Source organism: Salvelinus fontinalis, chromosome 27 (genome assembly GCF_029448725.1).
Source record: "Salvelinus fontinalis isolate EN_2023a chromosome 27, ASM2944872v1, whole genome shotgun sequence".
In the NCBI taxonomy this organism is placed as follows: Eukaryota; Metazoa; Chordata; class Actinopteri; order Salmoniformes; family Salmonidae; genus Salvelinus; species Salvelinus fontinalis.
In genome coordinates this window covers 23,409,924-23,554,102 of record NC_074691.1, presented here as the reverse complement: position 1 = coordinate 23,554,102, position 144,179 = coordinate 23,409,924, and the positions used below count along the sequence as shown (strand labels likewise).

Sequence of the window (144,179 nt, the reverse complement as noted above, 5' to 3'; positions counted from 1 at the left end):
ATGTGCCAAACTAGCCCAAAAGGCCAGTGAAATTTGAGCTTTTCACACATCGCATGGCACAGATTTTGGACCCAAATGTTACCCAGGCTAGTAGAAATCGCCACCTACTAGCCTGGCTTACCGGTGCCTGAAATCCTGAAGTTCCATCCCTGCTCATACCACATGCTCATAACGCCATACACTATTTGTATGATACTGTTACCAGTTTGACAACAAATCACACATTTTCCATGTTAAGACCTGGAGATTAGCTGGCAATTTTAGGTCAAGTACATCACTCCACAATGTCAGTGTTCTCCAACTGGGTCAAAAGTCAGTCCACTCTCCTAACTAGAAGAACAGATCATTCTCAATTTCACTTCTCCCTTGTACTACTGATTCCTAAATACCATTACTGCTCCACCAAAACAGAGGAGGAAATACCCTGGCATCAAATGAAAGCAGGACAACTCTCCCTCCATGGACAACTCTCCCTCTGCGATTCATACACTTGTACTCCCCCACAGCGTTTGAATAGGGATCCCGCCCATTTACGAGAAACAGCAGCATCACAGGGAGAAGGATCTAACAATTTGAAGTATCCAGGGTGGAATGCTTTGTTGTTGTTTATCTCTAACTCTCAATTCCTCAGTTACCTGTTAGTTACCTGTTAGTTACTCATTAGTTACCTGTTAGTGACCTATTATTAAAATGTTAGTTACCTGTTAGTTACCCATTTGTTACCTATTATTTACCTGTTAGTTACCCGTTAGTTACCCATTAGTTACCCATTAGTTACCCATTAGTTACCTTTTGGTTACCCGTTAGTTACCCGTTAGTTGCCTGTGAGTTACCCATTAGTTACCTGTTAGTTCTGTTAGTTACCAGTTAGTTACATGTGAGTTACCCATTAGTTACCTGTTAGTTCTGTTAGTTACCTGTCAGTTACCTATTAGTTACATGTCAGTTACCTATTAGTTACTTGTTAGTTACCTGTTAGTTACGTGTTAGTCACCCATTAGTTACCTGTTAGTTACCTATTAGTTACCTGTTAGTTACCTGTAAGTTACCTATAAGTTACATGTTAGTTACCCATGAGTTACCTGCTAGTTACCTGCTAGTTACCCATTAGCTACCAGAGTAGAGTACGGAGTTGTGATTTCTGAGTCACACTTTATTTTAAAACGAGAATGAAAGTAAAGTTTCACTGAGATTGCAGTGTCCCCATTGTGTCTATCTGCACAATGGCTACAAAGAGGCCAAGGACTGCTCTGCAGAAGATATTCAAACTCTGGAAGCACTTTTCAAACTGATACTTTTAACACAGTCATTCCACAGACACTCCACATTTACAGACTGCATTCACTGGGGAGAAATCAAATACATACAGACACTGAACAACACCATTACTTTACTGTAGAACCCTCATAGTCCCTCAGGTGATTTTCAGGTGTGTGTCTAGAGGTCAGACTCATACCCCACACACTACCCCCCCAAATCCCACCCCTCCCCAAACACCAATCCCCGACCTCAACTACATCCCCCCACTTCCGCTAAAGCTCTCCCGAGGCCAGCAAGAATCGGAGCACAAGCACGCCATAAAGCAGGCAGCAGAATTGAGGGGGGAGGCAGCTAGGCGAACCCTTGGTCTATGCCAATGACTGTGTATATGACTGGTCAAAGCCAACGATCACGTGACACCATTCATTCCTATGTGAAGACTAAACTCGTGGTGACATAACATGCGCCGTTTGAGCTACTCCAGGAAGTGATGTTGCAGGCTAGCTCAGTGCTGCCCCCTCTCGTTGAGTAACTCAAGTTGAAGGCCGACCGGGGTACTGCAGGCTGCCATTAGCAACTCAATTTTCCGTAGAACTTCTTATGAACATACATCTGGTATATTAGAAGCAACTATTTGTACCATGAAACATTGTCTTTGAAACCATTTTTCTATACACTATAATGGAGGATCCTGTTTTCTGCAAACAATGCCTGCAGTACGGCGGTCGGCCTTGAACTTCCTCAAGGAAATTGAAAGGAAAGGGGGATACCTAGTCAGTTGTACAACTGAATGCATTCAACTGAAATGTGTCTTCCGCATTTAACCCAACCCCTCTGAATCAGAGAGGTATGGGGGTCTACCATAATCAACATTCCCGTCTTCAGCGCCCGGGGAACAGTGGGTTAACTGCCTTGCTCAGGGGCAGAACGACAGATTTGTCAGCTCGCCCAGAGAGGGCTTGGGCCCAAACGAGTCATTGCCCATAACTCTCCCATTTTTTGTGGCAGTGCTTTGTCCATTTTTATGTTCTCATTATCTCTGGAGTAAATCACACTAGGGAAAACGCTAGTTTAATGGTGGCTGTTACTACTGCTGTTGCTAGCTAGCTGTCTGGCCTTAAGTCCCCACAGAGAGTAAAACCAGATGTCAGGGTGGGTCGTGTGAGGGAGAGAGAGAGAAAGAGAGTCAGTCAGAACATAGTGGAGAGAAGTGTGGACCACCACACTCTGTCTACTCTGTCCACACGTAAGTACTTCTGGGAGGTTTGACCCAGTTTGTTTTCACCTGGTTTGATCTGGCACTCAGAGAGTTTGGTTCAGTGTTTGTTTTTGAGCTCTAGGCTCCATTTTGCCTATGGCTGATTTTCAGTGAGCGCTGTAATATCAGGGTGTAGTTAAGATACTATAGTATTAGTGGGAAATGAATCCTTATGACAGTGTGAATGTCTATGACACTTTAACATCACTGTGTGAATGCTTATGACATTTTGATGTAATAAACTCCTTTAACCCTTTGACCGCCGTTATAAGAGCTTGACCGTCGTCATGGTCTGCGGGGTGGTTGCCCCGACCGTGTTTCTCCTAAGCCCCCTGTGAGTGAATCTATTTTCTGAGGCACCTCTGACACTCTTCTGGACCATAACAATGAAGCCTTTCTCCTCTCTACCTCGCGCTTGGTTGGCCTTTCTGAATAAGGCCCGGGGCAAGATCATCCATATTCCAGAACCCCTACATCGCAGTAACACACAGACATACTCACGCCCACGCACACTCATATGCATACACACACAGACTTAAATGGTCACACAAACTCACACACACTCGTAGTGACAACTTTTCTTAAACATGTAAACATACAGCACACACAATCCAAACTAATTTACCTTGCTGAAAACCTCAACATTGCCCTCTTGTGGTGATCTGAGGAAACATAGCAATCAGTGCTATTCAGTTGTGAGTTCTGTCCTACATGTATTACCTGGATTGAATGTACACGCATATATTAACTTCATAATAACCTGTGTTGGAAAGAACAACAGAGAACAGACCCTCACCAGAGTCAACAATGATGTTCAATAGACCAGTCCAACATGGGTGTATGACGTCACTGAGCATAGCTCTGTCCTAAACACAGATTGATGCAGATGTTTCTGAGCATAGCTCTGTCCTAAACACAGATTGATGCAGATGTTTCTGAGCATAGCTCTGTCCTAAACACAGATTGATGCAGATGTTTCTGAGCATAGCTCTGTCCTAAACACAGATTGATGCAGATGTTTCTGAGCATAGCTCTGTCCTAAACACAGATTGATGCAGATGTTTCTGAGCATAGCTCTGTCCTAAACACAGATTGATGCAGATGTTTCTGAGCATAGCTCTGTCCTAAACACAGATTGATGCAGATGTTTCTGAGCATAGCTCTGTCCTAAACACAGATTGATGCAGATGTTTCTGAGCATAGCTCTGTCCTAAACACAGATTGATGCAGATGTTTCTGAGCATAGCTCTGTCCTAAACACAGATTGATGCAGATGTTTCGGCTGAGTGCCTCTTAATTGGATCTGCTGGAGCCTAAAACACCATGTGTGACAGTGTGTACACTGGCGCTCCATAGTAACGTGTGTAAAACAGAACCATGGCAAGGAAAGATACATTGTTACAACATGCCTCTGAAAATGAAGGGCAATTAGGCTTGACAAAGAATTTGTTTCACTGTGTCTGTGTGTGTTCACAGAGAGAGGGATTGCAGATTGTGAATGGGGGCTGCCTGCACGTATGCTTGAGTGTGTGTGTTAGTGTGGATTGGTGGTAGTTCTTTATTTTTGACCGTACATTACTTCAAAGTACTACTAGGCGGGTGTGTGTGTGTGTGTGCCTGTGTGTGTGTAGCTGCCATGGTGTAGTGGGATAAATAAAGAGTGGGAAGAAACAGTAGCCATTTTGTCTGTGGAATTCCTGAACAACACAGTCATGTTTGGACAGGAATCCCTCTGCTGCCCGGCAACAGCACAGGCATCAATCTAAACATGAATCTGTATCCATCTATTCATTCATCCATCTGTCACGCCCTGGCCATAGAGAGGCTTTTATTCTCTATTGTGGTTAGGCCAGGGTGTGATTAGGGTGGGCATTCTAGTTTCTTTATTTCTATGTTTGTGTGGTTCCCAATCAGAGGCAGCTGTCTATCGTTGTCTCTGATTGGGGATCATATATAAGTTGTCCTTTTCCATTGGGTTTTGTGGGTAGTCAGTCCGGAGCCTCCAGCGACGGTCCCCGGTCCGGAGCCTCCAGCGACGGTCCCCGGTCCGGAGCCCCCAGCGACGGTCCCCGGTCCGGAGCCCCCAGCGACGGTCCCCGGTCCGGAGCCCCCAGCGACGGTCCCCGGTCCGGAGCCCCCAGCGACGGTCCCCGGTCCGGAGCCCCCAGCGACGGTCCCCGGTCCGGAGCCCCCAGCGACGGTCCCCGGTCCGGAGCCCGCAGCGACGGTCCCCGGTTCGGAGCCCGCAGCGACGGTCCCCGGTCCGGAGCCCGCAGCGACGGTCCCCAGTCCGGAGTCTCTGGCGATGATCGGTGGTCTGGTTCCTCCGGCGATGATCTGCGGCCCGGTTCCTCCAGTGAAGGTCCATGCACCAGGGCCGCCACCTAAGCGGAGGGATCTGCGGGCGGGGGGGGGGGGGGGTCTACAACCCGCACCGGAGCCGCCGCCAAGAATGGATGCCCACCCGGACCCTCCCCTTTAGTGTCAGGTTTTGCGGCCGGAGTCCGCACCTTTGAGGGGGGTACTGTCACGCCCTGACCTTAGAGAGCCTTTTTATTTCTCTATTTGGTTAGGTCAGGGTGTTATTAGGGTGGGCATTCTATGTTTTCTATTTCTTTGTTTTTGGCCGAGTGTGGTTCCCAATCAGAGGTAGCTGTCTATCGTTGTCTCTGATTGGGAATCATACTTAGGCAGCCTTTTTCCCACCTGTGTTTTGTGGGTAGTTATTTTCTGTTTAGTATCTGTTTACCTGACACAACTGTTCGCTTTCATTTTGTTACTTTGTTCGAGTGTTTCTTTGATCAATAAAATTATGAGCACTTTCCACGCTGCGCTTTGGTCCACTCATTCTGACGAGAGCCGTTACACCATCTGTACACTGAGTGAACAAAACATTATAAACACCTGTGCTTTCCATCACACAGACTGACCAGGTGAATCCAGGTGAAAGCAATGGTCCCTTATTGATGTCACTTGTTAAATCCACTTCAATCAGTGTAGATGAAGGGAAGGCCACGGGTTAAAAAAATATTTTTAAGCCTTAAAAAATTGTAACATGGATTGTGTATGTGTACCATTCATAGGGTGAATGGGCAAGACAAAAAAAAGTGCCTTTGAATGGGGTATCATAGTAGGTACCAGGTGGACTGGTATGAGTGTGTAAAGAACTGTAATGGTGCTGTTTTTTTATTTACACTCAACAGTTCCCCCGTGTGTATCAAGAATGATCCACCACCCAAAGGACATCCAGCAACTTGACACAACAGTGGGAAGCATTGGAGTCAACATGGGCCTGCATCCCTGTGAAACACTTTCAACACCTTGGGGTGCCACTTAATATTTGTTTTGTACACTCAGTGTATCTGCTGGCTTGTCTCTGAAGCTAAGCAGGGTTGGTCCTGGTCTGTCACACTGCTGGCTTGTCTCTGAAGCTAAGCAGGGTTGGTCCTGGTCGGTCACACTGCTGGCTTGTCTCTGAAGCTTAGCAGGGTTGGTCCTGGTCGGTCACATTGCTGGCTTGTCTCTGAAGCCAGCAGGGTTGGTCCTGGTCTGTCACACTGCTGGCTTGTCTCTGGTGCTAAGCAGGGTTGGTCCTGGTCGGTCACACTGCTGGCTTGTCTCTGAAGCATTGCAGGGTTCGTCCTGGTCGGTCACACTGCTGGCTTGTCTCTGAAGCTAAGCAGGGTTGGTCCTGGTCGGTCACACTGCTGGCTTGTCTCTGGTGCTAAGCAGGGTTGGTCCTGGTCGGTCACACTGCTGGCTTGTCTCTGAAGCTAAGCAGGGTTGGTCCAGGTCGGTCACATTGCTGGCTTGTCTCTGAAGCTATGCAGTGTTGGTCCTGGTCGGTCACACTGCTGGCTTGTCTCTGAAGCTAAGCAGGGTTGGTCCTGGTCGGTCACACTGCTGGCTTGTCTCTGAAGCTAAGCAGGGTTGGTCCTGGTCGGTCACACTGCTGGCTTGTCTCTGAAGCTAAGCAGGGTTGGTCCTGGTCGGTCACAATGCTGGCTTGTCTCTGAAACTAAGCAGGGTTGGTCCTGGTCGGTCACACTGCTGGCTTGCCTCTGAAAGTAAGCAGGGTTGGTCCTGGTCAGTCCCTAGATGGGAGACCAGATGCTGCTGGAAGTGGTGTTGGAGAGCCAGTAGGAGGCACTCTATCCTCTGGTCTAAAATATATATACACTGCTCAAAAAAATAAAGGGAACACTAAAATAACACATCCTAGATCTGAATGAATTAAATATTCTTATTAAATACTTTTTTCTTTACATAGTTGAATGTGCTGACAACAAAATCACACAAAAATGATCAATGGAAATCAAATGTATCAACCCATGGAGGTCTGGATTTGGAGTCACACTCAAAATTAAAGTGGAAAACCACACTACAGGCTGATCCAACTTTGATGTAATGTCCTTAAAACAAGTCAAAATGAGGCTCAGTAGTGTGTGTGGCCTCCACGTGCCTGTTTGACCTCCCTGTATGAACGCCTGGGCATGCTCCTGATGAGGTGGCGGATGGTCTCCTGAGGGATCTCCTCCCAGACCTGGACTAAAGCATCCTCCAACTCCTGGACAGTCTGTGGTGCAACGTGGCGTTGGTGGATGGAGCGACACATGATGTCCCAGATGTGCTCAATTGGATTCAGGTCTGGGGAACGGGCGGGCCAGTCCATAGCATCAATGCCTTCCTCTTGCAGGAACTGCTGACACACTCCAGCCACATGAGGTCTAGCATTGTCTTGCATTAGGAGGAACCCAGGGCCAACCGTACCAGCATATGATCTCACAAGGGGTCTGAGGATCTCATTTCGGTACCTAATGGCAGTTAGGCTACCTCTGGCGAGCACATGGAGGGCTGTGCGGCCCCCCAAAGAAATGCCACCCCACACCATGACTGACCCACCGCCAAACCAGTCATGCTGGAGGATGTTGCAGGCAGCAGAACATTCTCCACGGCGTCTCCAGACTCTGTCACGTCTGTCACATGTGCTCATGTGCTCAGTGTGAACCTGCTTTCATCTGTGAAGAGCACAGGGCGCCAGTAGCGAATTTTCCAATCTTGGTGTTCTCTGGCAAATGCCAAACGTCCTGTACGGTGTTGGGCTGTAAGCACAACCCCCACCTGTGGACGTCGGGCCCTCATACCACCCTCATGGAGTCTGTTTCTGACCGTTTGAGCAGACACATGCACATTTGTGACCTGCTGGAGGTCATTTTGCAGGGCTCTGGCAGTGCTCCTCCTTGCACAAAGGCGGAGGTAGCGGTCCTGCTGCTGGGTTGTTGCCCTCCTATGGCCTCCTCCATGTCTCCTGATGTACTGGCCTGTCTCCTGGTAGCGCCTCCATGCTCTGGACACTATGCTGACAGACACAGCAAACCTTCTTGCCACAGCTCGCATTGATGTGCCATCCTAGATGAGCTGCACTACCTGAGCCACTTGTGTGGGTTGTAGACTCCGTCTCATGCTACCACTAGAGTGAAAGCACCGCCAGCATTCAAAAGTGACCAAAACATCAGCCAGGAAGCATAGGAACTGAGAAGTGGTCTGTGGTCCCCACCTGCAGAACCACTCCTTTATTGGGGGTGTCTTGCTAATTGCCCATAATTTCCACCTGTTGTCTATTCCATTTGCACAACAGCATGTGAAATTTATTGTCAATCAGTGTTGCTTCCTAAGTGGACAGTTTGATTTCACAGAAGTGTGATTGACTTGGAGTTACATTGTGTTGTTTAAGTGTTCCCTTTATTTTTTTGAGCAGTGTATATATATCCTAATAACCTAACCGTGATTGGGGACGTCACCCTGTGTAGTGTGCTGTCTTTTGGATGGGATGTTAAACAGCTCTCCTGACTCTCTGTGGTTGCTGAAGATCCCATGGCACTTATTGTAAGACTAGAGGTGTTTACCCTGGTGTCCTGGCTACATTTCCAATCTGATTACCATGGCCACCTAACCATCCCCATCTTCCAATTGGCTCATTCATCCCCCCTCCTCTCCCCTGTAACTATTCCCCAGGTCGTTGCTGTAAATGAGAATGTGTTCTCAGTCAACTTAACTGGTAAAATAAAGGTAAAATAACTACAAATAAAAGTCAAAACAATTATGTACATATGTATCATCAGTACACATTACAACAGGAATAAGTAATAGTATAACAGAAAATCTGTAGAGGACTGGATGTGTTTGTTGTTTGAATCACCTCCACTCTACACAAACGCTGTCTGTTTGGCTAATTATCATTTCCCTGGTTGTCCACATATGTCTGGAGTGTTGTGGTTTGTCTCTCTGTCTGCTTGTCTGTCTGTCTGTGCACAGGCCCGTTCTATCTGTCAGGATATATCCCGGCATGTTTGGGGCTCATGTTCAACCTGTCAGGGTTTGACTGACAGAACTGGAGTGGTCGTTAACATACACACCAGACAGTAGGCTGGGGGAGATGACATGATGGAGAGAGAAAGAGAGGCGTGGAAAAAGTTGGTATGATGGAAAGGGGGAGTAGTTTGCTAACAAAGTGACTGACTTGTAAGTATGTACGTGTTTTAGCTGTCTGATCTTCTCGGTCATCTGGCCCCGCCTCCTCCTACACAGAGCGTTTGATTGGCCCGACCACAGCGTGATCCAATACATATCCCCTTGTTTGGCTCCAAACAACTGACAGACAGTAAGGAAGAGGTGGTAATGGCTTGATTTTCACGGTCTCTCTCTAATGTAATTTCTCTGCTCTGACGCTTCTGTGAGGATTAATAATATCACATAATATCATCACTCAGCTCCGGGCCTGACTCCTACAGACTGTTATCATACCTGAACATGACCTAGTTATCTGAATCTTAACTCATGTACAGTGTTTCTTAACGTCAAGCAGAGGACACACAAATCCATTTCTGCCTGTGCTTGATATAGAACCTGAGAGACGGAGGAGGTGTGCATGTGTGTGTGGACGTGCGTGTGTCTGTGTATGAGTGCATTTGAGGGTCACTTATACCCAACACATTTCATAAACCAACTACCTCTTCGTAGCTTTAGGAATGGGGAGTGCCTTTTTAGAGCCTTTTCAGTTGATGGAGGGTGCAAAAAAAAGTTGTGGATTTGCCAGGGTTAGTCTTATAGTGCCCCCCAGTGGGCGAAGGAAAGCACAAAGATTCAATCTAGAAATGTGCTCATCTTAATCTCGCTAACTGAATCAATGAAACCAAGAGAGGGCAGCAGCATACCTTCTGATACACTACATGACCAAAAGTATGTGGACACCTGCTCATCGAACATCTCATTGCAAAGTCATGGGCATTGATATGGAGTTGGTCCTCCATTTTCTGCTTTAACAGCCTTCTCTCCTCTGGGAAGGCTTTCCATTACATGTTGCAACCAGTGGGAGGAGCTATAGGGGAACTTGCTCATTGTAATGGCTGGAATGGAATGAATGGAACGGTATCAAACACATCAAACATATGGAAACCAAATATTTGGCTCTGTTGCATTAATTCCATTCCAGCCATTAGAATGAGCCCTTCCTCTTATAGCTCCTCCCACCAGTCTCCACTGGTTGGACCATTGCTGCGCGGACTGGCTTCCATTCAGTCACAAGAGCATTAGTGAGGTCGGGCACTGATGTTGGGCGATGAGGCCAATTCCTCCCAAAGGTGTTCGATGGGGTTGAGGTCAGGGCTCTGTGCAGGCCAGTCAAGTTCTTCCACACCGATCTCGACAAACCTTTTCTGTATGGACCTCGCTTTATGTATGGGGGCATTGTCATGCTGAAACAGGAAAGGTACTTCCCCAAACTGTTGCCACAAAGTTGGAAGCAAAGAATTTTCTAGAATGTCATTGTATGCTGTAGCGTTAAGTTTTCCCTTCACTGGAACTAAGGGGCCTAGCCCGAACCATGAAAAACAGCCCCAGACCATTATTCCTCCTCCACCAAACATTACAGTTGGCACTATGCATTCGGGCAGGTAGAGTTTTCCTGGCATTCGCCAAACCAACATTCGTCCGTCAGACTGCCAGATGGTGAAGCGTTATTCATCACTCCAGAGAACGCGTTTCCACTGCTCCAGAGTCCAATGCCGGCGTGCTTTACACCACTCCAGCCGACGCTTGGCATTGCACATGGTGATCTTAGGCTTGTGTATGGCTGCTCAACCATAGAAACCCATTTCATGAAGCTCTCGATGAACAGTTCTTGTGCTGACGCTGCTTCCAGAGGCAGTTTGGAGAGAGGGGGTGTCCAACATGTGGCACCCTATGACAGTGCCACATTGAAAGTCACTGAGCTCTTCAGTATGGGCCATTTTACTGCCAATGTTTGTCTATGGAGTTTGCATGGCTGTGTGCTCAATTTTATACAACGGGTGTGGCTGAAATAGACAAATTCACTCATTTGAAGGGGTGTCCACATAATTTTGTATATATAGTGTAGAATAATACCACCATCATATTATGATGGGTCAGTGCAGCTTCATTAGGAGTGGGGGATTAGCTAAGAACAGAGGCTCTTACTTGCACTGCACATTGATGACAGAAGCAGACCTACAGCTCTGGGACTCATTGGTATCATGGCATCCCCATTCCCTTCATCTTTCTAGCAGCTAGAGTTCTTGATTGAAACAATAACAAAGTGTTTTCTCCTCCCCTGTTTCGCTAAAAAGCCATGGATGGGGATGATGTAACCACTCTCACATTCATAGACAGAGCTATGGCTAACCATCCATGATATGAAATATGTAGTTTTAACCATGTTTCAAGGCTGCACAGTGTTTCGTTAACATTTATGTTGTTCACAAACATTGGAGTAAAACAAGCTTATATATTGTGTTCTAATGGCGTCCGACTGTTGAACTAAGCTTGTGAGGCATTTCTAAGTTATATTCTTCAAGAATCAATGGGTATATATCATTAATTTATAAGTCCAAAAATGGACGTAGAAACTAAGGATTCTAGCTTCAAGACAACCTTACCTAATTTCTGCTGTCTGTATAGAAACATAACCCCACCATCCCTATATGAAGTTGTCTGTTCAAGCTGATGGCAGAGTGCCTGGGCCCATCCTATCCTCCTGTCCTGTCCACAGCACCACCCACAGAGGTCAGATGTTCTTGCCCTAAAGAGTGCCCCCCACCTCCCCAGCCTCAGCAGCACTTACAGGGTCTGACAGATTCCCTCCTCACCCCCTGGGGCACTGCTCTCGCTCCGTTACGATTCGAGTGGCCCCCCTCTCTCCTGTCCTCACTACCGAGCCACAAGAGAACATAAGTCAGCCAGCAAAGATTTCTGACATATGATCCGACATCTGTTTTGTCACCAACAGCTGACCTGTCATAAGACCTTTGTAGGGTGGAGGCAGGGGGAGTGGAGGGGGGAGTGGAGTGGGGAGGCAGGGGTAGGTTAAAGGAGAGAGGGCCTTGTTTTCAATGGCCCTTCAGCAAGAGGGTTGAGGGGTTTATTTTGAATCTAGCTGCCTAGCTGTATGCGATTATAAACTGAATGACTGCTGCCATAGGAGTGTGGTTCTATAATCTATCATAATACCATAAGCCAGCCAGTGGATCTACAGACTTTGACCCCTCGCAGGTGCATAATAAGCACCATTCACTCCACTGCACATTCTCTGCTCGCTCTTTGTGTGTGTGTGTTGGTTCTCCTAATTCACACCCGCCCCACCCGGGCATATGTTTACCCCCTGCAACAAACAAAGCATCATATTCATCTCTCAGGAGTTGAGAGGTAGCTTAGTTTAGCCTGACCTTTAGCCAGTTAACTAATTGACAGCTCAACGGGTGGTTGCATAACAACTTATATCCTAACTAACAGTTTCTTAATATTGGCATAAAGAAGGAAACGTTGGCTACTGGGCATTTCCATGTAAAAGGACCCATGAGCACCAACAGATTAAATTCCTATGAGCATGTCAAATCTGGTGTCAAATGAAAGCTAAGAGTCTATATTTCTGAGAAATTAAGGCATACATACATTTTTCAACCATTTTCTATACTAAATATTTGGAATAAGCAAAGGCTTTGAATTCTGGCCAAATAGATGGAAAAGGGGTCTTAGAAAACATCTACCAGAAAAAGTCTTAAAAGGTAATAGAAATACATCAAAACACAACAACGTTGAAGGAAAGACCCGTGCCAGCTGATATCAACATTTACAGTGCATTCAGAAAGGATTCAGACCCCATTTTGTTACATTGCAGCATTATTCTAATAGAAAAAAAAGTATTAAATACATGTTTTTCCTCTTCAATCTACACACAATACCCCATAATGACACAGTGAAAACTTTTTTTTTTGTTGCAAATGTATTAAAAATAAAAAACATAAATATCTTATTTACATAAATATTCAGACCCTTTGCCATGAGACTCGAAATTGAACTCAGGTGAATCCTGTTTCCATTGATCATACTTGAGATGTTTCTACAACTTGATTGGAGTCCACCTGTGGTAAATTCAATTGATTGGACATGATTTGGAAAGGCACATACCTGTCTATATAAGGTCCCATAGTTGACAGTGTATGTCAGAGCAAAAACCAAGCCATGAGGTCGAAGGAATTGTACGTAGAGCTCAGAGGCAGGATTGTGTCGAGGCACAGATCAAATTTCTGCAGCATTGAAGGTCCCCAAGAACACAGTGGCCTCCATCATTCTTAAATGGAAGAAGTGTGGAACCACCAAGACTCTTTCTAGAGCTGCCTGGCCAAACTGAGCAATCGGGGGAGAAGGGCCTTGGTTAAGGAGTTGACCAAGAAACCAATGGTCACTCTGACAGAGCTCCAGAGTTCCTCTGTGGAGATGGGAGAACCTTCCAGAAGGACAACCATCTCTGCAGAACTCCACCAATCAGGCCTTTATGGTAGTGGCCAGATGGAAGCCACTCCTCAGTAAAATGCACATGACAGCCCGCTTTGAGTTTTCCAAAAGGCACTTAAAGACTCTCAGACCATGAGAAACAAGATGAAACCAAGATTGAACACTTTGGCCTTAATGCCAAGCATCACGTCTGGAGGAAACCTGGCACCATCCCTACGGTGAAGTATGGTGGTGGCAGCATCATGCTTTGGGGATATTTTTCAGCGGCAGGGCCTGCGAGACTAGTCAGGATCGAGGGAAAGATGAATGGAGCAAAGTACAGGGAGATCCTTGATGAAAACTTGCTCCAGAGCACTCAGGACCTCAGACTGGGGCGAAGGTTCACCTTCCAACACGACAATGACCCTAAGCACACAGCAAAAACAACGCAGGAATGGCTTTGGGACAAGTCTCTTAAGGTCCTTGAGTGGCCCAGCCAGAGTCCGGACTTGAACCTGATCAAACATCTCTGGAAAGACTTGAAAATAGCTGTGCGGCGACTCTCCCCATCCAACCTGACAGAGCTTGAGAGGATCTGCAGAGAAGAATGGAAGAAACTCCCCAAATATAGGTGTAGCATCATACCCAAGGTTGTAATTGCTGCCAATGGTGCTTCAACAAAGTACTGAGTAAAGGATCTGAATACTTATTATAAATGTGATATTTACTTTTTTTTTTATACATTTGCACACATTTCTAAAAACCTGTTTTTGCTTTGTCATTGTGTGTCGATTGATGAGGGGGGGAAACAATTTAATCAATTTTAGAATAAGGCTGTAACATAACAAAATGTGGAAAAAGTCAAGGGGTCTGAATATTGAATTGGCTACAATGGGAAATCTCATAGTAGTCACAAACCACCACTGTTGGGTCAACTGCTACACTACTCCCTTCAACTGGCATGTGTGAAAAGAGTTTGGACAATCTCTCTCTCTCTCTGTGTGTCTGTCTTTTCTGACACTTACCCATGAGCCCCCTCTCTTTCCATTTACTATAACCAGCATCCTTACCCACTGAGCACCGACCGACAACTGATGTCCATGGACGTTGCAAAGTAGTTGAAATTTGGTCAGTCTGCCCTGGCCTTGATTTCAACGTCCACAGATGTTGATTTTTGGTCCGGCCCTTGATTTGGCCCAAACATAGACGTCCATCATCGGTTCAAACTTGGTCAAGTCCAGAGCGGACCAAATCTGAATCATTCATAGACTATGTTTCACAAGTTTGGAAAGCACAGTACAGTAGAGTACAGTAAAGCAAAGTAACAAATATTGAGTACAGTATAGTGCAGTACAGTAAAGTTTAAAAATAAAATTGAGTATAGTTCAGTACAGTCTCGTAATGTACAGTATAGTAGAATAGACTTCAGTACAGTACACAGTATAGCTCACTAGAGTTGAGTACACTAATGTATTGTACTGTATGGAACTCTACTCTACTATACTGTGCTGTACTGTAGGGAACTCAACTCCACTCTATTCTATTGTGCTTTCCGTTACAGCTATTCTGTTACCGGGTGTAGATCCACTTCACTTACTGTAGTTAAATAACCAAAATATATATATTTTTTAAAGTTTTTCATAGCTGACACACTTGTTTCTGCATACATCTTAAAATATTAATTTGGAGCACATTCTTACATTTTTGGAAAATGTGGTTACATAAAAAACTGAGGGAGATTTTACAGAAATTCTGTTACCAAACTTTGTATCTGCACAGTTCTTCCAGTTTGCATCTGTTTTTGCAAAATGTTCCGTGTAAATTGTTAAAAGTGGTCCTTGTGAGTAGAATTGAATGCTTTGTTAAGGTTTGAAATCAATGTTTTTTATCAATGGAGTCCAAGCACAATTCCGTTACAGTGGAAATGCCCTAGTTCATAACGTGTCATGAGAGCGAGAGAGAGCGAGAGAGCGAGAGAGCGAGAGAGAGAGGGAGAGAGAGAGAGCGAGAGAGAGAGAGGGAGAGCGCGAGGGAGAGCGCGAGGGAGAGGGAGAGAGAGAGGGAGAGAGAGAGATGGTTAAGGGGCGAGGATTTGGGAGGAATTAGCTGCTGAATAGGATATGACATTGTTGTGAAGAGGACAGCAATTTAAAAAATAATTTAGCATCAATTGGATTGAAAAATAATCATCAAATGTGAAGGCCAAGTTACAATAAAGACAAGGAGCAGAAATAAATTCTCCTCTCTACTTTCATGAATGAAATTAGCAGTATTGTCTCTCAAGGTTTCTCTTGAGTTTTTTTTCAAGCCTCGGTCACCTTGTGCTTAAGATACCTGGGAGCATAGGATTCTTGTTAGAAAATTATATGTTGAATGAATCACTTTGTGCAACAAATGGGAGAGAGCAACATCACCTTTCCAAAATATGCATTTGCTAGTTATTCAAATTAAATCCAATCTTATTTGTTGTATGCGCCGAATACAACTGCAGTGGCGACCCGTCATTCAGGGCATGTGGGGCTGAGCCCCACATTTTTAGCAAAAAATAAATAAATACACATTCCTGTTTTGCATGTTATTTTGGCATTAATACGAGTCACATATCAGTTTGCAAACAATGTAAAAAATATATAAATCATTGAGTTAGTAAAACCGCATACAAACATGGTCACTTTTTTGTTTTTTTGAGTAAGGCAGCTCCAAAATGCAGGTGTTTCAGCCTAGCTCAGTGCTTTCTGTAGTGGTGGGACAAGCCAGCAGAAAATACGGAGCGTTGCGCCGTGATTGGCTCAGTGTTCTGTCACCCATGGGGACACTACATCACCGCCAAGTCTAAGCGTAGAGCTAGAAAATTCAAGCCCCTTTGGTGCTGCCATAGAGTTACATTAGAAGTGCACATCCAAGAAGGCTCAAGGTCATTGGCCACAGTTAAAATGACAACAAATCACATGATATCTACAGTAGCTTTGATTGGACTGATCATGTCAACATCATACTTTCAAAATCTTAACTAGCAGTCATCATCATGAATCAAGTCGACAATCTACTGGCAAATTATTTTTAACCCTAAACAACTGTTAACTCGGAACTGCAAAATCTGATTTTAGTGAGTTCAACTAGAAACTTGGGAAAAATGAGCTACGACTGGGAAAATACGTTTTGAACTTTCATCCAACTCGGAAATGTAAAACTCTGGTCTCTTTCTAGAGCTTCGACCTGAAGATCACTGACATCATCATGATTCAAACTTTTTTTTCCCGAGTTCCCAGTTGTCTAGAAGGCATCAAAAATCCAGAGAATGCCAGACTTTGATGACAACGTTTGACAACAAAATTTGCCCACGAAGGACTGCCGCGCCACCTTCCTGTTCAAGTGAGCACAGCACAGCACAACAAGGTGAGTCCAAAAATGTCTTCTATTCCGCTGAATAAATTATGTAATATGCCAGGGAGATATGTATACTGTAGCTAAGGAAGTAATAATAAGTGTATGTTGTGTAGTAAACTGTTAGTAGCCCATATGCCTCACCCTAATAATTTGGTCTATTTTCACCTCTTAATTTCACCTACTGTTCTGACTTGGTGGTGCACATGTTGCCTATAACCTGTTTTTGAGAAATAGAATCATTGAATATTGTAAGAGCTTTTTTTTTGGTCTGCTTATATGCCCCCTTTATTTATCCTACGGTTCTGACTTGGTGTACAGGGAGAACATTGTAAGAACGGGCAATGATCTGAATTTCAAAAGTGCTGGACAAATAATTATATTGACAACGTCCGTCCTAGCTCGCTCATTAATGTATTAATCGAAATTATGGATTGCATCTTATCCTCTTCTCGTACCCTTATGCAACAGTTTGTACAGTACATCTCAATTGTCAGTAGAAACCACATTTGTTTATGCAAGTCAGCCATATCAGCTATGTTTTTTTAAAAGGTTGAATGAACTGTTTCGCTCCCACACAAGGTTTCGCTGATAGCCAGGTGTTGGGAATGCTGTTAGGACTCTGCTGTTAGGACAGCTTTATGTAGGCCCTAACAGTTTGTGGGAACCATTTGCCACCGTTAAAGTGCAATTAATGTATTTTTTAGTGTTGTGTTGTGTAGTGGCTTTGCTGACATGCATCCCACAGTTTTTTTGCCCCACCAAGATTTGTAGACTTTACCGTGAAATGCTTTCTTATGACCCCTTCCCAACAATGCAGAGTTTAAAAATAGTAACACGAGGAATAAAATAAAATACACAATAATGGAGCCATATACAGGGAGTACCAGCACCAGATCAATGTGCAGAGGTATTAGGTATTTGAGGTAGATAGGTACATGAAGTCAGGGTAAAGTGACTAGGCATCAGCATAGGTAATAATAAGAGTACATTTAAGAACAGGGCCCAGATGCATACATCTTAAATGTTAATTATTTCCCTTACCTACGGCACTTGTTTAAAGGCGTTGCATAGAGCCACTCAAACATTTCCTTTGGCAAGAGCGTAATTTAAGGCATGTAAGGGAGAAAGAGTCTCTGGTTACCATGGAGATGACCTGATTCACTGAATGAACATCTAATGAACATTTATTTTGGGAGATCGCAAAATAGAACTTCTACGTTCAAGACAGGATAAACAAATTGATTCAGAAGATAAAACATTTATTTTAGTTACTTCTTTCTCAACTTGTTTCTATTAATTTCTAGTATGTCAAGCTAACTTACAGAATAGGTAGCTAGCTAGCCAGCTAACTTTGGAGACATGGATTGTGCACCTTCCATTGTTAGTTACCTAGCTAGTTAGCTGGTGGATGTTTTCCTTTTGAAACCAGGGCAGAGGAAAGCAATATTCACCTCCACAAATGCTGTTTACATTGACATCCATACTGAATGAAGCACTTAAGGGACTTCATGGGCACAGTTCACTTTTTCACTTAATGGGGAAATTCGCCTTAAAATGGTTTGTGCAGCTGATTTAAAGTGAAGGAAACTTACATGTGCAGCAAAAAAATATATTTTAAAACTGTTTTTGCTATGTCATTATGGGGTATTGTGTGTAGATTGATGAGAACAAAAATGTTTTAAACCATTTTTGAATAAGGCTGTAACGTAACAAAGTGTGGAAAAAGGATATGGGTCTGAATACTTTCCAAATGCACTGTATAGTCTAGTGAATGTCCATATATATATATGTTTATATAACCTTTATTTAAACTAGGTAAGTCAGTTAAGAACAAATTCTTATTTACAATGATGGCCTACCCCGGCCAAACCCTAACCCGGACGACGCTGGGCCAATTGTGCACCGCCCTATGGGACTCCCAATCAAAGCCGGTTGTGATACAGCCTGGAATCGAACCAGGGTCTGTAGTGATGCCTCTAGCACTGAGATGCAGTGCTTTAGACCGCTGCCGCACTCGGGCGTATAGTAAATGTGTGTAGGGTCAGTGCAAGATAAAGCAGCAAGGTCACCCTTGAAACAAGTCAGTATTCAACGTCCATCCATGTCTAAGGATGACAGGAGATGACATGGCAACCAGCCACTAGGGGCAACAGTGAGCGTTGTTACCTTCAAGTAGGTTTGGGTTTTGATAGGGCTTTGTGGATGGAGAAGGCAGATGGGTGTAAGCATCTGCCTCTGTTGCATGTTCGAATCCAGTGATAGTTGTTTTTGCAATTTTTGTTAACCCTTACCTTAAACATTTGGAGTTAATGCCTGAACTTAACCATAAGCACTTTTACATTTGGAACAACTTAGAAATGTTATGTTTGAGAAACATGGATGAACGTCTAATTCTGACGTGGGACTGTTTGAGCTTGTTGAGATAGAGTTAGTGCAGATAGTTTGGGTACCATTAATAATTTACTATTTAGTAGTCAGGCTATTTAGCAGTCTGACTTGAAGGTAAAAGCTGTCTCGGAGTCTGTTGGTCCGAGAGCCGATGCTCTGGTACCGTTCGACGGTAGCAGAGTGAACAGTGCTTGGGTGGCAATATTCAGTAATAATAATATTCAGTAATAATAGTGTAATATGGTGTATACCGAAGCAAAAGGAGTTCCCAGAAATCAAACAGATAGCTACATAGATTACATACAAATACCCCACTGTTTGGTTAATAAAGATTAGGCCTACTTGATCAATGGACCCAGTCCGGCAGTCCCTACCCAGATGCAGAACCCGTGTTTCTCTGTTGTTCCATCATGTTGGTCCCTAGCCTCTACCTCTGGTTCCTGTGTTGTTCCTCAGCTTCCAGAGTTGATCAGGGTCAACCAACAATTCACACATTACGAAAGCAGAGAGCTCTGATGAGTGAAATGTAAGCCTCAATAAGTCTTATTTACTTCCTTTGTTAATGGTTACCGGTTATACCAGGGACCATTCTTCCGTAGGGTACACACACAGAACATCTCACTTTCATGGCACTCTTCATATCTTTATGTCCCTAACAGTGGATTGAAGATCTGTTTAAACTTCAGTCTTAATTTATCTTGTGCAAAAGGTTAACATAAGAAACAGAAACACTGTCATCCAAAAATCCCCTGCAGTGGAAGGTCAATGCCAAATTAACTATTGTGTTCAACCTACTAGTGTTCAACCTACCCAATTGGTCAGAAAGAGGTCAGGGAGTTAATAAAAGCTATAGGAGAAAATAGAGTCGGTTTACAGAATCGTATTCATTTATCTCAGATAAACTTGTCGCTTACTGCAGAATTCTTTTCAGTCAATTCCTATCAAAGCTCATTGGGAAGGGATTATAAATTGGCCCGAAGGGAATTCTGCCCTGTAGGAATATAACATGCCCAATGTGGCATTGCATCAATGTTGTGGCTGACCTCAGTGTTGTGGCTGTCCCCAGGCTGGCCTCAGTGCTGCACTAGTATAAGCCTTTATGTCAGAAGGGTTGTCATCAATGTTCTGAATGGAAAGTTAGTTTTCTTTAACAATTAAAACTTTAAAAGTTGTAGGCCTACTTTCATGAAATAGAGCATGATCATCTTGTAGCCGTAGACACACACAAGTCAGTGATGTAGGCCTACGCTGCATAAAAAAATAATAAATACACTACCAGTCAAAAGACAGAGTTTGAGAGGATCTGCAGGGAAGAATAGGAGAAACTCCCCAAATACAGGTGTGCCAAGCTTGTAGTGTCATACCCAAGAGGCTGTAATCGCTGCCAAAGGTGCTTCAACAATGTACTGAGTAAAGGGTCTTAATACTTATGCAAATGTTATATTGTAGTATTTTTTTTATTTGATAAATTAGCAAAAATTCTGTTGTGTTTAGATTGATGAGTGTCATGACTTCCGCCGAAGTCGGCTCCTCTCCTTGTTCGAGCGGCATTCGACGTCACCAGCTTTCTAGCCATCGCCGCTCCATTTTTCATGTATCCATTTGTTTTGTCTTGTTCCCTGCACACCTGGTTTTCATTCCCCAATCAATCTACATGTATTTATTCCTCTGTTCCCCATCATGTCTTTGTGTATGATTGTTTGTGTTACGTGTGTATTGTTGACACGCCAGACTGGCTTGTTTTTTCGTGTTATTTTTCACAAAGATGTTTATTGTTAAACATAATTCTTGTGACTGTTTTGCGCATTTTGCACTTTTGCCTAAATAAAGTGTGCGCCTGTTCACAAATCTCTGCTCTACTGCACCTGACTTCGCTACCAGTACGCACACATCTGACAATGAGGGGAATAAACAATTCAATCCATTTAAGAATAAGGCTGTAACGTAAGAAAATGTGGAAAAAATGAATGCACTATATAATGAATGCACTATATAATGCCTTCAGAAAGTATTCACACCCCACGACTTATTCCACATTTTGTTGTGTTACAACCTACATGGATTAAATATACTGAACAAAAACATAAATGCAACAATGTCAATGATTTTACTGATTTACAGTTCATATAAGGAAATCTGTCAATCAAAATAAATTAATTCGGCCCTAATCCATGGATTTCATATGACGGCAGAGGTGCAGCCATGGGTGGGGCCTGGGAGGGCATAGGCCCAGCCACTGGGGTGCCAGGTCCAGCCAATCAGAATACATTTTTCCCCACAAAAGTTTTAAGTTCACATGCACAAGTACAGTGAAATTAATTTCTTGCAAACTCAAAACCCAACAATGCAATAATCAATAACAATGTATTACTAGAAAAAAAACACACGAGAAATTGGAATAAATATGAAATACACAATAAAGCAAATAAGTAAGCATACTATATACACAAAATATATTTTTTTATATATTCCAATACCATATTTACAATGGGCAGGAATACTGGAGTGATGGACGATGATACACTGCATGACCAAAAGTATGTTGACACCTGCTCGTCGAACATCTCATTCCAAAATCATGTGCATTAATATGGCGTTAGTCCCCCCCCCCCCCCTCCCTCCCTCCCTCCCTCCCTCCCCTTTGCTGCTCCACTCTTCTGGGAAGGCTTTCCACTAGATGTTGGAACATTGCTGCAGGGACTCAGTCAAAAGAGCATTAGCGAGGTCGGGCACATATGTTGGGCGTTCCAATTCATCCCAAAGGTGTTCGATGGGGTTGAGGTCAGGGCTCTGTGCAGGCTAGTCAAGTTCTTCCACACCGATCTCGACAAACGTTTTCTGTATGGACCTCGTTTTGTGCACTCTGGCATTGTCATGCTGAAACAGGAAAAAGCCTTCCCCAAACTGTTGCCACAAAGTTGGAAGCACAGAATTGTCTAGAATGTCACTGTATGCTGTAGCTTTAAGATTTCCCTTCACTGGAATTAAGGGTCCTAGCCTAAGCCATGAAAAACAGCCACAGACCATTATTCCTTCTCCACCAAACTTTACAGTTGGCACTATGCATTCGGGCAGGTAGCGTTCTCCTGGCATCCGCCAAACCCACATTTGTCCCTCAGACTGCCAGATGGGGAATTGTAATCACTCCAGAGAACTCGGTACTCAGTGTTGCAACCAAGGACAGGTGAATTTTACGCACTACACGTTTCTGCACTCGGCGGTCCCATTGTGTGAGCTTGTGCGGCCTACCACTTCGCAGCTGAGCCGTTGTTGCTCCTAGATGTTTCCTCTTCACAATAACGGCACTTACAGTTGACCGGGGCAGCTCTAGCAGGGCATAAGTTTGACGAACTGACTTGTTGGAAAGGTCCTATGACAGTGCCACGTTGAAAGTCACTGAGCTCTTCAGTAAGGACATTCTACTACCAATGCTTGTCTATGGAGATTGCATGGCTGTGTGCTCGATTTTATACACCTGTCAGCAATGGGAGTGGCTGAAATAGCCGAATCCACTAATTTGAACAAGCTCCTCTGTGGAAATGGGAGAACCTTCCAGAAGGACAACCATCTCTGCAGCACTACACCAATCAACATATTATTTTTATATATATAGGGTATGTATAGGGGTAAAGGGACTAGGCAACAGGATATAACATAAACAGAGTAGCGGCAGCTTGTATGTGAGTGGGTGTGCAGGTGTGTAAAGTCAGTATAAATGTATTTGCATATTATGTGTGAGTGAGAAAATGATGGAGTGAGTGTTTGTGTGTGTGTTGGAGTGACAGTGTGTAGGACCCTGTGAGTGTGCATAGAGAAAAATTGAAATAAAGGGTCAATAAAAATACAAGGTTAACTCAGTCTGTGTAGCTAATTTGTTAGCTATTTATCAGTCGTATTGCTTGAGGATAGAAGCTGTTCAAGAGCCAGCAGAAGTGAAAATAGTCTATGGCTTGTGTGGTTGGAGCCTTTAACGATTTTCCAGGCACTCTTTTATCACCGCCTGATATAGAGGTCCTGGATTGCAGGGAGCTCGGCCCAGTGACATACTGGGCTGTCCGCACATCCCTCTGTGGCGCCATGCGATCGAGGGCAGTGCTATTGCCATACCAAACAGTGATGCAGCCAGTCAATATGCACTCAATGATACAGCTGTAGAACCTTTTGAGGATTTGGGCTTTATTACAGACACAAATACTCCTCAGTTTCAACAGCTGTCCGTGTTGCTGGTCTCAGACAATCCCGCAGGTGAAGAAGCCGGATGTGGAGGTCCTTGGCTGACGTGGTTACACGTGGTCTGCGGTTGTGAGGCTGGTTGGAAGTACTGCCAAATTCTCTAAAATGGCGTTGGAGGCAGCTTATGGTAAAGAAATTAGCATTACATTGGCTGGCAACAGCTCTGGTGGACATTCCTGAAGTCCGCATGCCAATTTCACACTCCCTCAAAACTTGAGATATCTGTGGCATTATGTAACAAAACTGCACATTTTAGAGTGGCCTTTTATTGTCCCCAGCACAAGGTGCACCTGTGTAAAAATCATGCCGTTTAATCAGTTTACTGATATACCACACCTGTCAGGTGGATGGATTATCTTGGCAAAGGAGAAATGCTCACTAACAGGGATGTGACCATATTTCTTCACGAAATTTGAGTTAAATAAGCTTTTTGTGTGTGTGGAAAATTTCTGGGACCTTTTATTTCAGCTCAACATGGGACCAACACTTTACATGTTGCATGTATATATATTTTTCACCCATCTACACCCGATACCCAATGAAAAAGTGAAAACATGTTTTTAGCTATTTTTGCAAATGTATTAAATGAAATACAGAAATGTCTACTTTACGTAAGTATTCACACTCATGAGTCAATACTTGTTAGAATCACATTTAGCAGCGATTACAGCTGTGACTGAGTCTCTAAGAGCTTTGCACACCTGATTTTAGCCCATTATTCTTTTCAGAATTCTTCAAGCTCTGTCGAATTGTTTTATGATCATTGCTAGATAACCATTTAAGTCTTGCCATAGATTTTAAGCAGATTTAAGTCAAAAGTATAACTCAGGATCATCCAGTCTTCTCGGTAAACAACTCCAGTATATATTTGGCCTTGTGTTTTAGGTTATTGTTATTTCAGCTTTTCCATCGTTTTCTCCATCACGTGGCGACCTCCGGTTCACTTGCTTTCTCCATAACGACTCAGGAGTTCCATGACTTTCAGCCCCGCTTAATGAAGAACCCGGTGTGCCTAAGAAAAGCCACGGGGCTTAACGGAATCAAAGCTGACATTCTCGAGCTCCGGACTCCGCAAGAGCCGCTCAACGCGTTGTGCAGTTCCGAGAGCGCGAGTGAAAGGCCACGTTTCAGCTGTTCTGCAGGCGCAACGAGATCATATGATTCAGCATAGTCAGGGGCTGAACAGTAATGCTATTACAACCAGTGTGATAGGCAGTGGTGGCTGCACTCCATAAGACCAAAAAGCCAAGGGAGTTTAAACGGATGTGTTGCTGCGATTATTCGGCCAAATAGGCCTATCTTTATCCCACATCTAGATAAGCTGCTAATGACGGAGGTAAAGCGATCTCGTTGCAATCCAACGAAAAGGCCACGCAACCCTAAAAACAAGGGGCCTGCCTTGTGAGAAGAAATAGCTTTTTATCCAGAACAAGAAATAGGCATAATGAAACAGCAGATCAAAAATCAACAGAGCACCGTGCCAGGAATGTCCATAGTTGAAAAACAGTGACTAGTCTCCATATCACAAATGTAGGCTATATGAGGAAAACGTTGTTACAAACACGAACATCATTTAAGACATGGTGTTAATAATGGGTTTGAGTCTAAGGGGCTGAGCTTCTAAGCTAACATATGGAATTGCCAATATGGTCATACCAAAGATCATTAAGCTATTGGATTTTGAATTTTAGGACCCCTTCATGTATAAAAAAATGTAATATTTGATGAAAGATTGAATTAGGCTTTACTGCCATTGGTCAATAGAAACACATTGAATAACAGATTAATGCATGGCAAAACAGATAGTAAAATATTAATAATCAAAAGGAAGTATGTTTTGAAGTGTCTGTTCTAGAAAGCTCAGGATGACCCATATACCTTTTACGTGGAAATGCCCCATACACTTCCATACATTTTTCGGTGCGGAAGGCCGACATACGCCGATGCTTGTAAAAAAAATTTTTTTTATGAGATTGATGGGATTCGATTTATATGAATCTAGTGGAAAATGTAACAAGCCCAATGGAAAAGTAGCATATCTAGGGTTTTGCGTGACAGATTAATTGTATCTGACAGTGATTCTGCAAAGTAGGGCTAAAGCATGCTGTACAATTTTTGAAGTGCTACAAGAGAGGGATTTTACACCTGTAACAAAGTAAGTTACTATTAACACATCTAAAAAAAACTAGCAAAAGTAGTTGGCAGTGTTTTTGGTCAGCAAAAACCCTATTGCAGCTGAAATAGGCCTAGTTTGTTAAATGTATCTTTAAGCAAAAGGGAAGCCACTTCTATAAGGCAAATATACAGGTACATAATTACAACAAATTGCATCTATTGCCACAAACTACTCACATTATCAAATATAACAAAAACACAAAAAAACAAGTCCAGCATGTGATAACCAGTTGGAAAGGACAAAGACATGAACAGCTCTGTGCAACAAAAAAACAAATAGGATTGAAAGAGCTGGCTCACTCTGCCTTCTGTGATATCATGGAGTGCTTTCACCTTGCTGTTTAAAAAATAAACATTTATTTTAAAAATGTCTCTCCATCTCAGCTGTCATCCACTTTTACATGGCAGGCATACATCACAACTAATAGACATCAAGTGCTTTCTGCCTGTCTGTCGTCTGTCTTTCACAGCAGAGTTACATCTAGTCACACAAACAAAATAATAATGCACACAAAAATATACTTCAACTACCCATTACTGATAAATCAGTAGTCATCATGGTGCATCTCCAGACTGTCTTTCATTGTAGAAGCAATGGGTGAGGTGGGGCTAGGGGGTTCAAATTTCATTTCAGCAAAAATAAAATTAAAACGTATATATTTTAAAAAGGATTGGTATACTCTCCCACAGGGGGCGCTCATTACGTGAATTCTGTTGCAAAACGTTTTGTAAAAGAAACCGTTTACGCCAAACGGAAAATGTTTTGCAATGAAAACAAAGAGTTTATATTGGACAAATTCAGGTAGGTCCCTCCCAGTTCCATTCAATTTGCTCCTGTTTGGTTCTTAAACGGTTTCTGTTGCAAGACGTAATGAATACACCCCTGGCTGAAACCACAGCCATAGATGAAATGACATGTTACATTTGCATCCAGGTGCGGTTTTGGACAACAAAGATCCTTCCTCTTTTTCTGGTACGGAAATTGTAATTTCCGCTCCTGAGTGGCGCAGCGGTCTAAGGCACTGCATCTCAGTGCAAGAGGCATCATTCACTACAGTCCCTGGTTCGAATCCAGTCTGTATCACATCCGGTCGTGATTAGGTGTACCATAGGGCAGCGCACAATTGGCCCAACGTCGTCCGGTTTCGGCCAGGGTAGGCAGTCATTGTAAATAAGAATTTGTTCTTAACTGACTTGCCTAGTTAAATAAAGGTTCAATTTATAACTTTTTTTAAATTTGTCTCGCAGAGAAATTGTAAGCTCCGCTAGTAAGGTGCTAGAGTTCAATCAGACAGGTCTAGAGGTAATTTATGATATAAGAGCCCTCAAAACCCCACAAGGTACTGATGGACTCTAGACATCCTCTTTATCAGGAATTTTAGCTTCTCTGCTCGAGGAGACGTTACAGGAAACCAAAGGAATAGAGCCAAATTATCCTTTGTCCAAGCGGTAGTAAGGCTCCTGAATGTTTAAACCACAAGTAGGAGCATCGGGCTGGCCTATCAGAGGAGGCTGCTGAGGGGAGGACGGCTCATAATAGTGGCTGGAACGGAGTCAATGGAATGGCATCGAACACATGGAAACCATGTATTTGATACCGTTCCACCTATTCCGCTCCAGCCATTACCACAAGCCCATCCTCCCCATTTAAGGTGCCACCAACCTCCTGTGTGGCCTATATCTAACATTGTAGTTGACAGTGTGTTCTGTTGTCTATAGTGTATGGATGATCATTGATCACTCATGAACTGTACTTTTCTACCTGTATTTATTGTCTGTATACTGTATGTACTTTGTCTATTGTTGATTATATGTTTATGTATGCAGAGAGCGACAACCAAAATTTCCCCACAGGGATAATAAAGTCATTATCTGATCTCTCTCCTCAGCTGAACTTGTCCTGGATGTTAATGAAGCTGGGGTTGGACTTGGCTCGTTTGGCTGGAGAGGAAAAAGAGTAACTGTTACCCACCACACAACATTTAGTCTAAAACCGTTGCTTCACCATTATGCCACGCGTCAAATAAACAATGTAATGTCTTGCTCTTCGACTCCCTGGCCTAGATCATTAGTTGGCCTAAACCCACTATTTACAAGGACACCATTAAACCTCTCTCCTCCCCCACTCCCAACCCTTAAGAAGAACTACCTCACCCCTCCTTTACAAGTCCACATTATTTGGGACACTCCTACCTCCCCTATGATACAATCTCTATAAACCAGGAACATGCATTCAGGAGACACCCTGGCTTCCATACATACTTCACTTGAAAAATCTGTGACCACCCCTCCCCAGCATACATCCTCCCACCCCCACACACCCCCCTGCAACCAACCCGTCAAAGAATCTCTCCGCGCAACAATGGGTGAATTAAGCTGGTTACTCACGGTGTATGAGCTTGCGTTTCTTTTGTTCCGAGTGAAGGAAGCTGCTCAAGTAGAAGATGATGGGCAGAAAGAGCATGAAGCTGGACACGGCGATGACAGGAACAGTCTCCGCCCGGGGGAAAGAACAATTGAAATCCTTGCTCCACAGTATGCGGGTCATATTCATCTGAAACAAGACAAGATCCTCCCCCACAATCAACACAACAACACAGGAGCTTAAATAAATACAAAAAGGGGACACCATCTCTCTCGTCTATTTGTGTCTCTCTTTTCTATCCATCTGACTCCCTTGCTCCATGTCTGGCCTTCTGTTCCTAGTGCCTTCTAGTTTCTACGTCACCTCCTTTGAAACTCACTGGCACTACCAGAACTGGGGTACGTCCCAATAATCTCGCCTTGTGCACCCGTTCACTACTCCCCACAAGTTTAAAAGCATTGGATTGATGTTGGCATGGGCTAGATGGGAGTTTCCATACCAGTCATTTCCTTTCAAATCCATGTAGGGAAGTGAACAAGTGCACACTTCGGGAGAAAGAGAGAATTGGGATGCAACCCTGGTGACGTCGCTCTCCATTTCTTTCTCAATGGCTGCGTTTACACAGGCAGCCCAATTCTGATCTTTCGCTCAATTATTGGCAAAAGATCTGATTAGTCAAAAGACTAACTAGTGGCAGAAAAAAAATCTGAATTAGGCTGCCTGTGTAAACGCAGCATAACAGTCCCCTAGGGGGTGCTGTTTCACATCTTCCACATTTCTATCAGTAGTGCTCTCACTGAGGTGGGGAGCATTGCTAAACTTTACATTCTGAAATGTATTCTGCACTAGTGCGGAAACAAATTTCTACCAGTGGTCCTCTGTAGCTCAGTTGGTAGAGCATGGCACTTGCAACGCCAGGATAGTGGGTTCACTTCCCAGGACCACCCATACGTAAAATGTATGCACGCATGCCTTTAAAATCGCTTTATTTTATTTTTTTACTCTGAAAAATAGCATTTACTACAATATTACCACAAATAGCACGAAAAGCTTTGTGACACAGGGTCATATTAATCTGAAAACAAGATCCCCCCCCAACCATCAACACAGGAGGCATTTCCTTGTTTTTCCTTGTGTAACAGATGTGAAATGGATAGCTAGTTAGCGGTGGTGCGCGCTAATAGCGTTTCAATCGGTTACGTCACTCGCTTTGAGACCTTGAAGTAGTGGTTCCCCTTGCTCTGCAAGGGCCGCGGCTTTTGTGGAGCGATGGGTAACGATGCTTCGTGGGTGACTGTTGTTGATGTGTGCAGAGGGTCCCTGGTTCGCGCCCGGGTCGGGGCGAGGGGACGGACTAAAGTTATACTGTTACACTAGTTTTGTCCCTGTCTCTTTTCCTACCGTGTCAGACAAAGTTTGAGTACCATATGCAACAAAAGTTTTGCATCTTATGCATACTGCCTTGTTGCAAGTCAGACATATTTTTTAGTGCCAACCTCTGTTTGGCACTCCACCCATGCAACATGTCACTAGTTTCAATCTAGACTATCATATCCCACCCCTTTTCATCATCTTTCTGAGGAGAACTTTACCAGGCACATGGGACGCCTGGGCTTCCAAGGCTAACATGAATGACAAAGCGCAAGTCGTAACGACAACCTGTGGCTGTGAAATACATACAGAGTCCTCGATGTCGATGCAGAGGGTGTGATTCTTCTCCATGCGGCTGTACAGCTCATTCAGTCCTCTGTATGTGGCCTTACATTCCGTACAAAGCTCTGAGTGGTTACCCTGTTAAATCACACAGTGGAAACAGTTCAGTTATAAACTTCACATCAGAACTTAACTTTATACTCCCCTCTCCCTCCCTAGTGGCTTTAGATGGGTTTTAGTACCGATTAGATTTTAAAATCTCTTTGACCTACAATAGCGACCCACCTTCTGGTACTTCTCGAAGCAGCTGAGGGACTGGTTCAGAGTTTCCATGAAGTAAAGGGTGTCATTGGTCAGGCTGTGGTCTCTCAGGCTTACACAACCTTAGAGACAGGAAGTCATATCATTCCGAAATCATGAACCATGGAAGGGTTAAAGATCAAACTTATATATTCTGCCTCCTGGCTTTCACATAGCAATTATTTTCATAGCATCGATCACAAAGGAAAGGAGGCAAGGAGAGGAAGTAAAAAAACGTATTGAGCCACAGCAAATAGCAAAGCTAATGATATATACAGGAGTACATGGAGTATCAGCATATAACTAAATGTGTTGATAATACTAAGCAGTCCACCTACGGTTACATTCTGAAGCGGTCCAGATGTCCTCCAGGTTACTGTAGAGCAGGAACACCAACATCAGCCTATCAGAACGCAGTAGGCTGTCTCTGCAGCTCACATTCCCCGGGCCCATCTGGAAACAGACACACAAGCGGTCTCGCTGAGGGTGTTCAAAACCTAGAGATTATTTGATCTCAATTGTGGCAACAGTAAGGCATGGCTTGTGTCCTCCTAGTCACTGAGCATGTTTATTTATCATTAATTTCCTATTCATTGTTTCCTGAATAACTAGTCTTGTGATTTTCAATTTCCCCAACTATCCACTGGCGTAGGCTACTAGCAAGTCACAAGACATGACGCATGTGACCATGGCACACCAATTAGCCCGCAGCACAGGGCAAAAACATGGCGATACATAATCTAAATAAAAACTGAATGACAAACTCAGAGAAAACCACGGAAAAACACAAATGTTTTCACGCTACCTGGTCTGATATGTTTTTGTAGATTTCCATGAGGTTGCCGTAGGTGCCATAACAGTTTTGGCACACTTTGACAGGGCGCGCGGCGGACACCAAACAATTCACATACGTTGAATATCGCTGCCCAAAGATAGCCAGCAGCGCGACGCAGTAATCGCTGACCTCCAGATCTTCTGGAAACGCCGACAACAGGTTGAGAGAGAACTGTGAACGGAGACTGGGGTGAAAAACGGACGACTGAGGCACCACTGCCGCGGCGAGTTGCCTCAAGCCGCTTGCGCTCAGCTCTGAACCCGGGATGGTGGTGTTTACAGCGACAACAGACGTTTGAGCATTGGCGTAATATATCAACGCTATCAATAACGCACCCACCTGAACAATAAACATGTTTGTGAAATAGGGAAGTTTTAAGAAGCACCTTCCAAAGCTCACACTTCATAACAGTCCATCACTTCCTGTTCCTGTCTGCTTACTACTGTGGTCATGTGATAATGAGGATCTCGAGAGAACTGGGTGGGAGGAAACGCTTTACTGTGCTGATTTGGAATGTTATTCCGAAACCAGTCATTTTTTTCAACATACTCGATTAAGCAATATCAACTGATTGTAGAACTGTAATTGTATAATTTTGCAGTGATCACATGCATGTGTTATACTGTAGCGAACTTTGTAACCCTCTTTCTGGCTCTCAGATTAGTTTCTCTGCTGTGCTAAATAAGGTCAATGTCAAGGTGGCTATTTGGAGATCAGAGAAGACATGATCACCTTTAGTGGCCCCTTACTGGATTGGAGAAGGATTCTGCTCCTCTCAAAACACAAACACCAACACAACACACACTTACACACAAAATGCTCCGGCATCCAGCAAGTCACCTGCTTTTCCTGATATTGGGTAATTTTGCCAATTGGGTCTTTGATTGCTTATTTTATGCTTCAAATTAGTGAAATATTATAATGTTCATTTAGACAAAATAAATAACTAATATATAGTATATATATATAGTATATGCATAAAAAGTGTGTGTGAGTGAGAGAGAGAGAGAGAGAGAGAGAGAGAGAGAGAGAGGAAGCCAGTTAATGACGGAGTGTGTGAAGATGAGTGTGACCCTGCGTGTTGAAGAGGAGAGCGGCAATATGGAGATATGTGCACCTTCTGATCCCGTATCGCTCGCCTCCTCATTATTTAGGCCTACCGCCGCCGCGCGTTTTGACACCATGCAATTTTCAAATGTGCGCATGGCACGACGCAAATAATCACGGAGTCAAGGTAAATTATCTGGGCTCAAATTCTGATTGTGATAATTGTCAAAAAACCCTCGAATCAAGCCACTGCAGTCAATGGTCTTTAATGCGAAATTAGTGGCTCTTGATAACTTGCAGTCCGCAGCAATTTCGCAGTCATCAGAGCCTAATGGAAATAAGGGGGAGAGAATGCGTGGCATTAGGGCCTATTCTAATGTCTGCTCAGAAGTCTGGCGATAATATGTCGTTTTTATATGGATTCTGGCCTCCGGAGCACCTTCTGCTCATCATAAACCGTGTTCATTTAATTGTTCAGATGTTCATCCCTTTAGTGATTTTGAAAGGAAAGGGACTTGAATGGTTTATCATGTGTAGGCTAGTAGATAGTAATCTCACCCCCCCCCCAAATCCGGAACAATATTTGCAATGGCTCTGCAACGCCTGGATGCTACACTGCAACGATAATAATAATACACATGTATTTGCCATTCACTATAAACCCCTTGTGCATCAAAAGTAGCCAACACTTTCCAGACTTTTTCTGGGCATTTATTTTTTCATTGTCATATTCAGGAAAGGACCTCAACTAAAATCGGAATACCATTAGCCTAAGAGTTGAGTAGGCTAACGTCTAAATCTCCCCGAATCCCCTTCCCTAATTAGCCTACTATAGTAGGTATGAAATATTTTCATGCAATATACAGGCAGAATATTAGTCCTAACTGACAGTAGTAGGCTACATGATCTGTGTCAGTGTGTGTGAGTGTCTTTCTGTTTTCTTCTTACCTTGACTGCACCACAGCAGATGATCTGTCAGGTTCATGGGCCGTTGGCAGTGTACATAATTGCTATATACTGTATATATAATTATAACTTTTTTGTACATTTCCAACAGCCCACCCTAATTAAAGATGTTGCGGCTCTTCTGGCATTTGCCAGAATTGCCAGAAGGCCAATCCGCCCATGGCAGCAGCTCTGTAGAGATGAGATGACTCAAGTGATGATAAAGTGAAGTCATGTGAATAAATGATGGTTAATAAGTTGTAAGCAGTAATGGACAGGCACTACCACCATGGGACTTTTATTAATTGGTTTATTCTGTGTTGTTACAGCATTCAACCCACATAATGCACAGTGCATTTAATGTTTTTTTTAAAAGATCGAAAACCGTGATTCTTTTTTTATAATGAACCGACCTAAAAAGCACTAATCGCTCAGCACTTTACACACAGACAAAAATTGCTTGGACCTTGCAGGGGCCTGCGAAACTATGCTATGCCACTGGTCTGTGCGTGTGTCTGTTTGTGTGCCTGCATTTCACTGCTGAAGGAAATTCATTATTTAGTGTTGGCAGGTATTATAAAGCTGGTTGGGCTACAGACACACCTTCTGTCTCATATTGTTTGTGAACTTGACCACAAAATCTATATTAATGAATGGAAATTAGTCAATGATCCCAGTTCTGTTCTGTTGTTATTAGTCATAAACCGTTAGGAAATGCCTAACTGAAGAATGTTATTGATATGTTTTTGTGATGGAAAATGATATACTTAAGCTAAGCATAACGATAACTGCTATCATGATTAAGCTATATCTGCTTTAGAATCATAGCCTTTTCAACAATTACACATTTCTCATAATTGTGTTTATTGTGCACTAAATGACCCCTCCCCTCCCATGCTAATGATTATCATTTATACTAAGGACTTTATTTGTGGTCTTTTGGATCATAGCCGTGTCAACAATTCCATATTTCTCATAATTCCATATTTTGCAATATTTTTCTTATTGTGCACTGAACGGGCCCCCTCCTGTCCCTTCCCTATACTAGACGGGTCTCTGCGCCTCAAAAGTGTATGGCCCACATGGCAGCTTATTCCCTATATAGTGCACTACTTTTGACCAAAACCCTATGGGTTCCTGGTCAAAAGTATTGCACTAAATAGGGAATAGGGTCCCATTTTGGACGTATTTTGGACTGACGGCCCGGAGGCACTAACCGCATGAAGAATCTGATCAGGGAACCCAAATCACTCCAATGTTTAATTGCTATATTGTAATTATTTCGCCACTATGGCCTATTTATTTCCTTACCTTCCTTATCCTACCTCATTTGCACACACTGTATATATACTTTTTCTATTCTAGTATTGACTGTATGTTTGTTTTTTCCATGTGTAACTCTGTGTTGTTGTTTGTGTCGCACCTCTTTTTCTTGGCCAGGTCGCAGTTGTAAATGAGAACTTGTTCTCAACTACCCTACCTGGTTAAATAAAGGTGAATTAATAAATAAATAAATAATAAACTCACTCGCTGGGCTAAAGAAACTGAGATTCAGAAGCGAATAAACATTGATAAAACAACTAAAATACACAGTCCCCGAATTTACCTTTATTGTAATACATGATGACTTGTGTTTAGTATAAAAGCACTGTATAAAGATCTAGGAGATGGCTATTGCCTTATGTGTTATTAAAGCCAATCTAAGAACTTGCTAGGCTATCTTGCATGACTGTCCGTTAATTCCGCGAATTGAAAGGATGGAACCCACTGAAGGGGTTCATTAGCATGTGATAGATACCGAATCCGGCTCCACGAGCACAAAAATCCCTAATTAGGCTCGCAGTGTCTCCCATCGCCTCAAGGGCTCATCAGTAAGGTGATGAGGCAGGAGGAGAACCGCATCGTGATTCCACGTTCGATAAGAAAACATTAGTAAGCCTATAAGACCACGACAGTATCATCTAATTCTTAAACGGATAAAAATGTATATAGCGTAGGCCAATTAATTGATTAACCTTAATATCCTTAATATAAATGACATAAAATACACACAAGCTAAGAGGACTGCATGCATAAATGTAATTTATATTTTTTAAATGTATTACGCAACATAGGCTTTATCGCTATTTTCCCACTTCTAAATCGGCCTATTGCAGTATATTGGACTAAGCAACTTCAGGAAAATGTTCTAAACTTTTTTCAAATCTTTCAAGTAATTTTTGGGATTATAATTGTTGGCTGGTGATGGAGAGTAGTGAATTGCATGTAGCTCTGTTCAACTAGTAATGTAATAACATTTTGCTGTAGCTTGGTGGTAGATGAACTTAATTCAAATCTTGGTAGTGTTTTTAGTAGTTAATTACGTTTTTGCATATAATGGCGTACATCAAATAATGGGTAAAGTAGACAATATTTGCTATCTTTTTCGGCATCAGACCTGCCTAATTTTTACTTGAAACATGTTTGTTGTGTTTAATAGGTTAAATTACACATGTTAACATTACATATGTTAACATCTGACACCAGAGTGATATGGTCTTGCAATGTGTGGTTTATGACATTTAAGATTTAGTTATGATAATTTTTCACGAAGTAGTTTGCATGTTGTGAGCTACTTTTTCAAAGTAACTTTAGTTATGTAAATTACATGTTTCTTACGGGTAGCTTTATTTTATCTTACTATCTTAACTGTATCGTAATTGGTACCTTGGTAAACAATATTTTCAGAGTAGCTTCCCCAACACCGTTTGTAACTGATAACAATAGGCCTATCAAATATCCTACACGGTATGGGGTTGGTATAAATTGTACAATATTTCACAGACAGGTCGGTGGCTAGTGAAATTATGTATTTCATTTTACAATAGATGCACTGTAATATAAATACGGTACCAAAGCAAGTACTGTGTAATGACACACAGTACAATACCATAAAATGTACTGTATTATACTGTAAAATAAAAAAAATAAAAAGTAAATACTACCATAATCAGAATGAATTAATGAAATTATTTGGGGGGAGGGGTTTGTATTTTACTATAATTACAAGGGATTGGTGCAAGCAGCTTAATACAGTATATTAATGAAAATAAATGTTTTTATATCACTTGCACTTCTAGAGGCATTCACAAAGGCTTCCAAACTGGCAGCAACCAAAGTGCAAAACAGATCCAAAGGACATGGCAAAATGCTCAACCATTTAAGGTTTAAGACTTGTTGCCACTCCAATCTGTCCCCCATATAAATTGATGGGACACTATAACCACATAGGAGTTCAATTGATACAGCATTCTTCCTCACTGGCAAATATAGCCTCATACAAGGCACGCCTCCAAATATGTTAATGGCCCAGAAACAACAATAACATGCACCCACTAGTGGTCAAAAGGTTTGTGGCACAGTATGGTATTGTATTCTGTGGGGTGAAAGGTACCATTTGAAATACAGCAATTTTCCCCCAACGCACCATCATTTACAGTATGCTGCAGTAACACATTTTAGTTTGTTTTTTTTACTGTTGATAATACTTCAAATTATCGTATACAGTTTTCTGTTTCAGTTTAGGCCGACTTATAGGCATGTGATATTAGTCATAATAACTACTTATTCATGTCGAGGTATAAATAGAAAGCTAGATCAATATGATATAAAACAGATATTTTGAAAACACTTAGGCTAGATCTGATGAAGAAGTTTATGAAAAATGATTGCGTAAAAAATGTAAGATTTTTGCATAAACCAACATTAATTTGTTGCAAGGAAATCTGGGCGAGTTGATGCAATAAGGGGTTAAACTTAAACCGGTTTAGCAGTAAACTTGGCTCTTGCAAGCAAGGGGAGAAAATAGCTGTAAAGTTATGCAGAAGTTATTCTTCATCCTTCGGGCCGTCCCTAATCCTCCAAAACCCCATTCTTTCATTGGAGAACTGTGCCTCTTTTCTTGTTTGTCGCTCTCTATACAACATAAAGTCAGTCTGCATTTAATGGTTATGTCGGGATGTGAGAGGGATTTTGCAAATGTGAGGCCCCCTTTCACCGAAATATTGCCCTCTTCATCGTGTGAGTCTACCAACCCAGCGCGACCCCATATTCTTCCCTGGGCGTCTGACTCGACTCACAAACTAGCCTGATTTTCACTAGATCGCTGGGAAATGCAGGGAGTTGATAATAGAGATTTCGCTTTCATTTTTTACGCTTGACTTGGTTATTGTTGCTTTTCTCTTTCCCCGTGATTCCCTTTCCAGGGATTAGCCCTGACTTCGCCCACTGGCGGCCAAAGTGTCCCGAAACCCGCGATGACAATTGATGCTGATCAAGGCGAGGCTATTCGGCGCTATTCTGCGCTCTAAAGAAGTGATCTGAGCGGGAGAGAGAACCATCAAGTTGGGGCTCAATGAAGGCGTTCAGAGGACTGACGTGCACTTTCACTTTCTGGAGAAAAAGACGGATGCTCCCAAACTGCTTCCCAAGACCGCAGGGACTGAACTGCCAACAGATTAATTGCCATTCACTGACTATTTCCAAAGTTAGAATAGACTGTGCCAAACCGATTAAGAGTTTTGGGTATGGTTATCTGAGTGGGTGCAGAATAAGCCTAGTTCCCTTTTAGCCCCAAAACTGCTGGCCAAGATCAATTTGATAAGGAGTGAAGTACAGCCAGTAGGAAGCCCTTATACCTCTACAGAGGCTGCTGCTGATATGAATATTATCCTCCTCATCATAATTGCAAAGCATCTGGATTGGTTTGGTCACTAATGATCAACAGGTGTAGGCCTATATGCCTATACCCCAAACTGCCTTTGGGTAGGCCTAAATGTCACACTGCCTGTTAGCAGCCATGGAAGGAAAAGGAAACTTCCTTCGCCATGGAGTGGAGTTTAGTCCGCTAACTGCCTGTGTGTAAATAGTGGTTTGAATATTTTAGTCTATTGGTAGCAGTTCACACAAGATAGCTCTTTGTTTTGCAGTATCTTCCCATTCAGACACCTCGGTGCATGGCTCTGAGAGAAGTTAATCTTTGTTGACGGTGTGTTGTGCGCTCTTCCGTCGACTGGGTTGGTTGGCTCTCTCGGGGAGCCCAAGTTGTCTGAGCACATAGACGGGATAATTAACAAACATGCAGCCAGCAGAAGCGACACAAAAGCGGCTTTGACTTCCTCACTGCTGGTCGCCTCTAGGGATGGGCCTGGCGCGGAGAGCGCTCTGCTCCCCCAGCTCGCCGCGACCACTTCTCATCGCTCCCGCGAACTGGGAGGCAGAGACGTCTTGTTTCATAACAAGACACGAAGCTGACTTCTTTCAGCTTCAGTGAACTGAACATAAACCCCGGCTGACAACCTCCAGTGCCCAAACAGAAGGAAGGGCGAGCGGGCGAGGGAGAAAGAGAGAGAGGGAGAGAGGTTTGTGGGTATGGAGGCGCACCAGTAATAAAGTTGTTATTCCCTGAAGTATAGACCTATTGGCCCCAGTCTGTAATTTTACAGGTGGTCATTTCGTCATATTATGAAGAGAAAAATAACGCCCTAACTAATCCCTAAAACCATTGAAAGAGTGAATTCCCCCATCTGTTTTTTGCCCGTAACTTATTTTCTCACCAGTTGTTTACGCACAGCCTGTTCAACGAAAACATTTAGGGCCAAACACTGCGGTTAATGGTTTTCTAGCTTTTGGCCGGAACAGTGTAACTTGGTATCACTTAAAAAGAGAACCCCTCTATACCACCTTGTTAGTGACTAACTCTGAACTTTTTTCACTGTGAAGAGGAGTTTTGTGCGAGTCTCTTCTCATTCACTGCGCGCTGTTCTTTGTGGGCCGCCTCCCCCGCCTCTCAGCGCTCACTCCGTTACACCAATTAAAGTACGACGTGCTGTAAATGTAATGGCCCGAGGACTGATTGTTTTTGACAAGCAACAAAACACATAGGCCTAGATCCTCCCCTCCGATTAGTCCGTGGGTGGGGGTGGGGTGAGGGGTTCACGTCACTCCGACCCCTGCGAGACGGCGGGAGAGGGGTGTGTGAGAGTAAGGAGGAACTATCCTCATCATGGTTAAACGGGATGTCTGTGGATTTCAGTGATAGAGTGGAGTTGTTGACTTTGCTGACTTGGTGTTCAGCTCAGGTTCATGACCTGATAAAACCATACACATATCGTCATCCTCATCACCATCTTCATTGCATGGCTCAAACTAAGCCTGTCTGTCCTGAATGTGTGTATGATTTCACGGGTTGCTCCTGACAAGATGCAGCACAGGCAATGTAACCCAACTGGTTCAAATATCATGTGGTATGGAATAGGCAGCCTGCAATCTGAACTGTTAACTGGTCAAATTGTGTGGAAATGTTCCACATTCAGGTTGCTCTGAATATTACAAAATAACAAATATTTTGATAGTGTAGAGGATGTGAAGTAGTTGGTGTGGAGGATGTGAACTAGCTAGTGTAGAGGATGTGAAGTAGTTGGTGTGGAGGATGTGAACTAGCTAGTGTAGAGGATGTGAAGTAGTTGGTGTGGAGGATGTGAACTAGCTAGTGTGGAGGATGTGAGGGATGTGAACTAGCTAGTGTGGAGGATGTGAGGGATGTGAACTAGCTAGTGTGGAGGATGTGAGGGATGTGAACTAGCTAGTGTGGAGGATGTGAGGGATGTGAACTAGCTAGTGTGGAGGATGTGAGGGATGTGAACTAGCTAGTGTGGAGGATGTGAACTAGTTGGTGTAGAGGATGTGAACTAGCTAGTGTGGAGGATGTGAACAAACTAGTGTGGAGGATGTGAACTAGCTAGTGTAGAGGATGTGAACTAGCTAGTGTGGAGGATGTGAACTAGCTAGTGTGGAGGATGTGGAGGATGTGAACTAGCTAGTGTAGAGGATGTGAACTAGCTAGTGTGGAGGATGTGAACTAGCTAGTGTGGAGGATGTGAACTAGCTAATGTAGAGGATGTGAACTAGCTAGTGTGGAGGATGTGAACTAGCTAGTGTGGAGGATGTGAACTAGCTAGTGTGGAGGATGGGAACTAGATAGTGTGGAGGATGGGAACTAGATAGCGTGGAGGATGTGAACTAGCTAGTGTGGAGGATGTGAACTAGATAGTGTGGAGGATGGGAACTAGATAGTGTGGAGGATGTGAACAAACTAGTGTGGAGGATGTGAACTAGCTAGTGTGGAGGATGTGAACTAGCTAGTGTGGAGGATGTGAACTAGCTAGTGTGGAGGATGGGAACTAGATAGTGTGGAGGATGTGAACAAACTAGTGTGGAGGATGTGAACTAGCTAGTGTAGAGGATGTGAACTAGATAGTGTGGAGGATGTGAACTAGCTAGTGTAGAGGATGTGAACTAGCTAGTGTGGAGGATGTGCACTAGATAGTGTGGAGGATGTGAACTAGCTAGTGTAGAGGATGTGAACTAGATAGTGTGGAGGATGTGAACTAGATAGTGTGGAGGATGTGAACTAGCTAGTGTAGAGGATGTGAACTAGATAGTGTGGAGGATGTGAACTAGCTAGTGTGGAGGATGTGAACTAGATAGTGTGGAGGATGTGAACTAGCTAGTGTGGAGGATGTGGAAGATGTGAACTAGATAGTGTGGAGGGTGTGAACTAGCTGGTGTGGAGGATGTGAACTAGCTAGTGTGGAGGATGTGAACTAGCTAGTGTAGAGGATGTGAACTAGCTAGTGTGGAGGATGTGAACTAGATAGTGTAGAGGATGTGAACTAGATAGTGTAGAGGATGTGAACTAGATAGTGTGGAGGATGTGGAAGATGTGAACTAGATAGTGTGGAGGATGTGAACTAGCTAGTGTGGAGGATGTGAACTAGCTAGTGTGGAGGATGTGAACTAGATAGTGTAGAGGATGTGAACTAGATATTGTGGAGGGTGTGAACTAGCTAGTGTGGAGGATGTGAACTAGCTAGTGTGGAGGATGTTCCTACAGTTTAAGTCAGAAGTTCACATACACTTTAGCCAAATACATTAAACTCAGTTTTTCACAATTCCTGACATTTAATCCCAGTCAAACGTCCCTGTTTTAGGTCAATTAGGATCACCACTTTCTTTTAAGAATGTGAAATGTCAGAATAATATTAGAGAGAATTATTTATTTCAGCTTTTATTTCTTCCATCACATTCCCAGTGGATCAGAAGTTTACATACACTCAATTAGTATTTGGTAGCATTGCCTTTAAATTGTTTAATTTGGGTCAAACGTTTCGGGTAGCCTTCCACAAGCTTCCCACAATAAGCTGGGTGAATTTTGGCCCATTCCTCCTGACAGAGCTGGTGTAACTGAGTCAGGTTTGTAGGCCTCCTTGCTCGCACACACTTTTTCAGTTCTGCCCACAAATTTTCTATGGGATTGAGGTCAGGGCTTTGTGATGGCCACTCCAATACCTTGACTTTGTTGTCCTTAAGCCATTTTGCCACAATTTTGGAAGCATGCTTGGGGTCATTGTCCATTTGGAAGACCCATTTGCGACCAAGCTTTAACTTCCTGACTGATGTCTTGAGATGTTGCTTCAATATATCCAAATCATTTTCCTACCTCATGATGCCATCTATTTTGGGAAGTGCACCAGTCCCTCGTGCAGCAAAGCACCCCCACAACATGATGCTGCCACCCCCGTGCTTCGCGGTTGGGATGGTGTTCTTCGGCTTGCAAGCCTCCCTCCAAACATAACGATGGTCATTATGGCCAAACAGTTCTATTTTTGTTTCATCAGACCAGGGGACATTTTTCGAAAAAGTACAATCTTTGTCCCCATGTGCAGTTGCAAACCGTAGTCTGTTTTTTTATGGTGGTTTTGGAGAAGTGGCTTCTTCCTTGCTGAGTGGACTTTCAGGGTATGTCGATATAGGACTCATTTTATTGTGAACAATAGATACTTCTGTACCTGTTTCCTCCAGCATCTTCACAAGGTCCTTTGCTGTTGTTCTGGGATTGATTTGCACTTTTCGCACCAAAGTACGTTCTTCTCTTGGAGACAGAACGTGTCTCCTTCCTGAGTGGTATGACGACTGCGTGGTCCCATGGTGTTTACACTTGCGTACTATTGTTTGTACAAATGAACGTGGTACCTTAAGGCATTTGGAAATTGCTCCCAAGCATGAACCAGACTTGTGGAGGTCTACAATTTTTTTCTGAGGTTTTCTGAGGTGTTAATACTTGCGTACTATTGTTTGTACAGATGAATGTGGTACCTTCAGGCGTTTGGTTCATCATTGGGAGCAATTCCCAGACAAGGATAAACCAGACTTGTGTAAGTCTACAATTTTTTTCTGAGGTCTTGGCTGATTTCTTTTGATTTTCCCATGATGTCAAGCAAACAGGCCCTGAGTTTGAAGGTAGGCCTTGAAATACATCCACAGGTATATCTCCAATAGACCCAAATTATGTCAATTAGCCTATCAGAAGCTACTAAAGCCATGACATAATTTTCTGGAATTTTCCAAACTTCTGACCCACTGGAATTGTGATACAGTGAATTATAAGTGAAATCATCTGTCTGTAAACAATTGTTGGGAAAATTACTCGTGTCTTGGACAAGTAGATGTCCTAACCGACTTGCCAAACTATAGTTTGTTCACAAGAAATTTGTGGAGTGGTTGAAAAACGAGTTTTAATGACTCCAACCTAAGTGTATGTAAACTTCCGACTTCAACTGTAGCTAGTGTGGGGGATGTAAACTAGCTAGTGTGGAGGATGGAAACTCGCTAGTGTGGAGGATGTGAACTACATAGTGTAGAGGATGTGAACTTGCTATTTTGGAAGATGTGAACTAGATAGTGTGGAGGATGTGAACTAGATAGTGTGGAGGATGTGAACTAGCCACATAAGAAAACTGTTCTGATGTTCATGCAGTCAACTAAAATGATTCCTGTGCAAAATCAAAAGATACTTAACTGCATGTCAATTCAAACATGTTTTATTGCTGCAGGATAAATGATCATTTTGACTTAACTAAGCATATGGGTTTATCATTTGACTGAATAAGACTGTGGAGAAAGACAGAACAATGTATTGAAAGCAAGCATACCTCCTGTGTGTGATTTTACGCACTAATTTGTTAACTTACATGAGTATTTGACTCCCCTGAATTCTGCAGTTAATTAGTTATCGAGGAGTTATCCATAAAACAGGTGATGCTCTGGTTTGTAAAAAGGTATTGGTGGTGGAGGGTGTGTGCATAGGAAAGCCTCTCCCATCTCTGCAAAAGAAAAGGACTTAGCCCAGATGCAGGCAGCAATGTTAACTTTGAGTGGCCCCTGTGGCTTGAGCGTGGTATGCTTCCCTCTGCCCCTCACACACCCTTGCCTCCGCCTCCTCCCCTCAAGTCCCCAGGTTGCCTTTGCATGACATCATCTTTAAAGTATGCCCCCCATACCCATGTGAATCTGAGCTGTCACAATCAGAGGCTCCCCCCATTAAACTGTACCGCACTGGAAACCCATACGTTTCTTCTTTTTCTTCTCCTTTTTTTCCCTTCTTCTCTCTCTCTCTCCTCCAACCCCACCAATCTCCTCCCTTTTTCTTCTTCTCGTTCTTTTTTAACCCCCAGAAAAGGCATTGTTTGAGGAAGGGCTTGATCAAAAAACTGTTGCCCGCCAACTGCGGGGCTTTCTGTAAATTCAATAAGGCCACCTTAAAGATTTTCCTAATTAATGGATGACATCTTTGGCTGGAGGAGAGGCGAGGCATTCTGCTCCGGCTCGCTCTTTGTTAACCTCCTAATTAACTTTCGTAGGTCACTCAGGTCCCAGCAACCTGAGAGTGAAGAGCCCCCATTGAGGAGGGAGTTGTAAACTTACTTTTTTCCCTCTCGGCACTTAAAAGGGGGAAAGCGACTATAGGGAACAGAAAATATCCTATTTAAGTCCTTTGTGAGTGAACTGCCTGCACATGTTCCAATAAAGGAAGTCTTCTAAATAAGCTGCCGTGTTGCTCTCCTCCGCTCCCCCTCACCTCCCTCCCTCCCTCCATCTCTCCTCTCTCTCTCTTTACCGCACCTCTCTCTCAGGCCACCACAGAAAGGTTATGAATGATAGTTCTGGGTTGAGGCAGGGGGGTAAGGACTGAAGGACAGCATCTGTGTATTGTTTGATTGTTCGTATGTGAAACTTTGGTGGGGGGATTTAAGGATGGGAAAGAGACTGCACTGACTTGAACAATAAGAAGGGAACTTTAGAAAGAAAGAAGGAAATAAAAAAACGACCTCTTTGCCTGCATAATTGTTTCGGATTTTCAAAATGACACTGCATTGTAAAATTTCAATCTTAAAAACAAAACAAAAAACGTTACTGTACCACTGATTAGTTTGTAGGTAACTTAAAAAAGGGACAACTTTTTGTGCTTTTGAAATTAAATATCTTTATCCCATTTTCAATTTCCTTGGGATTTGACCAGCAATCACTGAGCATCTATTAGTGAGAATCCAGTCAAGGTAAGGGCTGTTTGATACTGTAATATTGAAAAATGTATAGTTCACACACCTATAGTGTAGTTCGAGGTGCATGGTTGGAAAATATATATATTTGAAAAATAAGACACTCCAGCACACTGGTATTTCTAGAACACTCCACAAGCAAGTCAAAGGACCTTGTCAAAAATACCAGTGTGACAGAGTTTCTTCTCTTTCAGAACCTGTCACATCCCCAGCAATAGTAGGAACACCAAGAGTAGAAACACCAAGAGTAGAAACACCAAGAGTAGGAACACCAAGAGTAGGAACACCAAGAGTAGAAATACCAAGAATAGGAACACCAAGAGTAGAAATACCAAGAGTAGAAACACCAAGAGTAGGAACACCAAGAGTAGAAACACCAAGAGTAGGAACACCAAGAGTAGAAACACCAAGAGTAGGAACACCAAGAGTAGAAACACAAAGAGTAGGAACACCAAGAGTAGAAAAACCAAGAGTAGGAACACCAAGAGTAGGAACACCAAGAGTAGGAACACCAAGAGTAGGAACACCAAGATTAGAAACACCAAGAGTAGGAACACCAATAGTAGAAATACCAAGAGTAGGAACACCAAGAGTAGGAACACCAAGAGTAGGAACACCAAGAGTAGGAACACCAAGAGTAGAAATACCAAGAGTAGGAACACCAAGAGTAGAAACACCAAGAGTAGGAACACCAAGAGTAGAAACACCAAGAGTAGAAATACCAAGAGTAGGAACACCAAGAGAAGGAACACCAAGAGTAGAAACACCAGTCTGCTCTGTATTAAGACACACTAAGTGACTGTGAAGGTCTTGATGACAGCTCCAATGCCGTAGGGTTACATGGAGTTAATGACAGGCAGGACCGTAACGCCAAGGTATGACCATTTAACATACGCAGTGTCCGAATGGCACCCAATTCACTCTATAATGCACTACTTTTGTCCAGAACCCTATGGGTAGTGCACTATATACAGTTGAAGTCGAAAGTTTACATACACTTAGGTTGGAGTCATTATAACTCGTTTTTCAACCACTCCACAAATTTCTTGTTAACAAACTATAGTTTTGGCAAGTTGGTTAGGACATCTACTTTGTGCATGACACAAGTAATTTTTGCAACAATTGTTTACAGACAGATTATTTCACTTATAATTCACTGTATCACAATTCCAGTGGGTCAGAAGTTTACATGCACTAAGTTGACTGTGCCTTTAAACAGCTTGGAAAATTCCAGAAAATTATGTCATGGCTTTAGATGCTTCTGATAGGCTAATTGACATAATTTGAGTCAATTGGAGGTATACCTGTGGATGTATTTCAAGGCCTACCTTCAAATTCAGTGCCTCTTTGCTTGACATCATGGGAAAATCCAAAGAAATCAGCCAAGACCCCAGAAAAAAATTGTAGACCTCCACAAGTCTGGTTCATCCTTGGGAGCAATTTCCAAACACCTGAAGGTACCACGTTCATCTGTACAAACAATAGTACGCAACTATAAACACCATGGGACGTTGCAGCCGTCATACCACTCAGGAAGGAGACGCGTTCTGTCTCCTAGAGATGAATGTACTTTGGTGCGAAAAGTGCAAATCAATCCCAGAACAACAGCAAAGGACCTTGTGAAGATACTGGAGGAAACAGGTACAGAAGTATCTATATCCACAGTAAAACGAGTCATATATCGACATAACCTGAAAGTCCGCTCAGCAAGGAAGAAGCCACTGCTCCAAGACAGACTATGGTTTACAACTGCACATGGCGACAAAGATCATTCTTTTTGGAGAAATGTCCTCGGGTCTGATGAAACAAAAATAGAACTGTTTGGCCATAATGACAATCGTTATGTTTGGAGTGGGGGGCTTGTGGGGGAAAAAAGTGGGAGGCTTGCAAGCCGAAAAACACCATCCCAACCGTATAGCACGGGGGTTGCAGCATCATTTTGTGGGGGTGCTTTGCTGCAGGAAGGACTGGTGCACTTCACAAAATAGATGGCATCGTGAGGTAGGAAAATTATGTAGATATATTAAAGCAACATCTCAAGACATCAGTCAGGAAGTTAAAGCTTGGTCAGAAATGGGTCTTCCAAATGGACAATGACCCCAAGCATACTTCCAAAGTTGTGGCAAAATGGCTTAAGGACAACAAAAGTCAAGGTATTGGAGTGGCCATCACAAAGCCCTGACCTCAATCCCATAGAAAATTTGTAGGCAGAACTGAAAAAGTGTGTGCGAGCAAGGAGGCCTACAAACCTGACTCAGTTACACCAGCTCTGTTAGGAGGAATGGGCCAAAATTCACCCAGCTTATTGTGGGAAGCTTGTGGAAGGCTACCCGAAACATTTGACCCAAGTTAAACAATTTAAAGGCAATGCAACCAAATACTAATTGCGTGTATGTAAACTTCTGACCCACGGGAATGTGATGAAAGAAATTAAAGCTGAAATAAATCATTCTCTACTATTTTTCTGACATTTCACATTTTAAAATAACTGACTGACCTAAGACAGTGATTTTTTTACTAGGATTAAATGTCAGGAATTGTGAAAAACTGAGTTTAAATGTATTTGGCTAAGGTGTATGTAAACATCCGACTTCAACTGTATGTAATAGGGTGCCATTTGGCAAGCAGGCCTGGTGAGCTCTGCTGCACCTGAAGGTCGAACGTGACATGACCGCGTCCACTGCCGTTTGAACTGATTTACTGAGGACCGCAGCCACTAGAAATGAACGGTTTGAGTATAATGACTCTCACTCTGTCATGATGACTGCAGTTGAACCCAGAGATGACCGTGACAATAGTTGTGGTCAAACCCAATGGCAACCATTGTTTAGCTCATCTATTTGACGACCGCAACCAGTCTTTACTGTAACCACAGATGGCTTGACTGGTGTTGGTGTTCACAGACATGATAGAACGGCAGTGACGGCATTTAGAGAGTGTGTGTGTACTGAATGTGTGTGTGTGTGTCATTTATTTTGCACTTATCTTTATTGCTATTTTGTCTGACATAAATGTTGAGATACTGTGAATCTACTCAATATAGTTATTGTACTTCTTTAGAATACACTCTTTCATTCTGGTTTTATAAAAGGTTTTGAACCCTGAACATTACATAAATAATATGGAATAGAAAATGTACTGTATAAGCCTTTGTTTATTGTAAATACTACTTATAATAATCATAAACAAATGCTTCGTTGTATAGTTTTGGAAGTCTCTGTTACTATGTGTTTACAGTAAACATTTGATTGTGTATACAGTAGATGCGTGAAAGGATGCATAGATAGATCAATGAAGTCATGCAGCAGTTATAAGCAGCCAGCCTAACAGTGTTCCCTGCTCTTCTATTTTGCAGCCTGCTCTCCTGCCTCCTGGGCTCTAACCTGTTTATCTTTGCAGCATGAACGGCTTAAGCCTCTCTACTCAGCTGTCATAATTTGTTAACGAGCCTTTTGAGAGAAAAAAAGAAAACGCGAAGACAGGAAAAAAGAAAGAAAAAAAGGAGCTCTTCACCAGTGACTGAAAGCAGAGGTCGGTCCAGAGGGATCCCAGGGGCTCTTCACCAGTGACTGAAAGCAGAGGTCCGTCCAGAGGGATCCCAGGGGCTCTTCACCAGTGACTGAAAGCAGAGGTCCGTCCAGAGGGATCCCAGGGGCTCTTCACCAGTGACTGAAAGCAGAGGTCCATCCAGAGGGATCCCAGGGGCGACATCAGACCGATTTCAGAGCCGGCCCGTGATTGCATCTCTGTATATTTTAATATTAATGGGCCGCGGGCCGCAAAGCTGCAGGCTGCAGGCCTAAGCCTCCAACAGGTGCCTTACAGCTCCACTCCCGTCTGAAAATCCCAGCCGAGCGTCCTTCAGATCAGGCAGGGGGTATAGCACCTTCCCACTACCCACCATGGACCTCAGATAGACACCCAGAAGGAAGAAGAGAGAGAACAAGAAGGGGGGAATGAGAAAAGTATAGGAAGTTAGTGAGTTAGTGGAGTTATTCATCCCTGGCAAATAAAGTTTTTAGTCACTTTCCCGAGCGGAGCAGAGGACAACATGGCCCAAGTCGATATTTTTCCCCCCTTGAGAAAGAGATTGACTTTTGTTTGGAGTTTGTGAGAAGTGGGAATCAGAAGGTGGACAATGGGACTCCCCACGGTGAGGGCCCGAGAGGAGCCATCTCAAATCAGTCAGCCAGGGGACGGACTAATCCGCCCATTGTCCCTCCCTAGCCACCGGCCGCACATCAACACATTCAACCCCATTGTCCCCACCCTCATGCAGCGGGATTTGCTCTCCCCAACAGCCAGTTTTGTCCGAGGCAGTTCGAGCGGAAGTTTCTCACTGACAATTTGCCCCAAATAGATTTGTCAGAGCATCCTACCGCACCGACCGCACCAGACGGCATCGACTTGTGGCGCGTTTGGGTTCTGGCATGATGAGCTTTTGGGGGGTTTCTTTTAGGTACATTTCAATAACTGTAGCCTGGTGTATTGTATAGGTACAGGGGATGTAGGTGTGTCTGGGGTAGAGGATATGTGCCTGTAGGTGTGTGCTGTGTGCATGTGTGTTGGACCAGGGAGCTGACTTTGTGTTCTTTCCCTGTTTGTACCAATCCCAAAGACCCAGACTGAGAGAGGGATGCCCTGTGTTGACCCCCTGCAAGGCAGGGTTTGGTGGAGAGAGGTGGGTGGGTTGTGGTGTGCCAGGGATGGTAATCTGGCCACCCATCATTCAACAAGTCACGGGTGTGTTCCCTTCCACTGGCTGTCTGGGAGGTAGTAAGGGAATTGGGACACTGGGATGGTAGTGATAGGGGAATGGAAATAGAGACCGTTGTATGTCCAGACCAATCCACTCAAGTGTAATGACAGCTACAGGTAGTCAGTATGATGGAACCATCCATTGAGGCATGTCAGTGTGGGGCCACAAACATGTGTGGGGCCAAAATGTGGGACCACAGGATGGTACATTTATGATGATGTTTTGAGGTTGCTGTTAATTATTTTATTTTATATATCATTACAAATTTGTTTTCCGGAAAGGACCTTCAAGACCATGAACACAGAGTCCCCCACACATTACTAAACTGAAATTCTGAACACAGTGCAAGGTCTGGGTGATTCCCCCCCACCCCTAGCCCTCATCCCCACTCCCCAGTCTGTCCTACACGCCAGGTATCTGCTTCTCCACTTTAGTCGACCCTTCCCCAGAGCTGTCCACGGTGCTGAAATGTAACCTGTCACTACTGTAGCCTATGCTAGCAATCTGTTATTGACTCTGATTTGTAATGCCGATTGTACAATTTCAGACATGCATTTTTTTAAACTAGCAAATAAGAGCTTCAACTGTTTCAAAGGCCCATACCTTTTTCACAGACTAATGTTTCCTGTTCATAATTTATTTAATAATTTAAACACTGTAAAGGGGTTACCATGAATTTGACAGTAATTTACTGGCAGTGCGTGGCAAGAACAATTCTGTATGTAATATTACAGTACACACCTACTGTAATATAAATACGGTATCAAAGCAAGTACTGTGTAATGACACACAGTACAATACCGTAAAATGTACTGTATTATACTGTAAAAAATCTATGCTACCGTAATCTGAATTAATTAATGACTGGAAGAATTGAGGGGAGGAGTTTGAATTTGACAGTATTTTACTGTAATTACAAGGAATTGGTGCAAGCAGGTTGGCAGCTAGATAAAGTGTTTACACGTTACAGCATATTAATGATTATTTGATTTTTTACATCACTTGCGCTTCTAGAGGCCTAAACAAAGGCTTCAAAACTGGCAGAAACTACAGGGCAAAACAAACCATAAGGACAGGGCAAAATGTGCAACCATTTAAGGTTGAAGATTTGCTGCCTCTCCAATCTGTCCCCTATACTTTATGAATTGATGGGACCTTATAACCATATAGTATTTAAATTGGTATAGCATTCTCGCACACAGGTGCAACAAATATAGCCTCTCACAAGGCATGCTTTAAAATATGTTAATGAGCCAGAAACAACAACGCCATGCACCCACTAGTGGTCAAAGGGTTTTTGGATCTCCAAAGATACGGTGTGGTATGGTATTTTGTGGGGTGGAGTTACAGTACCATTCGATATACCGACATTTTCCCACAATGCACCATAATTTACAGTGTACTGCAGTAAAAAGTTTCTACGTTTTTTACTGTTGATAATACCTAAAATTACCGTATAAATTTCATTTTTCTGTTACAGTGTATGCTTATTTAGATTGGTTGAGATACAGTGCCTTCATAAAAATATTCACGCCCCTTGACTTGTGTTACAGGCAGAATTAAATTTTGTTGTATTACAATCCGAATTTAAAATGGTTTCAATTGAGATTTTTTTGTCACTGGCCTACATGCAATAACCCATAATGTCAAAGTGGAATTGCTTAAATAAGTTCAAGAGTAAAAATTTGAATGACTACCTCATCTCTGTACCCCACACATATAATTATCTGTAAGGTCTTTCAGTTGAGCTGTGAATTTTAAACACAGTTTCAACCACAAAGACCAGGGAGGTTTTCCAATGCCTTATAAAGAAGTGCACCTATTGGTAGATGGGTAAAAAAAGCAGACATTGAATATCCCTTTGAGCATGGTGAAGTTATTAATTACACTTTGGATGGTGTATCAATACAACCAGTCACTTCAAAGATACAGGTGTCCTTCCTAACTCAGTAGCCAGAGCGGAAGGAAACCGTTCAGGGATTTCACCATGAGGCCAATGGTGTTCTTAAAAAAGTTACAGAGTTTAATGGCTGTGATAGGAGAAAACTGAGGATGGATCAACAACATTGTAGTTACTCCACAATGCTAACCTAATTGACAGAGAGAAAATAGAATAAAAATATATATTGTAAAAAGGCAGTAAAGTAATACTGAAAAAAATGTGGCAAAGCAATGTACTTTTTATCCTCAATAAAAAGTGTTATGCCTGGGGAAAATCCAATACAACACTTTACTGTGTACCATTCTCCATATGTTCAAGCATGGTGGTGGCTGCATCATGTTATGGGTATGTGTAACGGCTGTCTAATTCCTCCTCCTCGGATGAGGAGAAGGAGTAAGGGTCGGACCAAAATGCAGCGTAGGTTGAATCCATAATGATTTATTTAAAGACGAACACGAACACGAAAAACACTTTGAAAATTACAAAACAACAAAACGACATAGACAGACCTGAACATGTGAACTTACATAAACACGAAGAACGCACGAACAGGAACAGACTAACCAAACGAACGAAAACGAAACAGTCCCGTGTGGTGCGACATACACAGACACAGGAACAATCACCCACAAACAAACAGTGAGAACAGCCTACCTTAATATGGTTCTCAATCAGAGGAAACGTCAAACACCTGCCTCTAATTGAGAACCATATCAGGCAACACATTCAACCCAACATAGAAACACATAACGTAGACTACCCACCCAGCTCACGTCTGACCAACTAAACAAAGTAAAACAAAGGCAAATAAGGTCAGGAACGTGACAGTATGCTTGTAATCATTAAGAACTGGGGGAGTTTTCAGGATTAAAAAGAATCAGAACTGTGCTATGCACAGGCAAAATCCTAGAGGAAAACCTGGATCAGTCTGCTTTCCACTGACAATAACCTAAAACACAAGGCCAAATCTACACTGGAGTTCCTTGCCAAGAAGACAGTGAATGTTCCTGAGTGGCCGAGTTACAGTTTTGCCTTAAATCTACATTAAAATCTATAGCAAGACCTGAAAATGGTTGTCTTGCAATTATCAACAACCAATTTCTACGCTATATGGAATTGTTTTAAGAAGATCATACCAAGGATAATTTATCTATTTGATTTAGAATTTTAAGACCCCTTGAAGTATCAAAAAAAATATTGAAAAAAAATATTTTGGGGAAAATTATTTGGGGCCATACTGCTATTAGCCCATACAAATGCATTGAATAACAGATTCACTACATGGAACAACAGATGGTCCCCAAAAAATATCAAAGGGAAGTTTGTTCTGAAGTGTCTCTCCTATATCTGAGAGCTATAAGAAAGATATTTTTTTAACCTATATTTAAACATTTTTTTGCCACTAAACAGTCTAAGCCCTGTCTAGCATATGAAACGTAATATATCATACTAAATGTAGTGTCTTGGATTTACATACAGAATAATACGAAATGCTCTGAGACCAGGTTGCAGCCCTAGGTCTTTGGTGGACTTGGATCTATTATGTTCGCTGTCTTTTTTTTGTAAGATTGTATTTGATTTTTCTTAAAATACAAAAACACACATAGACAAAGACAGTAGACAACTGAACATTCATGTACATTCATTTCTACAAACATTAATGACATCACACTTGCTCAGACCCGCATATTTGTTCTCTATGGCGCTTACTGACTTCTCTCAATAGGTTTACGCACATCTTGTTAGTGCTACCTTTCGATTGATTTGTTATAAAAGAATGCAACCTAGTTGATAGCCTTCATACGGTTTTCATTGCTAATAACGGTGGAAAATTTCACGGTGGTAATATCGGCTTTCTATAGCCTATAGGGTTATTCCAATAAATAAGTGGTGTGACACTTAGGCCTATGCCTCTCGAATATTTAAAGACTATTTAAGTAGTTGCATACTGATGCTGTCAAGCCAAAAACCAGATACACAATCCACTGGTCCTTTGTTAACGATTTTTCATTGACTGCTGGAGAAGAAGGGAGTCACTAATACAAAAAGTGAAAGCAAGCAACCCAGGCAACCATGATGTTGGTTATATTTGTGTAAAGGCTATCAGTGATTGACGAGGATTACAAAGAGTTAAGGAGATTATCTCGCACATTCAACTGCCCCCCCCCCAGCCCCCCACTCACACCCTCACATATGCATTTCACAATCAAGCCCCACTAAAAGTAGCAAACATAGAAAGAAGTGTGTGCAATAAAGCTCATTATACTAAATGTGGAATATCAATATTGTGAAGCAATTATTTCCATTTTAAGACACGTTTACTAAAGAGTCAAAGTTTTAGTTTTGATAGGCCTGATGATATCCACCTGCGTAGTTTGCTCTTTAACACATTCATTATATTTATATATAATAAACTTAGAGAAGTTGATACTTGGACCCGCTCGAGCATGCTCAAAACTGACTAAACCAAGCGAGCCATGCTGAAGGCAGGTTTTTAAGGGTGAAAGACTTGACAACGACTAATTGCAATTAACTACGACATTGTACCCCGCCCTTGTCCGTTTAAATCGACACTTTCAACGTCCATATGTCCTCTAGGGTACCGTGGGAATGTTCATAATTAAAAAACTGAATTATGGATTTCTGGAGTTACCGGGCGAAAGCGCAGCAAGCTGTCAAGGTCAGGGTGTCACTGTCAATGATGCGGTCTACGGGTGCGATCATCCCTTCGCCCCGGCACACCCTGCTCCTCAGACAGAGAGGAGAGGCTGCATCTTTCCGCCCCGGCGAGCGGGCACAGGGGGGCCAAGGGAGGAGACCACCACACAGTTCTAGTCTACATTAGCGTGTGCATCCCCGACCCAGAACCCCTGCTTCGTTCCCAACTACTAAAGGGCGATGGGAACCGCTGTCTCTGTCTGTCACACAGCTCTGGTAGATGAGGGGGATGCCCAAACCGTCTACCGTTGACTCCCTCTCAATGATAATCGATCGACATTCGTTTTAGGCAATACTAGTAACAACACACTTGCACATTTATAAACTCAACAGGTGCACATTCAATTGTGCTCAAACTCTACCCAAAGAACACTTGGATAAGGCTATGTGGAGTTGACAAAAGCAGCTCAATTTAACCAAACCTATCAAACACTTTATAAATATGTTAAGTAGCCTATAAAGAGAAAGTTGCACCTGTTGATACATGTCTATTAAAACACCAGAGACGCAGCAATCAGATAGAATGTAGAGAGATGTAGAGAGAATCGTTCAATAGCCATGCACAACACCCCTTATTAATTCACATAAATCTACAGCGCGGTGTTTTCTTTCCACTCCCAGTTACAACCTCTGCGCGAGCCTTCGGAACTCTTACTTCACTTGCCTCAGAGCGAGCAGCCTGAGTCGGGTGACGTCATCCTGGCACACAAGAGTTGGGAGTAGAAAGCAGGGACAAGCTAAGTGGGTGAAGGAAGTGGAGTTCTCCACCCTCCGCCTTCTCTGACACTTCTCATAAATATTACTAAGCTTTCATCTAACGACTCACAGCAGAAAGTCACCTCTGCTTCGGGTTTGAACAAGCATTATTTTACCAGTCGTTGTTTATCAGTTAAGAAGAGCATTGTTTTTTGTTGGTTTAGACTATTTGTGTTCCGTGGCTTCTGGACTCGCTTGGTAGACAGTCCGTCTGTTTTGGTGCGCCGCTTCGGCAGTTTTCTACCCAACTTTGTGCGCCTTGTTGCGCTCTGCGCACCCGAGGAGCCGTTGCCTCTCGCCCGGTGTAGACGGCTCTCTATCCGGCTATCGCGCTGCTATCCACACAGCCAGGACTTTGTGAAACTCAACGTCCAATACTTGCAGATACTCCAAAATCCATCTTGATAGCTGGAATTTTATAATCCTTGGAAAATATACAGTTGGCCGACTCAGGAGTCAGGACTTTACATAAATCTATTGGTTTCAGCGAAAACTGTAGATGTAATGTTTTGATATCGTTCAGCTGATGCTTTTGCACAGACAGAGGATTTTGATTCTGAAAATAGAAAATAAACGAGTGTCCACGATGAGCAAACCCGCTGGTTCAACAAGTGGGTGTTTGGATATTCTGAATGTTAAATCAAGTAAGCATACTAAAGTTTATCTTTTTCCTTAAACTATAATTGGTTATTAAGGTATTTATCATTGTTATAATGCAAACATGTATGAATCGAAAAGTAATAGGATATTATGTGAAAGGCGTTGAAACATTCCGAAATGAAGTCATCGACAATTTGCGTTTACCTTGGAGTTGCGGTAGGATACATCTGGTAACTCATTTTATAACTTAAACTATGAAGTCGGGTTTGTACAATAATTGTGTATGTTATTAGGCCTACTTAAAAAAAAGGTTATTTTTATTTTACAATGTTTTTCATAGGAATGGTACAGGGCCTAGCCTATCCATTAATACAACTCAATTGAGCGCTGTAGGCCTATGCTTCTTCGTTTTCCAGTTGAATTGCAGTTATTTGTTGTTGATAAGTGCGGCATTATTCTCTCATAAAAATAACACTGCATATTTCTGCTTGTTTTGCGATGTTTATTTCTAAAAAGATTAGTAAAGGTAAAACATGTAGGACTAAATGTTCCTGAAATTTTGTGCGAAACACCCAAACTATCAAAACGATGAAAAAAATGTACGTGAGAGACTATACAAACTATATGGAGGTAGGCCAATGGGCCAGTATTGGCACGATAGCCCAAAAGCTCATTTATTGATAAACAATTGTGTTGACTGTGTCTATTTGTCAATATGTGTGTGTGTGTGTGTGTGTGTGTGTGTGTGTGTGTGTGTGTGTGTGTGTGTGTGTGTGTGTGTGTGTGTGTGTGTGTTTGACAGGCCAAATATTTTTTACCATACTGATTTTAAAATGGCATACACAAATAATTGCCCTTGCATTTTGTTCAAATTAATTATGTTCTATGGTTGAAAAATTTGCCGGACTTTATGGAACTTTGTACATCATAAATGAAAGAAAACATTAAAGTTCTGGATTTCGGGACACAATAAGGAATGTTTACATGTCTGTGTAAATAACTGGAATAATGAGACAACAACAATTAGCCTATATTCTATATTCTGTAGCTTAATACATGTATGTTTTTGTTGTTATTGTGTTAAGTGTTGCTAAACTGCATTACGGCCAAACGAAATGTGCCTATAACGCATATAGTTTATTATTTGTTTCACCAACGCCTGGTTGGTTGCTATTTTGGCCTAGTCGCATAGGCCTTGGCAAATCTCAGAAAGCAATCTGCAAGTATTCACTTTCATACAGCTTTTAAATTAGAATCATTCACAATTGTTGTAGCCTAATATTGCATGCTTTCCTCCAAGTTCATTTAACACATTGTGGGTGGTCACAAAACATTTCCCTCAATAAAACTCAGTCTAACTTCTTTCAGCAGGTTTTGGGGTTGATGGTAATTACGGTAATGGTATATGCCATATATCTTTAAGCAATTACGGCACACAATGGCGACGACCGGAACCCCTATTGAGATAAGTTACCGACGTGTTCCCCCACACACCAAAATTAAACTTCATTTTTATTTCATAACATTTCCGTCCAACAGCTTTATGGGAAATGTGCCCGTTATTAGTGCGTAATTATAATTGTCTAACGAGGACATTGCGATACTGGATTAATTCCTTATGTGATGCCTATACGCCTACTTCTTGGCGTATAAACTTTTCAGAGGCGCAGTTAGGCTATCGCCCAACGTTTATTGATTGTTTCGACGGTTTATACAGTTATTTTTTTTTTTACGAATAGTTTTGAGTAATTTAGGCCTATTTATTCGTTTTTGTTGTAAACCTGGCCATGGCACCAAATATTTTTTCAAAATCTTTGAGATGCATCCTGGATTTTCAACCCTTTATAAAACCACGTGATAGAGAAATGTAATTGCCATCGACTTCTTTGGTACTCTTTGCATAATTGGTGTGTTGAAGTCCCAACTCATCGCCAAAGTTGATTGTTTTTGATGCTCTGTCGTTATGGGGTCGTATCCGAATTCCCATGCTACCCTTTTTGACGGGTCACTGCATGGTGAATCAATGAGCAGGTGGCAAAACGTCAGTGTAATTACATAGCCTTCTTTTCCCTATATAAAAAAGACTCCCTCATATACATACAAATATACTTCTTTTAAATAGATTTGAATAAAAAATCTTTACAGAAATCACTTTTTTTCATTTACTCCGGGGTCGATTTACATACACTTCATTTGAGTTGGTGAAACGAGTTGGTGCGCATTATTCTCTGTGCCGTGTCACTCCCTAATCCGCAGGCCTACAGACCTGCGGGATAAAGCAGCTGTCGAGTCCCATTATGAGGGGGAGTTGGCAGCTTGTAGAGATCGGGGCAGTCAGACGAGGTTCAATGGGGAAAATCATTAAGTTAACACTTTCCCTAATGTCTCCATTGTGTGCCCCCTGGAATTGTCTTCAGAGACCTCAGATATGACGCTTCCCACAACCGAACTCACAAGAAACTTGCGGGTGCATTCCCAGGGCCGGACGGTATATGAAGACACTGTACACTGTCTGTTGTCACGTTACTGTGTCTTTCGTTTTGTCCTCCTTCATTAAAAGGGAGGGGTGATGATGAGGATGGGTACAGGGCATGAGTTTGGATGCAGAATTTATTCAGATGGGGCTCTTTCCAAGCGCAAAACACCTTTCTGAATCTTGATCTTAAGGAAATAAATAAATTAATTTGTATTTATTCTTTCCAGGTCGTATCTTGGATATCCCGTGTAAAGTGTGTGGGGACCGTAGCTCTGGGAAACATTATGGCGTGTACGCGTGTGACGGCTGCTCTGGCTTCTTCAAGAGGAGCATCCGCAGAAACAGGACATACGTCTGTAAATCAGGTTCTCAGGTAATAGGCCTAACTACAGTGTTTTTCCAATTTAATGTTAAACCTATTTCAAATGCAGGTGGTGACTTTATCCTAAATCTATCCAAACATGACGCACACATTGGGCATTTTACGCACGGTCATGTTGCGTCTTTATCGGTCAGTCTTGAGTCTGCAGGGTTAAGTCTCTCCTAAAACTTGTCTCTGTGAGCGGCCAGCCACCCAGGGCACGACAGGGCCTAATTGCATCGCCACCCAAGGCCATTGACTGGCGCTAAACACAGTCCTGCTTTAATGTATCAGGTGTAATCCAATCTAATGTAATGACACTAACCCGAGGATTTAGCCAACAGTGGGCGGAATAGCCCTACTTATCCTCGGAGATGAGACTGCTGCTGAGCCGCGGGGATCGAGTCAATAGCTGTGATAATAACACATCCTTCACCTGTAGAATGGCGTCCCAGGAAAATAACTGTTTAAAGGTCCAATGCAGCCGTTTTTATCTCAAAATCAAATCATTTCTGGTAACAATTAAGTACTTACTGTGATTTTTTTTCAATTAAAATTGTCAAAAAGAAAGAAAAACAGCTTGTGAGGAAATAGCAAATCCTCAAGCAAGAATTTGCTAGGACTGTCTGAGGGTGGTCTGAGTGGGGAGGGGAAACTGATAACTATAGCTATTTTTGGCAGAGAGGTTTGGAACTCTCTTAGTCTATTAACTAATTTACTGGCTGGTGATATCACCAGGCAGGCCAAAACTCCATCCCACCAAAACAATACTATTTTCAAGGTCTTATAGTAAAAGGGAATTATCATAGTTTTCACAATTTCACAGTATTATCCAACCGCATGGCGTGGAAATATATATAAAACACATGAAATCACGTTTTTGACTGCACTGGACCTTTAACAGCCATTCGCTTCTCCCTCAAACACAGCATGTCATTCACTCACTGTGCCAGAGCCTTCATAGTGTTAAGATCATCGTTGGGGCGGCAGGTATCTTAGTTGTTAAAGCGTTGGACTCGAAACCGTAAGGTTGCAAGATCAAATCCCTGAACTGACAAGGTAAAAATCTGTAGTTCTGCCCCTGAACAAGGCAGTTAACCCACTATTCCTAGGCCCATTATTGAAAATAAGAATTTGTTCTTGCCTAGTTAAATAAAGGTTTAAAAAAAACATCTCACTATGTATCTTTAGCAGCCGATCTGTTTTCCAGAGTCTTCGTTAGTAACGTTGCTCTTAAAAACATTCCCAAATCTACCAGTGATCCAGACCACTCATAGAGCAACCAAAGAGCAGCATTAGATGTTTTTTGCCCTTCCGCATCACTTTATCTACAGAGGATCTCCGCTAAACATAGAATCAAAATGTTTAGGCTTTAGGTATATCTGTCTGACTGTGACCGCCGATAAGTTCAGAACAAAGTTGACTATAAATACAAAGTTGCCAAAGTACTTGCAATTTTTGCAAACAAGTGAAAGATAAAACGATGCTTCAAATGAAATCAGAGATCACTGCATTAAAAGATAAATAGGCAACATGGGCCTAAATATTTAAATAATATTTCAATCATACTCCGTTTTTTTTTGCGACTAGGCTACTGTCTGTAATTTTTGCCTCAATATGTTTCATGATGTGTGACAAGATGCATTATTATTGGGTAAGCATAATAAGCCGCTTCAATATTTGCAGACATAGGTGGTAATATCTCTCTAGTCTAGGAGCCGATCCGTTGTCGGTATTGTGGAATCATTCTAATGTTAAAGTAAGATTTGAGTAGAGAAGGCTGATCCGAGAGCGGCGTTGCTTTTCTATAGATCCTATCAGTTTCGACATATGATTGAACGACGCAATTAGCGAAAGTTCTCTCTACTTGCTGAAAAAGTTGCCTCGTACAAGTGGTAGGCTGCGATCATCGTAATGGTTAATTTACACCCCAACAGGAAAACGAGGCCCAGAGCAATTACATTTAACTGTGATTCTCTCTCTCTCTCTCTCTCGCCCCCCCCCCCCCCTCTCTCTCTCTCTCTCTCTTTCTCTCGTTTTCCATTATAGGGAGGATGCCCCGTGGACAAAACGCACAGAAACCAATGCCGAGCGTGCCGTTTGAAAAAGTGTCTTGACGTGAACATGAATAAAGACGGTAATAGGCTTAATTTAATTATTATTTTGGCTACACGCCGGCAGTGACATTTCGGTTTGAGGCGATCAAATCGGATGGAAAAGTGTATTTAACGTAATCAGCTGAGAGCGGGGTAAACAGAGGACGTATTCATAACATTCTCATAAGAGGCAAAGCCTTTTACCTCACCGAGCTTTGAACAAAATAAGAACTTTGATAAATAAGGCATTCACAGACGAGTAGGTCTAGCTTACTAAAGAGTATTGTTCCTGCTCTCCAATTTGACAGCCGTTCAGCACGAGAGGGGTCCCAGGACTTCCACCATACGCAAGCAGGTCGCCCTATATTTCCGGGGGCACAAAGAGGTGAACGGTTCATCGACCCACTTCCCGGGCTCGAGCCTACCGGGGCCGCCGTTTTTCACTACGGTCACGCAGTTGGAGCCACATAACTTGGAAATGAGCGCCGTAGCCAGCACGCCGGAGAGGCAGGCCATCGTTGGACTGGCCCAGCCCACCCCAAAGGTAAGCCCCTGTCCTCCGCTCACCCTTCACTCACCGAGCTGCGCTATGTGCCCAATGAGTCAAAGAGTACAACCAAGCACGTTGGAAAAACACAACGTGCTTCTTTCTCAACTTTTAAGAGGTTTAGAAGTTGACATTCCGGTCCCGATTCAGCAGCTTCGAGTCACACAATATGTAAATCATATTTTCACCTCCATCCAACGCAGGCAACATTAGCTTATAATTAGACCCACAGCTTAATCTAGTGTTGGTGCTTTGAGTTTTATGAGATACACACATATTAGTCACAAATGTGGCACCAATGCATTTGATCACGCTATTTATTAGTCCTAAAGCACATTATTTTATTCAAATGGAACCCCAAGGCCCTATTTGTTTATATTGACCTCTTGCATTTCAGTACCCTCACGAGGTCAGTGGTACGCCCATGTACCTCTACGAGGTCGCTACGGAGTCCGTGTGTGAGTCAGCTGCGCGTCTGCTCTTCATGAGCATCAAGTGGGCCAAGAGCGTTCCCGCCTTCTCCACGCTCCCCTTACCTGACCAGGTAAGCCACTATATTCAGTATGGATATTATAGGATAGATATTAGCCAATACGTTACATTATTAGGCTATCCCTTTCCAAAAATAAAACGTACAATTGCATAGGCCTAAATACAGTAATCAAATAATATAACTAATGTGTTCAAACCTTAATTCTCTATCAATATTTTCTTGGAAGTATATTAGGCATGCTCATTGTGCGGCGCTGACTGAGGTTTGTAATCTGTTTTACAGTTGATCCTGTTGGAGGACGCCTGGAGGGAACTGTTTGTTCTGGGCATAGCGCAGTGGGCCATTCCGGTGGACTCCAACACCCTGCTCGCTGTTTCCGGTATGTAACCCATATGACCAATCAACAGGTTAACTCTACTTAACCGATTAGATTTAGGCTATTTACTATCATGTTACGTTTAGATGATTTTCGTTTCGATTCCATGGGATTTAAATGTGGCGTTGGAAGGAAAGCGAAAATAGAGACAGATTCTCCATTCCATTTATTTGAAGGCATGAACACAGACAACACAGAGTCCCAGCGGTTGAATAACATCATCTCAGAAATACAAGCCCTGCAGGAGGTCGTTACTCGCTTCAGACAGCTGCGTCTGGACGCAACCGAGTTCGCCTGTTTGAAGTGCATCGTCACGTTCAAAGCTGGTGAGTTGAAGAGGGGGTCATAAAAAATTATATTAAAATAAATTATCCTCACTAAAATCACAAGAAGGCAGGGCTGGGGTTAATTTAATTTGAATTGCAGTCAATTCAGCAATTCATTGAAATTCCAATTCCCAATTCCAACTATCTTCCATGTGTTTTAATAAGAAAAATGTGGAATTGGGATTTGGTTTACTTTCTGAATTGACTGGAATTGAAATGGAATTGTCCCCAACCCTGCAAGGTCACCAATAGTTTAGAATAAATAAATAAATAATAGCCAAGGATGTTAATGCTAAAAACAAAATAGATATGTTTTTGTTTTTTTACATTTCAATGCAGATGTCTGAAGTACTTTGACCATCAATATGAAATGTATATTGACAGTTATGCATTTGTCAGGTACATGTCAATATAATGGCAGTCAGTAACCATATTGTCTGTGCCTTTTCCCTTCAAGCTGTACCAACGCATGGCGGGTCAGAGTTGAGGAGTTTTCGCAACGCCAGTGCCATCGCTGCACTACAGGATGAGGCACAGCTCACCCTAAACAGTTACATACACACCAGGTGAGACATTTGATCAAAACTAACAGTTTAGAAATGATTTATTTCTTAACAGATATGCAGACACTTGTTTATTTAAGCTATTTGTTCACTATACCAAAATACTTGTCACACAAGTGGCCAGCCAATATGGACATATTTCTGTACTATTATGCACAGCAAGATAGGCTACCCTGCAAACAAAAATTAGTTAACATCCCCAGAACGTTACGAAATGGTCGCCTAATGACATCAAATGTTGTGCCATTTGTCTAGGTTCCCGTTTTTTCCCCAGGAAAAAACCGTAATGTGCATTATCTTGAAAACTGCAATGAAAGTATATGCACTGTCCCGCGATGTAGGCAAGTCAGTTAAGAACGCATATCTTATTTTCGATGATGGCCAAGGAACTACCTTGTTCAGGGGCAGAAGGACAGATTTTTACCTTGTCAGCTCGGGGATTCGATCTTGCATCCTTTCGGTTCCTAGTCCAACGCTCTAACCACTAGGCTACCTACCGCCCCAATGGTAGTTATTTGTATTAAATGCAAGTAATTTTTTGTTTTTTAAACAACTAATTGACAGACATCGGTTAAATTATTTTAATTCCATTTCGTCCATTTCTGTGAGCTCAATGCGCACATTGCTCTGCAGTTTCTCAAGAGATAAATCAGATCAAATGCCCGAACTGTACGATGTAGTAGGGAGTTGTAGTTTTCAACACGCCAATGCTCTACATAGTTTAACACAGAAAACGTTATAATTAACTACAATGACCATAATCCATTGAGCGGTTTAACTTGTCCCGTCTGGTTTTTTTTTACGCCTGCTACAAGTAAGACACAGAATGTGCGTAAGAGGGGATACATAGAGAGCAGTTTCTTTGCTAGGTATCTCCACCTGAAAATACATTATCTAAGTGATTGATAGTTGATATTCAGTAGTCATAAAAGTATGCTTTATTTAATTCGAAGAACGACTAAAATAGTGACAGCATAGACAGCATAGACAGTAGCTCTATAGAGACGAGATGAGTTGGATTGAAAGAATAAAGTCATCAAATAAAACAAATGTAATATACACAACAACTTAAATATTTTATTTGAGTAAAGTAATGTGAATAACTGATGGTTAATAAGTGATAAGCAGTAATGGACAGTCACTACCATCATGGCACTTTTATTCATTGTTTTATTCTGTGTTATTACAGCATTCAACCCACATAATGCACAGTTCATTTAATGTTGAAAAAATAATCTAAACCAAAATCGTTACTTTTTTTTTTTTTTTTATCGAACCCGAACCGACCTCAAAAGGCACTAATCGCTTAGTGCTAATTGTGACAAGCATCACTACATCACTACATCACACCTGCCCAGACCCACTAGCCCCACCCCTATCTCCACGCCCTTATCACTTTCTGCCACATGGCCTCAAACTGCATTATTTTGTTTCTCTCCATCGCCCACGCTCTTAAAATCTTTAGACAATAAAGCATTTGACCTTTCCATTTAACAAAACATTTAAGTCATTTAGCAGACGCTCTTATCCAGAGCGACTTACAAATTGGAAAGTTAATACATATTCATCCTGGTCCCCCCGTGGGAATTGAACCCTGGTCCCCCCGTGGGAATTGAACCCACAACCCTGGCGTTGCAAGCGCCATGCTCTACCAACTGAGCCACACGGGATTTTCCATTACTGGAACGACGAAGGATTGATTTATTCCCAGTTTTTGAGTCTTAACTTTTTAAAAGATACTTGATGAGAAGAGTATTGTCCAACCCATCGGGAACCCCCCTGCAGTCTGTATATCTTGAAATATACAGACAGACGAATGAAAAGTACATTTGCACTGCAATTCTTCTGACATCCATCTTTCCAACTCCACCCATAACTTTTGAATTTTGTAACATTCCCAGAAGGCATAAATTCAGCTTTGTGTCAGTATAATAACTCTAAATCTTGAGCAAATGGCACCACTTTTACAACCGAGTATGTAGGCTAATAAGGTTTAGAGATGTTGCACCCTCGGAGCGTATAACACCCCCATTCACAACGAACACATTAAGTAGCCTAGGCCTATAGACGGAACGTTTTTGTAGGACATTACATTTACTGATAGATTAATCAACAATCAACGCTAACTAGCAACAAAATCACATTTAGAGTTAGCAATCTAGCTAATATGTTTTGAGTTCCCACTTCCTCAGGTAGTGTAGCATAGGCCTTTAACTTAGGCCAATATGCACAAAAAAGATATCTGTTGAGCAAAAATATAATATTTAGAGTTAGCAATCTAGTTAATGTGTTTTCAGTTCCCACTTCCTCAGGTGGTGCATTTTGTAGCATATAGGCTAGCCTAGGTCAATATGAACAAAAAAAGATGTAGGCAAATTAATCACTATAGAGCCCTAAAAAAATCGAATCATTCTGAATCCCAATTTGACAGGTGGCACATGAAACTATCAATCATACATTCTTTGGAAATGTTAGATTAACTAGCTAACTTGTTTCTTGAATCATACAATCTCAGTTGAATAAAATTTAGTCTAGAAATCTGCCATTAATGGAAAGTAATTGTGAAATAACTTTTTGTCCATATGGCCCAGCTCTGAGAGCATCCTAAAAACATACTTGATTACATCTCGATCCCCACAACTAACGGGGTAGGATCTAGACAGACCATGACACAATGTCTTGTCTGAGCAAACTAGGACCTGTATGAAACATCCCTGTGGTCATTGAATGTCATGAGGACCTCCTGTCAGAGCCAAACGGGGACGTTCTCTAATGGTCATTAAAATAATTTATTGTAACCTTCTGTCAGTAGCAGACCAGGACCTGTACTGGATGTCCCCTTGAGTTTACTGAATGTCCTGAATATAACGTCCCATTGGAACAACCCGGGGACCTTTTTGTAACGTACCCTAACGATCATGCTGCGACCTTATTGTAACGTTTTATCTGTAATAATCCAGGACCTGTCTGAAACATTCCCTCGCAGTTATTGAATGTCCAGAGGATGATGTTCTGTCAAAACCAAATAGGAACCTATTTCTAACGCTTCCTGGTCATCAAAGTACTTTATTATACGTTATAGTGCGACCAAACCAGGACCTGTACTGAACGTCATCTTATGGTCCCGAGGTTAACGTAATATTTTGATGTTCCTATAATGTTCAAAGAACGTCAGCGCGAAAATATCTCGCCGAAACTCTGAAAGTGACCTAATGGGAATGTTGCCTAATGTCCTTAAGATGTTACGTTTGCTGGGTACTTTTTCAATTCATATAAACAGTTACATACAAGCAAAATGTTCAGGGAGGCACTGTGCAATTAGAAAACAGTCACAAATTAAATTTAAAGACAATTAAATAATTGCATCTTTCTTGTTATTGTAGATATCCAACTCAGCCCTGCCGCTTTGGGAAGCTGCTCCTGCTTCTACCAGCTCTGCGGTCAGTCAGCCCGTCCACCATAGAGGAAGTATTTTTCAAGAAGACCATCGGGAATGTGCCCATCACAAGGCTTCTGTCTGATATGTACAAATCAAGCGATATATGAGTTTATTTCCCCTGCTTTTGAGTGTCTGCAAATGCTCAGACACAAATGTTCTAATGGGCGCATGGCAAGTTGAACTTTAAGAACTGAGTAATTTGTAAATTACATGCATACTGAAGACAGTAAAAAAGCTTGATTTTACCAAGTAGAACAATCACCTTTGGGTTAGGCTTAAGTTTTGAGGATGTAATTTCCCTAATAGAATTGCCTAGCCAATTTAAGTAGGTTACAATTTCACAAAATACTGCAATCTCTGGTTTTTACAAAATAACAGTGGAATGAGCCATCTGTCCATAATTGATGAACCTATAAAAACGTGGAGATGTTTTTGAGTGTCTCTAAGACCAATGAGCTTCACAACAAATGCCCTTTCAATCTTTTATTGCATTGTTCAATCTGAGTGGATGGAAGAAACCAAAAAAGATTACTCGCAACTCGAGCCACGGTCAAATGTGATATGGGTTGCACTTGACCCAGTGCTGAAACCAAAGGCCGTGGAGCGTCACAACTGCCGAAGAGGAGGCACCACCTCCTCAAGATGGGACAACACCGACTGTTCTCTACAAGCTCGTGTGATGATCCCATACACTCAGAGGATTGAGAGGAAAGAGCCGATCAGGGCCCATTTTTTGTATCTATCTGGATTTCGCCTATCGGATAGGATTAAATGTATAGAAATATAATTAATAGAACGGGAGTCCCCATTCAAGTATATGATTAGTCTGTTCTATTAATTATATTTCTATGCATTTAATCTTCCCTGATACGGGAAAACTATATACAGTACCAGTCTAAAGTTTGGACACACCTACTCATTCAAGATTCTTTCTATATTTTTACTATTTTCTACATTGTAGAATAATAGTGAAGACATCAAAACTATGGAATAACAAATATGGAATCATGTAATAACCAAAAAAGTGTTAAACAAATCAAAATATATTTTATATTTGAGATTCTTCAAAGTAGCCACCCTTTGCCTTGACAGCTTCAGTTGTGTTGTGACAAGGTAGGGATGGTATATAAAAGATAGCCCTATTTGGTAAAAGACCAAGTCCATATTATGGCAAGAACAGCTCAAATAAGCAAAGAGAAACGACAGTCCATCAATACTTTAAGACATAGTCGGTCAATTTGGAAAATGTCAAGAAATTTGAGTCACAAAAAACATCAAGCGCCATGATGAAACTGGCTCTCATAAGGACTGCCACAGGAAAGGAAGACTCAGAGTTACCTCTGGTGCAGAGGATAAGTTCACTAGAGTTACCAGCCTCATAAATTGCAGCCCAAATAAATGCTTCACAGAGTTCAAGTAACAGACACATCAAAACATCAACTGTTCAGAGACCGTGAATTCATGGTCGAATTGCTGAAAAGAAACCATTGCTAACAGACACCAATAAGAAGAAGATACTTGCTTGGCCAAGAAACACAAGCAATGGACCTTAGACTGGTGGAAATCTGTCCAAATTTTAGATTTTTGGTTCCAACCATGTTCTCCACATGTGTGGTTCCCACCGTGAAGCATGGAGGAGGAGGTGTGATGGTGCTTTGCTGGTGACACTGTCAGTGATTTATTTAGATTGCAAGGCACACTTAACCAGCATGGCTACCACAGCATTCTGCAGCAATACACCACCCAAACTGGTTTACACTTAGTGGGACTATAATTCGTTTTTCATCAGGACAATGACCCAACACACCTCCAGGCTGTATAAGAGCTATTTTACCAAAAAGGAGAGTGATGGAGTGCTGCATCAGATGACCTGGCCTCCACAACTACTCAACCCAATTGAGATGGTTTGGGATGATTTGGACCGCAGAGTGAAGGAAAAGCAGCTAACAAGTGCTCAGCATATGGGGGAACTCTGTCAAGACTGTTGGAAAAGCATTCCTCATGAAGCTGGTTGAGAGAATCCCAAGAGTGTGCAAAGCTGTCAAGGCAAAGGGTGGCTACTTTGAAGGATATCAAATCTATTTTGATAAAAAAAAAAATGGGTTACTACATTATTCCATGTCCTCTATTATTCTACAATTTAGAAAATAGTAAATATAAAGAAAAACCCTTGGATAAGGTGTGTTGAAACTTGACTGGTACTGTGTGTATATAACTGGCCCTGGGGACTTAACAAAAGCTGTTTTAAGCTCTCAAATTTAGAAATAAAACAAGTAATTGTAATGAGCAGGGTTCTATGTTCAAGGCTGAGTGAAATGTCGCCTGTTTGTGTTGGTGTGTCAGTGTGTGGGGAAGAATTAAAAATGATTACTTTGTGAAGTTAGACACTAACACTGGAAAAAAATATTCAGCACTTGGATTTCTGAATTTTGCTGTTGGATGTAAATATTTTTTCTCTGTTGTACAAAGTGGGAGTAATAATTTTGTGAGAGTTGTCCTGAAATATATTAGAAGAATAAATGATATTGAATTATAGGTGTCCCAAATATTCATTGAGTTACCCCTATGCCACACTGATTGCTAAATGTATTTTCTTTTCATTAAATATGCTATCCAGCTTCTTCAGGTATAAGGGAGTTTTGGAATCCAAACCACGTGAATGTGAACCAGAAAGAAGGGTACAATTCCTTGAAACCCCAATGAGAACTAATGACATGGGTTTTAAAAAGTTAGACTGCAGTAGAGTGCATATTGAGTCATGGCAAATACAATGCCCCAGATGAGACCTTGGAAGAAGCTGTAATAATAACACATTGGCTCAGGGGTTTCAAGTGCTGTCCAATGAATCAAGGGCTTTATCGTTATATTGGCTTTCATAATGATAAAAAAAAGTACCATTGACATCATTAGTGGCGATCAATGTCGTTCAATCCAATTAAAGTGGAGAAAAACATGATTCATAGGGAGTTCGGTGTACAGCAGGTTGCCATGGCAGGGCAACTGTATATCAGAAGCAGCATGGACCAAAATGTGTGTATTCACTGAAATCTTTATTCAGGAAAACATGACAACGCATCACCACCTCATGCGTATGAGTGCATTTGACCTGTTTTATTGAAAAACTTTCAAAATAAACAAAATGGCACAGCAGTATACAAACGTCAAACGCACATGCACGGTCAGTCGGTAGAAAAATTCTGTGGGGTTCCCCTCTGTGGTGCATTTTTTCCTCATTAGAAAATAATTTACAGGCTAACTAACAGGGGAAGTGCTGGCTGGTAGTACACACTGACGGTGCGTACAAGACAACTCGGAAAGCTCCGATTTAAGTGCATTCATGACAACTGGGAATGCAAGCGCCAAATGGGATTTTTTTTAAATAGATTTATTTTTTTAACAGTCATCCAACACAGAAATACCGGTCGGAATCTCTGGCATTATCCTAGAGCTCCGACCAGAATATCACTGACGTCATTATATTTCCCCCAGTCTGAGCTCGTTTTTTCAGGGACTAGTGTTATTTTCAGAGTCAGGGGACCATCCACAAAGTGTGATTTTCAGAGTCAGGGACCCTCCACAAAGTGTGTGAAGTCGCAGTTATGGCGGTGAGGACAATCATTCCAATTGGACATTGAGTGGAAACAGTGCGTAATGTATGGGGTTTAAACATGAGGTTTGCATACATGGAAAGGTATTTTTTATATTTCTTTAAAATTAAAATATCCAAGACATACCTAACTGATAAATACAGATAAATGTAAAATACCAAAGTTAGTGGTATTTTGAGACAAAAACTAAAATAAATTATTTTCAACCACAATTACATCGAGACCATTTCTTAGTTTCATCCAATCGAGAGTTGAAAACGAGCATTACATGAGATCATTAATCAAATGGAAATAAAAAGACAGAAAGAAAGTGATTACAAATGAAAGAGTGAAGATCATAGAAGTGTTTTTGGTCAGAGCAGAGTAGGACCGTTAGCAGTAGAGAGAGCTTTGGGTTGTGGGCTGGGCCGAGTGGTGGTCCTGCTCTTAGGCTTGTCGTATTTTGGAGGGGGTATAGGTCTTGTCCACAGACTCGTCCTGTAGAAACATGTGCAGGCAGCGCTCGTTCTGAGCCAAAGGGTGACCAGCCACTCTGAAACACAAGACAGGAAGAGAGGTTATGAATACATGTTGTTACAGTCTGTCTGACATGGTTACAAAGTACATGGTAACAAAGAACACATTCTGTTCATACATTTTATTTCTGGAAAAAATGTCAATACAATCCTTGACCATAATGACTTCCTTACTTATTCCTCTTCGTTCTTATAAGGAACATAAGGCTTCCATGAGAGTGCACCACGAGAGACATTGACCATAATTGGACAGGCAAGTACTACTCCAGTCTCCTTTTTACCTGATTTACAAAACTGTGAAAAGTTTTCAGGAGGGTAGCAAAACTTGCCCACATTTTCAACAGGTTTGTTTTCAATTTCCAAACGGTCAGGTCAGGTGCATTTTGGAGGACCACTGACCTATGTCTGATGGTCATTGAGAGGGAATAGGGAGCACCTTTACTAACTGTTATTTTAAATTGGCAATTCATGAAGTCTCCATGTTACATCTGGAGCCAGAGAATTTGATTAAAAGCAAGAATGACCATTGAGGTCAGGTAGAGGGTGAGGGATGGAAGCAAAGTAAAGGGAGAGAATAAAAAAATAAGGGGGAAAGAAAGAAAAAAATTGAAAGACAGACCCATTTTCCATGACTGACGTACTCATCATCCTACGTACTCTCAGCTAAAATGAGAAATATTTCTTAAGGCCAAGCATGACCAAGGGTTCACGTACTGGTCAAACAGAAAAATTACAGAGGATTTGAGGAGGCTTCCGTTTGCCATTAACAGAGCAAGTTGAGCCCCACCCCTCCCAACACTCCAACTAATATTTAAAAAAAATGATTGACAGGGTTCAATTAAACTGTATCTTACCTGGCCTCTAAATCGCACCCGACCCTGTCGCCACTACTCCATCCCAAGTCTGATTACAAATCTCACCTTTCATTTTTGAACAACATAGCCGACTAACTTCCGTCCAAACTTCACTGTGCTGTTCTCTCCTCTGCTGGGTTGTTTACAAATGATAATGGTGTTTACCTCCAGGAAAAGGGTTTTCCTCTCACAATGCACTCAATCACAGATTATAACAGCAGAGCGAACAAGCTCCATTCCACTGTGCAGCTATTAAGTCTAAACAATGCTATGATCAACAGTAGCATTTAATTGAAAGAAAAATACAAATACATTTTTAAAAATAAATCTTAATTACCAACATATTCTCAGCTCCCTTGAAAAACCAATGTATGGTTTTACATACTTAATATTCTAACAGGTAGCATTCGCCACATTTGCACATGAAACAAAGATAATAGCCAAGTCTGCAATCAAAGCAAATAATTACAGTCCCACTCTAACTTTTATTGTTCTCTACATGGGGGTGAGAACACCTTGGGGTAAAAAATAAGCAGGGGTGCACACACCATGCCTCAGGAAACCACTTGCTGTAATTTGAGACACAATTATCATAAATTACACATCTAAAATAAAACAAATGTAGGAAGTACTAAGGGACACAATTCTTGTTCGTTTACCAGGCAATTATGAAGGAGAATTAAGGAGGGGGGGAGACGACATATCTGGCTGTGTGTGTTCAGTCTGTTAACGACACCGAGAGAGGGAATCTAATTGATCAACTGATTTATGTTAAGTGTTTCATAGGCTCCTAAGGTTAAGATTGAGCTGAAAGTGTCTGCAGTGATATGTTTAACATACACACATGCCTACATGCACTCTCTCACACGCCTGACATCAATCAAAAAGTAGTAATATCACAAAACAACACCCTGATTCAAGGAAGCAGAGGATCTAGAGATGACTGTGTAAACTCACTTGTTGAGGAACTGCTCTAGCCCAGCTCTCCGCTCCTCGATGAAGGAATCGTCAAATATCCCATCGTCCCCTCGGAACGGAAGCTGTCTGAACAGAGCCTTCCCGGGGAGAGGGGGGACCACCACCTGAGAGCGTCACACACATACATTAGTGGCATAAACCAAGTGAAAAACTTTTAGCGGTTTTACTGTTGTGTTTCTCTGTTTTGATTTCCTTTTTCCTGTGTAAAGTGTACCGAGACTGCTTTAAACCCCCCATAGATGGCTCACCTTGCTATCTCTCTCCAGCTCCCCTCTGAGCCACTCAAAGTCGCTGTACCTTCTCCGCACACGAGACTCCTTCAGCTTGAAGATGGGCAGGTTGGTCTAAAGGAGAAAACAGGGATAAAAAAAAAATAAAAAAAAATACTTAAGCCCCGTGCAAACCAAATGCGTTAAACTGTATGCGTTCCGGCAGAAGTCCTTTCATTTTAAATGGTAGGCAATCCGCACCATTGCGACTCAACTGCTGGACAAGGCTGCAGTACGTGCAGTGTGTCTCATGCATTGGATTTTTCAAACTTGTTTGTTGCTTTGCCCATGCGGCTGTTGCTTTGCCCATGCGGCTGTTGCTTTGCCCATGCGGCTGTTGCTTTGCCCATGCGGCTGTTGCTTTGCCCATGCGGCTGTTGCTTTGCCCATGCGGCTGTTGCTTTGCCCATGCAGTCTCAAAACAGAAGATTTACAACTGAAGATTTGGGTGATTCTGATTGGAGGCGGCAGGTAGCCTAGCAGTTAAGAGCGTTGGACCAGCAACCAAAATACTGTTGGTTCGAATGCCTGAGATGATTAGGTGAAAAAGAATAAGTCAATGTGCCCTTGAGCAAGTCACTTAACCCTAATTGCTCCTGTAAGTCTCTCTGGATAAGAGTGTCTGCTAAATGACTAAAACGTGAAAATGTGATTGCATAAGAATTACTGTACCACAACGGGATGGAGTCTGTTTGCGCACAGGGTTAGGGGAACCAGAGCACTGTAGGGTAAACAGACTAAGGTCAGAGAGTTAGAGTATAAATAACACTAGGGACCACTCCAGGGGTGTATTCATTAAACCAATTCTGTTGCAAAACGATATACAACAGAAACTGTTTATTGCAAATGTAAAACATGAGTTTCTATTGGACAAATTCAGGTAGGTCCCTCCCTGTTCTGTTTGGTTCTTAAACTGTTTCCGTAACAAATACACCCAAGGAGAGTTTGAACTAAAGCATTGTAGATCGCGTGAAGTATGAGTCCGTGCTAAATGATGCAGGGGTCTCCCCAGGATTATTAATATGACATTTACACCTGAGGGGCTGACTTGCTGCACCCTCGATAACTACTGTGATTATTATTATTTGACCATGCTGGTCATTTATGAACATTTGAACATCTTGGCCATGTTCTGTTATAATCTCCACCCGGCACAGCCAGAAGAGGACTGGCCACCCCTCATAGCCTGCTTCCGCTCTAGGTTTCTTCCTAGGTTTTGGCCTTTCTAGGGAGTTTTTCCTAGCCACCGTGCTTCTACACCTGCATTGCTTGGTATTTGGGGTTTTAGGCTGGGTTTCTGTACAGCACTTTGAGATATCAGCTGATGACGAAGGGCTATATAAATACATTTGATTTGATTAATATGGTAGTGCTGCTGAGTACAGCAGCAGGGGAGGCACGGAGATTTCCGCATTTATTTAACACCCGTAACTGCCATTTCCTGCAATCTTAAGAAAAAATTGCCTTACCGTGCCTTCAGAAATGATTCATACCCCTTAGACTGAATTCAATATGGATTTAAAAAAATAACATTTTAAAATTTAAAAAAACTCAACCATCTACACACCATAATTAAAAAGTGAAAACATTTGTATATATTTTTGCAAATCAATTGAAATTGAAGTACAGAAATCTAATCAACATAAGTCTTCACACCTCTGAGTCAATACATGTTAGAATCATCTTTGGCAATGATTCCAGCTGTGAGTCTTTCTGGGTAAGCCTAAGAGCTTTGCACAAGTGTATAGTACAATATTTACATATTATTTTTTAAATTCTTCAAGCTCTGTGAAGGTGGTTGTTGATCATTGCTAGTCAGTCGTTTTTATGTCTTGACAGATTTTCAAGCCGATTTAAGTCAAAACTGTACCTAGGCCACTCAGGAACATTCAATGTAGTCTTGGTAAACAACTCCAGTGTATATTTGGCCTTGTGTTTTAGGTTATTGTCCTGCTGAAAGGTGAATGCGTCTCCCATCGTCTGTTGGAAAGCAGACTGAACCAGGGTTTCCTCTAGGATTTTGCCTTTGCATAGCTCTATTCCACTTATTTTTATCCTAAAAAAACTCCCCAGTCCTTGCCGATGACGAGCATACCCATAACATGATGCAGCCACCACCATGCTTGATAATATGAAGAGTGGTACTCAGTGATGTGTCAGATTTGCCCTAAACATAACGCTATGTATTCAGGACAAAATTCATGTTGACACATTTTGTGCAGTTTTACTTTAGTGCCTTATTGATAACATGATGCATGTTTTTTTAACTTGTTTATTCTGTACAGGCTTCATTTTAAATCTGTCAATTAGGTAAGTATTGTGGCGCAACTACAATGCTGATCCATTCTCAGAGTTTAATGTCTTTGATAGGAGAAAAGTCACCATTGGCTTCATGGTGAAATCCCTGAGCGGTTTCCTTCCTCTCCGGCAAATGAGCAAATGAGATAGGAAGTACGCCTGTATCGTTGTAGGGACGGAGTGTAATTAAAACTTCACCTTGCTAAAAGGGATAGTCAATGTCTGCTTTAAAAAAAAAGGTCAAAAGTTGACACCTACTCATTCAAGTTTTTTTCTATATTTTTACTATTCTCTACTGTAGAACAGTGAAGATATCAAAACTAATTAAATAACACATATGGAATCATGTAGAACACCAAGTGTTAAATAAAAATATATTTTATATTTGAGATTCTTCAAAGTAGCCACCCTTTGCCTTGACAGCTTGGCATTCTCTCAACCAGCTTCATGAGATAGTCACCTGGAATGCATTTCAATTAATAGGTGTGCCTTGCGGAATTTCTTTCCTTCTTAATGAATGCGTTTGAGCCAATCAGTTGTGTTGTGACAAGGTAGGGGTGGTATACAGAAGATAGTCCATATTATGGCAAGCAAAGAGAAACGACAGCCCATCATTACTTTAAGACATGAAGGTCAGTCAATACGGATAAATTCAAGAACTTTGAAAGTTCCCTCAAGTGCAGTCACAAAAACCATCAAGCGCTATGATGAAACTGGCTTTCATGAGGACCACCACAGGAAAGGAAGACCCAGTGTTACCTCTGCTGCACAGGATAAGTTCATTAGAGTTACCAGCCTCAGAAATGGCAGCCCAAATAAATGCATTAACTGTTCAGAGGAGACTGCGTTTATCAGGCCTTCATGGTCGAATTGCTGCAAAGAAACCACTACTACAGGACGCCAATAATAATAATAATAATAAGAGACTTGCATGGGCCAAGAAACACGAGCAAAAGACATTCGACCATGGAAATCTGTCAATTTTTTACTTTCGGTTCCAACCGCCATGTCTTTGTGAGACGAAGAGTTGGTGAACAGATGATTTCTGCATGTGTAGTTCCCACCGTGAAGCATGGAGGTGGTGGTGTGATGGTGCTTTAAATGGTGACACCATCTGTGATTTATTTAGAATTCAAGACACACTTAACCAGCATGGCTACCACAGCATTCTGCAGCGATATCCATCCCACCTGGTTTGCGCTTAGTGGGATTATCATTTGTTTTTCAACAGGACAATGACCCAACACACCTCCAGGCTGTGTAAGGGCTATTTGACCAAGAAGGAGAGTGATGGAATGCTGCATCAGATGACCTGGCCTCCACAATCACCCGACCTCAACCCAATTGCAATGGTTTGGGATGAGTTGGACCGCAGAGTGAATGAAAAGCAGCTAACAAATGCTCAGCATGTGGGAACTCCTTCAAGACCGTTGGAAAAGCATTCCAGGTGAAGCTGGTTGAGATAACGCCAAGAGTGTGCAAAACTGTCAAGGCAAAGGGTGGCTACGTTGACGAATATAAATAATTTATTTGTTAAACACTTTTTTGGTTACTACATGATTCCATATGGTGTTATTTCATAGTTTTGATGTCGTCACTATTATTCTACAATGGAGACAATAGTAAAAATAAAGAAAGATCCTTGAATGACTTGTCCAAACTTATACGCCTTATACACACACCTTTTCACTTCTGCCCACAAATTTTCTATGGGATTGAGGTCAGGGCTTTGTCTTCCAATTGGAAGACCCATTTGCGACCAAGCTTCAACTTCCTGACCGATGTCTTGAGATTTTGCTTCAATATATCCACTTAATTTTCCTACCTCATAATGCCATCTATTTTGTGAAGTGCACCAGTCTCTTCTGCAGCAAAGCACCCCACAACATGATGCTGCCACCCCCGTGCTTCACAGTTGGGATGGTGTTCTTCAGCTTGCAAGCGTCTGCCTTTTTCCTCCAAACATAACGATGGTCATTATGGCCAAACAGTTCTATTTTTGTTTCATCAGACCAGAGGACATTTCTCCAAAATGTATGATCTTTGTCTCCATGTGCAGTTGCAAACCATAGTCTGGCTTTTTTTTTTAATGGTGGTTTTTGAGCAGTGGCTTCTTCCTTGCTGAGCGGCCTTTCAGGTTATGTCGATATAGGACTCATTTTACTGTGGATATAGACACTTTTGTACCTGTTTCCTCCAGCATCTTCACAAGGTCCTTTGCTGTTGTTCTGGAATTGATTTGCACTTTTCACACCAAAGTATGATCATCTCTAGGAGACAGAACGCGTCTCCTTCCTGAGCGGTATGACGGCTGCGTGGTCCCATGGTGCTTATAGTTGCGTACTATTAATTGTACAGATAAACGTGGTACCTTCTGGCGTTTGGTTCATCATTGGGAGCAATTCCTAGACTTGAGGTCTACAATTTTTTTCTGAGGCCTTGGCCGATTTCTTTTGATTTTCCCATGATGTCAAGCAAGGAGGCACTGAGTTTGAAGGTAGGCTTTGAAAAACAGCCTAAGGTACACCGCTAATTGACTCAAATTATGTCAATTAGCCTATCAGAAGCTTCTAAAGCCACGACATAATTTTCTGGAATTTTCCAAGCTGTTTAAAAGGCACAGTCAACTTAGTGTATGTAAACTTCTGACCCACTGGAATTGTGATACAGTGAATTATAAGTGAAATAATCTGTCTGTAAACAATTGTTGGAGAAATTACTTGTGTCATGCACAAAGTAGATGTCCTAACCGACTTGCCAAAACTATAGTTTAACAAAAAATTTGCGGAGTGGTTGAAAAACAAGTTAATGACTCTAACCTAAGTGTATGTAAACCTCCGACTTCAACTGTATATACATAGAGTGCATTCAGACCCCTTCCCCACATTGTTACATTACTGCCTTATTCTAAATTGTTTAAATTGTTTAATTCCCTTCAGCTACACACAATACTGCTCAGTTTGGCTGGGTGGCCAGCTCTAGGAAGAGTCTTGGTGGTTCCCAACTTCTTCCATTGAAGAATGATGGAGACCAATGTGTTCTTGGGGACCTTCAGTGCTGCAGATTTCTTGGTACCCTTCCCAAGATCTGTGCCTCGACACAATCCTGTCTCCAGTGCGCCACGGACAATTCCTTCGACCTCATGGCTTGGTTTTTGCTCTGACATGTGTTGTCAACTGTGGGACCTCATATAGACTGCTGTGTGCCTTCCCAAATCATGTTCAATCAATTGAATTTAACACAAGTAGACTCCAATGAAGTTGTAGAAACATCTCAAGGATGATCAATGGAAACATGATGCACCCAAGCTCAATTTCGAGTCTCATAGCAAAGGTTCTGAATACTTATGTAAATAAGGTATGTTTTTATTATTTAGAAATTTGCAACATTTTCTAAAAACCTGTTTTTGCTTTGTCATTATGGAGTAGTGTGTGTAGATTGCTGAGGATTTGTAGTTATTTAATCCATTTTAGAATAAGGCTGTAACATAACAAAATGTGGAAAAAGTCAAGGGGTCTGACGCAGCACCTTCTTACATTCTTTGGGGAAAACCCGGTGATGATATTGATACTAGACTGGGGTATACAAAATCTATTTTCAATAAGTCTCACAACACACTATGGTACCATCAACCCTTCCACCACTAATGTGTAGTAAACCAAGTGATACACAGCAGCCATTTTGTCCCAGAGACACGCACCACACACTGGCTATGAGGAGTAGATGCAGCGTGAATGACACAGGCTTGCCATTGTGCCGTTTGGGCCTAGCCTTGTGTTAGGTACTCTGTGGCAAATGACTTTGTTAAAAGAGCCATACAAATAGAAAATTCAATTGGAAATTGAAATCCTGTATTGAGGACTGAAGAATATAAGTTTGCTCTTACAGGGCTCACCAAGGTCTGATGCACTTTGAACGAGCTGAGAGAGAGAAAGACAGAGAGAGAGAGAGACAGAGAGAAAGACAGAGAGAGAGAGAGAGAAAGACCGAGAGAGAGAGAGAGCGTAGTGCTAGTTAATGAGCACTGGAGATTACATTTCATGAAATGTTTCGGCATTGACATACACCACTGAAGCGTACAGCAGCACATTAGAACAGAATGCCAAAGCTCTTCACCTGTCATGACAGCAGCATCCTGCGGCCATCCCAGCCACAATACACAACCTGGAGAGAAAAAGAACATTTCCCCATAGACAGACAGCAATCGCAGAAGGTCAGAATTCATGGAGAGCCACAAGAGCAGAAACCATTGAGCTGTTGGATGGATGAATGCAGTGCGACGTGTGTGAGCAGTGGCAGACTGATCGATGAGCAGGAGAACGAAGGAGTGTGTGATAAAGAGATGGATAGGTAGCTGGCACGCTGAGTAAATAGACGAATAAATGGGTTAGATGAGGAGAGGGGGGCTGTATGGACTATGGGGGACTAATTAAGAAAGGAGAGCAGAAGTGGCCTTTTCGTTCTCATGGTCTCCCTCGCTCTCTCCCCCCCGTCCCCTCCTCTTCATATTTTCCCTCTCCTATAATAAGTCACTGTTTTGCCCTTGAGACCCCTCTTGAGTCTTTTCACTGGGAAAAACACAAACCGAACTCTCCTCTTGTCTTCTGTCCTCTCTTCTCTGCTCGCTCCTCTCTTTTTGCCCTACCTCTCTTTAAAATTATGGATTTTTCTACACTACATTAACGAGGTAGAAGAGAGAATTTTGGAAGGATTTGAAAATAATAAATTTAAAGTTATTTGATAACAATTGCTATTATTTTTTATTACCACAAAAAACTACAATGAAGTCAAATGGTAATATCAGAACAAGTATTAAAAGTGGCTGAAAAATAAGATTTTGCCTCATGTTGGGGTTCTTCTGACAGTTGATAACGGAGGACAAAGAACAAGGTGAGGGAAAAAGGTATAGAACACTACAAGAACTGAAGGAATGTTTCTCTCTCGTTCCACCTTTCTTTCCCATCCTTCACCTCTCCTTACCCCCTTTTTCTTTCTGTAGTCGTATGTCCTCTCTCGTTTGTCTACCCAGCCATTCTCTCTCCTCTTATTTCCTTCCCTTCTGTCTCCAGGTGATGTTGTCAGCCACCCCCTCCTTCCTCTCAGGTCACAGGAGAAGGGGATTATCCTAGCTGTAGAGCCCCTCAGCTGTAGCCACGGTCTTCCCTCTCAGTGGGCTGTCCCCCAGTGTTCTGGTACCTCACAGCACGGAACGCTTCACGGGAACACTGAGAAGTTAATCCCCACGACAACAGATCATGGTTACAGGTAATCTGCCACCGCCGAGACGCTAATCCCATCAGGCCCAGTCCCGACGCTCCCACACAAAACACACACGAGCAGAACTCTGTGTGTGGAGAAACAGGTGCTAGAGTTAGACAACACTCAAACAAGCTGCAAAACACACACACTTGACTTTTGGACAATTCTGGTTCACTCAAACTACGCTTTCCAAATGTTCAATCTTGGGCTTGCTGATCCACACCCCTGCCTGGACCTCAATGCTCAGGACAAAAGAGAGAGAAAATGAAAGTCACCTGCGCTTTCAATCACCACCCCGTCGCAACCTATGATTAAGAGATTGGCGTTAACGGTGAGAGGAGAGGACAAGTCAGGTGAAAGGTGAGTAGTCAGCTCACCCACACTTTTCGGTCTCAAACAAACACTTGTAATTTCACACATACAAACCATAAGAACACCACTCCCCATGTAAAGAGGCAGTGCGTGGGAGCTCTACAAGTCAAAGATCAGGTTTCTGTCCTCTTCACACCTGGCTGTAGGTTGGGGCTGGGGGCGTGGTGCGTGTGTGACTCAGGTTACGGAATAAGGTACTGATTGGGACACCCTGGACCACCCCAAACCCATAATGTCTTTAGTTCAATCGAGGCCTACCTTAATTTCTTTAGTTATTCAAACAGCACACTTTGTTTCTCTCACTATCGCAGATCAGTGGTGGGATAGGGGTGAGGAATGGGAGGGGGGGGGGGGCAAGAAAATCTGTGTTACGGAAAACAGACAGAATCCAGACATTAAAAAGGAATACAACAATACTCAGAAATGTATTGAACTTAGTAGGAAATCAAGTAAATGTATTGAACTTATTCTAAAATTCATTTTGGGGCGGCAGGTAGCCTAGTGGTTGCAAGATCAGGTTGCAAGATCAAATCCCCGAGCTGACAAGGTAAAAATCTGTTGTTCTGCCCCTGAACAAGGCAGTTAACCCACTGTTCCTAGGCTGTCCTTGTAAATAGGAATTTGTTCTAAATAAAGGTTAAATTAAAAAAAGTTTAAAATGAATGTGCCCAAGTTAATAACAAAAGATGAACAAAATGCATCTGTGATTTGTATTTTCCTGCAACTTTCTGAAACGGCACAGGAACGCCCCCACTCATATGTCTGGTCTCGTCTTCACTTTGTGTCACCGTTGGCGATAATGCTAATGATAACCGTCTGCTGGTTGATGGCTTTCCCAAAAATCTTGTCAATTAAAAGCTAACTACAAAGTAGCCTATGCCTACCTGGCAGAAGGATATCATGTTTATTTGCAACAATCCAGTGGCCAATTGTTTTGCAAACTCTGAAATCACATGAGCGCTACAGAAACACCACTAACCAAACAATGCCGCATGCTCACTTGCATTAAAAAGTGACTGCCTTTAAAAAGCAACATAACCCGTTGAAAACTGCTTATGTGGCAACGATGTGAGTTAAGAATAACTGATTCAAAATGTATTACAATGTGTATAATTTTGGTAATAAGTGAGACTTGTCTAAGACGGAGCTTGGAACATCCATAAATTAAGGTTTGGTTTTGATTTGACAATGTCCACTAACATGAGGTGAACATTCTTTAAATGTATTTAACCTTTAACTAGGCAAGTCAGTGACGGCATACACCGGCCAAACCCAGATGACCCTGGGCCAATTGTGCGCCGCCCTATGGGTCTCCCAATCACGGCAGGTTGTGATACACCCTGGTTCGAATCCAGGCTGTGAAGCCTCTGGCACTGAGACGTAGTGCGTTAGACCACAGCGCCACTCAGGAGCCCATCTGCGGTGATTGCTCTCAATCCAATAGCATAGCCAGTGAGACACACCTGTCCAGCAGCTCCGACTTTGTGACAACACGTCACACATTTTATTTTACTTGTGAAATACTGCACCAAAGACCTTTGATGTAAAATTATGCAACTAACACAGTCTCAGCAAATTCATGACATATTTTGAGGAAGTGAAATGGGCTTCTGCATCTAGTGTTGAAGACAAAAAGCATTCAACAAATGCGGAATCGTTGAGGAAACAATACCGAAATCTAATTTTTAGAAAGAGCTAAAGAAAGAAACACTTGCCAATAAGCATGCTCAGTGGCTCTTTAAATGGTAACTACAACCAAAATTCTAAATGTCTTAGATTTTTACCTCAAAACGTGGTCTCCTGATGTGGTTTAAACACAGTTGTGGACTGAGAACACCCAATTTTGTTATTTTTCTATTTCAAAAATAAATAAATAACACATTTTAAAAAAGTGTTTCTCAGAGCGACTTTCCAGGAGTTGAGTAAACGCAGAATTCTGTTTTTCAGAGAAAAGAAAAAGAATGCATAACAAATATGTTTCTGCGTTTTGTAAGCGCAGATCTAAAATGCGTCTTATTTAAAATTTCTGCACGGCATCACACAAATGTTGTGCTTCAGCTGCACTTCTCCACTCGGATGAGAATTCACGACTGGGCATTTTATCAGCAGGAATGGCGCTCTGACTGATGTGGAGCTACATTTCTCCGGTATTTTTCTCAGCGAAGCCTACTTTTCTCCAGTTAAATGCAAGATTAACTTCAAGATTAACTTCAAGCAAAACATTAGGAAATGTACCTGACTACATTTATATGATAAACATTAGAAATATGATGACCATGCATAGCTTGCTTTTTTATTGTAAACAAATGTATTTGTGTGTATGATAGCCAAATAGCGTTGCATTTGTGTTGTCATCTGATAAATTAAAGCTATTTTCTGCCGAATGTGTTGCACTAATGTATTTTCTGTGAAGGAAAACTATAGCTACCTGACGACTCTATTGAAGCAAAAAAAAACTGTTGACTTTCAATGTAAAACACAGGTGAAATGGTATAAAAATGCAGATTTTTTGATGGTCTGCGTTTAGAAAAGGCAGATTTCTGAACTCTAACGAAACCCCTGAAAACTGAGAAAACGGAATATGGGAAGACCCAACGTAAACCATGTGCCATGGCCGTCTCAGTCACCAGATATCAACCCAATTGAACACTTGTGGGAGATTCTGGAGCGGCACCACCAACAAAACGCCAAATGATGGAATTTCACATGGAAGAACGGTGTTGCATCCCTCCAATAGAGTTAGACACTTGTAGAATCTATGCCAAGGTGCATTGAAGCTGTTCTGACTCGTGGTGGCCCAACGCCATATTAAGATGGCGGTTCCTTTATTTTGACACTTACCTGTACCATGCTCATTTTGAATAATCACAATGACAATGCATTTTGAAATACAATACCTAGCTGGACCTGAGCAGTTAGACAAGATAAGAATGAATTACAACAGAAAGGATAATGTAACAAAGTGATTCAAGTTTGAGTTACTGCTATAACATCGTATAAGTAGTCTTTCCATGAACAGCCTAGACTATGGTGATTAGGTTATGCTTCATACAGACAGAGCGAGAAAGCGAGAGAGGGAAAGCGCGACAGACAAAGCACAACAGACAAAGCAAGGCAGAGCGAGAGAAACGTAAGCCTAAGCAAGTGAGTGCACAGGGTCCATTTCATAAACAACACAAAAATACCCAACTTCCAACTACACTTCACTGAGCCAGTGGCCTACTAAAAGCTTTCACATCGCAGGAATAGAAACCCTTGAGTAACCCACCGCTGCATTAGAAATGCATGTGAAACATCATGTGTAGGAAGAGACAATACCATAGCTCATTAAAGACTTGGGGGAGAAAAGAGCCCAAACCCCTCAAGAGAAAGGTCACCCCTCTCCTGTGAAAATGGTTCAAGGCCGCCTATGCATTAGCTTTTAGCAGGATGGATTAAGTCAAGTTCGAGAGTGCCGCATCCCTAACCCCCCCTGCCCCCTTCTTACCCTCCCCTAGCTCTCCCTTTCAAAAATAAAAAGTATGAAAAATGGCAGCACAATACCATCTCATCGCATCATATTCTAAAAGGGAAAGAGGAGAGAACAATGGCATTGGGGCCGTGGGTCTCCCCCTCTCCGTCGTTTCCCCTGTGCAGTTTCCCTCTCTCGCCCCTACAGCCTTCCCTCTCCTCTCTCCAACTCGCCTAGCTGGCAGAAAGCTGCTTTGTTGCCATAGTATCAACTCCCACTTTTGATACTGTCATTTCAAGTAGGATATGGTAGCCTTGATACAATATGTTCCCCATTTCCATTAAAATAGTTGTCAGAGAGGATGGTGTAGAGTTTGGATTATACTTGACTGTGCCTGACAAGGTCCCTCCACCCCCACCCCTCCCTATTTTATTAAAGACCAAAATGTCCCCCCCCCCCCCAAAATGGAAGAGAGAAAGAAAGTGGGGGAGGCTATGGGAGTGGAGAGGTAGAGGAGTGGAAGAGAGAGAGAGGGCTGTAGTAAGAAGCCTTTTTATATGCTCCTGTCTGTCCATAAACAAAGTGAGATCCCAAAGTCCACGCTCTCCTGTGTGTGCTCTCTGAAGGGGGAGATGGAGGCTACCAAAGGCAAGGTCTAATGTTGGTGGTGAAGCTTTCCCCCCTATTTGTCGAGTTCAAAAACATACACTACTCTGTTGAGAGCGCGAGAGAAAAGTCCTCTCACCCTCACATCAAACTGAATCATTGAGAGACATTAGGACTGTGTAGAGAGCATCTCCTCAACATTCAAGACACGTAAAAAAATACCCTGAACTAAAACCCATGAAAGTGAACTACCAATTAGGCTATCCAATCTGTTAGCAATAGCCTTCTATTATCAGGGGGCTTATTTGAACAGTATATTGTTAGCAGAAGACACTTTAAATATAACAAATGACAAACGGAAAGACCAAAGACAACATTCTATTATTTTACACAAGACCACATTTTCAAGTTTACAAGTCTGCACACGTGAATTCTAGTTTAACTTGAGGACATGATGCTGGTTTTAGCAGAGAAACTCACCATCTGCAATGCACAACGCAGTTTCTGATATTCAATCAATTAGGCCTAAACAATTGACTAGTCACACTTTCTCTCACAGGGACCCTAATGTCACCTTTCACCATGAAATGTCACACGAGTGACCATAAAATGACCTTTGCACTGACCATAAATGTTTAATACGACCATATCAGCTAACACCGTAATATCACAGAAATGAACATACTACCAAACCATTGCATGATTAAGTTATAATACTACTTGTCTGAAAGAGTTGTGCAACAGGTACCATAGATACTGAAGTGGGGACAGAAGGAGTAGTAGGAACCAAAGAAACAGGAACTCAAAGGGTGCGTTCCAAAATACACTAAGGTCATCTACTCCGATTTCAGAGCACTCTCGTCTGAGTGTGCGAGAGCGCAGAATAACTGATGAATTTACAAACGCTCAACACCTGTTCAATATGGCAGGTGTCAGTAACCATCAGTAAAAAAGCGTAATTAATTTGCTGCCAGCAGCACAGTTACAGTCACCAACGCTCTGGATAACATGAAAACTGCCTAACTAGCTCTGCAGGGGCGAGTAAAATGTTCAGAGTGAAGTGTTCTCTCATTTGTGTCTGGAGGTAGCTAGCAAGCTAGCCAACGTTAGCCAGTTAGCTTGAGTGCTTGACTGCCGTTGTGAGGTCAGAACGCTCAGATCAACCCTACTTCTTGGTCAGTGTCCAGTGTGCACTCTAAACCTCTCAGAGAGCAAAACGTTCTGAATTTACCAACAGACAATCTGACAAGGCTCTGAATTTACAAATGCCCAGAGCGCACTCTGGCACTCTAGATTGAATTTACAAACACACCCAAAGTATAGAAGGTAGCCTATAGGAGGCATAGCAGTGAAGAGGTGACCAGACAGATACAGACACTGCTGGTGCAGGCAAAGCACACATTTCACCTGGTAAAGGTCAGGTGTCATGACTAGATTTTATAGAGTCCTCGTGGACTAAGGTGACTATTCTCCCGACTAGGCGAGAGACGTTGAAGATGCAGGGCTATGGTGGATGAAGAGTGAGGGGGTGCTTTTGTGGCCTCCCCAGGGGGGTGAGAGTAGGTGGGGGAGCCCATACGAGGACGGGGATGAAGCCTTCCCCTCTCCACACACCAGCCTTATTCATTCTTCTCCCCTATCAATGAGGGGATTAAGAAGACTCTCAGTACGGCCATACGGGCTCTCACTGCCATGGGATGGGGGTCGGGTGGGCGATTTGGGATGATGAGAGGGACTGGGGGGGTTGATCTACTAACATTTCATTGCATAAATACAGGGGGAAAAATATTATAGCTAAGCGGTGAGAGAACCCGAAACACAAGTAACACTGCAAAGCATTCCAGGCTGGCCAAGGTACCAGGCAGACCTTTTGGTATAGTCTAAATGCCTTTAGAAACAGGAGTAAAACACTTCCAAAGAAAGGGAGAAGAAAGGAAAGAGGAGAGAAGCGAAGCAAAGTTGACACCACGTTTGTTGAGAAGTGAGGGATGCGCCTCTTATCCCTGGCTCTTATGCAAAGCAGGGTCACAGAGGGCCATGAGGCGCACAATAAATGCTGATTACACGCATATGCTAATTATTACACGCTAATCAAGTACAGTAGCCTTATATTCAGCTCTAATGCCCGCAGACGGGCTTCTCTAGGTAGGGGGAAGCTATAAATACTATAGGGCCGTGCTGCGTTAAACCACCACGCTACTGAAAACAACGAGAGAGACAGCTCAGACAATCAGACAGGGTTGACAGTGGTACGGTGATAACATGCTTAGCTCTTGATGTACTGCTTCAAATTCAATAACTCTTGTAATTTGTTTTGTATTATGCACTCTGTGTTGGAAATAGTGGTGTGAAACAAATAGCACAAAAGTAGAGGATGAAAACTAGAGCCTTTTCAGCAGTCTTAAAAAGTGTTGTTGTGTTGGTAACTGGTATTCAGTTGGTACGTTTTAGCTTTCATATAAAATTAGAACAAGCTCCCGACAGGTTTTAAAATTGTGTTATACCCCATGCATTAAGTATGTCATAATCTTTATTGTCATGATGACACGTTGAGTAACTTTGTTTTCTTTACAAGCAACCAATAGCGACTGATTTGAGGGTTAAACAGTTGTTGATGACCGACTTTCACTCTCCATAGTACAGTTTATAAATATGGATGAGACCAGAGGTGAATCTCAAAAGTACTTCCTCGATTCCTCACGTCCAATCCTCTCCCCACCAGAGGGAAGCAAGGAGGTCTAGCTTTGTGAGGACATGCATATGTACTGTTTAACCCCCCAGCCCCCACCCCAGCAGAGCAGAAAGGAAATGCATGAGGTGAGTAAGTGGACTGTGAGGCTCGCTGATGCTGAGCCTGGCTCAACATCCTGTCTTCATTCCAGAGAAGCTGGCCAGTAGTTTCAGTACACCAACATGTCATAGAACAGCATTTTACACAGAGAGTCCCTTTACTGGAAAAGTATTGCTATGACTAATAAGAGAGGGGGAGAGAAAAACACCTGACTCATCTGTATTGCTCAATATCTGAGTAGAGGCATAGAGAGGCAACATTTCTTAATTGAGTGAGGGAGCTGGTCTCCAAGCTCTGCTTTTGGGTAGAGACTTAGCATGAAGGACAGTTTTATTGTGTTAAAATACACCCTTGTTGAGCTCTCTGCTTCTGTTGGTGTGTGACAAATCGAGAGCTTGGGACTATAATGTTCTATCTGCAAAAAGATGATTCTATGACAATTGGCTTTAAAGCTCAGGACCCTTATTGGTTTGAATGGTGTCAGCAATTTCTATATTATATTTTTTTGAACTTAACATGAATTGGGGTATTTCGAGTACTATATAGGTAAAGAACATTGAACAGAACAAATCTATGTCAATTACTCAATTTAGACAAATGCAGATTGAACCTTGTAGTCCCAAACTCATTAACTATCTACCATTTACACTCTATGACAAGGGTGTGGCTGGAACACAAAATGGATCTGTTAACGGTTTGTAAAACAATTAATTCGTTAAAGACTATACAAACTAGCTAGTTAGTTAAATGGCTCAATGGCCATGAGGCTCTTGCAAACAAGACACAAAACAAGACCCACTGTCAACAACATATTTGTAACTTTCCATTGACTTCACATTCCTGAAGTCAGAGAAGCTAACAGTTAGCTAGCTACCTAGCTAGGCTATCGACCAAAACTGGAGGCCCATTAAATAATATTGTATCAACAATGCTTTGATAACCTCGCCAGAAATAGTTTAATCGTTTTAATACACAGCTGAATTGGTGAAATGCCAAGTATGTTAGTTTAAAAAAACTAAAACCAATGTCTAGCTAATTGTTATTGCTACTAACAACTAACCTACTCCGTGGCTAAAAGTTAGTTAACCGATTTGACCGTTCGAATATAGTCTACATCTGACTGGTAACGTTACACATCTCTTTCTTAGTGTAACCCTAACTAAACCCAATCCCCTTTATCAAGATGACCAGGTCCACTGCCCTAAAGAGCAAGCTAATGGTTTGCCTATTTATTTTGTTAGCTCGCTAGCTATATTGTATGCTCACCTTCAGTCTTATTTCATACGTGGTAAACCTGGTCCTCCCGACACCGACCGTTTCAGGGTTGCTCACATCAATCTCTAGAAAGTTACTTGGGGGTCCATACGCGTCGTTCAAGTTCTGAGGCTTGGAGAATAGCCTCCTTGTATCAGCTATGGTATCAGCCATTTCTCCCCCACTAGTTTGGTTAGCCGCAATCGCCCTGCCGTTTGGGTCCGTGTTATTCTGGATCCTTGGGACGTCCGGTATAATAATAATCATTATATTAATAAATGGGTGGGTGCTTATAATTTTCCTATTTCAAACATGTACAAGTGTGTATTAATACGCATGTATGAATAGTATATATATTTTTGTATGTTTTGCATATATCCTAACTCTTCCTGAGACACCCTCGGAGAGTGGGGTCACGGCAAGTGTCGACACGTAGACATTAAAACCAGGGTCTAGCACGTCCCTACCCCATTGAAGTTGATATAATTTAAAATGGTAAGGGTAGGGCTTAGTGTAGGAACGTCCCAAGGATTCCGGATAGCACTAACCCTTTCGTTTGGGGTTGCTCGCTCCACTTCCGATCAGCTGAGGAGCAGCTGACGCTTGGCAGCTTCCGTGTGTTTTTGGCGCGTAAAAAAACAGGGAACTCGGAAATCTCCTATTTCTAACTTCTGCGTACTCAAGACAACTGGGAACTCGGGGGGGAAAACTAGCTCCAGGGATAAAATTGTTTTGAATGGTCATCCAACTCGGAATTCCATGTCGAGAACTTGGACATCTTTCTAGAGCTCCGACCTGATCACATTATGATTTGACCTCGATTTTTCTTAGTTCCCAGTTGTCTTGAAAGCACCATACATTTACAATTAGAGGTGCGTTCAGTTCGCTTGAACTTTTGCTACGTTGCGGAACAGATTGTACTGAACGACATGTTGCCACAAAACGTTATTGAAGAAACGTTTGCTCTCGTTTGATGGGTTGCGTGAGGTGTGGCTTGAAGCAATAAGTTACGTATTTAAAGGGAAATGACCATTACTCAACCCACAACTCAACCACTCTCAGTTTTTCAACTGGTTGTTCAGTACAGCACCCTTTCCGCTCAATTGAACGCTCCAGAACGTAAAAACGTACTGAACGCAGTCCTGATGTCTCCCCGCATTCAAATGTAATACTATCAGAAATATTGTAATGAAACAGCAGGGAGCAGGTCTCGAACCCTCGACCTCCTAGCCCGAGGTCCGGCGCGCTATCGACTGTGCCGCAAAAGCATGCTCAAGCGGCAGAGTCGATTTCCGCGCTTATAAACACAGGGTCGTTACACTACTCCCTCCTTTCAAAGAGCGCGTCCTCGCGCTAGCTTGCGACTTTACGTCTTACAGGAACGCGCTCACCGGCCAAGCACACGCACTGTCGTGGATGCGAGGTCCGATCCCACTTCTGACACCAATGTAATGACCTGACTAGATCATCAAAGAACAACTGTCCAGACAGAGGATTGAGTTACGAATGGACGGTTTATTAAACCAACTTTACACAGGCTACTGTTTGGCCGTAGCCCACGCCAACTAAGTGAAAGATAGCCCACAAGCCAATCGTGACCTTCTCTTGTGAAGCCCAGACGTAAGAGAGAGAACAAAGGCAAAACCTGGTCTTAACTTCCAATGCTCCATCCCCCTGCCCAACCCCCCTCCACGCCACTCCGCCAACCACCAGGATGCCCGGCATCAGAACATTCCAGGCATTCCCGTGATTGGCAGATAGCAGGTTGACTGACATGTCGGACCCCGCGAACACAACCACCTACTAGCCTAACACATAACACACAGCTGTCTGTGCGGGTCGCTACAATATTATCAAATCAGAGTTAAATTAGCTGTGTAAAGTGTTGCATTTCCTTCCTCACAAAATCAACAAAATAGCTACGTATACAAAAATATACTTTACAAGACATATAAAATGTAAAACATCTTGATTGGCATTTATAACTTGACCATAACGTAGTTTATTACAAATAAAATTACTTGTGTCATAACTGTTCTGGTGTTTATAGATGATTATAAATAAAGTTTCACTCCATTGAATCAAGATGGCGGCCTACACATCGTCTTTGGCGACAAGATGCTTAGTTAGATATTTATTAAAACACACTCAAAACAACATTTGGTTTTCCACGAGCAGCATTGCAAAAGGTGAGAGATTCTACATGTTGTCCAAATGTTTCATTTGGGGATCATTCAGAGGATTGACACTGTTGTCCAAGCTTACAGTTAGATAACTTGCATAACATTAGCTAACGTAAATTGCTAGCTGTAGCCTGTTAGCACGTTGATTTGGTGTGCATTACAGTACATAAAGGGCTAACTAGCTAGCCTCTTAGTCTTTGATACACTCCCATTTACAAAATCAATGTGATGAGACTTATAGGCATGATGATCAACTAGTAATTCCTAACATGAACATACAGTATTATAGTTGTGTGTTGATAATACTTTGCTGTTGTATGTCGACTGTATGTGTTGATGGTACACTGTATCGTTGTCTTCATCCTCGTCTTTGCCAGGCTACACAACAAGCACATCCACATCACCTTTGACCCCCTTGAACCAAGCCAGGTCAGACACCTCGGCGTCCACCAGAACTATCGAGCAGCACTATGACAGTCTCATCCGCTGTGGCTCGCTAGTGGAGGACACTCAACAAATAGATGCTCTACATCAGCTGGGGCAACTGCAGAAAACCCTGCGAGGGTATTCCAACAGCATCTACCTGACCCCACCCAAGCCTAAGGTGAAGGAGGAAAAAGACGGCAACGCAAAGCAACAGACAGTAAAAGACTCCAAACTGAGCAAAACTGAAGGGGATGATGCTCCCACAGAAGAGGTATAGATCACATGACTGATGCACTAGCTAATGCAACAAATTGATGCAATACATAATTTCATGCTGAATGGTTGTCCGTTTTGTATTGCATGGTTAGTTGATCTTATTTATTCCTGTATTGGATATGAATGTTGCATCCTGGTTATTACACCTTTCATAGAAGCTTTCTCCTTCCTATACTTTTAAGGTTGATGGAAAATGCTGGATTGTCATTGGATGACTCATCTGTCACTCACAGCATGCCTCTCATTAACTGGATCAGTATTCTCCAGTGTTTTCCCCCTACTGTGTCCCAGTTAGCAAACAGAAGCAATTAGTCACTTGATTATAATGTTCCTGACATTTGGCTTGCCCTCACCTAACATTATGGCCCTGTGTGCTTTCGAGAGAATGTTGATGAAACACTATCAAGACCCGATTCAGTGAGAAGGGATAGATTGCAGTACAATAAAACAACTACCAGTATGTACAGAGTTTTGAAAACCAGGCAATGCTCCGAAGCAAAATTCCCTTTGCCAGTTGTAGAGCGTTTGTGGAAAGCCACATTGTTCCTCAGTTCAATAGTAGTCTAGCTGATCCATAAGGACTACATGTGACACAACACCATTATTAGGCCTAGTCATACACAGTTAGATTGCCATTGCCCAATCATTAAATAGCTTGATTATGCTAGATGAGCTTTATAAATTGAATGGTATCTGGACTGTTAGCCTTGCATGAAGCTCCATTGACATCAAACATTTTGGAGCAGGGCACCATGGGACATTACAGAGGATCTGCCTGCCTATACCCCTAATGTTTTTGGAGCCCTGGTCAGAGGGAGGGTAAGGGGTGGGTGTGGTGGTTTTAGGTCTGTATGGAGGGGCTGTTTTTTTTAGGTCAGGGAACGGTGGAGATGTCTATGCTATGGGGTGGGGGTGTAGGGGTCTGGCAGGCACACTGACAGAGCGGGGTAGGATGAGATGTTTTGGATCGCAGTAAAGAGATACCTCCTGCTGGGGTGGCCCTGGTTCTCCTCTCATCATCCCGGTGCAGTAATGAGGGCATCCCCATTGTCTAGTACATTCCGGACTGAAAATACTGATGTGTAAGGTCCCCACTACCCCCTCTCCTCTTCATCCTTGTTTGTCAGTCTGCCACACACATACACATACACACACCACATGAATAGAGTTCTTATGCAATTACACTGTTTTGAATCAGGTCATGTTGCTGCTGTCTGCTCTCTCTGTTGGCATTCATTCACCATTGTACTCTGACTGACTATGAGCAGACTACACTTGACTTAATATTGACCCAATGTGGCTTGTTTTTGTAGTGGCTTACAATGGTACAGTGTTTATGAAGGATCCACCCCAATTCAAGTCAGATTGGTCATCCTGTCTACTAGGCCTTGGTCAGTTTGACCAGTTTTTAAGATACCCAACCATCATAACAGTCCTCATTGACCTTTCACCTTTCTTAGAAGTGGACTGATTGCTATGGTTACCGGATATAAAAATGGGGTCTATAACAAAGATCTCAACCTCTGACACTAACCTGTTGACATGTGAACTTTTTGCCCGTGAGCTATTCTACACTCCAGAGCCGGTGCAGGATGAGCGTGAGAGTGAAAATTGGCGGCTGAGCTGTGTGGAGGGCCGACTGACTGAGGAGAGGCATTCCTTGTTCTTCTCCACTCTGCCGTAACATTAAAACATGGCTGCCAGCCACCACCGACAATTACTGCCCGCGTTTCCAGAGAGCAGCTTGGAAAGTCAGTGAGAAGTCACACACTGTCTTCCAGCATTTCACCTCAGTGGAGGACAGGACAGGGAGGGAGAGAAGCGGAGAAGACAGGACAAGGAGAGGGAGAGGACCTGACAGGGAGACGGGAGGGTGGGAAGAAGGGGAGGAATGTTTTTTTTCACCAATGAATCAGCCATTGTCGTGAGATATGAGAGTCTGGTGCTTCATGAAGGGCAGTGGACACTGACTAATGTTGCTGCTGAATTGTAGGCTAAATTAAATCCGCTCCAAAAAAACATTATCTATGAGGTATTTTACGGAGGACAACAACTTATCTTTTTCCATAACAACCTGGTCAAGAAGTTGCAAACAGGGGGCCTATGATTATGTGATTGTAGGATAAAATCAGGACGATTCAGGAATGACTTAACACTGCCACCACCACACCACTTCAACACAGTATCTCAATCAGCCAGTCCAACCCGGTGGGTTTGTATACGTCCACTAGACCAGTGTTTCCTATCTCCAGTCCTCCAACATAACATATTTTTGTTGTAGCCCCGGACAAACTCCCCTGATTCAATTGAGGACCTGTTGATTAGTTGACAAGTTGAATCAGGTGTGCTTGTAGGGAACTACAACAAAAATGTGTACTGTTTGGGGTACTGAAGGACTGGAGTTGGGAAACACTACACTAGACCTCAGATGAACCTCTACAGTCCTCCCTATTTTGTCTGACAAATCCCCCCCATTGTTCTGCTGATTATGCTTTCTTCGTGGGAACCCTGTCTTGTTGATTAGATGTCCTTTGTCTTGCTCCACTGCAGTAGGCTAGTTGTCTAGAGAACTGGAATCGTACTGTAGTACTCCGAGGCTTGATGCCCTGACTGTAATTCTGGATTTAAACAATGATATGGAAATGAATAGTCTATGTTCCATAGGCCTATACTCTCTAGTGTAATTTGATTCAATGATAATTAATTAATATAGCTAGCTACTCGATATGACCCTTCTCATTCCAATTCTCATAATAGCTGGATTGACATGCTTATTGTCAATGACGACAAGCATCTGTGAAAGATGTTGTGAAAAACGAGCATTGTTACATTTTACATTTTGGTGACAGTCATGACTGTTTATTTATGTTTATGTTTAATCCACAGGAGGAGCCCCTGCCTCCCCCACCACCACCCAGAGGGTTCTATATCCATGGTGATGTTGGTAAGACACATTATCTGCAGGTTGTAACACATTATTTGCAGGTTGTAACACATTATCCTTCATCCTCTGGACTTCTCCATCCAAGGACTACCACCTCTCGACTCCTTTAGTGTGTGTCACTTCCTAAAATACCATGCAGCTTCACACTTCTATCACATTTATCACAATCACTCATTTTCTCCTGTAATGCTAGTGTGTGTTGCAGCTGGCAATAAACCTGAGTTTTTCACCCGTCTCCTACTAAGCCGTCTCCCTCTAACCGGGGGCAGTTGTTCCATCCACCTTTTACAAGCAACTCTATAGGTCCACCTCATACCGGGTGGCGCTCACTTTCAACACATTACCCACAAGTTATAACACATAATCTGCCAGTTAAAACATTATCTACAAGGTATAACCCATTATCTGCACAATATAATGCATTATCTGCCAGTTAAAACATTATCTACAAGGTATAACCCATTATCTGCACAATATAATGCATTATCTGTCAGTTAAAACATTATCTACAAGGTATAACCAATTATCTGCACAATATAATGCATTATCTGCCAGTTAAACCATTATCTACGAGGTATAACCCATTATCTGCAGAATATAATGCATTATCTGCCAGTTAAAACATTATCTACAAGGTATAACCCATTATCTGCAAAATATAATGCATTATCTGCCAGTTAAAACATGATCTATAGGTTATAACACATATGATAGTTCTAACACTCACTTAGATCCAGTTTGTTGCTGACCCTGTTACTACTGAATAGGCATGGTATTGTCATGTTTCATGCTTTCTGGGGGGATATTGTTAGCTATATTTTATGATGAATATATGTTTCGTTCTTGTCTGTCTTTTTGGGGGGAAACTCCAGGCACAGGGAAGACCATGCTTATGGATATGTTTTACTCTCATGTGGATAACGGACGTAAGAAAAGGGTCCATTTTAACAGCTTCATGTTGGACATCCACAAAAGTTAGTACTCTCCTCCTAGTATGTCTCTTAATATACAGCTGTCAGAGGTTTGTTTGCTTGACTTTGAGCAAGTCCGACACCTCCATACATTCTGTATCGTATATTTACCTCACTCTCTGTTGATCCTGATGCCATAATTGTGTACCATTATGCATATAAGTGAAATTACTGCTGTTACTACTACTATGCATTGTTAGGGGGTTTGAATTTCAGATGCAGGTGTGCTTTAAGATGTTTGTGTCTGACGATTGTGTAACCTTGTTAAAGGGATCCACCGGAGGAAACAAAGCACTCCTCAACGGAGGCTGGGGAAAATGTTCACCTATGACCCCATCTTGCCGGTTGCCATGGAGATCAGCAATGAAACCTGTGTCTTGTGTTTTGACGAGTTTCAGGTGAGTGTGTGTGTGTGTGTGTGTGTGTGTGTGTGTGTGTGTGGAACAAGGAGGACATGAGGTGACTCAAGCAGGTGTTTTTGGACACAGAACAAACTATAGTTAAAAAACAGCATAACAAAAGGCACAAAACAACAAGCACTGTAATTTCCATTAACTCTCGACTGCACAAACTAATAAGACAGAACGCTGATTTAGTCAGTGGAGTTTTATGTGCCAGCTAATGGGGATGATGACATGGACAGAATTAGCAGATCCTTCAAAACATGAACATCTCATTTATACTGATGAACAGTAGGCTATGTCATAGGTAGGCTAATGACTCTAAAGTATTTCCCTATGTCCTCCTCTTGCTTAGAGCCATCTGAGGGCAAGGTGCTAAGTCTCCTCACACTCACATAAACAGGGCTGAAGCCACCTAGTGGTTGGTGTGAGTGTAGCAGCACTCTGAGACCCTACTAGAGGCACTGAAACAGATGTTTTACATGGAGGAAGCTGCATCCCCACACATTTGCTCTGGATCATAGGTAACTCTTATAAGCAGTCCAACAGCATTTAAAATAACTGTTGTTGCCTTTCCAACAATCCTAACAGTAGTGATGTAGCCACTGGGACAAATAAGACCAGTACTCTGCTCTTTAGCTATTTTGTCATGCTGGCTAGTTGATATCTGCATTGAGAGGCATATAGCCTTGCTTCTCAGTGAGCAACAATAAGACGCATAGGTATTATCATTCATCCTTATGGGGGGGGTCAAAGATCACCATAGGCAATGTTTCTCTCTCTCTCGCTCTCTAATCACTCCCAGGGTGCATCGGTGTGGAACAAGAGCTTCTCCTTTCATTCTCCCTTTTCACATTTTAAACTGCTGCACACTCTCCTCTCGCATCCTCGTTGATTTGATTTGTTTATGGTTGCCTTGCTGCTTTGCTTTCTTTGCTTCTCGACTGTTGCTACCGGCGAATATGGACAACACACGTGTGTCGTATGTGATGCATAAACAAGAGGACGAAGGGGAGGGAGGGAAGGAAGGAGTGGGGAACAGAGTGTGTGTGTGTGTGTGGGGGGGGGGGAGGCGGGGGGGTTGAGGGTCCATACCAATCAGCATCCTCCTCCACTCAGCCATGCAAATTAGGCTATGTGGGTATCAGTCGCACTCGCTTGCTTCCTTAAGTGAGTGGCGCTGGAAAGCGACTGGCGGCAGCAGCGGGTCAGATGGATCTTATCCTCTTAAATGCTAATGACATTTCTCCTTTCTCTTCATTAGCACTGTGCCATTATCAGTAATTTGTAGCGCCCCCCCCTTTTGTCCCCCTCCAAGTCTCTCTAATGAATACTGGGCATTGAGAAGGATGCCTGAGACGGAGAGAGGGATGGAGAGACTGAGAAAGAGAGACTGAGGACAGAGACAGAGTGAGAAGAAAGCGCTTCAGGCTTTCATTGTCTCAGAACCCCAGTCAGTGGGGTTCTATCTGTGAAATTACTCAGGTTGTGTTGTTGTGTACGTAAAGGGGTGTAAGATCAAAAGAGGCTTAATTTGGCACCCAAGTGCGACGGCGCGGTAAACTGACTCCCCGCTAGAGTAATTGGATGCTCATTTGAATATCGACAGTGGTGGCGGCAGCGGTCGCACCGTTGTTTTTGTGTTACACAAGTGCAGTATATTAGCCCCCCTTCTCTTTCTCTGGGAAACCTTTCGTATCTCTATCTCTCTCCCCTCTCTTCGTATTCAGCAATCAATATCGGCCCTTGGAGTGTGTGGTGTGTTTAGGGCCCATGAATAAACAAATACGGGTTGGATAAAGGTCATAATTAAATGATTCTTTTGAAATTAAAATGAAAAATAACGGCTGGAGGAAATGGGGCCTATTCAGTGAGTATATAGGGCCCAGGCACCTTGGCTTTATGTGGATGTGACACACACACACACACACACACACACACACACACACACACACACACACACACACACACACACACACACACACACACACACACACACACACACACACACACACACACACACCTTAATTTGCTGAAGGAGAGTGCCTCTTGCTGCCTTGTTGCAAAATCAAGGCTTTACTCCGATGCTAATGTATTATTGGCAGAGGGCATAGGGGTTAGCATGTGAAAGTAGAAGACACTCCAGGCTAAGAAAGGCAGCATATGCTGTGGGGATGGCAGTCATAAGTGTCTGTAAGGCAAGGAAAAGAGAGGGACGTTAAGGAGGGGGAGGGACCATTAGATAGACAGGAACACCGTTCCTCTTATCCACAAGTTGGACAACCCTACATGGACTACAGTCTGCTTGATTCCTAATGAAATACATTAGAGTGGATTTGACCAAGGAGATAGATTAGTGATCATAGAGATATTGGGGGCGGGGGACAGAAGTACAGTACAGTTTTACTATTTGGCAAGATTGTCAGTCAATCGGTTGCTCATTATGTTTGCCAATGTCCTCTTCACATGTGTGGATTGATTCAACATATTGCCGTGTAGCTGTCTGTTGGTGGAAAAGCCAGCGGTTCCATAGTGCTAATAGATAATGATCGTAGCAGCAGCTCAGGGACAGTAACGCTGTCAGGGCCCTCTTTAACCAAATGTCCTCCATCTCGCACACACAATCACACACACTTCACACCTTTTGTGAGGCCATCTGGGAGTCGCTTTGTTTGCCATTGTGGCCCCTGTTTGAATTCATATTGCTTTCATTTTTTTGTTATTCTTTTCTTTCTCTCGCTTTGTCTGTTTAGTTGATTAGCTCAGCCTAGCCGCGATGGCTTGGCTACTTGTCCATGACAGAAAGCTGCTTCGTGACCATTTGCAATGGGATGGCGGGTGTGACCATGACCACGGTGAAAGAATAGAAATGACGTATACCTAAATGACTTTAATCAGCTCAGGAGATTGCATGGTCATTCTCAGCTCCTATGTGTTGACCTATATGCACACACAACCATATGCTTGTCTGCCACAAGAGAAGGCCCATTGTAGTCTGGCTGCCTTTAAATTCTCTCTCTTGCCCTCCCCCCCTTTCAGGTGACTGACATAGCTGATGCGATGATTCTGAAACAGCTGTTTCAGACGTTGTTCAGGACCGGGGTAGTGGTGGTGGCCACCTCCAACAGGCCCCCTGACGGTGAGGTCAAAGTAAATTCACTCTCTGTACTGAGTCTCTTAAGGAGAGATACTACAGTTCGGATACCTTTCTGATTCACACGACTCGTATGATTCACACGACTCGTATGATTCATACGACTCGTATGATTCACACGACTCATGCGTCATTCATGCATAACTGTGGTATCGTTGCACTGTTATCTGATTTTGTAGCACAAATGCACAGTCACAGTCCTACACCATTGTCAGCTTGTATAGCAATGCAGCTCTCTCCTTTCTCCTATTGTGCTGTTGAACATGCTTCTTTAACTCTACAGTACCTCTCCAATTCACATCCAGTCCAACCTGTTCACTTCACATCGTGTCAAGCTCACCTTTCTCTTCCATATAGCTCACTCCATTGTTTTTCCAATTATACTCACAATTTGGGCAAAACAAAAGGGGAAAGGGGGATACTTAGTCAGTTGTCCAACTTAATGTATTCAACTGAAATATGTCTGCCGCATTTAACCCAGCCCATCTGAATCAGAGAGGTGCGGGGGGCTGCCTTAATCGACATCCACGTCTTTGGCACCCGGGGAACAGGGCGGGGGCAGAACAACAGAACGACAGATTTTTACCTCGTCAGCTCGAGGATTCGATCCAGCAACCTTCTGGTTACTGGCCCAACGCTCTAATCACAAGGCTACTTGCCGCCCCAAATGCTGTGTTCTTATGGGAGAAGTTCCTTCCTGTTTCACACCGTTCCAAAACATTTCTCCCTACTGAACACAGCCCTGATGATGATGCTGAAGGAAAGAGCGAGGAGTAAATCACAGACATACATTTAAATATATGGCTCTGGGGTGAACTAGGCTTCTTTCTGTTTGTTGAACTGATGTTGAACATCTCCCTCCTTGTCTTTTTCTCCATACCACTGTATTATCTGAATCACCTGAAGTCCAGTGGTGTGTGTTGCCTGTCTGGATCAAAGACTGTTCAAAGCGTTATTTTTAATCATGAAAGAAAGAGAACATTATTTGATACACGTTCCATGAATCGAGCCATTTAAACTCTTTAATCTCTCCCTCTCTCTCGCTCCCTCCCTCCCTCTCTTTCTCTGTCTCGTTCTCTCTTTGTTGATTCCACCGCTGTCGTTTTGTCAAGGCTGTGATGTTACATTTAATGCTAAGTGAGCAAGGTGGCGAGGGAGAGTGAGAGAGGGAGTAAGAATGGAAGGAGAGCGAGAGATAAAGGCATGACGTTGGCTCTCTTCTCAGGGCTAACGTCATCAATGTCTCGTCGCTCAATGGGTTCCCAGTTGATGGCAACCGAGATCGCTTTCTCTTTCATATACAAAGACAAGCTTGTCTGACATTTACCAGCCATTAAGAACAAAGCGACAGACCACGCAAACTTGATGGAGATGCTTGTTTGTTTTTTAATTAGAAGGCAAATGGAACACTAAGCCCCCAGAGACAGCCTGACATGAAAGTAAAGGAGGATTCCTCCTTTATTGATCTCCACATGAGATTGTGCTAGCTAGGCTATCAAAAGCGGCTAAAGTGGGTTATGTGGTATATAGATGGCGCTAGGCTATCAAAAGCAGCTAAAGTGGGTTATGTGGTGAATAGATAGCGCTAGGCTATCAAAAGCAGCTAAAGTGGGTTGTGTGGTGAATAGATAGCGCTAGGCTATCAAAAGCAGCTAAAGTGGGTTATGTGGTATATAGATGGCACTAGGCTATCAAAAGCAGCTAAAGTGGGTTATGTGGTATATAGATGACGCTAGGCTATGAAAGCAGCTAAAGTGGGTTATGTGATTGAAGGGGAACTTACTTGGAGACGATGTGTCACGCTCCCCAGCACACTCTTGTTTTTGTCTGTTGTTGTGTAGCTAGAGCAGAGCAGTTGTCGCCTTGTCGTGCTTTAGATGCTTTTGTGTTAATGGATGTTTAGTAGAGAAGGACAGGCTGAATGCTTAATTTCAAGGTTTACACACTAGAGATCGTGGTTTATCTAGCTGCTTGCCTCTCAGGCCCATTGTAGGTCAGGCCAACTTACATTTCAATGAGATCTAATGTTGCATCTCACACACAACCTGAAAGGATGGATGTGGGCTGTATGATTAGGCTTACCTTCTCCACCCACAGTAAAAAAATTGACTTTTTCAATGTGTTGTATTTGCTTCCTCCTTACTTTTTCTATTAAAGTTGCCGTAAACATGCTTATTTCAAACCATTACCACATTGATAGTAGCCTTCTCACAACACACATTGTTATGCGTAGTATACAGTGCATTCGGAAAGTATTCAGACCCCTTCCCTTTTTCCACATTTTGTTACTTTACAGCCTTATTCTAAAATCGATTATATAAAAACAATTCCTCATCAATCTACACACAGTACCCTTATAATGACAAAGTGAAATCCCGTTTTTAGAATTTTTTGCAAATGTATTAAAAATAAAGTATTCAGACCCTTTATGAGACTTGAAATTGAGCTCAGGTATATCCTGTTTCCATTGATCATCCTTGAGCTATTTCTACAACTTGATTGGAGTCCAACTGTGGTATATTCAATTGATTGGACATGATTTGAAAAGGCACACACCTGTCTATATTAGGTCACACAGTTGACAGTGCATGTCAGAGCAAAAACCAAGCCATGAGGTAGAAGGAATTGTCCGTAGACCTCAGAGACAGGATTGTCGAGGCACAGATCTTGGGAAGGGTACCAAAACATTTCTGCAGCATTGAAGGTCTCCAAGAACACAGTGGCTTCCATCATTATTAAATGGAAAAAGTTTGGAACCATTAAGACTCTTCCTAGAGCTGGCTGCCTGGCCAAATTGCACAATCAGGGGAGAAGGGCCTTGGTCAGGTGACCAAGATGGTTCCTCTGTGGAGATGGTTGTCCTTCTGGAAGTTTCTCCCATCTCTGCAGCACTCCACCAATCGGGCTTTTATGGTAGAATGGCAGGACGGAAGCCACTTCTCAGTAAAAGGCACATGACAGCCCTCTTGGAGTTTGCCAAAAGGCACCTAAAGGACTCTCAGACCATGAGAAACAAGATTCCCTGGTCTGATGAAACTAAGATGGAACTCTTTGGCCTGAATTCCAAGCGTCACGTCTGGAGGAAACCTGGCACCATCCCTACGGTGAAGCATGGTGGTGGCAGCATCATGCTGTGGGGATGTTTTTCAGCGGCAGAGACTGGGAGACTAGTTGGGATCGAGGGGGAAAGATGAACGGAGCAAAGTACAGAGAGAGATCCTTAATGAAAACCTGCTGCAGAGTGTTCAGGACCTCAGATTGGGGCGAAGGTTCACCTTCCAACATGACAGCACACAGCCAAGACAACACAGGATTGGCTTCGGGACAAGTCTCAATGTCCTTGAGTGGCTCTGGACTTGCACCCCCGAACGAACATCTCTGGAGAGACCTGAAAATAGCTGTGCAGCGACACTTCTCATCCAACCTGACAGAATTTGAAAGGATCTGCAGAGAAGAATGCGAAAAACTCCCCAAATACAGGTTTGCCAAGCATGTAGCGTCATACCCAAGAAGACTCAAGGCTGTAATCGCTGCCAAAGGTGCTTCAACAAAGTCCTGAGTAAAGGGTTTCGAATACTTATGTAAATGTGATAAAGTTTTTGATTTGTTATAAATTTGTTAAAATTTGTAAACTTTTTTTTTGCTTTGTCATTATGGGCTATTGTGTGTAGATTGAGGTAAAAAAAAAACAATGTAATCCATTTTAGAATAAGGCTATAACGTAACAAAATGTTGAAAAAGTCAAGGGGTCTGAATACTTTCCAAATGCGCTGTAGTTCCAACTGTTGTTCTCTCCACTAAGAAGGTACACTATATATACAAAAGTATGTGGACAAATTAGTGGATTCTGCTATTTCAGCCACACCCATTGCTGACAGGTGGATAAAATCGAGCATACAGCCATGCAATCTACATAGACTAACATTGGCAGTAGAATGGCCTTACTGAAGAGCTCAGTTACTTTCAACGTGGCACCGTCATAGGATGCCACCTTCCCAACAAGTCAGTTCGTCAAATTTCTGCCCTGCTAGAGCTGCTCCGGTCAACTGTAAGTGCTGTTATTGTGAAGTGGAAACATCTAGGAGCAACAACGGCTCAGCCGTGAAGTGGTAAGCCACATAAGCTCACAGAACGGGACCGCCGAGTGCTGTAGCACGTAAAAATCGACACTCACTACTACTAAGTTCTTAACTGCCTCTGGAAGCAACATCAGCACAAGAACTGTTCGTCGGGAGTTTCATGAAATGGGTTTCTATGGCCGAGCAGCCGCATACAAGCCTAAGAACCATGAACAATGCGAATCGTCGGTTGGAGTGGTGTAAAGCTCGCCGCATTGGTCTCTGGAGCAGTGGAAACGCGTTCTCTGGAGTGATGAATCACACGTCACCATCTGGCAGTCCAACAGACAAATCTGGATTTGGAAGATATCAGGAGAACGCTACCTGCCGGAATGCATAGTGCCAACTGTAAAGTTTGGTGGGGGTGGAATAATGGTCTGGGGCTGTTTCTCATGGTTTGGGCTAGGCCCTTTTGTTCCAGTGAAGGGAAATCTTAATGCTACAGCATACAATGACATTCTAGACCAGGGGTGTCAAACTCATTCCACGGAGGGCCTAGTGTCTGCAGGTTTTTGTTTTTTCCTTTCAATAAAGCCCTAGACAACCAGGTGTGGGGAGTTCCTAACTAATTAGTGATGTTAATTCATCAATCAAGTACAAGGGAGGAGCGAAAACCCGCAGACACTCGGCCCCCCGTGGAATGAGTTTGACACCTGTGTTCTAGACGATTCTGTGCTTCCAAGTTTGTGGCAACAGTTTGGGGAAGGCAATTCCTGTTTCAGCATGACGATGCCCCCGTGCACAAAGCGAGGTCCATACCAAAATGGTTTGTTGAGATCGGTGTGGAAGAACTTGACTGGCCTGCACAGAGCCCTGACCTCAACCCCATCGAACACCTTTGAGATGAATTGGAACTCCGACTGCGAGCCAGGCCTAACCGCCCAACGTCAGTGCCAGACCTCACTAATGCTCTTGTGGCTGAATGGAAGCAAGTCCCTGCAGCAGTGTTCCGACATCTAGTGGAAAGCCTTTCCAGAAGAGTGGAGGTTGTTATGGCAGCAACGGGGGACCAACTCAATATTAATGCCCATGATTTTGGAGTGAGATGGTGGACGAGCAGGTGTCCACATACTTCTGGTCATTTAGTGTACCTTAACAACGTTTAAACAGGTCTAACTTCATTGTCAGCTGCTACTCCTGTAAACTTAAACCCAAACATCAACAACACCCACTCATTTCCATCTTTCCAAGTAGTTTAAGGCTGTGTGTGTGTTATCTGTCTATCAGGGATGCTACTTCAGATGTAATTTGTTCCAGCAGAGCTAATTGGAAAGTCTATTCATGGGACTCTGTGGACAATGTCCGAGCTGAAAAAGCGAAAGTCCTTTCTCCCGCCACCATTGTTTGGGAATGTAATGAATTGTATGTTGCTGCTAGCTGCTGCTGCAGGTAGAGAAATCCATTTTTCTCCCTCTGCCCCCATCCCTTTTGTGCTGCCTCCCCACCCATCCTTTAGTTCATCAATAGCCACTTTATGTGCCAATCTGTGGTGGGAGAATTACATTATTAGGAGGCTAAACAGCAGCGCTAACATGGCGCCTCCCTCTCCTTTCAGATCTGTACAAAAATGGACTTCAGAGAGACGCCTTCCTGCCTTTCATCAACGTGTTGAAGGTAAAGACAGTCATCCCCTCTTCTCTCCTCTTTTTAATTTATTCATTAATTTCTCTCATCCACCTGACACCACACACACACACACACACACATACACACACACACCTCTGTTACTGTGTCTGTCTCTTTCTAATTTGCTATTGTGTGTTTTTGTGTGTGTGTTTTCTACCTGAGAAGCACGGTGTCACACACAATGTCACAAAACTGACTTTGATCATACCTGGAGATGGTGAAAGACTCAAATCGGACACAGAGAGCGAGGGGGATAGAAAGAGAGTGAACGCTCGCTGTGTGAATGGGAAATGGACAAGCGAGCAGAGGGAATGAACCAGCCTGCTTGCATTTCAAAGTGAGGAGAGAAAGGGGCGAGGGAGGGGGGGGGGGGGGGTTGGGCTGTGAGGTAGCACCATGGATAGAAACTAGCAATGCTCTGAGACTACTTTGCAATTTAATAGCATTATTATAAGCAGGTAGAACCATTATCCATTAACCATTATCCTGGCAGCACCAGAGATGATTACGAGGTGTTTATACTGACTATGATCATAAATAATTGCAGAATAATTTAACATGCATTTTGCAGGAGAGGAGGAAAACATTCTTCCACTTTTCACAACTAAATAGTAGAGATAAACGTTAGGAAATGGATCCCTCTTCTGAAACACACACACAATGAGAGTTCTTCCGCACACACACACGGACACACACACACAACAGGGGTACTGCTGAGTAATCATCAGAAGACGTACCAAAACATGCAAAACATACAACCCAGGCATTTCTCTAAAGAGAGCATCTGCTAATCCAAGAAGGACCTTTCTCATTGGCTAGATGATACCTTTTACCACTGGTGTATGTAGTTAACACAACCACTAACCTTTTTAAAGAGACTTAACATACAGATTCTGCATGATACTCATTAAGAAAAATTAGACTTCAGTGTTAGGGGTGTGGTTCGATGTGGAAGCTACTAATGTTTGTCCCCCATGAGACACCATAGGAACAAAGTCAGTATCTCTTCCTCAAAATAGTCAGAATGACTCTAAGAACTCAAGAAATATGTAATTAATTCTGATGTTTTTGTAGAGGTTTTAGTCACTCAATTTTATATTTTGCTAAGGTATTTGGTGCAGTATTTCTGAAGTTATAATTTTTTTGTCACATGTTGTCTGTCTTATGTAAACAAAGTCCGATCAGCTACAGTGCTGGGCAGGTTTGTCTCACTGTCTGTGTCTTCTGCGGTAGAATTGGATAGAGCGGAATCACCACAGATGTGTATCCCTTGTTAGTGGGCAAATGAGCCTTTGTGGAAAATCAAAACCCTAACCATCAAATAAGTCATGACAAACTCGCTTACAAAAGTCTGTTTTGGACAACTGACTTTTGCCAAAATTATCCTATTTTCACTTAGTAATCCATTTTGACACTAGAATAAATGTTTCTGACTAATATTGATGCCACAGGCCGTTTTTTTCTATCAGAGAAATTGTTTATTGGCTTCAGTTGCGCTTTTAAAGTCATAAAGCACTTTTATCTATCCATTGGTTGTGGAATGCACAGGTTCTCAGGGGATTAAGGTTTGGCTTGGGGGAGGGTTTAATGAAGAGCTTCAGGGTCACTGGAGCTTAACTGTGTGTCCCCCTCCATTTTGGTCTTTCACCAGGGCCTTAAAGTCACCCTACCCAGAAAACGCTCCCCTCTCCACCTCTTGCCCTCGTCCTAATCCCAGCCTCATAAGGAACTGTGAATGCCCCTGGTCCAATTCGGCCTCCTCTCTGTCCCCTGTCTTTCAGACTCCCATGTTCCCCTTTGTGAGGCCATCTGGTTTTGGGGTGGAGTGGAGAGTTTGGGGATGCTTCCCTCCCAACAGTGGACGTCCTGCCAAGTTAGCAAGGGGTGGTGGGGTTGTGATGGGGGTGGTTCCTCGCCCCCACTAGGTGACCCTTAATAGTTAGAATTAAAGCTGGAAGGGACCAATGATTCCATCCCTCTGACTCTTTGGATGTAGAGTCAGTGTGTTTTGGGGTGAAGCCCTGGTGTGAACTGGGAGGATGGGGGAGTAGTGAATGAGTGAGGGTGTGAAAATTGCCTCTTAACTCTCCTCCCTGTCACCTGAGCTGGAGTGTTTGGGGTTAATTCCTTCCTCTCCAGATTGGATATCTTATATCTCTATTGACTTCTGATTAGAGGAGATCCCAGGGACCCTCGAACCACCCTGCCAAGCCCCACAAACCACCCTCCCAAGCCCCCCAAACCACCCTGCCTCTGCCCTCCACTAGCTACCTCCCGAATCTTCTGCTACCCTCCTGCCTAGCCCCCTCCTACTGCTCCCAGCGCTCACAGGGGTAGTTACATATGAGATGAAAGAGAGAGCGAGAGAGGGATATCATACTCGCTTCGATCTGTCCTCTCTCCCTCTACCCCCCCCCTTTCATTCTCTTCAGCATTTCTTTCTGCGTTCTTTCTCTGTCCCTCCAACTTTCTCTTCTTCACTCTTCTTTCTTTCTCTCTTTCCTTATCTTTCCCTCGACCCCTCTTTCTCCTTCTTCCCTCCCTCTGTTCTTCCTCTCTGTAGACCCAAGGACAGGACTCTGTGTGTACTGAATATTTTTCCCTGCCCTCTTTTGATGCCGGAGAAATATGATAACTTGATTGTCTGTATTTTTTTCTCTCCTCATCTATCCTTCAATTGTGGTGGCTAATTGCTTTGTATGGCAGCCATTTCTTTTTTGAAAATATATATATTTTTTATAAATAAGTCGACCAGTGCAGATTGCTCTGCTGCAAGGAAAAAATTGACTGAAATGGTTGTGTTCCTCTCTAGTAAAGGCCTTTCTGTCTGTTGAGGACCTACGTAGAGGGGTTTGAAGAGTTCCCAGTAAATGAAAATTGATGGCTGCTATTGTCCCCTTGGCATTTAGTTACATAACAATAATGCTCCCTGTGCCTTGGGTTTTACTTTTTTCACAGCAGAGGGTTCAAGTCATGTATTTTCCAATGGAAATAAATAGCCTTACATTTGTTGCTTCCATGGACATTCTATCGGTGAAATGTAATGGTGTTCTTATTTTTAATGCCTTTTCCTTTCAGGACTGGCATTCTGTCTTGCCCCTAGAATATTTATTCTAAGTTTTTCTGTGAGGGAGTGTGTGTGTGTGACAGGCCTCCTCAGAGCTCCTGTGACAGGAGCTTTAATCTAATAATGTCTCAATTAGATCATGAAAGAGAGCAGAAGAGACTGGTGTTTTACACACTCCACATCTCTCTCCATCACTCACTCCCTATCTCTTTTTCCTTTTTCTCACATGTGCACCTACATTTATTTGTATTTCTCTCCTTCCATTCCCCGTGTTTCTTCATTTCAGTCTCCTGCTCTCTCGCTCTCTTGCTCTCTGACTGCCTCCCTCCTATAGGAGTACTGTTGTGATTGTCTGCTTCTGGAGCGCTAGTGGCCAGGTGCAGATGGGACACCCTCCTACCCATGCCGCTGCATGTCGTGGTGGGATACGGGAGGGAGGCTCCAGCTAGGGGTTGGGTGGGTGGGTGGGTCTGGAGAAGTGGTGCCTGTGGGGGTTCAGTGGGGTCCTGGATCACCTAAAGGCGGGCCCTGTGCTCAAAAGATGTTTCCTCAAGAGGAGCAGCCGAGGCAGGGGGAGGTTGTGAGAACGACCCCGTGGAACAAACCATCCAGGACCCAAGGCAGTCACACTTTAAGGGAATAGCTCATTAGGTGTAATTAGGGTGGTCACATTGTTATGTCCCCCCTGTAGCGTCACTTGGAGTGAATAAATTCACCACACACCCGCTTCCCTCCCCAGTTAGTGAAAACACTTTGATGTCAGAAGAGTCGTCCAGGACGGGCCAGCATAAAGGCACTGTTTTAGGCTTTCTCTTTCTCCCAACCCCTCTATCCCTCCCTCCCCTTTCTTCTCCCCCTTCACACAGGCTGTAAGACACACACGGATGAATGGATGACAACCTTTCCCCTCCAACTCCCGCCCCCACACACACACACACTCTCTCCCTGCCCTCCCCCCAACTCTTTTTCAGCCTTCCCACCCCATGTTCTTTGAGGCCTGGTCAATTCTCTGGGCCAAACAAAAAAAAAGCATCAAATGTTTTCTGCAGTTGGTAATGAGGGAGTGGACCTCATCAGGCCGCAGTAGTCAGCTATCCTTGGCTTTTGTTGCCGCTCAATGGCACCGCGCTCTTTGAAAAACTCAAAAGCAACTTTTTGAGGAGTGAGGGACAGAGAAAAGGGGGGGGGGAGCCACTGTTTTTATGCTAAACGGCTGTCAAAGAGAGAGTGGTGGACAGCTTGGACAATGACATGATTGGAGCTACATGTTTTAGGATGACTTTTTCTAAAGAGACTGTCATGGCTGTGTGAGAAAACAAGATAAAGCAAGCAAGGGTGCTCTTTGACTGGTGGCGAGATGGAGAGTAGAGTAGAGTCATAGGTGAGTGAAATCTGTGAGGAAAGAGTGAACTTTCCAAACCCCTCAAGATAGTAATCATGTAATAACCCACAAGGCCTCCTGCTCATCTGATTAGAAATAACCAATGATGCCATCATCACTGATTGTGTTGCCTTCATGTCTCTGTCTATCTCGCTATCTCTCTCTTTCTCTCTCTCTCTCTTATTTTCCTTCAAGAGATGCTGTGAGTGACCCATCAGGCTTCTATAGGTAGACAAATCGAAGAGGGAAAAAAAAGACGGGAGAAGACAAGATTAGCGTTAGTTTTGTAATGCGACGTGGCGGTTGATGGCGTCGCCGAGGTGTTATTGCGAAGGGACTATTTACCTGTCGGCCGCGGCGCTGCTTAGCGAGGTCGCGGCTAGGTTGATGAAATGACATGTCCCTTTTGTGCGTGGGGGATGGAGAGTTTGTCAGGTTGTTATTAAGCCTGATTCAACCAATTGGCTCGGAGTGGGAACCCCGTTCGTGTGAGCGGGCGCAGAGATAAGAAGTTGACAGCGGAGGTAGAAGAATGGAGTATTTCCGTCTCCTTGCTTTGTGGTGATTGCTAATTATCCCACTGCTCAAGGAGGCCGGTGGCACAAATTCACTGATTTCATAATTTGCTCCGAGCTGTCACTGAATACTGATTCGTCTGGCACGGCGATCTTTTGATGATATACATTTTTTTTCTACTCTTTTCTTTTTTTTTCTGAGAATAGAGGAGATAATGATTATAGTGTGCCCCGCTCGCTGACATGTATCGCGTTGCCATTTTATAGTTACTGGGAAAGTTTGAACTCTGCAGCAGAAGTTTGAACTCTGCTGTTCCACTTGACTTAAGAAAGGACTGCAGATCAGCTAGATAAATACAACAATGAAAACATGACAAAAACATGAGGAAGTTAGTCAAGCCTTAAAACATTACAGTACACTCACCCTCTGTGGAAATGCTATTATGCACCTTTCACTAACGCTCACTTACACAAAACCTTAACCCTCTTACACACAAACCTTAACCCTCTTACACACAAACCTTAACCCTCTTACACACAAACCTTAACCCTCTTACACACAAACCCACATTGGTTTTGGTGCCGAAGTTGTTTTGGCCACATTGCACATTGTTTTTCTGTGTGTGTGTGTGTAGGAATACTGCCAGCCCATGGGCATAGACTCTGGAGTTGACTACAGAAGACTGGACCTACCTTCAGCAGGGAAACTCTACTACCTGTAAGAGTGTGTGTGTGTGTGTGTGTTTGGGCCTGTGTGCATGAATGCCTGTACTGTACGTGTGTGTGTACCCATGTATGCATGCATGTGTTTTCTCTCACAATGTGAAGGATGATTTATAACCACAATCCTAAATAAGAGTCAGTCTCTTGAGCTTAGCTCATCTTTGTGTTTGTTCTGTCTGTCTTTGTCCCTGTGTTTCCTGCCCCCTCCCTCACTCTGCACATCCATCTCTCTGTGTGGGGCAGTATGGAGGACACACACACACACACACACCTGTTTACACAATCCCTGAGATATAACACAGTGATGGCAACTATAACACTATTACATCAACCCACATAAAAAAAATGCTACAGTTTACTATAGAATATATGTAATCGTGTAGTGAAGTGTAGAATACTATACTAAACACTGTCGTATCTCTCAATCATGTGTAGTACTTACTATAGCATTTTGTAGTACACTGTAGAATACTATAGTAAATACTAGTGTTATCCACAAAAAAGTAGTTTAACTATAGTAATACTAAAGTATTTCCTTTTCATATACCCTGCCCATTCCCCTCCCCTATATATCAATTTGTGCCCGCCATAAGTGAGAAACCTACATGCCAAGTATAGATTATATATTGTGTATATTCTATAGGTTATAGAAAAGAGCAGGTTTTTTATTATTTTTCCAGTAGGTTTCCTCAAGGAGAAAGCCCCCATTTCTATGTCAAAAATAATATAACAAAAACACTTTAGTAAATACTACAGTAATATCCCAAAAAACAATGCAGTCCACAAAAACACTGCAGTAAATACTACAGTATTCACCAGTTTCCAAAAACACTACAGTAATTACTATAGTATATATACTACCATTTTTTTGTTACAACAGTATTTATACTATAGTTGACTAAATACTACAGTAAATACAGTTTTTGCTAACTTTAGTCCGCAAAAACACTACAGTGAATACTACAGTGAAGTCTGCAAAAACACTACAGTGAATACTACAGTGAAGTCTGCAAAACCACTACAGTGAATACTGTAGTACTTATACCATAGTATACTATAGTATTTATTTTCATGTGGGAACCTAACAAAAAACACACACTAACTGTTCTGCCAGTTTGCGTTACTGTCACTGTAGGTCAGTGTCCTTAATGTCACTGCAGGTTAGTATCAGAGAGAGAGCAAGAGATGGACAGACCGTAAAAAATGAGAGGGAGTTAGGAGTAGGTAAGGACCGAGTAAGGACACTAACCTATATTGACAGTAAGGACACTAACGTACAGTGAGATCCCTAACCTACAGTGACAGTGAGATCCCTAACCTACAGTGAGATCCCTAACCTACAGTGATATGCCTAACCTACAATGACAGTAAGATCCCTAACCTAGAGTGAGAGATAAAGGGACAGATAGAGGAGTAGAGAAATACAAAATGATTGAGTTTGAAAAGGCAGAGTACTATTCTTCCGATTACCTGTACACACACACACACACAGAATATGAATAACGTTGTCGTTGCTCATTGCGTAGCCAGAGATTTCAAGTGCTTTTCTCTTTTAGTGTATGCAAATAAAACACATTGCACTCCTCTTTACCTGAACGAGAGTTAAAACACATGCACAGACAGACCGATTCAATCTGCCACGCATTCACAGGCTAATGTTTGTGTTTACAGTCTAACATCTCGTTTTTTGGAGATGGAGTGAAAAGCTAAGTACCCCCCTTCCCCCTCCCCCTCCCCGCACCCGCTGTTTGATGTGGCCACTTCAGCCTTATTAATTTCATATTCTATTATCCCCCTCTTTCTCTCTTCCCCATTGTGTGTGTGTGTGTGTGTGTGTGTGTGTGTGCAGCACCAGAGAGCCTGATGCGGAGGCCTTAATGGATACGCTGTTTCACGAGCTTGCTGTGAGACAAAACAATGGTAGGAAGTTAATGTACCTCTTGTAGTAAGAGAAAGGGGGGAGAGAGAAAGTAAAAGGGTGAGAGAGTGGACTGGGGAGATTGAGAGACAAGGATGGGAGAAAAAGAGAGAAGGGGAAAAATGGAGGCAAACAGAATATGTTCACTTACACTATTGGAACTTGCATTACTATAGTAAACTGGTAGGACCAGTGATATTGAGGCTAAAGTAGTGGCCATAGTTTCAGTATTGAGTTGATTTCTGTGTATGATCAGCTCTATGTTGGGTAAATGAATCTTGTGTGTGTTTCCGTAGTAATGGGTCCCAGGGTTCTGACGGTGCAGGGCAGAGAGTTGAGACTGGAGAAAACCTGTGGATCCATCGCTGACTGTACCTTTAAAGAACTGTGTGATAGAGTGAGTTACTTCCACAACCATCTTCTCTATCACTCTCTCTTTATTTTGATTTATCTCCCTCTCTCTTTCTCCCAACTCCGTCTCTCTCCTGCTTGTTATTGTATCTCTCTCTCTTTCTTCTCTGTGTTGACTATGCTCTGCTACTTTTTCTCTTCCAACCAGATCCCTCTATTCTTCCTTATTCTTTCTCTCTCTTTTTGCCCTCACTCCCCCCTTCGCTCTATCTTTCCTGTTTTCTTGATTCATCCACTTATTGTACCTTTTCCTGCTGTTTTTTTCTACCTCCTTCATTGTGTCCTTCCCCTTTGTTTCTGCCTCTTCTTCTTTTACATTTTTTGTTAATCTCATTCTCATTCCTTCTGCTCTCGTCCTTGCTCCCTCCTGTCCCCTCCAATTCTATATTCATTCATCTGTGTGCTGTTCAAGGTCAAAGACTACAGGCTATTTTTAACAATTTTTGTTCAGCAGGGAATAGCATTGGCCTTTTTAGTGTTTCTAAACTGAACAAAAATATAAACCCAATATGTAAAGTGTTTCATGAGCTGAAATAATAGATCCCAGAAATGTTCCATATTCACAAAAGGCGTATTTATCTCAAATGTTGTGCACAAATTTACATAAGTATTCAGACACTTTACGCAGTACTTTGTTGAAGCACCTTTGGCAGCAATTACAGGGTATGGTGCTACAAGCTTAGCAAACCTGTATTTGGGTAGTTTCTTCCATTCTTCTCTTCAGATCCTCTCAAGATCTGTCAGGTTGGATGGGGAGCGTCGCTGCACAGCTATTTTCAGGTCTTTCCAGAAATGTTCGATCGGGTTCAAGTCCGGGCTCTGGCTGGGCCACTCAAGGACATTCAGAGACTTGTCCCGAAGCCGTCACGAAGCCACTCCTGCGTTGTCTTGGCTGTGTGCTTAGGGTCGTTGTTCTGTTGGAAGGTGAACCTTGCCCCAGTCTGAGGTCCTGAGCGCTCTGGAGCAGGTTTTCATGAAGGATCTCTCTGTACTTTGCTCTGTTCATCTTTCCCTCGATCCTGACTAGTCTCCCTGCTCCCTGCTGCTGAAAAACATCCCCACAGCATGATGCTGCCACCACTGTGCTTCACCGTAGGGATGGTGACAGGTTTCCTCCACACGTGACGCTTGGCATTCAGGCCAAAGAGTTCAATCTTGGTTTCATCAGACCAGATAATCTTGTTTCTCATGGTCTGAGAGTCCTTTAGGTGCCTTTTGGCAAACTCCAAACTGGTTGTCAGGTTGCCTTTTACTGAGGAGTGGCTTCCGTCTGGCCACTCTACCATAAAGGCCTGATTGGTGGAGTGCTGTAGAGATGGTTGCCCTTCTGGAAGGTTCTCCCATCTCCACAGAGGAACCATCGGGTTCTTGATCCCCTCCTTGACCAAGGCCCTTCTCCCCTGATTGCTCAGTTTGGCCGGGTGGCCAGCTCTAGGAAGAGTCTTGGTGGTTCCAAACTTCTTCCATTTAAGAATGACGGAGGCCACTGTGTTCTTGGGGACCTTCAATGCTGCAGAAATGTTTTGGTACCCTTCCCCAGATCTATGCCGTCACACAAACCTGTCTCGAAGCTCTACGGACAATTCCTTCTACCTCTTGGCTTTGTTTTTGCTCTGACATACACTGTCAACTGTGGGACTTTATATAGAGAGGTTTGTGCCTTTCCAAATCATATTCAATCAATTGAAATTACCACAGGTGGACTCCAATCAAGTTGTAGAAACATCTCAAGGATGATCAATGAAACAGGATGTATAGTAGAAGTCAGAAGTTTACATACGCTTAGGTTGGAGTCATTAAAACTTGTTTTTCAACCACTCAACAAGAAATTTGTGAACAAACTATAGTTTTGGCAAGTCGGTTAGAACATTTACTTTGTGCATGACACAAGTAATTTCTCCAACAATTCTTTACAGACAGATTATTTTATTATATTAGTTCACTGCATCACAATTCCAGTGGGTCAGAAGTTTACATACACTAAGTTGACTGTGCCTTTAAACAGCTTTGAAAATTCCAGAAAATTATGTCATGGCTTTAGAAGCTTCTGATAGGCTAATTGGCATAATTTGAGTCAATTGGAAGTGTACCTGTGGATGTATTTGAAGGCCTATCTTCAAACTCAGTGCCTCTTTGCTTGACATCATGGGAAAATCAAAAGAAATCATCCAAGACCTCAGAAATATTATTGTAGACCTCCACAAGTCTGGTTCATCCTTGGGAGCAATTTCCAAACCCCTGAAGGTACCACATTCATCTGTACAAACAATAGTACGCAAGTATAAACACCATGGAACCACGCAGCCATCATACCGCTCAGGAAGAAGATGCGTTCTGTCTCCTAGAGATGAAAGTACTTTGGTGCGAAAAGTGCAAATCAATCCCAGAACAACAGCAAAGGACCTTGTGAAGATGCTGGAGGGAACCGGTACAAAAGTATCTATATCCACAGTAAAACAAGTTCTATATCGATATAACCTGGAAGGCTGCTCAGCAAGGAAGAAGCCACTGCTCCAAAACCGCCATAAAAAAAGCCAGACTACGGTTTGCAACTGCACATGGGGACGAAGATTGTACTTTTTGGAGAAATGTCCTCTGGTCTGATGAAACAAAAAATAGAACTGTTTGGCCATGATGACCATTGTTATGTTTGGAGGAAAAAGGGGGAAGGAAAATTATGTGGATATATTGAAGCAACATCTCAAGACATCAGTCAGGAAGTTAAAACTTGGTCGCAAATGGGTCTTCTAAATGGACAATGACCCCAAGCATACTTCCAAAGTTGTGGAAAGATGGCTTAAGGGCAACAAAGTCAAGGTATTGGAGTGGCCATCACAATGCCCTGACCTCAATCCCACAGAAGGCCTCCAAAACCTGACTCCGTTACACCAGCTCTGTCACCCAACTTATTGTGAGAAGCTTGTGGAAGGCTACCTGAAACGTTTGACTCAAGTTAAACAATTTAAAGGCAATGCTACCAAATACTAATTGAGTGTACTGGGAATGTGTTGAAAGAAATGAAAGCTGAAATAAATAATTCTCTCTACTATTATTCTGACATTTCACATTCTTAAAATAAAGTTGTGATTCTAACTGACCTAAAACAGGGAATTTTTACTAGGATTAAATGTCAGGAATTGTGAAAAACTAAGTTTAAATTAATTTGGCTAAGGTGTATGTTAACTTCTGACTTCAACTGTACCTGAGCTCAATTTCGAGTCTCAAAGCAAAGTGTTTGAATACTTTTGATTTTTTTTGTGCAAATTTATTAAAAATAAAAACCTGTTTTTGCTTTGTCATTATGGGGTATTGTGTGTGTGTGTGTGTGTGTGTGTGTGTGTAGATTGATGAGCAACATTTTTTATTTAATCTATTTTTAAATAAGTCTGTAATATAACAATGTGGAACAAGGGAAGGGGTCAGAATACTTTAAGAATGGATTGTATGGTCACTATGCCAGGGTTCTCACAAATAAGTGGGGCTCTGCTCCATCTTGTCAGCTTGGCTGCGCCACTATGTAAAGATTTCAGACCAAATGAAACTGTTATTTAGTAATGATAGAGTAACTATCTTTGAACCCCAATGACATTGTCACTTTGTGAAACAGGCCGTTCATAAATTCAGAGCGTTATCATGTTCCTCAATTAATTCAGTGCATTTCAGCAGTAGGCTATCTTGACACAGAGTGCACCCCGAGTATAGTGTTGTCGAATCACACAAACTTTGTAACGGGAGTCAAACAAGTCAAATGACCAAAGTTGCTAAACTTGCTCCCTCAACTAATGACAGAATATCTGATATGTTTGGCAAAATCAAGTTGATGATTATAGAGAAGATAGCAGATCAGCTCATGAATAACGGGATCAAGTTGATGATTATAGATAAGATCGCAGATCAGCTCATGAATAACAGGATCAAGTTGATGATTATAGAGAAAATCGCAGATCAGCTCATGAATAACAGGATCAAGTTGTTGATTATAGATACGATAGCAGATCAGCTCATGAATAACAGGATCAAGTTGATGATTATAGAGAAGATAGCAGATCAGCTCATGAATAACAGGATCAAGTTGTTTATCATAGAGAAGATAGCAGATCAGCTCATGAATAACAGGATCAAGTTGTTGATTATAGAGAAGATAGCAGATCAGCTCATGAATAACAGGAGCAAGTTGTTGATTATAGAGAAGATCGCAGATCAGCTCATGAATAACAGGATCAAGTTGTTGATTATAGAGAAGATAGCAGATCAGCTCATGAATAACAGGATCAAGTTGTTGATTGTAGAGAAGATCGCAGATCAGCTCATGAATAACAGGATCAAGTTGATGATTATAGAGAAGATAGCAGATCAGCTCATGAATAACAGGATCAAGTTGTTGATTATAGAGAAGATAGCAGATCAGCTCATGAATAACAGGATCAAGTTGATGATTATAGAGAAGATCGCAGATCAGCTCATGAATAACAGGATCAAGTTGATGATTATAGAGAAAATCGCAGATCAGCTCATGAATAACAGGATCAAGTTGTTGATTATAGATACGATAGCAGATCAGCTCATGAATAACGGGATCAAGTTGTTGATTATAGATACGATAGCAGATCAGCTCATGAATAACAGGATCAAGTTGTTGATTATAGAGAAGGTAGCAGATCAGCTCATGAATAACAGGATCAAGTTGTTGATTATAGATACGATAGCAGATCAGCTCATGAATAACAGGATCAAGTTGATGATTATAGAGAAGATAGCAGATCAGCTCATGAATAACAGGATCAAGTTGTTGATTATAGAGAAGATCGCATATCAGCTCATGAATAACATGGAGATGACGAGTGGAAATAGTACATGGTATCTTAACAGGGACCAACTCTGTTAAAAAAAAAAAAATCCATATCTACTCTCATACAAATTGATCACACATTCTCTACCACAGGCCTACGAGACAGTGCAGAGAAGCGGGGGAAATGTTCTAGTGTCATTTTGACATGTATAGGCGAGAGAAGTGCTTTGATAATACACTGCTCAAAAAAATAAAGGGAACACTAAAATAACACATCCTAGATCTGAATGAATGAACTATTCTTATGAAATACTTTTTTCTTTACATAGTTGAATGTGCTGACAACAAAATCACACAAAAATGATCAATGGAAATCAAATTTATCAACCCATGGAGGTCTGGATTTGGAGTCACACTCAAAATTAAAGTGGAAAACCACACTACAGGCTGATCCAACTTTGATGTAATGTCCTTAAAACAAGTCAAAATGAGGCTCAGTAGTGTGTGTGGCCTCCACGTGCCTGTATGACCTCCCTACAACGCCTGGGCATGCTCCTGATGAGGTGGCGGGTGGTCTCCTGAGGGATGGTCTCCTCCCAGACCTGGACTAAAGCATCCGCCAACTCCTGGACAGTCTGTGGTGCAACGTGGCGTTGGTGGATGGAGCGAGACATGATGTCCCAGATGTGCTCAATTGGATTCAGGTCTGGGGAACGGGCGGGCCAGTCCATAGCATCAATGCCTTCCTCTTGCAGGAACTGCTGACACACTCCAGCTACATGAGGTCTAGCATTGTCTTGCATTAGGAGGAACCCAGGGCCAACCGCACCAGCATATGGTCTCACAAGGGGTCTGAGGATCTCATCTCGGTACCTAATGGCAGTCAGGCTACCTCTGGCGAGCACATGGAGGGCTGTGCAGCCCCCCAAAGAAATGCCACCCCACACCATGACTGACCCACCGCCAAACCAGTCATGCTGGAGGATGTTGCAGGCAGCAGAACGTTCTCCACGGTGTCTCCAGACTCTGTCACGTCTGTCACATGTGCTCATGTGCTCAGTGTGAACCTGCTTTCATCTGTGAAGAGCACAGGGCGCCAGTGGCGAATTTGCCAATCTTGGTGTTCTCTGGCAAATGCCAAACGTCCTGCACGGTGCTGGGCTGTAAGCACAACCCCCACCTGTGGACGTCGGGCCCTCATACCACCCTCATGGAGTCTGTTTCTGACTGTTTGAGCAGACACATGCACATTTGTGGCCTGCTGGAGGTCATTTTGCAGGGCTCTGGCAGTGCTCCTCCTTGCACAAAGGCGGAGGTAGCGGTCCTGCTGCTGGGTTGTTGCCCTCCTACGGCCTCCTCCACGTCTCCTGATGTACTGGCCTGTCTCCTGGTAGCGCCTCCATGCTCTGGACACTACACTGACAGACATAGCAAACCTTCTTTCCACATCTCGCATTGATGTGCCATCCTGGATGAGCTGCACTACCTGAGCCACTTGTGTGGGTTGTAGACTCCGTCTCATGCTACCACTAGAGTGAAAGCACCGCCAGCATTCAAAAGTGACCAAAACATCTGCCAGGAAGCATAGGAACTGAGAAGTGGTCTGTGGTCACCACCTGCAGAACAACTCCTTTATTGGGGGTGTCTTGCTAATTGCCTCTAATTTCCACCTGTTGTCTATTCCATTTACACAACAGCATGTGAAATTTAATGTCAATCAGTGTTGCTTCCTAAGTGGACAGTTTGATTTCACAGAAGTGTGATTGACTTGGAGTTACATTGTGTTGTTTAAGTGTTCCCTTTATTTTTTTGAGCAGTGTACATTGCAGCCTATGGATTACAGAACGAAGTTAGGAATTTTAATGCGAGACAGGAGTCATGATTTTGGGTTGAGAGTGGGATTCAGACTGGATAGGAAAATAGCCTAGGCTCTAGGACAGGAGAAGATAGGATTTTTCCTGATGCATCTCTGAATTGTTAACAGATTTCATCTCAGAGATGCCCATGTAGTGAATTGTGCATAGGCCTATCAAATTCGTGACTGTCAGAAGAGTCTCAATGACTGCTCAAAGAGGCACATGTTATTTTATAGGCTATACTGTAGGGGTTTCCTGTAGGGTTTATTAAATGCATTCAGTTCTTATGTGCAGTCTGTCGGTTTCAATTATACGTGTGCTTTGAATTTATGGTGACTTTTTGTGAAGTAAATACACTAGGCTAAAGGCTTACATGTGACAACCTGTTTGGATAATGTGCTATTGAATGTTTAGCTATCTTGTGTTTTGTGGAATAGCATTAGTGTGACTTTGGGGAAAAATGTTGTAATTTCCTGGGTTTTGTCATAAAAAAATCTGAAAATGTGAAGTGTTCCAGGGACAGTTCCAGGATTCTGGTTTGCCATATTAATCCCTACATTGTACTATGCAGATATAGGATCTCAATTTGATCAATCTTTTGTTGCTGAGAATTTTCCTGCACCGCAGGAAAAGGGATACCTAGTCAGTTGTACAACTGAAATGTGTCTTCCGCATTTAACCCAACCCCTCTGAATCAGAGGTGCGGGGGGATACCATAATCGACATCCACGTCTTCGGCAGTTGAGTGTTGTGATTTACATAAATTCACTGAAAGCCCACTGTTAAATTAACAGTATTGCACTTGTCAAGTAGCCTACTTTTGGCCAGCTAATAGCCTAACCACCGAACAAGCAACATTGTGGACTAAACATTCAAGTCCTTTTGCTGCAGGATTATTTTGCCTGGACAATATATGTCAAATTAAAATCCTACATCTGTACTTGTGTGATTGCGTTTAAACTCCTCCGTGTGTGTGCGTGTGTGTTTTTGCTTATTATCCCTCTCTCTGTATGTTCCAGCCAGTGGGTGCTAGTGACTACCTGGAGATGGCCCAGGCGTTTGACACAGTGTTTATCCGTCATGTCCCCATGCTTACCCTGACTCTGAAGGATCAGGCACGGCGCTTCATCACACTGATAGACAATTTCTATGACAACAAGGTCAGTGTCAGTCACACTGCATGGGGAAAACGTCATGTTTTACATTAACATTTTTAGTCATTTAGCAGACTCTTATGAGGAGCGACTTACAGGAGCAATTAGGTTTAAGTGCCTTACTCAAGGATTTTTCACCTAGTGGTCTCGGGGATTCAAACCAGCGACCTTTTGGTTACTGGCCCAACGCTCTTAACCACTAAGCTACCTGTATTAGGTACTGCTGCCTAGGTGCTTCCCAATCTGTACCTGTTTGTAACTCAAGTATTTGACATACTGCCATGGTCTATACTGTAGTTTGTTGTAGGCGTTATTATGTGCAATAGCATCACCTGTATCCATCTATCCACACTCTATCTTACAGCAGGTGTCACTGTTTCACTTTAGTTGTTACAAAGTTGTTACCATTCCATTGTTCATCTGTCACAGGTGAGGGTGGTGCTGTTAGCTGATGCCCCTCTGGACAGGCTGTTTGTCCACTCTGGAGGGGAGGACGACCGTGACCGCATGCTACTGGACGACCTGGGCCTGAGCGGGGTGAGACCACATGGTCCAACCACAACAAGACCAGAACATAACCAAAAACACATTCCTTGATGTCGGGTTGGAACCAAAAAATTATTTTCCAATTGTTCCATTCTGAACAGAACCATCATTTTACGACCAGCAAAATAAAGTTCGCAACCGGTTCGAACCCCAAAAAAGTAACGGTTTATATTGTTCCTTTTTTATTTTACCACTTTTTTTCTCCCCAATTTCATGATATCTAATTGTCCCATCGCTGCAACTCCTGTACGGAGGCCCACCTGTTCCTTTTTAAACCTCTGAAATATTAATTAAAATTTTTGTTGTGTAGCTTAACATTAAATGACTTCATCAATCATTGGGGATAGAGCAGTTTACTATGCAACGGGCAAGATATAGGCCTAGTTGTTTCCATGCAGTGGACAGACAAGAGTAGGGCGTGAGATACTAATGAAATTTTGCAGGTGAGGAGAGCATGAGAAAGGGTGGAGGAGGAGGCTTGAAGCGCTGGGCATCTTGTTATGACATGCATTATCTGAATTAGGTCCACAGAATTATACCTAGGAGGAGCGGCTTCTATGAAGGAATAAATCCAATGTGAAATGTACTATAGTATCCTTAACTAGCATTGAAAAAGTGAATCCATTATTCTCTTATTAGAAATCTCTCCCTGATTTCTGAATCACGCTTGTAACGTCACTGGGCTACAATAGCCTATGCTTCAGTGGTGGAGGTACCCTACACACACGCACCGGCAAAGAATTTCAGCAGTCAGGCCAGGCAGACGCTGAAATATACGTTTTTGAGTGATAGTGAGGGCTTTGGATAGGCATTTTGTTGCATTTTTTTTGTAGGACTTTTTTCCATGCTTTTAAAAGAATGGTTCTGTTTCGGATGAGTATAGATCACATTCATTCCTTGTTCTGATTCTGGTTCCAGCCCCAGCTTGATATAAACATTTGTGTTTGTGGTTTGTTAACGGCTGTGTTCGTGTTAAATTCTCTTTGTGGTCATGTTTGTGTCGACCCCATTGTTTTGGTCATGGTTGTAGTTGAGTTAAACCCACTGTCTGTGGTTCTATTTGTAGGATGTGGGGGACCGTCTGTCTCTGTTCACAGCGGAGGAGGAGATCTTTGCGTTCCAGAGGACCGTCTCCAGACTGACCGAGATGCAGACAGAGATGTACTGGACTCAGGGGGACCGCAGTAACACTACACACACACACAGAGGATCACAGTAAAGTACCCCCAAAGACCTCACAACAAATAAAAGGGACGGGTAACCAACAGAAACTTCTCTTTTAGACAGAAGTATAATATAACCAGCAAAAATACCTCATAAAACACAGACAATTGGTACAGTAGGGCTCAATCAATTGTATCCCTTTAGACTGGAGTATAACGTGACAAGCTAAAACACCTCGCAACAGACAGTCAGTCAGGGAGATAGAGAACTTTTTTTTGTGCACAAAAGCCCGTTTTAGCAAGTAGTCAACTGGGTGGGACTTCCTATGGGTTAGGGAAGGATCACATGATTCCATCCAGGTCACCAGGAGGGATCAGACAATTAATTATACTTGTGAGGAAACATTTCATAACTGCAGGTAAATCGCCAACCTTGTATTTATACCTGTTCAAACAACACACTCTAGGTGGCAGTGTGCACTCTTTCAGTTTTTTTTGTCAACTCATACAAGTATTAGAAGAAAATTGACTACTTAAAAATGGAGATACCCTCAATGGCACTGCCCATGCTGTCACAGATGCCATAATGGGACATACAACAATGTGAAGTCTATGGAGCTAACCGATAAACACTCCAAATTTACTGACCTATCTCCCTCACGTACTTTAAAGGGAACTGACGGGAACAAGAGAAACCCATTCATGTCCCATATTCGTCTTCCTAAAACATACATGGAGAACAGAGGGAGGTATAGCTACTTGTAAACTGGGTGGTTCGAGCCCTGAATGCTGATTGGCTGACAGCCGTGGTATATCAGACCGTATACCATTAGTATGACAAAACATGTCTTTTTATTGCTCTAATTACGTTGGTAACCAGTTTATAATAGCAATGAGGCACCTCGGGGGTTTGTGCTATATTGCCAATATACCACAGTTAAGGCTGGTGTTCAGGCACTCCGTGTTGCATCGTGCATAAGAACAGTCCCTAGCCGTGGTATATTGGCCATATACCACACCCCCTCTGGCCTTATTGCTTAATTAGCTAATTAAGCAATAAGGGGGGACACATCATCAGTATGCGCTGAAGGGATGGAAATATGAACTGAACAAATGTACTTCTTGGTGGATAACTACCGCCCCCCTATGGTTGGGTTTGAACTGTGCCACTGAAAAAATATAAAATGAAGTGCTGTACATGTAATTACAAAATGTATAGATCAAGGAAGAAATAGCAGTGAGTATACTTGAGGTATGTAGCCAGCCATCTGCCCTGTAAAAATGCTAAATGTAATGTATTTGTGCCTACTGTTTAATAAACCATGCAGTAGAATCTAAAGGTGAAAATAAAGGTGTCTTGAGCCTTTTTAAGGATGAATCTGCAAAGGCAAAACATACATTATTACTTAACTATTTGTCTTTGGAAATGTTAGATGTGTTGGATGATTTCAGAAAGTAAAAGCTGCACACTAGTAGCTCTAACAGTGTTGTGTTCGAGACCACCTAAAGCCCGATTCGAGACCGGGAGGGGGGCAAGACCGGGAGGGGGGCAAGACCGGGAGGGGGGCAAGACCGGGAGGGGGGCAAGACCGGGAGGGGGACAAGACCGGGAGGGGGACAAGACCGGGAGGGGGGCAAGACCGGGAGGGGGGCAAGACCGGGAGGGGGGCAAGACCGGGAGGGGGACAAGGGGACTGAGACAAGAAAAAGCCAGAGACCAGAAAAGTCCAATTCAAGACCATGATTCTAATTTTGTCAAATCACCACCATAATAAGATTTCATAATGTCCAGTATTTTTGTGTTCATATTTCAGAACAAGAAATTAATTCTTTAGACATTCAGAATAGTGAAAAAATGCATGCTAAAGGAGAAAATATAGCCACTCTACAAATTGTTACTAACCCAAACACAATGGGGAACAATGGGCTTTCTATGCCTTCAGAGAAGGGCTAAGGATTTATAAAATAATGATTATAATAGTATAACAATAATAATTATATTATTATTTTCAATGTTGTTCTGATTTAATCTCTTCCATTTTTGTTGGAAAGGGTTGGAATGACAGTGGAATCAACCAATTGCATTTTGACCTAATGAGTGGAACTGTATTTACAAAAACATGGAAACTTCTGCCTTCTTGAAGGCCAAAAGGTTACTGCACAATAGCGAGCAGTAGTTTTCCCATGGTCTAGCTAGCTAGCTTTTGTTTTTGGCTAGTTTGCAGCAGGTGTTGTCTAAGAGGATGTTGTTGCTAATTTGTTAACCTCTTGTTGCAAGTTATCCTTGAAAAGGGAGAAGCTAAGTTTCAAATGATCATCTGGTGAGTGGAACTGTGTTTTTTTATTGCAGTGTGCTTGCTGTTTGCTGCCATCTCTTTGATGTGTGTGAAACATTGTTGCATTTAAAGTGGAACTGACAGCATTTTAGCAACATAAAATCTTTTCATATACACCCCCAGGAAGAATGTCGCTTTTATAAACATTTTCTGACAAGCAACCACTTAGATGTGGTCATTTTCACGTTTTCATAAATTCTTATAATGTTTGGGAATTACATATACTAATTCTATAGCAATCTAGATTGAGAAAGTGGCGGTGCGTTTGGACATTTTAATAGACACTGCAGTGGATAAAACATCTGTCTCGTCCAGGACCAGTCTCCACCGACCAGTGCGCTATAGCAAATCCAGGCTACAGTAGGCCTTTATACAAACAAGTACTTTGCCACACGGGCCTGCCATCATTCACTTTGAACCTTACTGTGTGTTTACAGGCAGTAGCAACAGCACAACTTTAGACCATTGGAAACCATTCACCAAAAGACACAAAATTCATCTAAATGATTTCTGCAAATATCTGAAGACCACGGGAGTCCTCTTACATTTGGGAACTTTACAGTCCTATTGATCAAACAACCATGGTAAGGTAGGCTCTCTTTCCCTCAGTTATGCACATCAACAAGAACAACAACTAATGCTAGCCAGAGCAAGATTCACTAAAATCTAACGAAGGACATTAGATAAATCCCCTCAAACTTTTTCAGCTAGTTGGCCATCAAAATTGCACTGTTAAACGATAAGGAATTGTAGCCTCCTCGTCCTTCTGCAGTTTGCCTGCCAATGCATGCTTATCCCAACCAAGCACCCAAGCTAACTGGCTAAAGTTGGCTAGCTTCCTAGCTAGCTACTTCCAGACACAAATGAGAGAACACCTTACTTTAACCATTTTACTCGCCATAGCAGAGCTGGTTAGGTTGTTTACATGTTTTCTAGAGCGTTTTTGACAAACTATTACTTTTTGTCTACGTTTACTGACACCGGTTATATTCCGCGGGTGTTGCGTGTTCGTAAATTCATCAGTTGTTCTGGCGCTCTGGCACACTCAGATGAGAGTGCTCTGAAACTGGAGTAGAGAGCCAGAGTGAATTTGTGAACGCAAGAGATATGCTAACTGGATAACAGTAGTTCAGGTTCTTGCTAACTAACCAAATGACACCTGCATCTCCAGATGTGTATAGCCACCGAAAAACAATATGAGGGGATAAAGTCAGTCATTCACCCTGTCACGATCGTCTAGGTGGAAACAGTGGACCAAAGTGCAGCGTTGTGAGCGTACATACTTCTTTATTTTAAGATGTCGCTAACAAAACAATAAACATCAAAACAAAAAACATGATGCCAACGAAGTGCTCACAGGCAACTATACATGGACAACTACCCACAAATACAGGTGGGAAAAAGGATACCTAAGTATGGTTCTCAATCAGAGACAACGATAGACAGCTGCCTCTGATTGAGAACCACACCCGGCCAAACACAAAGAAATACAAATCATAGAAAGAGGAACATAGAATGCCCACCCAAATCACACCCTGACCAAACCAAAATAGAGACATAACAAGCTCTCTACGGTCAGGGCGTGACACACCCACTCCTCCAATGGCATGACATCTATCTAGCTAACGCTAGGGTCCTGTGTTCTTAGCTTGCTACATAAATAGATACGCTAGTCTATTAACCACGTTATGACCGACTTGTGATCATTTCCCTTGCTAGTTTGATTGTATTGACATTTCCAGCGTTAGTTACATTCGTCCGTTTTTGGAACAGTGCAACCCGAATGGAGGCAGCAAACAATGTATCAGGCCAGCTGTGGTTTACAACCTGATAGTAATATTTTTTGGACTCCAAAGAAATGTATTGGTGAATTATATTAATCATGCATTGAACTGCATCCATCTATTTAGACAACAATGTCTTAGTGTACGTCATGGAACGTTGAGTCACATAGAAACTATTTTTAAAACCTCTTATAAAGTTGGTTTTGTAGCATAAACTGGGAATTTGATCTTTTTGACTGATGTGATGATTGTTTGTTTCATATCTGCAAGGTAGTTAACGCTGTCAGTTCCAACTTAAACTTTAGGTCGCCGGTTACTTTGTGTGCTAAATGTGAAATGCTTTTTGCAATGGGAAGTAATAGTTGTACATTTCGATTGGGAAATGCTGTTTTTGTATTGTTATGAATGGGACCTACTGGCTCATTATGTCAGAGTTTATAGACTGATTATCCTTTAACATCATGCTGTGTGTGACTGCTGTCTTTCCATCGGCCCTATGCAGTGGAGTAGTGGTGCCTAGAGAAGTGGGTGTACTGTAATTTTGCCAAAAGGTTCCCCAACGGCCCACCCAGCAAAGTGTGAAAAATCGTATGTTTTCCTATGGTTTTGTATGAGTTTTCCTATAGATTTTTCAAATGTTCACTCTCAAAATCCCACTACAGAAATGTGATGGTCTAAGTCCACAACAATGCTTAAACCACATCTGTTTGGGTGGACCTGTCAGTACCTGGCTCCCCAGTGGGTGGGCCTCTGTCCACCTAGGCCCATCCATGTCTACGCCCCTGATGCAAACAGCACATGATGACAAATGCGCATCACAAACAGCCTACTAACCAACACTTCGGACTAAAGGGAAGGGATTAAGAAGCGAGTATAGGCAATGCCCACTGACAACAAAGTGGGTATTTTTTAAATTTAATTTTACCGTTATTTTACCAGGTAAGTTGACTGAGAACACGTTCTCATTTGCAGCAACGACCTGGGGAATAGTTACAGGGGAGAGGAGGGGGATGAATGAGCCAATTGTAAACTGGAGATTATTAGGTGACCATGATGGTTTGAGGGCCAGATTGGGAATTTAGCCAGGACACCGGGGTTAACACCCCTACTCTTACGATAAGTGCCATGGGATCTTTAATGACCTCAGAGAGTCAGGACACCCGTTTAACGTCCCATCCGAAAGACGGCACCCTACACAGGGCAGTGTCCCCAATCACTGCCCTGGGGCATTGGGATATTTTTTAGACCAGAGGAAAGAGTGCCTCCTACTGGCCCTCCAACACCACTTCCAGCAGCATCTGGTCTCCCATCCAGGGACTGACCAGGACCAACCCTGCTTAGCTTCAGAAGCAAGCCTGCAGTGGTATGCAGGGTGGTATGCTGCTGGGAAGGTATATGGAGTATACCTGCGTATAGCCTCCACTACACCACTGGCTCTTTGTGTTTTACAAAAAGTGCACTGTCCTACATGAATACGCTGCTATTATGGTTGCTGTCCTTTCAGAATCACCAACCTGTCACACACTGAAGGCCTATAGGTTCAATAGGTTCACCACTGTACTAACCTGTCACACACTTAAGGCCTATAGGTTCAATAGGTTCACCACTGTACTAACCTGTCACACACTGAAGACCTAGGTCCAATAGGTTCACCACTGTACTAACCTGTCACACACTTAAGACCTAGGTCCAATAGGTTCACCACTGAAGGCCTAGGTCCAATAGGCTCACCACTGAAGACCTAGGTCCAATAGGTTCACCACTGAAGGCCTAGGTCCAATAGGTTCACCACTGAAGGCCTAGGTCCAATAGGTTCACCACTGTACTAACCTGTCACACACTTAAGGCCTATAGGTTCAATAGGTTCACCACTGTACTAACCTGTCACACACTTAAGGCCTATAGGTTCAATAGGTTCACCACTGAAGGCCTAGGTCCAATAGATTCACCACTGAAGGCCTAGGTCCAATAGGCTCACCACTGAAGACCTAGGTCCAATAGGTTCACCACTGAAGGCCTAGGTCCAATAGGTTCACCACTGAAGGCCTAGGTCCAATAGGTTCACCACTGTACTAACCTGTCACACACTGAAGACCTAGGTCCAATAGGTTCACCACTGAAGACCTAGGTCCAATTGGTTCACCATTGAAGGCCTAGGTCCAATAGCTTCACCACTGTACTAACCTGTCACACTGAATGCCTATAGGTTGAATGCCCAGTCATGCTCATATCTCAGACATAAATTACTGCAATTTAAGACCATCCATAGAATGTACTATATGCCAATGAAACTGAATATCATGCACACAGAAATGTAATTATTCTGATGGAGGTGTAAAACACAAAAGGGAACATATTAGCATACGGTATGGTCTTGTGAAGGCTGGCTGAATTCTGGATAAGAGTATGTTCTTTTATCTCAGCATGTCACGACTTCCGCCGAAGTCGGTTCCTCTCTTTGTTCGTTCGGCGATCGACGTCTCCGGCTTTCTAGCCATCGCCTCTCCATTTTTCATATATCCATTTGTCTTGTCTGGTTTTCATACACACCTGTTTTTTATTTCTCCAATCAATCTAATTGTATTTAACCCTCTGTTTCCCATCATGTTTTGTGTGTAATTGTTTTCATGTCATACGATGTTCTTTAGAGCTTTACTTTATTGTTCCGTGTTTTTGAGCGCATTTGTTTTGTTGTGCTCCCGGTTTGGAACTTTAATAAAGTGCGCTTTATTTATCATACTCTGCTCTCCTGCACCTGACTTCGCCTTTATACACACCGTGACACAGCATGTCTACAGATTCTCCCTTCTCCCTGTTTTTGTCTGCTTGGAAATGTTGATACTAGAGACTGAAAACACTGACCAAGCATTTATAGCAGCTAAGAAATGCATTGCCATTAATTGGAAGGTTGGTAATCCTCCCACAATGTCAAGTTATGTATCACCTGATTTGATTTATTACAAGATTAAGGGTATACTGCAACTTTCATAAGATCTGGATGCCTTACATAGTATACCTCATGACAAAAGGAGTCTGTATTGAAACATGCCCATGTCATGGGAGATACCTATTTAGGCAATCACTAGCTGCTGGGCTGCTCAGGCCTGGCCCTGGGGGTCTGCCATCCTGTGGGTTGTCACTCTGGCCTTGGCCTAACACACCCAAAACCAATAATGAATGTTTCACTAAGATCCTAAAGCTGAGTGGGGTGAGATTTTTAATTGAACCTTTATTTTACCAAGTAAGTTGACTGAGAACACATGTTCATTTACAGCAACAACCTGGGAAATAGTTATAGGGGAGAGGAGGGGGATAATGAGTCAATTGTAAACTGGGGATGATTAGGTAACTGTGATGGCATAAGGGACAGATTGGGAATTTAGCCAGAACACCAGGGATAACACCCATACTCTTACAATAAGTGCCATAGGATATTTTAGTGGCTACAGAGAGTCAGGACACCCATTTAATGTCCCATCCAAAAGACAGCACCCTACACAGGGAAATCTCCCCAATCACTGGCCTGGGATATTTTTTTGACTAGAGGAAAGGGTGCCTCCTACTGGCCCTCCAACACCACTTCCCACAGCATCTGGTCTCCCATCTAGGGATTGACCAGGACCAACGCTGCTTAGCTTCAGAAGCAAGCCAGCAGTGGGATATGCTGCTGGCCTAAGTGGCACCACTGACTACAACACTGAGCTCAGATGCCATAATTTATTCACCATTGTGTGTTGGATATATATTGGATGTGTTAGATGCCACAGTCTATTCAAATGGTCAAGCAGGTTACTGCCGGTATGGCTTGAACAGAGAGCTGAAGCAAAAAAAACACTGAAACACTGAGCTGATGTTTAACGTTTTACCACAAGATGGCAACAGAGGGTAAGTGATGACCGAGAGGTTTGTTATTATTGCTTCTAATGGCTTCATCCAGTTTTTTAAATGTTATTTAACTAGGCAAGTCAGTTAAGAACAAATTCTTAATTACAATGAAGGATTAACCCAGCCAAACCCTAACCCAGACGACACTGGGCCAATTCTGCACAGCCCTATGGGACTCCCAATCATGGCCAGTTGTAATACAGCCTGGAATCAAACCAGGGTCTGTAGTGACACCTCTAGCACTGAGATGCAGTGCCTTAGACCGCTGCGCCATTCGGGAGCACAAAATAATGCGACCGATATAATGATGTTATCTCTATCATTCTCCAAGGAAGGCCTCTGCTGTAGACCTGTGACCCCTATAACACACTGCAACGAGAGCAAACGAACGAACGGCTCCCTACTGTGCAGACAACTATCCTGTTGATGTGTTCGCTCTTTTAGGGACACTGAATGGAAGTCTTTGCTGAGCTGAAGTAACAGGACACATCACATATATTAGATATACTATCTTTTATCAGCTCCCTGGTAAGTATCAAAACGCCACTGGACGTGTGTGTGTGTCAGTTTGTTAGCTGTAAGTTCCAGTCTATTCCACCAATAGAGATAGATATAGAGCTCTAGTGTCCAAAAGCCTGTTTTAGCATGGACAGCGCCATTGAACACTTTCACCATTTTGAAGTAGTCAACTGTGTGAGACTTCCTATGGGTTAGGGAAGGATCACATAATTCCATCCAGGTCACCAGGAGGGATCCGCCAATGAATTATACTTGTGAGGAAACATTTCATAACTGCAGGTGGCAGTAAATCTCCAACCTTGTATTTATACCTGTTCAAACAACACACTCTAGGTGGCTGTTTGTACCCTTTCAGTTTGTTTACGACTCAGAAGTAGAAGAAGAGCATTTGACTACTTCAAAATGGAGATGGCGTCAATGGCGCTGTCCATGCTGTCACAGACGCCACAATGGGGCAGACACAATGACGTGATGTCTATCGAAGTCTATGATTCCACCATAACTCTCAATTAAGGGAAAATCAATCACGGTCTATTCCGAGGGCTCTAATCCAATCAGAGCATTACGCTGTTTGGGAAAACATCAGACACAAACAGAGATGGCCACCCTCCTTTGTGTACATCTTAATTGGATGATTCACGCTGGCACAGAGGGGTGGCTACAGTCCTCGGGTCCTGTGAGCAGGGATCCTGGCCAGTACACAACATTACACTAGCCACTGACTGGTTGTAGTAGGGGACATGATAAAGAGGTGGATGGCACATAGAGGTGGAGGTAGGGTTTGAGAGAGGGGTTCGGGGGGTGGAGGGTTGGAGAGTGAAGTGATCAAGATGTGAGGAAGGGGACAATTTGGAAGCTTTGAGGGTCAGATTATGGGTAGTTACAACTGGATGGTTTTGTGGCCCGGCCCCTCTCTAATGGGAGCCTACTGGTTCAATAATAGAATTAGGGTCACAAGGAAGGTAATGACACAAACATGACACAAACAATATTTCAGGTCATCATCGGCCTTTGAGGGGTAATGAAGTGTTAGGAACAGTGTGTTCTGGGTGGGGGTGGAGGAGAGAGAGTCACTAATATATCTGATTGAAGTACGTAGGACCCATAGTTAGAGGGTTCTAGATGGATAAAACCTGTTTTGGCATGGACATTGCCATTGAGGGCTTCCACCATTTTAAAGTAGTCAACTGGGTGGGACATCCTATGGGTTAAGGAAGGATCACATGATTCCATCCAGGTCACCAGGAGGGCTCAGCCAATGAATTGTACCCGTGAGCAAACACTAGGTGGCAGTATGCACCCTTTCAGTTTGTTTGCCAACTCATAGAAGTAGTAACATGAAATTGACTACTTCAGAATGGAGATTACACACACAGTTGCCATTTTATTTGTACCTTTATTTAACTAGGCAAGTCAGTTAAGAACAAATTCTTATTTACAATGACGGCCTACACCGGCCAAACCCGGACGACACTGGGCCAATTGTGCGCCGCCCTATGGGACTCCCAATCATGACTGGTTGTGATGCAGCCTGAATTTGAACCAGGGTCTGTAGTGACGCCTCAAGCACTGAGATGCAGTGCCTTAGACCGCTGCACCACTCGGGAGCCCAAAATAATGCGACCGATATAATGATGTTATCTCTATCATTCTCCAAGGAAGGCCTCTGCTGTAGACCTGTGACCCCTATAACACACTGCAACCAGAGCAAGTGAACGAACGGCTCCCTACTGTGCAGACAACTATCCTGTTGATGTGTTCACTCTTTTAGGGACACTGAATGGAAGTCTTTGTTGAGCTGGTTCCTGTGATGTGGTGAGTGACATCAGAGTTCACAGCAGGTGGGGATAGATTAAAGTGACAGGAGCAATGAAACTACGCACTTCAAACAGCTATCCATGTTCTTGGCCTGAAATGACTCATCTGACAATGCTGTTATGTGATCATTATAAATACACCCCTGAAGGATGACACTGTTTTCAATTCAAGCAGCAAGACTACCTGTCACACCTTTTCTCTCTCTCCCTGCTCTGTCTCTCCTCTCTCTCTTTTACACTGTCCTCTTACACTAGCGTACAGAAGAAGCATTCATTCATCCCCTTCCTGTGTCCCTTTCCTCTCTCTGATGCCTAAAAACATTGTGCCAAGTTAGGTCGGGCCGTTTCAGACTGTTAGGAGCTCCAGGTGATTGGTACAACCTTAGGACCTAGGTGACATCACCCCGCAGTTAACCCTCCACTGCAGCAGCTATTCACAGCCACCAAACTGCTGAATCAGCCATGTCTCTTTATATAGCTGGGACAGGAGGAACAAAGAGGAACTGTGTGTTCTTGTGTTCGTTTTGTATGCATGTGTATCTATTTCCTTTGTTATCATAATAAATGAAATAGTGTGGATGTTTTCCATATGAAATTCAAAGCCATAACTACACAACTAATGCCTTGCAGGATGTGTGCGTGTTTTCTCTGAACTATTATATCGGATTGTTATTATCCAGTCATAATCAATAACAACCGTTCCAAGAATTCATTGATGAATACAGCGCAGTTCGCACAGGTGGAACACGATCATTTCTGTACAGATTACAGAAATCGAGATCGCGTGTCCCTGCAAGGTGGACCGGCAATTTACACAACATCTTCTCTGGAACAAAGACGTACGTAGGCTGGCTACTGCTGATATTTTCGTACAGACAAGGAGGGAGGTGGTGGGGGAGGGAGATCACTCCGAAGCATCACTTTACAGAACGGAGAACCGTATAGGATTTATTCCCTTATCTCTTGATTATAAATGGAATGACGTCATATGTTTGAAGCGGTCGATCTGTCTTGAAGGGGGCGTGTTCTGCGCGCGCTGTCGCGATTGATTGACACCCATGCTCACGGAATAAAGGGACAAGTTATAGACATTTTTAAAGAGACTGTTAAAATAAAATTACTCAACTTGACTGAAAGACTTTCATTGACATATTTGATAGAATGCATGACATGTGCATGTCATGAACGAAGTGTAATACCCAACACGAGGAAAATAAACACACCTGCTGGTATTTGCCTATGTTGTTACACATGTGTATGTCAGTTGTTACATTGTAATAGTGTGATACAGAGGAAGTGGCAATAATAATATATGTCAACAATATGTATAAATGATTGTTCTAATGTAGCCTGTGTCATTAGCTTATGAATTGTAAACATTTCCAGAAGGAGCAATACAATTATTTGGAATTAAATATGAATGTCCTCTGTCCAACTTTGAATATTCTTTGTGTTCTTATCGGTGTAAAATAATATTATGATGATCTGTCTGTCTATTTCTGTATCCGTCAACATGCCGGGACATGTGTCCCTTCCACACACTGCTTGCCTTGACATGCCTTTGCGCCCCAACTGGAGGTTGGTGGCGTCTTGATTGGGGAGAATGGGCTCGTGGTAATGGCTGGAGCGGAATTAGAATTGGTGGAATGGAATCAAATATCAAACATGGTTTCCATGTGTTTGATGCCATTCCATAAGCTCCGTTCCAGACGTTTTTATGAACCGTCCTCCCCTCAGCAGCCTCCACTGCTTCAGTGCGCACATGCTGTAGACTGTTTAGAAGCCGTGTCTCTTTAAAGGGCGATCTCGTATACCGAATCCAGGGGGCTTGCCTTTTTGGTGGGGGTGGCAACGCTACTAGCCTATTGCTGCTGTTGCTGTATAACTTCGAGCTTGTTGAGGGCTGTCTTAAGACGGAATATGCTAAGCAGATAGGTTAGTGTTTATGTGTGCTGCTGGAGAGATAGGCTACTGTAACTGAGAGTGAGGTGGCGTTTCGTTTTCCATCCCAACTGTGATGCGTGGTCAGTAGAGGCGACGTTGAATAGACTGAGATATCATTTTCGGTTATTCCTTTCCTTTTCGTTTTTCTGTCGACACTGACAACAAACGCAGGTTTCCTGTGTGCAGTCCGGTAGTAAAAAGGACTTGGATGCGAAAGGGAGTTTGTTCAAATGGCAGCAATGAGAATTGGAATAGAACTATGCGGGAATTAATCGCTGGTGTTGCAGCCATCTAATTCACCATAGCGCGTTTATCCGTGGCAGCCCTGAACGTAGAGGGGGCTGCACTGTGTCCTGGCCACAGCTTCACTTTCACTGTGGCAATAGGTGTATTCAGTTATTTTGAATCAGTGCGGGATTTGATCTTGAACGTGCAAGGAAGGAACGCGTAACCGCTCATTGATGAACGAACTAGTAGTACACCGTTTATAATTTACTCGTGAACCGAACTGTACACACTATACTGTTATTATTACCATTGCTCCAGTCGAGGAGAAATACCATGAATATGCAGCAACCCGTTCAGAACTGTTGCGATTGTCAAATGTGAAGTAGCCGTGGCTTGCTTTTTGAGCTAAGGAGAATAGCCATAGTTTACCAGTTATGGTGTTAATACATTTATAATAGTCCACGACATTCTACGTTTTAAATCCACCCTGAACAGCACATTGGTGCTCTTTTTGTAATACCGAGGATTTAATTGAGCAATTCGCGCGGAGTTTGCAGTGACCCTTGGGGACTGCTGGTCTGGAATAGCAACAAAGGACGGGGGCGTGCATTCATGGAATGCAACTTTGACAGCTCTCCACTACTTATCTACTGACTTTATCAGCGGGCAACGGGGACGAGCTAGTAATTGAAGGAGAGATGGCCGAGATCCCAACTCCCAGCCCTCTCCATGAGTTGGACGTGGCCATAGACCCAGACTTCGAGCCACAAAAACGGCCAAGATCGTGCACCTGGCCGTTGCCCCGACCCGAGTCCAATGCGGGGAAACCAGAAAGCAACGACACTGACATTATACCCGAGGAAGAGGATGACGAAGAGGAACAGCATGCCACGTCCATGGCCATCAACGTCAATGGCACCAACGTGGGAGCAGACCACCAGAACAGCAACAGCCCTACGGCCGAAGGACTGCTGTCCGGACAGGAGAACGGAGGCTCCCCGCTCTCCTCCCACTCCCCCACGACCACTTCGGGCGCACTCGACACCAGCGGCCCGGGTCCGCAGACTCCACGGAAGTCTTCGTCGCGCAGGAACGCGTGGGGGAATCTATCATATGCTGACCTGATAACCAAAGCCATAGAGAGCACGCCGGACAAGAGATTGACTCTGTCTCAGATTTATGACTGGATGGTGAGATGTGTGCCGTACTTCAAAGACAAAGGCGACAGTAACAGTTCGGCTGGGTGGAAGGTAAGCGACAAACGCTCTCATCCTCTCCTCTCCTCCACACTCATTCATTCCCCCCACCTCCCATCCACTGTCATCAAAACAACAACAATAACAAGAAACACATGGGTCTTGAGAATTTGTACTTTTGGATGTTCTCTTTGTTTCTAAACACACACACACATACACACATTCTCTCCCGCTTTTGGAATTAGGCGTCACTCAACTTCGAGTGTAGCCTATCTATACTGTCACATGGAGGGGGCCTAGTCTGTAACCTATTTAGAATGACTATGCCAAAATATTGATACAATGACATGAATCATAGAATGTACAATGTACAATGAATCTACAATGAATCCCAACTTCAGAGTAAAGAACAAACATTGCTGGTCCAGAACTGGTTCAACTGTCAGATCAGAATTAACTATTTATGCCTCTATTGCCTGAACAAGTGAATGTAGGCCTATCAGGGCAGGCCCTGTGTAAAGTTATATATTTGTTATGTAGGCCTAAAGCTCAGGAATTAGCATATCTCTTGGGTCAGATAGGATACTGGACTGCCAATGTTGTTCATAATGCAGTTGGGGAATTACATAAGGACTTGGGATGCCGCCAGGTCGGGTGAACAGCCGGGAGTAAGACTACCTTCAAAGGGAATGTAACCCTAACCCTAACCAGGAACCAGGCATAGGACATATGGGCCCCGGGCCTGGGGAGAGAATGAGGGGGTGTGTGGGGCTAAAGAGCATAGGTCACGGATCGGATCTCACTTCGTCAGGGCCCCGGCCCCGCGGACTTGTCTCGTTGGCCGAAAAGGCCATCAGTTATCAGGCGGGGATGAGTTATCTGTGCTCCTGTGGCGGTTGGGTGGGCTGCTGGAACATGCGCTGTATGGGAGGGACCAGACAGGCTGTGTTCATTTGCCACCCTGCGGGGCTGATGCCCAAGGAATTTGGGGCATGGACGGTCAGGCGGGTGGGGTGCTCATGTTTCAGTGCCTGATAAAAAAATATGGAACAGGCAGGACGCCGGAACATAGATGTTGTTACCACATCCCCATGGCTATGCCTTTTATAGTTCTGTCATTACACGTTTTGATCACAGACTCCAGCTGTTGCTGCTTTTGAAATGTTTTGATGTGTCGATTAGCCTTTAAGGGGGATCTGTGTTAATCTGACCTGTTCATTTTAGAATAGCCTATAGTAGCCCACAGAAAGCACAGCCAATGACAGCCACAATTTATGACAGAGAGCTCTTGGCCTGCTATAACCAGCGCTCGCTAAGCACCACAAAGTCCCACAGGCGCGTTCCCGAGTTCTTAGGAGCAGGCAAGTTATATCAGGCCAATGCATTAAGACAACCAACGCCACCAGCTTTAAGGTATCAACATGGCATGGCTACTGACAACCAATGAAACTAGAGAAGAGCTTTAGTGGCAGGTGTTCACAAGGCCCTATAGCAACCATGGTGTTCTCACAGACCTGCTTTCAGTTTGTGATTTCACTCTCAGACGCTCTTGGGTTTCAGGACAGGGTGGTTAGTTTGTCAGCTTAGGTTTCATACATGTGTGGTGGGAAAGCTGGCTTTGTTGAGTAGATTTGCTCAGCAAATCCTAGTAATCCCTGTGGGTTCCTCTGCTCTCACTGACTGACCTCACCCAGGACGCTCTGGGTCACGTCTTATGACCTGCTCTTGACACATGCCTATGCCTAGCACCACAAAACATAGCTGCATTATATAGATAACCAATCAATCACAATCATAATAAATCTTCAGTTTAGCGCAATCAAGAGTGAATGAAATGTGTGCATTCAAGAGTGCTGTTGAAATGTGTGCTAAGAGTAGCTGTGGTATGAGAGAGAGAGAGAGAGACCAAAATAGGACCTCTAGTGCAGTTAAGTTTGTGTGTGTGTACGCCTTTCTCTGTGTGTGCGTATTCCTTTGTGTGTGTGGTTAAGTTGTCTGTGTGTACCTCTGTGCGTGTTAGCACCTCAGTGTGTGGTTAAGGAGTGTGTGTTCCTGGCGCTGCTCCAGTGAACTTTGGGCCTCTGTGTTACTTAAGCCTGATGCTACAGGCAGCTCAGCTCAGAGTCCAGCCCCCCTTAACAGCTGCAGAGCAGAGCCCAAGTCTCAGGCTCAGTTATGTCACTGACGATGCAGGGATATTAATAAACACACACACACACACACACACACACACACACACACACACACACACACACACACACACACACACACACACACACACACACACACACACACACACACACACACACACACACACACTGTTGTTTAATAAGTACATGAATGAAGACTCACATATACACATAAATGTACATAAGGAAATCCTCCCAATCTTCCTGTTGTTACATGGGTACTGTGTAGTACATTCCAGAACACACAGACAGGCACAGACACATCTGTTCATTATCTTTAACACACCTCACGCACACTCACCCAGTCTCCCCTTTCAAGGATTAGTTTGTGTGTGTAGAGAATAATTATTTTATGGGAAATGAAACTATAATTAATTCTTTCATTTGTTCAAAGTCATTTATTACTGTGTTATTACAGTATATTAGACTGTTATTACACTATATTAGACTATTATTACAGTATATTAGACTTCCCCAGGCGCCAGGTAGCAATTGTCTGCCTTTTGTCTCTGTTTAGCAATGTTCTAGATTTGTCCCTGTGTTCCACCAGCACCTCCAACACTCCCCTCCCTTGTCTGCCCAGCCCACCTCCAACCCCCATTTGGTCCGAGGGCGTATATGAAACGGTCACTTTATAAACCAGCAGAGATACATGGTGATGATCATTTTAATGGGCTTCCCCTCCCTCTGCATGCTGAATGTGTTGATTCACCAGTCCGACAATGATTAGGGGTCTTATCAAGACGGAGGAGGAGGAGGACACTGGGGGGAGAGCGGGATAGAGGGAGGGAGAGCGGGATAGAGGGAGGGAGAGAAAGAAAGAAGTGGGCGAACAAATCCATCAAATCAAATTTTATTTGTTACATGCTCCGTAAACAACGGGTGTAGAATAACAGTGAAACGCTTACTATGGGACCTTCCCAACAATGCAGAGAGAAAAATAAGATAAATAGTAGAAAAATAATAATGCAAGGAATAAATACACAAAGAATAACGGTAACTTGGCTATATACACGGGGTAACAGTACTGAGTCGATGTGCAGGGTAGATATCCACACTGGACTTTAAAAACTGGAAACCACATATCCTGAGGCTGCATTTATTGTAACTGGGGATTTTCACAAAGCAAATTTGAGGAAAACGCTACTGAAGTTCTATCGACAAATTGACTGTAGTACTCGCGCTGGGAAAACACTGGACCACTGCTATTCTCTCTTCCGGGATGCCTACAAGGCCCTCCCCCGCCCTCCCTTTTGCAAATCAGATCACAACTCCATTTTGCTCCTCCCTTCCTATAGGCAGAAACTCAAACAGGAAGTACCCGTGCTATGGTCTGTTCAATGCTGGTCTGACCAATCGGAATCCGTGCTTCAAGATTGTTTTGATCACGGCGGACTGGGATATGTTCCGGGTAGCCTTGGAGAATAACATTGATGTATACACGGACACGGTGACTGAGTTCATCAGGAAGTGTATAGGGGATGTTGTTCCCACCGTGACCATTAAAACCTACCCAAACAAGAAATAATGGATAGATGGCAGCATTCACACTAAACTGAAAGCATGAACCACCGCATTTAACCATGGCAAGGTGACTGGGAATATGGTTGAATGCAAACAGTGTAGTTATTCCCTCTGTAAGGCGATTAAACAGGCAAAATGTCAGTACAGAGACAAAGTGGAGTTGCAATTCAACGACTCAGACACAAGACATATGTGGCAGGGTCTACAGACAATCACGAATTACAAAGGGAAACCAGCCACTGAACTAAATGACTATCGCCCCGTAGCACTCACCTCTGTCATGATGAAGTGCTTTGAGAGGCTAGTTAAGGGTCATATCACCTCTAACTTACCTGGCACCCTAGAACCACTTCAATTTGCTTACCGCCCCAATAGATCCACAGACAATGTAATCGCCATTGCACTGCACACTGCCCTGTCCCATCTGGACAAGAGGAATACCTACGTATGTCAGAATGCTGTTCATTGACTATAGCTCAGCCTTCAACACCATAGTACCCTCCAAGCTCATCATCAAACTCGGGGCCCTGGGTCTGACTGGGTCCTGGACTTCCTGACAGGCCGTCCCCAGGTGGTGAACGTAGGAAACCACACCTCCACTTTACTGATCCTCAATTCACCCATGACTGTGTGGCCATGCACGCCTCCAACTCAATCATCAAGTTTGCAGACGACACAACAGAAGTAGGCCTGATTACCAACAATGACGAGACAGCCTACGGGGAGGAGGTGAGGGCCCTGGTGGAGTGGTGCCAGGAAAATAACCTCTCCCTCAACATCAACAAAACGAAAGAGCTGATCGTGGACTTCAGGAAAAGGCAGAGGGAGCACGCATCTATCCACATTGACAGGACACCAGTGGAGAAGGTGGAAAGCTACAAGTTCCTCAGTGTACACATCACTGACGATCTGAAATGGTCCACCCACATAGACAGTGGGGTGAAGAAGGTGCAACAGCGCCTCTTCAACCTCAGGAGGCTGAGGAAATTTGGCTTGGCCCCTAAGACCCTCACAAACTTTTACAGATGCACAATTGACAGCATCCTGTCGGGCTGTATCACCGCCTGGTACGGCAACTGCACCGCTCGCAACCGCAGGGCTCTCCAGAGGGTGGTGCGGTCTGCACAACGCATCACCGGGGGCAGACTACCTGCCCTCCAGCACCCGATGTCACAGGAAGGCCAAAACGATAATCAAGGACATCAACCACCCGAGCCACCGCCTGTTCACCCCTCTATCATCCAGAAGGTGATGTAAGTACAGGTGCATCAAAGCCGGGGCCGAGAGACTGGAAAACAGTTTTTATCTCAAGGTCATCAAACTGTTAAATAGCCATCACTAGCCGGCAACCACCCGGTTATTCATCCCTGCACCTTAGAGGCTGCTGCCCTGTATACATAGACATGGAATCACTGGCCAGTAACACTAGTCACTTTAATAATGTTTACATACTGCTTTACTCATCTCATATGTATATACTGTATTCTATTCTACTGTATTTTAGTCAATGCCACTCTGACATTGCTCGTCCTAATATTTATATATTTCTTAATTCCATAATTTTACTTTTAGATTTGTGTGTATTGTTGTGAATTGTTAGATACTACTGCACTGTTGGAGCTAGGAACACAAGCATTTCACTACACCCGCAATAACATCTGCTAAATATGTGTATGTGACCAATAAAATGTGATTTGATTTGACTGTATAGGTAGGGTTAAAGTAACTAGGCAACAGGACAGATATAAACAGTAGCATCAGCATATGTGATGAGTCAAAAGAGTTAGTGCAAAAGGGTCAAATATTTAGAAGTCTTTGGCTTGGGGGTCGAAGCTGTTCAGGGCCCTGTTGGTTTCCAGACTGGATTAGGCCGTTATTGGATATCTCTCCGTGAAGACAGGTTTGGAAGTTTGTTATTGTGCTGAGAACACCGCTCTGCTGTCAGTGTGTGTGTATGCACAACAGACTGATGTATTTCAGTCTGGAGTCATAGAGAAAGCCATTAACAATACCTGCATATTCTATAGAAAGGCATTGAAATGCAATGACACTGTGGTGATTTAGCAGTGTAACAGGTTGATACCACATTGCCATGGCTTCTGTAAGACCAGCAGCATAGAACCACCAATGAAATGGAGTCTAGTATAAGTGAAAGGAGATTGTAAGTGTAACCAGCCACTAATTTGAAACACTGAGAGTTTGATTGCTAGTGAGAAACCTAGATGTGGTGTCTGTCTGTGTGTGTCTGTGTGTGTGTGTGTGTGTGTGTGTGTGTGTGTGTGTGTGTGTGTGTGTGTGTGTGTGTGTGTGTGTGTGTGTGTGTGTGTGTGTGTGTGTGTGTGTGTGTGTGTGTGTCTGTGTGCTTGGGAGCATGCGTTACTACCCTGACTGTGGGAGCACGATCCAGGAGACTCCTTAAAGACTTGGCACCGTGCCAATCCGGAGGAATCAACGTGAACGCAGTTAAAAGGGGGGGAAGGGGGAGTCAATGAACAAGCTTTGCTCCAAATTGGTGTATTACAGCTGCCCTTTGGCAATGACTCCCAATAGAGGAGACTGTGGGTGTTTTGGGGGCGAGGGGGGGTTGGGGCGCTAGGTTGTGGGAAGCCATTGCTCCAGGGCTTCTTTCTCCTTCTCCTCCTCTGAATAGTGTCACACTCTCTGAACAGTGAACCTGCAGCTATATCACAGTCCCACTGGGTTCACTTTCTATTTCACATTCCAATCAATGGAGCCCTTTAATTGGCTTCCCCAAGGACAAGCTGCATGTTGTCCTTTTGACAGTTTACATCCATGTTAATGACTGTTGTGTCTGAAGCAGAGTAGGACCATACCTTCACTGTGTTGTTGTGATGGTGTATGGCTGAAGAGTGGCGGGGACAATGACGTCACTGATGATGAGGTCATATTGACAGGTAAAGTAGGGGGAGGGCTTGACAATTACAGAGCTGACCGTTTGATGCCCCTCTCTCTTCTCTCTCCCCCTCCCTCTCCCCCTCCCTCTCCCTCTCTCTCTTTCTTCTCTCTCTCTCTCTCTCTCTCTCTCTCTCTCTCTCTCTCTCTCTCTCTCTCTCTCTCTCTCTCTCTCTTTCTTCTCTCTCTCTCTCTCTCTCTCTCTCTCTCTCTCTCTCTCTCTCTCTCTCTCTCTCTCTCTCTCTCTCTCTCTCTCTCTGTCTCTCTCTCTCTCTCTCTCTTTCTTCTCTCTCTCTCTCTCTCTCTCTCTCTCTCTCTCTCTCTCTCTCTCTCTCTCTCTCTCTCTCTCTCGCTCTCTCTCTTTCCTAGTTATAGCTGGTTATAAAGACCCTCAAATTACTACCTTCCCCTCTGAGCCTGCCACTGTGTGTGTGTGTGTGTGTGTGTGTGTGTGTGTGTGTGTGTGTGTGTGTGTGTGTGTGTGTGTGTGTGTGTGTGTGTGTGTGTGTGTGTGTGTGTGTGTTTGTGTGCGTGTGTGTGTGTGTACACTACTGGTCAAAAGTTTTAGAACACCTTCTCATTCAAGTTTTTTTTTTTTGTAAACTATTTTCTACATTGTAGTAGTAACCAAAAAAAGTGTTAAACAAATAAAAATAAAAATAGAAATGTCCTCTTACTGTCAACTGCATTTATTTTCAGCAAACTTAAAATGTAATATTTGTATGAACATAAACAAGATTCAACAACTGAGACATAAACTGAACAAGTTCCACAGACATGTGACTAACATAAATGGAATAATGTGTCCCTAAACAAAGGGGGGTCAAAATCAAAAGTAACAGTCAGTATCTGGTGTGGCCATCAGCTGCATTAAGTACTGCAGTGCATCTCCTCCTCATGGACTGCACCAGATTTGTCAGTTCTTGCTGTGAGATGTTACCCCACTCTTCCACCAAGGCACCTGCAAGTTCCAGGACATATATGGGGGGAATGACCCTAGCCCTCACCATCCGATCCAACAGGTTCCAGACGTGCTCAATGGGATTGAGATCCAGGCTCTTGGCTGGCCATGGCAGAACACTGACATTCCTGTCTTGCAGGAAATCACGCACAGAACGAGCAGTATGGCTGGTGGCATTGTCATGCTGGAGGGTCATGTCAGGATGAGCCTGCAGGAAGAGTACCACATGAGGGAGGAGGATGTCTTCCCTGTAACGCACAGCGTTGAGATTGCCTTTTTTTGCTGAGTTTATATTTTATATTTGAGATTCTTTAAAGTAGCTCCCCTTTGCCTTGATGGCAGCTTTGCACACTCTTGGTATTCTCTCAACCAGCTTCATGAGGTAGTCACCTGGAATGCATTTCAATTAACAGGTGTGCCTTCTTCAAAGTTAATTTGTGGAATTTTTTCCCTTAATGCTTTTGAGCCAATCAGTTGTGTTGTGACAAGGTAGGGGTGGTATACAGAAGATAGCCCTATTTGGTAAAAGACCAATTCCATATTATGGCAAGAACAGTTCAAATAAGCAAAGAGAAATTACAGTCCATCATTACTTTAAGACATGAAGGTCAGTCAATACGGAACATTTCAAGAACTTTGAAAGTTTCTTGAAGTGCAGTCGCAAAATCCATCAAGTGCTATGATGAAACTGGCTCTCTTGAGGACCACCACAGGAAAGGAAGACCCAGAGTTACCTCTGCTGCAGAGGAAAAGTTCATTAGAGTTACCAGCCTCAGAAATTGCAGCCCAAATAAATGCTTCACAGACACATCAACAGACACATCTCAACATCAACTGTTCAGAGGAGACTGTGTAAATCAAGCCTTCATACTTGAGTTGCAGCAAAGAAACCACTACTAAAGGACACCAATAAGGAGAAGAGACTTGCTTGGGCCAAGAAACAAGAGCAATGGACATTAGACCAGTGGAGATTTGTCCTTTGGTCTGGAGTCCAAATTGGAGAATTTTGGTTCCAACCGCGTGGGTGAACGGATGATCTCTGCATGTGTATTTCCCACCGTAAAGCATGGAGGAGGAGCTGTTTTGGTGTGGGGGCGCTTTGCTGGTGACACTGTATGTGATGGAGTGCTGCATCAGATGACCTGGCTTCCACAATCCCCTGACCTCAGCCCAATTGAGTTGGTTTGGGATGAGTCGGACCGCAGAGTGAAGGAAAAGCAGCCAACAAGTTCTCAGCATATGTGGGAACTCATTCAAGACTGTTGGAAAAGCATTCCAGGTGAAGCTGGGTGAGAGAATGCTAAGAGTGTACAAAGCTATCATCAAGGCAAAGGGTGCCTATTTGAAGAATCTCCAATATTAAATATATTTAGATTTGTTTAACACTTTTTTGGTAACTACATGATTCCATATGTGTTATTTCATAGTTTTGATGTCCTCACTATTATTCTAGAATGTAGAAAATAGTACAAATAAAGAAAA

At 42.9% G+C, this 144,179-nt stretch overlaps 5 protein-coding genes across 6 annotated transcripts in view; 3 read left to right on the top strand and 2 right to left on the bottom strand.

Moving 5' to 3' along the window:
- Positions 1-24,713: 24,713 nt before the first annotated feature.
- Positions 24,714-31,097, bottom strand: LOC129825322 (osteopetrosis-associated transmembrane protein 1-like). Its single transcript, XM_055885327.1, has 6 exons — positions 30,613-31,097; positions 30,146-30,260; positions 29,793-29,890; positions 29,535-29,645; positions 27,878-28,043; positions 24,714-27,430 (listed from the first exon to the last, which is right to left on the bottom strand). Exons 1-6 carry the CDS (start codon positions 30,994-30,996, stop codon positions 27,375-27,377), a joined length of 930 nt encoding a protein of 309 aa, XP_055741302.1. The 5' UTR covers positions 30,997-31,097; the 3' UTR covers positions 24,714-27,374.
- A 23,019-nt stretch (positions 31,098-54,116) lies between these two features.
- On the top strand, positions 54,117-68,059 carry LOC129825320 (nuclear receptor subfamily 2 group E member 1). The gene is made up of 9 exons (XM_055885325.1): positions 54,117-54,891; positions 57,551-57,696; positions 59,734-59,821; positions 60,089-60,324; positions 60,725-60,871; positions 61,103-61,199; positions 61,373-61,522; positions 61,980-62,088; positions 65,469-68,059. The coding sequence occupies exons 1-9, from the start codon at positions 54,774-54,776 to the stop codon at positions 65,629-65,631; spliced, it is 1,254 nt and encodes a 417-aa protein (XP_055741300.1). The 5' UTR covers positions 54,117-54,773; the 3' UTR covers positions 65,632-68,059.
- Positions 68,060-68,555: 496 nt separating this feature from the next.
- On the bottom strand, positions 68,556-88,024 carry snx3 (sorting nexin 3). The gene is made up of 4 exons (XM_055885326.1): positions 87,792-88,024; positions 71,728-71,823; positions 71,459-71,583; positions 68,556-69,664 (listed from the first exon to the last, which is right to left on the bottom strand). The coding sequence occupies exons 1-4, from the start codon at positions 87,951-87,953 to the stop codon at positions 69,559-69,561; spliced, it is 489 nt and encodes a 162-aa protein (XP_055741301.1). The 5' UTR covers positions 87,954-88,024; the 3' UTR covers positions 68,556-69,558.
- A 1,822-nt stretch (positions 88,025-89,846) lies between these two features.
- On the top strand, positions 89,847-122,752 carry afg1lb (AFG1 like ATPase b). Of its 2 annotated transcripts, XM_055885323.1 has the most exons (13): positions 89,847-89,968; positions 90,340-90,659; positions 93,551-93,608; positions 94,481-94,582; positions 94,850-94,977; positions 98,020-98,119; positions 103,808-103,866; positions 109,477-109,559; positions 111,414-111,484; positions 111,779-111,879; positions 119,558-119,698; positions 120,122-120,229; positions 121,305-122,752. In XM_055885323.1, the coding sequence occupies exons 1-13, from the start codon at positions 89,866-89,868 to the stop codon at positions 121,455-121,457; spliced, it is 1,527 nt and encodes a 508-aa protein (XP_055741298.1). In that variant the 5' UTR covers positions 89,847-89,865; the 3' UTR covers positions 121,458-122,752. The 2 variants fall into 2 exon arrangements, with proteins under 2 accessions (XP_055741298.1, XP_055741299.1); XM_055885324.1 differs by lacking the exons at positions 109,477-109,559; positions 111,414-111,484; positions 111,779-111,879.
- Positions 122,753-133,534: 10,782 nt separating this feature from the next.
- Positions 133,535-144,179, top strand: part of foxo3b (forkhead box O3b) — an 87,173-nt gene continuing 76,528 nt past the window's right edge. Inside the window, exon 1 of the mRNA XM_055885322.1 lies at positions 133,535-135,164. Within this exon, the coding sequence (XP_055741297.1) occupies positions 134,613-135,164 (552 nt within the window). The 5' untranslated portion in view covers positions 133,535-134,612. The remainder of the gene's footprint in view (positions 135,165-144,179) is intronic.

Excerpts from the sequence above, each read along its gene's own strand:
- LOC129825322 (XM_055885327.1), bottom strand. The coding sequence starts at position 30,996 with ATGTTTATTGTTCAGGTGGGTGCGTTATTGATAGCGTTGATATATTAC. Across the intron at positions 28,044-29,534 it reads GCATCGACATCGAGGACTCT|ATGAATATGACCCGCATACT; the intron begins GTATGTATTTCA and ends GTCTTGTTTCAG. Across the intron at positions 27,431-27,877 it reads GAAACGCAAGCTCATACACC|CCAAACGAGCCAAGTCCAAC; the intron begins GTGAGTAACCAG and ends TTTCCTCTCCAG.
- LOC129825320 (XM_055885325.1), top strand. The coding sequence starts at position 54,774 with ATGCTTTTGCACAGACAGAGGATTTTGATTCTGAAAATAGAAAATAAA. Across the intron at positions 54,892-57,550 it reads TATTCTGAATGTTAAATCAA|GTCGTATCTTGGATATCCCG; the intron begins GTAAGCATACTA and ends TATTCTTTCCAG. Across the intron at positions 61,523-61,979 it reads CATCGTCACGTTCAAAGCTG|CTGTACCAACGCATGGCGGG; the intron begins GTGAGTTGAAGA and ends TTTCCCTTCAAG.
- snx3 (XM_055885326.1), bottom strand. The coding sequence starts at position 87,953 with ATGGCTGATACCATAGCTGATACAAGGAGGCTATTCTCCAAGCCTCAG. Across the intron at positions 71,584-71,727 it reads AGCTGGAGAGAGATAGCAAG|GTGGTGGTCCCCCCTCTCCC; the intron begins GTGAGCCATCTA and ends TGACGCTCTCAG. Across the intron at positions 69,665-71,458 it reads CTAGAGCAGTTCCTCAACAA|AGTGGCTGGTCACCCTTTGG; the intron begins GTGAGTTTACAC and ends CTTGTGTTTCAG.
- afg1lb (XM_055885323.1), top strand. The coding sequence starts at position 89,866 with ATGGCGGCCTACACATCGTCTTTGGCGACAAGATGCTTAGTTAGATAT. Across the intron at positions 93,609-94,480 it reads CTATATCCATGGTGATGTTG|GCACAGGGAAGACCATGCTT; the intron begins GTAAGACACATT and ends GGGAAACTCCAG. Across the intron at positions 111,880-119,557 it reads TTAAAGAACTGTGTGATAGA|CCAGTGGGTGCTAGTGACTA; the intron begins GTGAGTTACTTC and ends TGTATGTTCCAG.